At 52.2% G+C, this 121,584-nt stretch overlaps 3 protein-coding genes across 24 annotated transcripts; 1 reads left to right on the top strand and 2 right to left on the bottom strand.

The window, feature by feature from the left end:
* Positions 1 to 4,626: 4,626 nt before the first annotated feature.
* KANK2 (KN motif and ankyrin repeat domains 2) lies at positions 4,627 to 32,777 on the bottom strand. 7 transcript variants are annotated; one of them, XM_038771069.1, is made up of 13 exons: positions 32,728 to 32,777; positions 27,998 to 28,164; positions 16,450 to 16,526; positions 14,543 to 16,222; positions 12,036 to 12,251; positions 11,185 to 11,287; positions 10,666 to 10,923; positions 10,346 to 10,433; positions 8,010 to 8,229; positions 7,682 to 7,824; positions 6,288 to 6,488; positions 5,986 to 6,078; positions 4,627 to 5,669 (listed from the first exon to the last, which is right to left on the bottom strand). In XM_038771069.1, exons 3-13 carry the CDS (start codon positions 16,484 to 16,486, stop codon positions 5,613 to 5,615), a joined length of 3,096 nt encoding a protein of 1,031 aa, XP_038626997.1. In that variant the 5' UTR covers positions 16,487 to 16,526; positions 27,998 to 28,164; positions 32,728 to 32,777; the 3' UTR covers positions 4,627 to 5,612. The 7 variants fall into 7 exon arrangements, with proteins under 7 accessions (XP_038626997.1, XP_038626998.1, XP_038626996.1 ...); XM_038771070.1 differs by lacking the exon at positions 32,728 to 32,777 and adding an exon at positions 32,310 to 32,365 and having other exon boundaries at positions 16,450 to 16,582; XM_038771068.1 differs by lacking the exon at positions 32,728 to 32,777 and adding an exon at positions 32,310 to 32,365.
* Positions 32,778 to 34,652: 1,875 nt separating this feature from the next.
* DOCK6 (dedicator of cytokinesis 6) lies at positions 34,653 to 116,332 on the bottom strand. Of its 16 annotated transcripts, none has more exons than XM_038771311.1 (50): positions 116,209 to 116,332; positions 93,368 to 93,458; positions 86,241 to 86,416; positions 86,088 to 86,156; positions 84,353 to 84,482; positions 83,577 to 83,789; positions 82,785 to 82,870; positions 82,318 to 82,384; positions 81,972 to 82,121; positions 81,191 to 81,271; positions 79,626 to 79,782; positions 79,358 to 79,482; positions 78,118 to 78,211; positions 77,549 to 77,711; positions 71,193 to 71,310; positions 69,421 to 69,491; positions 68,907 to 69,045; positions 68,600 to 68,701; positions 67,515 to 67,601; positions 65,601 to 65,832; positions 63,924 to 64,088; positions 63,197 to 63,372; positions 61,670 to 61,774; positions 60,332 to 60,421; positions 58,835 to 58,930; positions 58,231 to 58,371; positions 57,774 to 57,887; positions 56,104 to 56,274; positions 55,582 to 55,721; positions 54,503 to 54,672; positions 54,152 to 54,306; positions 53,634 to 53,819; positions 53,395 to 53,521; positions 53,148 to 53,232; positions 52,436 to 52,532; positions 51,950 to 52,084; positions 51,432 to 51,584; positions 50,720 to 50,878; positions 50,492 to 50,592; positions 50,193 to 50,385; positions 49,602 to 49,745; positions 49,256 to 49,387; positions 48,855 to 48,869; positions 41,088 to 41,213; positions 38,842 to 38,931; positions 38,092 to 38,370; positions 36,482 to 36,625; positions 36,157 to 36,263; positions 35,305 to 35,472; positions 34,653 to 35,053 (listed from the first exon to the last, which is right to left on the bottom strand). In XM_038771311.1, exons 1-50 carry the CDS (start codon positions 116,259 to 116,261, stop codon positions 35,011 to 35,013), a joined length of 6,411 nt encoding a protein of 2,136 aa, XP_038627239.1. In that variant the 5' UTR covers positions 116,262 to 116,332; the 3' UTR covers positions 34,653 to 35,010. The 16 variants fall into 16 exon arrangements, with proteins under 16 accessions (XP_038627239.1, XP_038627244.1, XP_038627240.1 ...); XM_038771316.1 differs by having other exon boundaries at positions 38,134 to 38,370; XM_038771312.1 differs by having other exon boundaries at positions 53,634 to 53,816.
* On the top strand, positions 73,088 to 77,162 carry LOC119949503 (angiopoietin-like protein 8). The gene is made up of 4 exons (XM_038771329.1): positions 73,088 to 73,458; positions 73,977 to 74,138; positions 74,509 to 74,618; positions 76,478 to 77,162. The coding sequence occupies exons 1-4, from the start codon at positions 73,159 to 73,161 to the stop codon at positions 76,503 to 76,505; spliced, it is 600 nt and encodes a 199-aa protein (XP_038627257.1). The 5' UTR covers positions 73,088 to 73,158; the 3' UTR covers positions 76,506 to 77,162.
* Positions 116,333 to 121,584: the final 5,252 nt, after the last annotated feature.

The following is a 121,584-nucleotide window of genomic DNA, read 5'->3' as shown; positions in this document are numbered from 1 at the left end:
TCAATAAATACGATTGATCTTTTAGACTGTGAGCCCACTGTTGGGTAGGGACTGTCTCTATATGTTGCCGACTTGTACTTCCCAAGCGCTTAGTACAGTGCTCTGCACACAGTAAGCGCTCAATAAATACGATTGATGATGATGATGTCTTCATTCAATTCATTCATTCAATTCATTCATTCATTCAATCGTATTTATTGAGCGCTTGCTGTGCAGAGCACTGTACTGAGCGCTTGGGAATCAATCAATCAATCAGTCGTATTTATTGAGCACTTACTGTGTGCAGAGCACTGTACTAAGCGCTTGGGAAGTACAAATTGGCAACGTATAGAGACAGTCCCTACCCAACAGTGAGTTCACAGTCTAAAACAGTAGGTTCACAGCCTTATGTGAGGGTATAGGGGGAGGAACTTGGGAAGTACAAGTCGGCAACGTATAGAGACCCAACAGCGGGCTCACAGTCTAGAAGGGGGAGACAGACAACAAAACATTTAGGCTGGTGTCAAAATTGTCAGAACAAATAGAATTATAGCTATAAGCACATCATTAACAAAATAAATACAATAGGAAATATGTGCAAGTAAAATAAATAGAGTAATAAAGCTGTACAAATCGGATTTATTGAGTGCTTACTGTAGTAAGCGCTTGGGACTTTTAGACTGTGAGCCCACTGTTGGGTAGGGACTGTCTCTGTATGTTGCCGACTTGTACTTCCCAAGCGCTTAGTACAGTGCTCTGCACACAGTAAGCGCTCAATAAATACGATTGATTGATTGATTGGGAAGTACAAGTCGGCAACATATAGAGACGGTCCCTACCCAACAACCGGCTCACAGTCTCGAAGGGGGAGACAGACAACAAAACATTTAGACAGGTGTCAACATTGTCAGAACAAATAGAATTATAGCTATAAGCACATCATTAACAAAATAAATACAATAGGAAATATGCGCAAGTAAAATAAATAGAGTAATAAAGCTGTACAAATCGGATTTATTGAGTGCTTACTGTGTGCGGAGCACTGTACTGAGCGCTTAGACTTCCTTCCTTTCGGTTTACTCATTTTACCGACTAGGAAACCTGGGTTTGGCAGACAGCTAAGTTTTCGGAGTCGGTGGAGAGCTCACTGGGCCTAGGTCATATTAGGTGCGGGGGAGCTTACGAAGGAAAGATAAATCAATGGTATTTACTGAACGCTTACTATGGGCAGAGCACCGTACTAGATGTTTGGGAGAGTTTGCTAAAACAGAATTAGCAGAGAAGTTCCATGACCACAATGAGTTTACAATCTAGAGGGGCTTACAATCTAGAGGGTATTTGTTGAACACTTTGTGTAGAGCACTGTAGTAGGCGATTGGGAGAGTGCCCGGCTCTGCCACTTGTCTGCTGTGTGACCCTGAGCAAGTCACCTCACTTGTCAGCTACTTCATCTGTAAAATGGTCTGTAAAATGGGGACCATGAGCCCCATATGGGACAGGGACTGTGTCCAACTTGATTAGCTTGTATCTACCCCAGCTCTTAGACGGGTGCCTGGTACATAGGCACTTAAATGCCATTACAAAAAGCACATAAGTGCTTAACAAATACCATTACAAAAAAACAACAATAACAAATAGAGTTGGTAGAAATGTTCCCTGCCCACAGCGAGCTTTCAGTCTAGAAGATGAGTTTATGGTTCTTGGAATTTAATGCTTAATTTTTTCAGAATCCAAATGCCTTACAGTAAGCATATAAGTCCCGGTTCATCTATAGAAGTTACTCATTCCCACACACTCGCATAAGCTATTGAAAATCAAGAAATGGACACTAGTTAGTGGGGCTGGTGGGGTCGTGGCCTGCAAGAATGCCTGGGGTTTCTAGGTGAACAAGCCCATGAATGTATTACTCTCCAAGTTTATCTAGCTCCTTTCCTCCAAATTTCAGGTAAGTCATGACGGATAGTGTACTTCTTACAAATTGCCAGCAAGTAAGAGGTGGATACCAGATAATCAGGTCAAGCACAGTCTCTGTTCCACATGGAACTTACAGTCCAAGTTATGCGGGAGAACGGGTACCTGATCCCCTTTTTACAGATGAGGAAATTTAGGCACAGACAAGTTAAGTGATCCCTCCAAGGTCACAGAGCAGACAAGTGGATTAGAATCCAGATTCTTTGACTGGATTCTAGGGAAGTGAAGTGACTTACCCAAGGTCACACAGCAGATAAATGGCAGAGCCAGGAATAGAACCCATGACCTTCTGACTCCCAAGCCCTTGCTGTATCCACTATGCCATGTTGCTTCTCACTGGGAAATGACTGGGGAACCCTCTAAATGGATCAGAACTTGCATCTGGACCTAGGATCTGGGCCTATGACGTAGACCCTCACCCATATGTACCTGACCAACCCAAGCCTGATGAAGATCTCAAAATAAGTGCCCATACCTGGATTGATACCAGCCTAAACTTTACTTTCTTACTCACTCCTTGCTCTCAGACTTCCCTTCCTAAATCGAAGTACCCTGCTTCATGGGATGCCTCAGCAGCAGGCCAGGAAACAGAAGCAACTATGGAGGCCCGGGAGTTTCAGGAGGCTGATAGTCTCTCCCTTCACCCTCTCAGCTAAAAGCCGAAGAAATCTGAAACAAGAGCATCATAGCAGTCATTTGTCCAGACACAAGATCTGCCCAGGCTGAGGTCTATTTTTTTGTTGTTGTTTTTATGAGCCTGGAGGTCCAGAATCCAGGCTTGTATTACTCCTTGGTTGGGGAGAACATCAGCTGTGAAGGTCATTATTATTTAACATTTGATCCTGTGCAGCAGGGCAAGAGAGGATTTATCAGTTGTCCTCAAAGCCAGATCTGATTGTGTCTAGTAACAAGGAATTTGGAAAGAAGTGGGGGCAGGAACTGAAAATATTGAAAATCTACAATAGGACTGAAGCTTGGAGTTCTGCAGGATAAGAATGTGGGGGTGGCACAGCAATTTCTGACAATCTCAAAACACTTCCCATCTAACCAGTTTCTCTCAATTAGTCTTGGGCAGGGAGGTTTCACTGCAGTACAAGATTACACCACCATTTAACATACAAAAGAAGACCCAGAAGCTCTGTCATTTTAGATAGCTTTATTAATTCAGGGGTTTTTTTTTAGATTATAAAATGGATACTTCATTTAAATGTAATACTGTTAGGGAAATATCACTGTATGAGAAAGTGAGAATAAAACTCGCAAATATAACTGAGTGCAGGAACAAAACAAAAACTGAAAATACTTAGCACACCATTCCAACCCAGTTGCATAAGACTGTATAAATGTACAAATATGGATAAATAAGCACATTGTGAGGCCGTAACCCACTGCAAAGCAATTGGCTGCTGCCTCAAGGGGCTTAAAAGACACACAGACACAAACACACTCTCACTCGTACCACTTCTCAAGCGGATCCTGGATTCCTTTGCATTCACCAGACATCAAAAAAAGAACAAGAGCAGTGAGCCAGAATCAGCTTTTGTCTTTTTTTAAAAAATGTAATTTTAAAACAAAATCCCTTTTGGCTTTCTTAGCATCTTATACTAGGCAGAGAAAAATTTGTGCTAAGATATTGTCTGGAATGGGCAACTTTTAAATCAAAATCCCAGGTTAAATTAAGCGGAGACACCAACAGTCCTGGGAGAGCTACCAGCCTTTTTGGATACCTTATTTACTTCACTCAGTTTTGTTTTTTTTCTAATGCACCTTTCTCCTGCTGAGGTTTGTGCCCTAGAGTTCCCATTGTGTAGCAAAATTGCAGTACATGTCACAAGTTTTAGAACAAATCCTTCCTGATCTCTTCAGTGACATTCCCATGATCTTAGTTGTATACTGTTTAACACAAGGAACATTCATAGGTGATAAATGCATTTTTAATAGCTCAAGTTGCTTTGTAGAACAGTCCATGGTTCAGGGCACAGGACAGATAGTAAATATCTCCCTCCAGGAAGCCTCCCCTGACTGTATATCTCCTCCAGAAAGCCTTCCCTGATTAACCTCTCATTTCTCCACCCTACTCTCCCTCCCTTCTGTTTCACCAATACACTTGCATCCATACCCCCCCTAAGCACTTTGATACTCACCCCACCCCCACAGCACTTATGTCCATATCCTTATACTCTGCTGCTTCCCATATCTGAAATGTATTTTAATGTCTGTCTCCCCCCTGTAGACTGCAAGCTCCTTGAGGGTAGGGATCACATTTGCCGGCTCTATTGGACTCTCCCAAGCACTTAGTACAGTGCTCAGCACAAAGTACATGCTTAATAAATACTACTGATTGATTAGTAAATCAAACTGCATCTCTTTTCCTAACCCCTGAATCCAACAGTCTTAAATGTTTCATGGAAGATGTCGTCAGGATCGTCACTAGTGAATATTTGCTGAGTACCCACAGGGAGCACTGTAAGGCACGGGGGTAGGCTTTTTTTTATGGTATTTGTTATGCGCTTACTATGTGCCAGGCACTGTACTAAGTGCTGGAGTAGATACAAGCTAATTAAGTCCACGAGGGACTCACAGTCTTAATCTCCATTTTACAGATAAGGGAACTGAGGCACAGAGAAGTGAAGTGACTTGCCCAAGGTCACACAGCAGACAAGTGGCGGAGCCAGGATTAGAACCCGGGTCCTTCTAACTCCCAGGCCTGTGCACTGTCCACTAGGCCTTGCTGCTTCTCTGATTTATTTCTCTGTTTGCCACTGCCCTGTTGCTGCTGTCTGCACTGCTCTCAGTTGCTTACGAGATCCTGGATGCGATAGGGACGGAGACAAGAAGCAATGGTGGGGGGAGGGAAAAATTAAAAAAAAAAAAATCAGATTGAGTTTTATACCAATCTTCGACTGCTGCTGCCTCTTGTCCATAAAAAGACACGGCTATAAAAATAATTCCACAAAAATGTGTCTCTGAAGAGTGACCGTATAATACTGTACATGCCACAGGTGGGCAGGGGTAGTGCCTGCGGTGCTAGAGAGGCTCATTCAAAACTATACATGTCCTCACAAAATAGAATGGCTGCTTAATCGTTAATATAAAATTCAGGCTATTTTTGAATTCAAATGACTCTTAGTGCTTACGTAAATCTCTCTTACCCTTTACAAATGCTTCATTGTCAGCTTATTCTCCTTGATTATGCTTCCCTCATTGCTTCCCGCATGCTCAAAGCTCTGCGTGCCATCTTAAGGCACTAAGAGTTCCATGAGGCAGGAGAAGAGCCCAGCTTCAGTCTACAGGCGTTGCTGAAAGCAGGAGGGTCACAGCTCAAATGCTAAGAGACAGACATCCTTTTGTCCCTCAGAGCCTGGACAACTTTCCAAGAATTCATTTTTTCTTTTTGCACTTGGTCCTTACTGAGGGTGTCACAGAGGAGCAAGAGCACAAAGGATGGGGGTGGGGTGGGGGAAATGTGCTCAATTCAATTGGTGTGTTTGCTCACTCCTCTCTGTAAGGATAGATGAGTGCCCTCACGCAGTTTCCCTCCTCTTTCTTTCCTCCTCTCTGATAGAATCGGCACTCAAGAGGCTCCCATGCAGCTGTAGGGACGATGTCACCCGCTTCATGCCAGGAGGAGGTGGAGGAAACACTCGCTGTTCACGGTGCTTCTACTGAGGGTCAGTGGAAGAAGTTGTACCCTCAGGTTTCGCCGGCTTTGGGGCACCCTGGTATAAGAAACAAGTTCTTTGAGTGGGGAGGGTCTTTTCCCCCCGCTCGTTTCATCAGAAATCTTTGGGCTAAACAGAGGGGTATCGGAGAAAGCGGAGGGGGAGGGGTCAGCCAAGAGGAGGGACAATCATGCCACTGGCTTGCACGGTCAGTTAATCAATCAGATTTATTGAGCACTTACTGTGTGCAGAGCACTGTATTAAGCTCTTGGGAGAGTTCATTCAATAGTAAACAGACACACTCCCTGCCCACAACAAGCTTACAATCTAGAGGATAGTCCACAGTCTTACACAGCCAACAGACAGGGCTTACCGAGGACTTGGCAAAATTCATGTGGGCATAGAGCATCACCGCAATGTCATTCTGTCCAGCTTCCAGGGCAATGGATAGGGCTGAACTTCCATCCTACAAAGCAAAGCAACTGGTTGGAGAAGTAGGGAAACGCTTGTCAGCCGGGGCTGGCAGGGCTGGGGAACCTCAGGCCAGACAGTTCAGCAGCACTGATTTCTTAGCCCGGTCCAACTCTTTTTGCCAACCCATCCATCTTCTTGCCACTCCTAGGTCTTGAGGCTCGCCCCCATCCCACCCCCACCACTACCATTACCCCAACTCACATGGTCAGTGAGCGTGACGTCACAGTTGGGTACGGCCAGGAGCAAGCGGATGATCTCCACGTGGCCGTGCTCACAAGCACACATCAGTGCTGTGGACCCATCGTCATCCTGCAGGTTGACGTCGGCGGCACAATCCAGCAGAGCCTTGACCATGTCAATTCGGCCGTGGCTGACTGCTAGCATCAGTGCTGTCTGCCCTGCCTGCAGGAGGACAAGGAGGATGAAAGAGGGGTGAGTGGTTTGGGGCAGTATCACGGCACGGGTACTCTGGCAGGTGGAGAGGCTAGGGTTAAGAGCGCTGGACAGACGAAAGAGTAAGCCAGTGTTGTGTACACATCACGTATGCACTGGATTAGCCAGGTGCTTCTCACCAAGAGTGGGAGATTAGCATCATAGCGGCCCTGCCCTCCATCAATCCATCAATTGTTCAGAACATGTCACCCCCCTCCTCCAAAACCTGCAGTGTTTGCCTATCCACCTCCGTATCCAACAGAAACTCCTCACCATTGGCTTTAAAGCTCTCCATCACCTTGGCCCCTCCTACCTCACCTCGCTTCTCTCCTTCTACAACTCAGCCCCTCCTTCTACAACTCAGCCCGCACACTTCACTCCTCTCACCTGTCTCGCCACTGACTCCTGGCCTACGTCCTGCCTCTGGCCTGGAACGCCCTCCCTCCTTAAATCTGACAAATAATTACTCTCCCTCCACTTCAAAGCCTTATTGAAGGAACATCTATCTCCTCCCAGAGGCCTTCCCAGTTTCCCTCAACTCCCACTCCCTTCTGCATTGCTCTGACTTGCTCCCTTTGCTCTCCACCCCCAATCCCCGCTAGCTCCACAGCACTTATGTATATGTCTAATTTTATTTATTTGTATTGATGTCAGCTCGTTGTGGGCAGGGGATGGCACTGTTTACTGTTATATTGTACTTTCCCAAGCGCTTAGTACAGTGCTCTGCACACACTCAATGCTTAATAAATATGACTGAATGAATGAATGAATGGTATGTATTGAGTTCTCCTTGTTTGCAGAACACTGTACTAAGTGCTTGGGAGAGGACAAATCAGGGTTGCTAGACAGGTTCCCTGCCCACCCTGAGTTCTCGACCCCATCTCTAGCCACAGCACAACTCATTCATTCATTCAATCAATCGTATTTATTGAGTGCTCACTGTGTACTCTCCCTTGGGAGAGTACAGTAACAATAAAGAGACACATTCCCTGCCCACAACGAGCTTAAAGTCTGGAGAAGACAACAATGGTCTTGGTGAACTTACTGTTCCCTATCTGTCATGCTGGTTTGGGGTTGATTGGTAGGCGCTTGCTAGTTGATCCAGTGACTACCACTACTATTCCCCATCCTTCCCACAAACTCCGGTGGCACATCCCACGCACCTGGCTGGCTTTGGAGTTGACGTTGCCGAGCTTTAGCAGCTGCATGATGGTGTCCATGTCCCCTTCAGCCCGGAAAGCAGCCAGAGCTGTAAGCATGATGGCCGTGTATCCGGCTTTGTTCTGCTTGTCCACGTTGCAGAGCCCTGGGCAGCAGAAGAGCAGGGGATTTTGCAGATATACTCAACCCATGTGCCCCCCAGGCTTGCTTTCCCTAGAAGGGAGGGCAGGGAGGGGCGAGTGTCAGCGGCAACACCGAGTCTGCACTCATTTCCACAGGTCCCTTCGCAAGAGGACCGCACCTCCTTTTCCGACGGGTCTGGAGCCTTACCGGTATCCAGGAGCTGTCTGACCACAGGGAAATTGGAATGGGAGACTGTATAGTGCAGAGCTGTGTTGCCATTGCTGTCTGCCATGTTGACGATGAACTGGAGCAGCTGCGGTGACATGGCCCGGAAAGTGACCATGTGTCGGCGGACCACCTCCGGGTGGGCGTCCTTGTGGCACGAGAGCCGCAGCCACTCCTGGAGCACCGTGGTGTAGGCTGCTTTCTGTGGGGCAGGGGTGAGGAGAGAAAGGAGATGAGCTGTGGGGTGGGAGGAACAGAAGTGGCATGGCCTAGTGGAAGGAGCATGAGCCTGAGGGTCAGTGAACCTGGGTTCTAATCCCAGCTCCACCACTTGTCTGCTGTGTGACCTTGGGCGAGTCATTTTACTTCTCTAGGTCTCAGTTACCTCATCTGTGAAATGGGGATTAAGAATGGGAATTAAGTGGGGCAGGGACTGTGTCCAACGTAATTCTATCCTGGTGCCTGGCACATAATAAGCGCTTAATACTATTAAAATAATAATAATCATTATTATGGTGGTACTTAGGTGCTTACTATGTACCAAGCACTGTTCTAAGCACTGGGATAGATACAAATTCATCAGGTTGGACACAATCCCTGTCCCACATGGGGCTCACACTTTTATCCCCATTTTACAGACGAGGTAACAGGCACAGAGAAGTAAAGTGACTTGCCCTTGGTCACACAGCAGACAGACATGGGGCGGGGCCCAGATTAGAATCCAGGTTCTTCTGAGAGAGAGAGAGAGAGAGAGAGAGAGAGAGAGAGAGAGAGAGAGAGAGAGAGAGAGAGAAGCAGGTGGCATTTCCCATCGGCTCCTTTTCAAATTCCATTTTTTAAAGATGGTTTCATCAACTGTTACCCAGTTTCTGGTCATCTCAGGTTGATCAACTCAATTGCCTGCCTCACAACCTCTTCCCCTCTACCTTTGACATGCTCTGTCTCCAACAGGTAGTACTTGATTCTAAGGGAACTAGCTATGATCTGGATGCGGGGGGATAGGGGGACAGGAGAGGGCTAAGAAAGGCACTTCAGCCAAGGGTTCGGGAATACCCAGACACCTCTGGTCAACAGGAAAAGGGCTCATAATAACATAATAATAATAACTGTGGTATTTGTTACGTGCTTGCTATGTGCTATGCACTGGGGTAGATACAAGGTAATCATGTTGGACAGTCCCCATCCCATTTACAGATGAGAAAACTGAAGCCCAGAGAAGTTAAGTGACTTGCCTGAGGTCACGCAGCAGTCAAGTGGTAGAGTCAGGATTAGAACCCAGGTCCTCTGGACTCCCAGACTCATGTTTTTTCCACTAGGCCACACTGTTTCTCAAGCAGACAAGCAAAGGGAGGGGGTATTTGGGGAATGCAAGTCAAGATAAGCAGCAAAGGAGTGGAGACAACACTGGGGGCTCATGGGGTGGTGGGGAGGCATAAGCGTCAGGCAAGGGGAAGCAAATTAATAGGGTTGAGGCCCAGAAACCAGGAAATCTGTAGAAAGAGTCAATAGAAGAGGTTTCAAAGGATGTTGAGGCCTTCAGGAGGTGGGGGGTCAGAAGGCAGTTAGTGATTCAAGGGTCTTGGGGAACTGTCAGTTAAGGAACTGCAGGTCGGTGGGATAAAAGGACAGTAGAAGGGGGAGTGTGAGAATCTTTCAGGGACCTGGGGAGCCATCAGAGAGGTGTACAGGGGCTGAGAAGCAGCTTGGCCTAGTGGAAAGAGGCCCAGGCCCAAGTCTGACGACCTGGGTTCTAATCCCAGCTCCACCGCTTTCCTGCTGGGTGACCTTGTATAAATCACTTAAATTCTTTGTGTGCCCTATGTGGGACATGGACTGAATCCAACTCCCCATCATTCAGCACAGTGCTTGGCTTATATTAAGCATATGCCGCAATTACGTTGGGGGTTAGGGAGACAGTACTCAGGGGGAGAGATAATTACAAAGGGGGGAATTGGTAGAAGTATCCCATGATTGCAGGAGGGCAGGATTGGGCAGCAGGCTGAGGGTGAGTAAAGAGGGTGATACAGAGGGAGGAGTGGTAGGAGATGGGATGAGGTCTCAACTCCAGCTTTGCAGCAACTAAATGGCAATTGTTTTGAGCCTCTAAGGGAGTTTAGGCTTGGTGAAGGTGTAGTGCCTCAGTAAACCCAGGGGCAGGCTCTGAAAAAACTCTCTTCCCCAAGGAGCTGGGGTGGATGAGAGGACAGGATAATGCACCCACACATAACGCACCGATAAACTCTAGCCTGTAGATGATTTTCAATGTTATTTATGTGTACACCTCTGGGGCTACTGGGCCCCATCGGGTGTCTTCATACCATCTCTTTGTCTGTCAGGGTGCCTGGACTCTCCAGGGATTTCTGCAGGGACAAGCAGGCGGATATCAGGTCTGTGCTGAGTTCCAATCTGCCAGGAGGGACAGGAGAGGAGAGAAAAAGAGAATCAGAGACAAGACACCAACTGAGAGCTAGATAAAACAGAAGGCAGAGATTCAAGTCACGGCTTAGGGACTGGAGACAGCCTGGGACTAGCCCATTCTGATCCGAACGGTTCCTACAGCCACCCAGTCAGGCGTGTCTCATCCTGTGATGCCCTCGCCGGGAATTTGTGGTCCCCCCAACCCCCTCACAAGAGTTACCGGATCTCATCTTGTTCCTTCCTACTGGGGACCGCTTCTGCTGCTGCTGCAGTTGCTACTGCGGTTGCCGCTGGCCTCTCCTTCGCTGAGCTGCTGAATCCCTTGCCAGGCCCAGCTCCTGCCCCCAGGTGTTTCTGCCGGGCCCCTTCCGGGATCGCAGGAAGCCCTTCGCTGGCCTCGTGGTATTCGCTCTCAGTGCTCTCATTGTCCGAGAAGTTCTCAGCTGTGCTGGAGTCCTCCGAGGACGTGGACTCATATCTGCAGGGGAAGGAGGTGGATACTGGGACTGCTGCCTGCAGAGTCTCGTGGGTTCTGGGGCCCAAATCTTTGACAATTCTTCTTGCAATGGGGATGGATTCTGGTGGATCAGGCTGTTCCTCACTGAAAAGGCCCTCCCTAAGAAGCAGGCTGGGAAACTGAGGGGGGCCGGAAACAAATGGGCAAGGGGGCTCGGGGAGAGGCGGTCCACCTTGACCAGCTGCCCTGGCTACCTGCTACTACCGAGCAGGTTCCTCTTACCCGCCATTGACTCCTACAAACTGGAGGCTTTTCTTGTTGGACAGAGGGTCTGTGCTGTCATCTTTTCTCTTCATGATGGACTTTATCCCAGCTGGCAATGAGGCTAGGAGGCAGAAAAAGGGACCACAGACAAGACTACCACCAGGGGCAAGACTAACCCCTGCACCTGGAGCAAGTTCCATCAACCAAGGTAAGCCCCCTGCCTCTGGAAATGCGTCCTTGGCTCTGCACCTGCATTCCTCTCTGGGCCTCCTTTCGAAAGCACTGAGAAGCAGGGCTCATGGGCGGGGGGCGGAGGGGTCCTGCTCTAGGTTTGCTCCCTCACCCTGCCCTGGTTCCACCGCTGGCCACCACCCTTACACTGTACTTAAACTAGGGCCAGCCTCTGAGGACTGCAAAAAATCCTCCAGAGCAGCCTATAACATAAGCCCAAGCCCGGGGCCTAAAATGCATTTAATATGCTCTGCCCTTCCTTGCTCAACACTTTGTGTTGGGTTGCATCGGGGACTTACGAGTGAACTCCAAGTGCATTTGGCCCCAGGCAAACTCCAAAGTCTCCTGATCTGGAGAGCCATGAGAGGAAGTGAGGAAAACCAAGAGCTGGATCAGTCAGTCGGTTTGGGTAGGACTGGGGTACGTTTTTGAGGCTTAGATGTTTTGAGCCTCCCTGCGAAGGCCGTAATGGCCCATAGGAGCCTCCTTCCCAAGTCACAGGTAGAACTGTTACCTCCTTTACCACTTTCCCAAGTGGAAAGCTGAATTTAGGATTTTGGCCCAGGCGGGCTCTGGGTTGTGATTAAACCATCGCCTTTCCTAACTCCCTGTCTCCCTTCTCTCTCCTGTTTCCTTACCTGGGTCTTCAGCATCTTCTTCTTTTTCTTCACCGAGCCCTGCTGTCCTGCTCTGCTCTCCTGAAGTGATGTCACTTTTGGCTGCGGGGACTGGACCCCCAGCTTGCTGAACAGACCCTTCCCCAGTGGGTGCTTGAATGGTGCTGGGAGGGGCTGACACTGGCCCCAGAGGGCCCTCTGAAGGCCTCTGAAGGCTCCTGGGGAGACCTGAAGATGCTCCGAGTCAGAGAGAGAGGGTGGATGTTAAATGCTGTCCTGGCCTTAGAGAGCAGTGGGTGGCAGCGGAAGCACAGCTGTGGTTTGGGCAGGCCTGTGGCACTGCCTTGGGCATCAAAGGATTTCCCATGACTTTTTTGGGAGGCTGAAGAATCAGTCCTAGTCCCAATCCCTGGAGCCCGGTCAGCCTCTAGAAGCTCAGGCTCCTCCATCATCCCAGAGAAGGGAGAGGGGATCCCCCTCTCCTGCCTATCCAGGGCTCTGGTTGGGGTCAGTAGGGAGGGATAGCCTCTGCATGGCATTGCATCAGTCTAGCCCCCAGGGTAGTCTGCTTTCATTTTGTTTTTTAAATGATATTTGTTAAGCATTTATCATGTGCTGGGCACTGTACGACATTTGCTGGGACTGCACATCTTGTGAGGAAGGGACTCTTCTTCCTATTCAGATGGTTCCTCAGCCGCCCCAACCCCTCTTCCTCCTAGTCCTTCCAGAATGCTGCCCCTGACCCTCTCCCTTCCTCCGGAAATCTGCGGGACAATTTTCAGGTCCCTCTCTTTTGAAAGCATTCTGAATCCTGCTTCAAGGCAGAACTAGGGAGAATGTGTTTTTGAGAAAGATGTCCCACTAGTCACGTTTTGCTTAGGGGAGAAGAGAGAGGAGATGAGGGTGGAGCACTGCCGCCCGAGAGATCTAGGAGGGACTTCAGTACTGACTCAGGGGGCATCCTGACCCCAGCCAGGCAAGACGAAAAGGCTCTTTTCCTCCTTCGGCTCACAGTGCAAAAAGCCTTCTCCAGCATCAGCAGGGGTCCCAGCTCACACCCTCCGATCCTCTTACGGACTCTGCTCTCAGCTCTCTCTGTCTCCCTTTCTCTTCCACATTCAGAATGTGGAAAACGGAGAGGCCCTGAGTGGGGCTTGGAAACACTAGAAGAGGAAATCGGGAATCATAACTCAAAGGATGAAAGGGTTGGAAAGCTAGGACCTATGAAGAGAGGCTATTAAAGAAGTTGGGATTACTCAGGGTAAGGAACAGGCATTTGTGACTGACTCAGACCCTAGGAAGGGCCATTACCAGCTGTTCTCCATCATCGCCAAGGACAAAACCAAAGGAAATGGGCTGAAATTTGTAGCAGGAGGGATTAAGTTCAGATAAAGAAAGAACTTGTTCCCAACGGCAAGGGGTGGGGGGGGATTGTTAAACCACGGAAGACGTCCCTGCTCCTCCCTAGCCCACCAACAGTCCTGCGAGAGATGGGGAAAGGATGATATGCCCTCCAGAGAGCCCTTCCACCACGCAGATTCGGTGATTCTGAGTCCCTTCTTTCCTCTCCTGCCGAGCCATGTCGTCTCTTGCTTGCAGAGCTGAATAAACTCACCGTGCGGTGATCCCACCCTCAGCCTGCTGACCCCCACGAGTAGGGTACTGAAAAACCTACTGGGAGTTGGGATTAAAGTTCAGGTAGAGCCTTTAGCTTGGAGGTCCTGGAGGGGCACTCCCAGCCCCGGTGGTCAATAAGAGTTCAGCCCAGCAGGGCAACGTAATCCGAGATGCCATCCGGTTCGGTCTGGCGGCTTTATTTGGGGTGGACACAGAATACAGATGTCCTGCTGTGCTAAAAACCTTCCAGGAAAAATATTTTTGAATGGGGAGAGGGGTGGGGATAAGGGGGAAGGCTGGGGGAAAGATACACATCCCTCCTCTCTGAGAAGGAAGATATACAAACACAGCTGTGGCCTCTTCTTGGTCCAAAACTGCCTTCCGGTGGGGCCTGGTGAAACCTGAGTCACTTCACATTTCGGCCCATAATTCGAAATCTCTCCTCCCCGCCCCCCTGCTGCACCCCCACACCCTCCCCGCACCCTCCCCCGCCGCAGGGTCTGTTCGCTCACCCTGATCGCCTTCCAATGCCGGCTCGGGGCCCTGGACGGGAGCAGAAGCCAATCCGCAGCCCTCCCGAGAGCTGCTCCTGAGGCTCGGGGCCTCACCCTCGGCTGGCCGCCCCGAGAGGCCGGAAGCAGGCTGCAGCCCCTCGGACCCCCATAAAGCTCCGCCCTTTGGGGCGTTCGTCCTGCCACCCAGCACTCCAGGTCAGGGGAGGCTGTGAAGCTAGCCCCCCAGGCCCATCCAGGGTGATGGGCAATTTGACAGCGAACGATCAACATGCATCTATGTGTCAGACGTACCACCCGGACAGTGGCGTTTTAGAGGCCGCAGTTCAGGCCCAGCTTTGTGCTAGATCCTGCAGCCCGGAGACCCCCTCCCGTCTCCCATCCCTCCGCAGGGCTCACCTGCCACCCCATTGCAGTCCAATCCTGGGGTGGCGAGTGGGGGGTCCTCATCCCGGTAGGGCTCGGCAGTGATGCTGATCTTCTTCACAGCATGGAAGGTGCTGGGGAGGGGGCTGTTGGGGATGGGAAAGGTGGTCTCTATCACCTCATTGGTCCGGTAAGTGGGGGCAGAGGGCGGTGCTTCCAAGGCCGGGCTGCCACCGCCAGAGTTCTGGACGGGCAGGGAGCTGCCGTCTCCTTCAGGTCCCCGGGCTGTCAGTGCCTTGAGACCGCTGCCATAGGGCTCCAGGCTCTGAGCCCGCTGGGGCTGGCGAGCCACCCCAGTAGTCGTGCTGGCTGCGATTTCCAACTCCCGTGGCACTTGGATCACCTTGACCGTGTCCACCTTGATGGGCCCTTCTGGGGGCTGCCAGCCCCCGCCCACCGGCTGCTCTGGCGAATAGCCCCGGGCCTCCCGTGGGTCGCAAGGGTGGTGCTGGCCGGAGGCCGCTGCAGGGAGCCCGGGGGTCTCCTGGCTGCCGCCTCCTCCTGCCAGATTGTCCGGCCACTGGCCCGGGGGTGCTGGGGCCCTGTCGGCCGGGCCCGGGGCCTGCCCGCCGAGCTGCATCTGGGCCACCCTCAGCTCCTGAAGGGCCTTCTTCAGCTGTGTCTCCAAGGTAGCGATCTTAGCCGTCAGAGCTCCCTGGTCTTCGGCCGGGCAGGGCCCTCCCAGATCCTGCTCCCGCACCCATGTGGCCACATTCTTCAGGGTGGGCCCTGGGCGGCCACCGCCGCCCTCCTCCGGCCCCACACCCACTGCCCGGGTCTCTCTTTTCTTCCCCATGTCTGCCTGTCCCGATGGGAGGGGCTCTGGGCCAGCGGGGACACACTCTTCGGGCAGGTCGAGGAAAAGCTCCCCGCGACCCCAGCCTCGGCCTCCGCCGCTTCCCCCGGCATGCCCCAAGAACTTCTGACTTTTGAGCTGGACGCTGAGCTGGCGCTTCTCCTCCTGCAGCACCGAGATCTTGACCTGCAGCACTGGGATGAGCTTCACCTGCTCCTCCAGCTGCCGCAGCTTCTGCAAAGCCCCGGCCATCTGCTCCCGCACGTGCTGCAGGTGGCCCGGGGTGGGGGACACGGGCGTGGAAAGCCCCGAGCTCAGCGGGGTGTAGGGCGTGCCATTATGGGACTGCAGGCGTCCCAGTGGGGGCGGAGGCAGCCCAGCCCCCACCAGGGAGCTGGTGGAGCCCGAGACACTGGGGGTCAGACTGCCCAGGCCCGCCGCTCGTGGCTGGCTCCCCTCCCCGGAGTCCGCCTGGTCCTCCAGCTTTTTGCGGGCATCTAGCAGAGTCCTCTCCACGCGGGGGTTGAAGCCGGCCCGGGTCTCCAGAGCTCCATACTGCGGGTAGAAGCCCCGGCCACAGTAGGAGTAGGCAGAGTGGCGGCTGTCAATGCTGGCGTTGGAACAGAGGGACTCTGTGGAGGTCCACCAGGAGCCTGTGTACCCGGCCCCCCGGGGCAGGGAGCCCAGGCGCGGCCGCCGGTGTACGGCTACCCGTTTGATGGTATGACCTTTCTCGATGTCGTCCACATACTTGAGGAAGTCCAGGTCCAGCCGATAGCCGTAGGGCGTCTCCACCGAGTAGGGTGGCTCTGGATCCTTCCCCCGGAAAGCTGTGGGGGTTGTGGTGCTGGGCTTCCCTGGAGTGAAACAAGATATGGGCATGTGGGCTATGGGGGTTGCAGGAGACTAGTCACCCATCCCACATTTAGTTCTTCTCCCATGCAGCCTTGTGACCCTCCCCCTGCATCTCACTCTGCCATACCCCAAGGTCCCCTCCCCGCCCCCCCATCATTCCCCTACCCCAGAACCAGTGCAATTTCCTTAGCAAAACAGGGCTACCTCTCCCCATCCCGGCATCCCTTACCTGGAAAACCAGAGTCCATGTGCAGAACCTGTGCCATCTTTACTCCTCCTCTCTCGCCTTCTGCGTCTCCTCTATTCCTGGTGGGAGAAAAGGAGGAGGCTCTTCAGACACCCCTCAACACTGGCCCTGGGACCTGAAGAGGGAACAGGCAGGTGGGGACACCACCCAGCTCCTGTGATGGATTCATTCATTCATTCATTCAATCGTATTTATTGAGCGCTTACTGTGTGCTCAATAAACACACTAAGTACTAAGCACTTGGGAAGTACAAGTCAGCAACATATAGAAACGGCCCCTATCCAACAACGGGCTCACAGTCTAGAAGGGGAAGACAGACAACAAAACATGTAGACGGGTGTCAAAATCATCAGAACAAATAGAATTATAGCTATATGCACATCATTAACAAAATAAATAGAACAGTAAATATTTACAAGTAAAACAGAGTAATAAATCTGTACAAATATATACAAGTGCTGTGGGGAGGGGAAGGAGGTAGGGCGGGGGTGGGGGGTATGGATCTAGGTTAACAACCCCTGTGGGAAGTTACAGCCAAGGGAACTGGCAGCAAATGTCCAAGAGCTTCGGGTCGTGGGGTTGGGGGGTGGGGGTGAGGAGGAGAGGAAGGTCACTCCTTCATTTCCTTGGTACCTCATTCTCGCCTGTCCCGCCATCGACCCCCGGCCCACGTCATCCCCCGGGCCTGGAATGCCCTCCCTCTGCCCATCCGCCAAGCTAGCTCTCTTCCTCCCTTCAAGGCCCTACTGAGAGCTCACCTCCTCCAGGAGGCCTTCCCAGACTGAGCCCCTTCCTTCCTCTCCCCCTTGTCCCCCTCTCCATCCCCCATCTCACCTCCTTCCCTTCGCCACAGCACCTGTATATATGTTTGTACATATTTATTACTCTATTTAACCTGTACATATCTATTCTATTTATTTTATTGTATGTTTGGTTTTGTTCTCTGTCTCCCCTTTTAGACTGTGAGCCCACTGTTGGGTAGGGATTGTCTCTATATGTTGCCAACTTGTACTTGCCAGGCGCTTAGTACAGTGCTCTGCACACAGTAAGCGCTCAATAAATACGATTGATTGATTGCAGAGGGGCAGGCTGATCAGCTGCTGTGGAAGCTCCCGACGCCCCCAGGAAAGCTAAGTTTTTAATCCCAAACTCTCAGGTACTATGGCACCAAGACTCACACCTTGGGCAAATTGGGGACTAATTCGCAACGATGGAAAACAGAGGGACAAGGGCATCACTAAATAACTTCAAAAATGCCCTTTCTCCGTCGAACACAAATGCCTTCAACTCCCTGTCATTACGTTTCCCATAGTCCAGGGGGAAACTGCCAGGGGTATCGGACTCCCTCGGGCAGCTCTCCTTGTGACCAGCAGGGGGCGCCAGCACTGCATTAGGCGCCATATCCAGCCGGGCTCATTCCAACCCAGCCCTGCAGACAAGGCCAAGCAGCTGCACCCCACCCACAACCAGGCCCTACACAGATTAACTCAGGGGTGCCAGGGAAGATGGAGTGAACCCTCCTACCCTGTCCGGGAGGGGTTTGCGGGAGCTGGGTCGAAAGGGTGGAGGAGGGTGGTTTCAGGATAGCAACTGTCTTCATGGCCAGTTCCCAGGGAGGAGAGGCACGGGCGAGGCTCCCTGTGAGGTAACCGGCTAGACTGTGGGCAGATCTGATATGTGTGTGTTTGCACAGAGACACACACACAGACTCTGGCTCATGGAAATATGGGAAGGGGGTTCCCTCTTAGGTGCTTTCCCCCCCGAGGAGGGTGCAGGATAATCCCACCCAAACAAAACCCCCCAAATTTTATAGCCTTCCATCCTCCTCCCCCAGCCTGCAAATGCACAACTGTCCTTCTTGGATTGGGTTCAGAGTCTTCTTGGCTTGGACAACCCTCCATGGACACATTCCAGCTGTTCCCACAGCCCTCCACCTCCACCCTGGCTTTCTGCTGGTTCGGCTTCCTCTCCATCTCTTCTTATGCTTTCCTCACTCCAAGTGTGAGAATCTTTGTAGCTCCCAGATTTGGGAACAACCTCTTCCTGCCTCTGTCTCCACTTAAAGGGCAGGCAGTGGAAAATGTCCCTGTGGGACCCAGGAATTCTTACTCTGTGCCCCAATCCGCCCACCCACTTGCTATTGCATCTCTCTTCCGCACCCCCCCACCCCCCTTTCCCGGCCTTCTGGAGACTGATCCTGCTGAAAGGAAGGGTGGGATGCTGTCTGATCTGGGGCATTTCCTGAACAGCTAAAAAGAACTTAGTCTGGACTCTCCCTACCCTGGGGAGGTCCCAGGAACTGGGCTGGAGGCAGAGGGAGCAACCGTTCCCCCTCCCCTCCCCAAGGTTTGGCTCCTCCAAACTTAACCTCTCTGACCTCTATGTCTGTGTGACTTTCTCCAACACCCCAGGCAAGGGGATTGAGGGTGGCCAACAGGGGTGACATAGCATAGAGCCTGAGGAGGTGGGAAGCTGGGAATCAGAGTAACTCGGGGAAGCAGGAGAGGGTGGTTGCCCCTCCAAAGTTCCAGCCCCCAAAACACACCTGGGTGTGAGGGTGAGATGAGACCGAGACAAAGAAGCAGAAAGAGACAATACGAGAAACAATAGAGATACAGTGACTTAAAACTGAGACTCAGAAAAAGATACCAAGGCCACAAGGAGAAAGTCAGACAGGAGGAGACAGAAAATGAGGGAATTGGAAGGAGAAAGAGGGAGAGGGAGAGCATGGCCCAGGCCCTTTCCCCTATATGGAAACAATTTTCTCTAAAAATAAACAGTTTCACTGCTGCTGCTACATGAGAACTTCCTGCTGTGGATAGAAAAAAATCTTGGCTCCTTTTAAGACACACCCACCCCTGGGGGTAGAGCCTGAGCAAGGGCTGTGGTTCCAGTGGAGGAAAGAAAGAAAACCCAACCCCCTTTCCAATCTCCCTTGCCTAGCTTGGGGCAGGGAGTGGCCACTGTGAAGAAGAAAAGCAAGGGGAAGAGAGAAGGTTCTTTGGAAAAGGCCAAAATCAGCATCCTGCCTGTGTTGGCCAGACATGTGAGGGTTGCGGGGGCCGGGGAGGGGGGGACTGAGCGGCTGGGGACAGTAGGGGGTGGTTCCTCCCATTCAATTGTGACCTTGAAGCAGTGACCTCCTATCCTTGGCTTCTTGGTTAAGTGCCAGCAAGCCCCGGGTCGGGAGAGAGCCCCAGAGAGGCAAATTCCTCTGGCAAGCTCTGGCTCAATTAGAAGCCTCTCTCGGCCTGCGCTCATCAGCAGCCCCTCTTCCATTCCTTTTTGGGGCCTACATATCCTTGACTCATGCCAAAGACGAAAACCCCACAGGAGCAATTCATCAATCAGTGGTATTTATTGAGTGCTTACTGTGTGCAAAGCACAAGAAGAAGCATTCCTTGGGCCCCTGTTTCAGGGGCAGAGAAGGGAAGATGAGATTCTGTCCTTCTGTCTCCCCCGCCCTCGACTGCCTGTGGATACCGGACAGCGACTTTGCAGTCCCTCCCAGAGGGTCTCAGGAGAGCCCGAGGCCCCACTCCTCTTAAGGGACCCTCTGCTCAGGGGTCCCTTCTAACAAATCGGTCGATTGACGGTATCTACTGAGCGCTTAATGTAAGCACAGTCCTGTACTAAGCTCTTGGGAAAGTACAATATAACAGGGTTAGGAGACATGATCCCTGCCCTCAAGGAGCTGACAGACTACAGGGGGAGACTGACATTAAAATAAACTGAGGGGAAATGGCAGAGTGGACATAAGGGCCGTGGGGCTGAGGGCAGGGTGGAAGGGAAAATAGGGGCAATGAGGGCTTAGTCGGGAAGAACTTCTTGGAGATGTGATTGTAGTAAGGCTTTGAAGGTGAGAAGAGTGATGGTCTGTCAGATATGAAGAGGGAGGGAGTTCCAGGCCCAAGGGAGGACGAGGGTAAAGGGTCGGTGGAGGGATAGATGAGACTGAGGTACAATGAATAAGTTGGCGTTAGTGGAGCAAAGTGTGCAGGCTTGGTTAAAGGAGATGGACACGGTGAGGTAGGGTTTTCTGTTTGATGCGGAGGTGGATGGGCAACCACTGGAGGTTCTTGAGGAGTTGGGGGGAGGTGGACTGAATGACTTTTTAGAAAAATGATCTGGGCAGCAGAGTGTAGTATGGACTGGAGTGGGGAGAGGCAGGAGGCAGGGAGGTCACCTTTTTCTTCTCAGTCACTTGGGGAGGTCATCCTCTCTCATGGTTGCAACTACCACTTCTGTGCAGATGACTCCTAAAACTTCTCTGATTCTCATCTGTAAAATGGAAATGAAATACCTGTTCTCCCTCCTACTTAGACTGTGAGCCCCACGTGGGACAGGAGCTGAGTCTGACCTGCTTATCTTGTCACTACCCCAACACTTAATACAGTGTTTGGCGCATACTAAGTGCTTAACAAATACCATCCTGCCTCTGCCACTTGTCTGCTGTGTGACCTTGGACAAGTCACTTAGCTTCTCTGTGCCTCAGTTACCTCATCTGTAACATGGGGATTAAGACTGTGAGCCCCATGTGGGACAAACTGATTACCTTGTATCTACCCCAGTGCTTAGAACAGTGCTTGGCACAAAGTAAGCGCTTAACAAATACCATTATTATTATTATTAGTCCCGACCTCTCTCCTGTTCTGCAATTTCACATCTCCTGCTACCCCCAGTACATCTCGACATGGATGTCCCACCAGCCCCTCAAACTCAAACTGTCCCAAACTTATGACATCCTCATCCTCATCTTCTCTCCCAAATCCTCTCCTCCACCTAACTTTCCCATTACAGTTGACACCACCACCATCGTCTCTGTCTCTCAAGCCCATAACCTTGGCATCCCTGACTCCTCTCTCACTTTTCCCCCTATATTCAGTCTGTCACCAAATCCTGTCGATTTTTCCTCCACAACATTTCCAGGATCCGCTCCAACCTCTCCAATCAAATAGCCAGCACCTGGTCCACAGATATAGTATTGGTCATATCATGGGCCTGACAACTGCATTAGCTTCCATGCTGATCTCCCTGGTCCTCTCCAATCAATCAGTCAATCCTATTTATTGAATGCTTACTGTGTCCAGAGCACTATACTAAGCAATTGGGAGAATACAATATAACAGACACTTTCCCTGCCCACAATGAGCTTTCAGTCTAGAGGGGGAAACAGACATTAATATAAATAATTACAGATATGTACCTAAGTGCTGTGAGACTGAGGTGTGTGTGGGGTAAATAAAGGGAGCAAATTGGGGTGCTGCAGAAGGGAGTGGGAGAAGAAGGAATGAGGGCTTAGTCAGGGAAGGCCTCTTGGAGGAGATGTGCCTTCGATAAGCCTTTGAAGGGCGGGGCAGGGAGTAATTGTCGGATTTGAGAAGGGAGGGTGTTCCAGGCCTGAGGCAGGACATGGGTGAGAGGTCGGTGGTGAGATAGATGAGATCACAGCACAGTGAGTAGGTTGGTGTTAGAGGAGCTAAGTTATAGGAGCTGGGCAGTGAGTTGAGGTAAGAGGGAGCAAGGTCCATACTCCAGTCCATATTTCACTTTTTTTCTCCTCAAACTTCATTCTGCACATGTCTTCTCAAGCCTCAAAAACCTCTAATGGCTACCCATTCCTCTTGCATCAAGAAAAAACTCCCAACCAATGGCTTTAAGGCACCCAATCAGCATTCTCCCCCCTACTTATCTACTCTTTTCCCACTACACCCCAGCTTGCCCTTTTTGTTCCTTCCTCTCAAGCCAACCTCATTCTCTCCCATCACTGACCTCTTGCCCACCCCCTCCTGCTTCACAGCCTACAGACCATTAATCTCTCCATCTTCAAGAATCCTTCTGAAATCACACCCCCTCCAGGCCTTACCCAATTAATCTTTCATCTCCCGTCTTTATGTCCCTCAACTGACACTTCAGCCCTCCCATACCACCTAAGCACTTAAGTTACCACAACCCCAAAATGCTTATATACATAATATATACTCTAGTACTTCCTCCTGTCAGTAATTTAATTTAATGTCTGTCTCCCTCATTAGACTACAGCAGGGACTATGTGTACTAATCCTAGTGAATCTCCCTGCACGCAGCAGGCGCTCAATAAATACCACTGATTGATTGACTCTGGAGAGCTCCCACCACATGACACAGTGGGGGGAAAGGGTCCAGTTGGCCAGGATGCCGGTAGTTTGGCCACATGACCGGCCCTGTCCTCCCCGCCCACTGCTCTCCAAAGACCTGCTTACTGGGAGGGGAGGGCTTAAGTCATTCAGTCTCTCCCTTTGCCCCGCCCCCACCCCCAAGTCAGGACTGCATCTCCCCGTGCCCAGGAAAACCCAGCTCTTTTCTATTCTGAAGGAGCCTTGTCTTCTCACCCCTTCCTTCCTCTCCCCCTCGTCCCCCTCTCCATCCCCCCCATCTTACCTCTTTCTCTTCCCCACAGCACCTGTATATATGTATATATGTTTGTACATATTTGTACATACAAACCAATATGTTTGTACATATTTATTACTCTATTTATTTATTCAAGCTTGTGTCTCCACCACCTGCCGGTCCGAGTAGTAATAGTAGCTAGCTTTCTTCCTCCCTTCAAGGCCCTACTGAGCGCTCACCTCCTCCAGGAGGCCTTCCCAGACTGAGCCCCTTCCTTCCTCTCCCCCTCGTCCCCCTCTCCATCCCCCCCATCTTACCTCCTTCTCTTCCCCACAGCACCTGTATATATGTATATATGTTTGTACAGATTTATTACTCTATTTATTTATTTTATTTGTACAAATCTATTCTATTTATTTTATTTTGTTAGTATGTTTGGTTTTGTTCTCTGTCTCCCCCTTTTAGACTGTGAGCCCACTGTTGGGTAGGGACTGTCTCTATATGTTGCCAACTTGGACTTCCCAAGCGCTTAGTACAGTGCTCTGCACACAGTAAGCGCTCAATAAATACGATCGATTGATTGATTGATTCAGATAACGGTGTCTCATCTGATGATCTTGTTTCGACCGCACCACTTAGCGCAGAGAAGCAGCATGGGGTAGTGGAGTGAGCATGGGTCTGGGAGTCAGAAAGTCATGGGTTCTAATCCCAGCTCTGCCACTTGTCCGCTGTGTGACCTTGGGCAAGTCACTTCACTTCTCTGTACCTCAGTTACCTCATCTGTAAAATGGGGATTGAGACTGTGAGCCCCACATGGGACAAGGACGGTGTCCAACCCAATTTTCTTGTATCCACCTTAGTGCTTAGTGCTTTTAGACTGTGAGCCCACTGCTGGGTAGGGACTGTCTCTATATGTTGCCAACTTGTACTTCCCAAGCGCTTAGTACAGTGCTCTGCACACAGTAAGCGCTCAATAAATACGATTGATTGATTGATTGATTCAGATAACGGTGTCTCATCTGATGATCTTGTTTCGACCGCACAGTTAGCGCAGAGAAGCAGCATGGGGTAGTGGAGTGAGCATGGGTCTGGGAGTCAGAAAGTCATGGGTTCTAATCCCAGCTCTGCCACTTGTCCGCTGTGTGACCTTGGGCAAGTCACTTCACTTCTCTGTACCTCAGTTACCTCATCTGTAAAATGGGGATTGAGACTGTGAGCCCCACATGGGACAAGGACGGTGTCCAACCCAATTTTCTTGTATCCACCTTAGTGCTTGGTGCTTTTAGACTGTGAGCCCACTGTTGGGTAGGGACTGTCTCTATATGTTGCCAACTTGTACTTCCCAAGCGCTTAGTACAGTGCTCTGCACACAGTAAGCGCTCTTCTCGGAGCCTCAGTCCCCTCATCTGTAAAATGGGGATTAAGACTGTGAGCCCCACGTGGGACAACCTGATCACCTTGTATCCCCCCACCCAGCGCTTAGAACAGTGCTTTGCACATAGTAAGCGCTTAACAAATGCCATAAAAAATAAATAAATACGATTGATTGATTGCTTAGTACAGTGCCTGGCATATATTAGGTGCTTAACAAATACCACAATTATTATTATTACATAGTAAGCACTTACTATCTCATGCAATTCATTCTGGAAGTCCTTTCTCATATTTAACCTAAATCCTTCTGGCTGCAGTTTCAGCCTGCTTCCTCTTGCACTGTCAGCAGAGGAAATGCTTACTATCCTCTATCTGGCCATCCTGGATCTCAGGTCCCTCACTCCCCAGGATCCAGTTCCTGTCACTTAGGGAGTGGGAGAGCTGCTCACCATCTTTTTCTCTTCCTCCTGCTGACCCTGGCCCACCCAGTGCAGCACAGAGAACACAACGCCCTCCAGTTATCACCTCATCTCCCTCCCATTCCTGTCCAAACTCCTTGAACCGAGCTGTTGCCTCCACTTCCTCTCCTCCAATTCCCTTCTCAACCCTCCACAATCTGGCTTCCGCCCCCTCCACTCCACTGAAACTGCCCTCTCCAAAGTCACCAATGACCTCCTCCTTGACAAATCTAATGGATTCTACTGCATCCTATTCATCCTTGACCTCTCGGCTGCCTCTGACATTGCGGACCACCCCCTTCTAAAAACACTGTCTAACCTTGGTTTGCCCGACACTGTCCTCTCCTGCTTCTTTTATCTCTTTGGCTGCTCCTTCTCAGTCTTTCACCAGCTCCTCCTCTGCCTCCCACCCCCTAACTGTGGGGGTCCCTCAAGGCTCAGTTCTAGGTCTCCTTCTATTCTCCATCTACACCCACTCCTCTGGGGAGTTCATCACTATTATCATAGTTACAATAATAATGGTATTTGTTAAGTGCTACTAAATGCCAAGCACCGTACTAAGTGCTGGGGTTGATACAATAAAAGGAGATGGGACATATTCCCTGTCCCATAATCTAAGGGGGAGAGAGAATGGGCATTTACTCCCCATTTTACAGATATTTAATTTCCATTTTACAGATAGGGAAACTGAGGTCCCACAGCAGGCAAGTGGAGGAGCTAGGATTAGGACCCAAGTCCTGTGACACCCAGGCCTGTGTTCTTTCCACTAGCAGCTCTTTCCGCTACTTTTCCCGCCACGTCAATCCCCATCTCTGTGCGGATGACTCCTAAATCTACACCACCAGCCCTGATCTCTCCTCTGCAGTCTTCATTTCCTCCTGTCTCTAGGACATCTCCCCATGGATATCCTGCTGACACCTCAAGATCAACATGTCCAAAACTGATCAAACCCTCCCAAACTTTCTCCTTTCCCTAACTTTTCCATCACTGTCAACAACACCACCATCCTCCCTGTCTCACAAACATGCAATCCTTGATTCATCTCTTTCAACCCCCACATTCAGGCAGTCACCAAATCCCTTCAGCTCTATATTCACATCACCTTCAGAATCCACCCCTTCCTTTCCAGCCAAACTGCCACTATGCTTGTTCAAGCACTTGTCATATCCTGTCTCGATTACTGCATCAGCCTCTTCAGTGATCTCCTTGCCTCCAGCCTCTCCCCTCTCCAGTTCACACTTGCTGTCTGGATCATTCTTCTAAAATACCATTCTATGCCTCTCTCCCCACTCTTCAAAAACTTCTAATGATTGTCCCGACCTCGCCACATCAAGCAGAAACTCCTGACCATCAGCTCTGAGGCTCTCAATCAGCTCTTTCCCCCTACCCGTCCTCGCTCCTCTCTAGAGCCCAGCCCACACACTTCACCCCTCCAAAGCCAACCTACTCACTGTGCCTCGCTCTCATGTTTCTCGTCACTGACCCCTTGTTTACACCCTCCCCCCTGCCTGGAATTCCCTCCCCCTTTATATCTGACAGACCGACACTCTCCCCACCTTCAAAGCCATATAAAAATCAAATCTCCTCCAGGAGGCCTTCCCTGACTAATCTCTCATCACTCCAGTCAATCAATCAGTGGCATTTATTGAGCACTCACTGTGTGCAGAGCACTGTACCTTAGTACAGTGGTAGACTTGGGAGAGTTGGTAGACACATTCCCTGCCCACAAGAAGCCTACAGTCCACAAGGGGAGGCAGACATTAAAGTGGATTAGGGATAAGGGAAATAACGGAGTATACGGCTATGTACACAAGTGCTGTGGGGCTGGAGTGAATACTAAAGTGCTTAAGGGGCACATATCCTGCAACACCTATGTACCAGAGTCCTCACCCACTAAGCATTTAGCGTGACTTAGTGGAAAGAGCACGGGCTTGGAAGTCACAGGTCACGGGTTCTAATCCCGGCTCTGCCACTTGTCAGCTGTGTGACTTTGGGCAAGTAACTTCACTTCTCTATGCTTCAGTTATCTCATCTGTAAAATGGGGATTAGGACTGTGAGCCTCACATGGGACAACCTGATAATCTTGTATCTACCTGAGCGCTTAGAACAGTGCTTGGCACATAGTAAGCGCTTAACAAATACCATCATTATTATTATTATTATTACCCCATCCCCTCTCCTCCAGGCCACTTATGTACTTATCTTTACACTACATGTAATTTATCTTTACACTCTGTTGCTTCCCCCTAGTTGTAACTCATTTTAGATTCTGTCGCCCCTGCTAGACTGTGAGCTTCTTGAGGGCAGGGATCATGTCTACTAACACTATCACACTCTCCTAAATGTTTACTGCCGTGCTCTGCCCAGAGTAAGTGCTCAAAAAAAATTTATGGTATGTGTTAAGCATTTACTATGTGCCAGGAACTGTATTAAGTGCTGGGGTAGATACAATATAATCAATCGTATTTATTGAGCGCTTACTGTGTGCACAGCACTGTACTAAGTGCTTGGGAAGTACAAGCTGGCAACATATAGAGACAGTCCCTACCCAACAGTGGGCTCACAGTCTAGAAGGGGGAGACAGAGAACAAAACCAAACATAGTAACAAAATAAAATAAATAGAATAGATAGGTACAAGTAAAATAGAGTAATAAATATGTACAAATATATATACACATATATACAGGTGCTGTGGGGAAGGGAAGGAGGTAAGATGCAAGGGATGGAGAGGGGGACGAGGGGGAGAGGAAGGAAGGGGCTCAGTCTGGGAAGGCCTCCTGGAGGAGATGAGCTCTCAGTAGAGCCTTGAAGGGAGGAAGAGAGCTAGCTTGGCGGATGGGCAGAGGGAGGGCATTCCAGGCCCGGGGGAGGACGTGGGCCAGGGGTCGATGTCGGGACAGGAAGGCTGAGGTGCGAATGAGGTCGAATGAGTAGGTGCAAATGAGGTCGTTAATGTAACTTGGTGATAGCAAGGGCCTTTTTCCCGGGGTGCGGGGTGGGGGGGAGTCAGTCAGGACCGGACTGGGAAGGGGGGTTGGGGGGCACTATAAGGAAGGTCGCTTAAGTGGGTGGGGGTGGAAGCAGGGGGTGTCTTGGACACAGTCCATGTCCACATGGGGCTCACAGTCTAAATCCCCCTTTTATAGATGAGGTAACTGAGGCCCAGAGAAGTGAAGTAACCTGCCCAGGGTGACAAAACAGACAAGCAGCAGAGCTGGGATTAGAAACCAGGTTCTCTGATTCTCAAGCTCATGCTCTTTGCACTAGGCCATGCTGCTTCCCACAACTGATTGACTGATTGGTTAAAATGAACTCTGCCCTTACCAGAGATAGATGAAACTCTCCCCAGCTCATCTGTGACTGACTGGGAGTTGAGAGAATGTTCCTCTTCGTCCTCTGTCTTCTTCAGTCCTCTGCCCCAACCCTTTCCCTCTCTCTATCTCTCCACTTGAGCACTTTGCCAAACACTTGATCCTGATCCCTCTGGGAGCCTGGAGAGGGAGGAGAGAGGGGGTTAGAGCTTTTGGTTGTATTCCTTTCTTTTCATGGTTTTTTCCCCAGGGCTAAATGGAAGGAGCCTGGAGCACCCTTCACTGGTTCTTTCCCACCCACCACAAATCCCACAGCCCTAGGTCACAGAGGAAACCCCTGCTATTCTTCCTGCCCCTTCCCACCCCACAGCCCAACCAGTCCTCCACTTCCTATGAGCAGTAGATGCAGGGAGCTCGCCATGGAGGACAAGGAGGGGGACAGCGATGGGGAGATGGAGAAGTCTGAGCCTAAGCAGGAGCAGAGCCCCCTGACCACTTCCCCAGCTGGGGGGACATCTGAGGGGATGGGTGAGAAGGGTGGAGTGGGGCTTAGGTGCTCTGCAGAATCTGGCTTCTCTTCTTTCAAGCGGTATGGACCGAGCTTGTGTCGCCCCCACCCTTCCCCCACTTTGCAGGACTCTGAGTGAGGTCTTCTCCAAACCAGGAAATAGCTATGTGTTCTGCCTCCTCCCTCAGGCCACCCAGGAATAAGGGAGAGATGGGGCCAGAGTCAGAGTCTCTCCTGCCCTAGAAATTTCTCCAGACAGATGAGCGCCCCATTATCTGCTTTGATGGGTCAGAGAGGGAGGAGAATCTGCTTTCTGAGGCTCCATCTCAGTCCAGCTCTGCTCCCTGTGGGGGAAGGGGGTTGCCTCCTCATTTCACAGTTGAGAAAATGAAGGTCCAGGGAGGCACCGGACCTCGCCTTGAGAAACACAGCAAAGCAGGGAAAGTGCCAGGAATGAGACTTGAGGAATCTGAAATCTCTCTGAGCACCTCTCCTGCTGACCCCTCTTTCCAGAGCCTCCTACCCCCAGAATCTCCCCTCTCCCTGTGACTGATGACTCAGAGGGGCCTAGCTGTGCAGCCGGAACAGAAACCAGAAACCAGATGTGGGAGGGGTAAGGGGGTCGGGGGAGGAATCCCCCAGGGCTGAGCTGGCAGAGAGCCTGTTCTCTCCCCTCAAGCTTGGGGAGCTGGAGGGAGTGGAGGGTGGAAAGTTCAGGGCTGGAGGGAGGGGTGGTGAGTGAGATTCTAGGACTGGAGATGGGGCGGGGGCGGGGGGGGGCGGGTAAAGGCTGGTGGGAGGAGGGGGAGAGGTGGGCAGGGCCCAGGGCTCGGGCAGCCTGGACTCAGCTCCTTTCTGCTGCCTCCTGCTCTAAGGCTGCAGTTTCTTTTCCCATCCTGTGCAGCAGAGAAGAAATAGATGGGGAACAAAGCAGAACCAGTGCCCAGGGAACTGAGTGGGGTCCGGACGCAGGGTGCAACACTTTGGAAGCCCTGGGGACTTGCTCCCCCAGAATCAAAGGCTGAGATACAGAGAGTCAAGAGAAAAGAGAAATAAACAGAGCACAACTGGGGAGAAGGGCAGGGAGAGGGGAGGGGAAGTGACTGAGAGGAAATCTCCAGTCGACTTTAGTCTGAAAGTGTTGATTGTCCACCCCTGCCAGCTCTGAGGCCCTCACAATGAGGGCATTCAGCCCCTGCAAACCCAATGCCCAGCCCAAGGTAGGGCATCTTCCCCCACCCCAGGGACAGATTGAGCCCTAATAATTATAATAATTATGGTATTTGTTAAGCGCTATGTGCCAAGGCACTGTACTAAGCGCTGGGGTGGATACAACACGATTATTTTGGGTGCGGTCCCCATCCCACATGGGGCTCACAGTCTCATCCCAATTTTACAGATGAGGTAACTGAGGCACAGATAAGTGAAGTGACTTGCCCAGGGTCACACAGCAGACAAGTGGCAGAGCCGAGTTTAGAACCCATGACCTTCTGATTCCCAGGCCTGTGCTCTCTCCACTACACCATGCTGCTGAGCACCCTGAATCGCTCCTCCTGAGTCAGCATGGGGCTAGGTGGGGTGGGAAAAGATGCTGCGGTGACACAAGGTTCCAGTTGGGCTAGAGAAATGAAAAAGCCTCCTCTAATTAGCCCTCCCTGTCCTCGCCCCCGGGCCCACAGAGCAAGGGATAGGTGGGAAAGGAGTTGGGAGAGGTATCTGGCCAGAGCCCAGAATCAGGGGGAAGGGAGGGCCAGACACTTACTTGCTCCATGACCCCCGGGGAACTAGGTGACCTTGGAGGCTGCAATGCAGTCTGGCCACTGGCTCAGGAGACAGAGATTCAAAGCCACCCCCTTCCCAGACTCAGTATTTAATCTGCTGTTGATCAGTTTCTCTCCCTCTATCTCCTCCCACCCCAGCTCACCCTCTCATCCCCAGCTCTTCTGTCCCAGAAGTACAGGCCTCCACGTTCTGGAAAGTGAGCCACAAAATGGGGAGGCAGTGTCTGGAACCCCCTTGCCCCAAGGGGCTCAGTCTAAATCCCACTTCTTCTGGGCTTGGCCTGTCCTATCCTGAGTGTCTGTGTGACTCTCTCCCTCCATGTCACGATGATGGCGACAGTAATAATAATGAAATAAGCACTTATTATGTGCCAAGCACTGGAGTGGGCAGTAGTATCAGTATGTACTGAATGCCCGCTTTGTGCGGTGCACATTGGACACAGTCCCTGTCCCACATGGGGCTCGAAAAGAGGGAGAACAGGCATTTAATCCCCATTTTATAGATGAGGAAATGTGAGACTTGGAGCAGTTAAAAATTTTTCCAATGTTACAGCTAGCAAATAGCAGAGCCAGGACTAGAACCCAGATCTCCTGATTCCCAGTCCCATGCTCTTTATTATTAATAATAATAATTTTGGTATTTAAGTGCCTACTATGTGCCAGGCAAATCGGGTGGACACGTGGGGCTCATAGTCTCAATCCCCATTTTACAGATGAGGGAACTGAAGCACAGAGAAGTGAAGTGACTTGTCCAAGGTCACACCACCACACCAGGCTGGCTAGGGCAATGCCAGAATACTCAGAGAAACCCTGTCACTCTTCCTAAACTGGTCGCTCACCCCACCCGGTCTCTGGGACTAGACTGCACTCAGGCCATTCCAGATAGATGGGGGGGGAAGGAGAAAAACTTCAGGAAAGGAGACAACAGCATCTCTTGTGAATTCCTCCAGCTGAGCAGGGGAGGTTGGGGGTGGAGAGCAGAACGAGTTCGGTACTCAGTTTCCCTGGGCGCGCCCGTACCCCTCATCATCAATCGTATTTATTGAGCGCTTACTGTGTGCAGAGCACTGTACTAAGCGCTTGGGAAGTACAAATTGGCAACATATACAGTCCCTACCCAACAGTCGTTCTCAATAGGTTTTCTCCGCTGGGGAAATTACACTTGGGATGGCGGGAAGATGGGGCAGGAGGACCGTGCCTAAAAAGGTCTGGTCCCCCGAGTACCAGAAGGCCCCCCACCTTGGGACTGTCTCTCCTTGGGGAAAGCGGGGAGTTCCCCGGTTGAAGGGAGGGGCTCAATGGGTGAAGGCTTTCCCCAACCCCGACTGGGAGGGGAACTCATATTTGAGCGTTTCCCTGGGCCTGGGACTAGTCAGGCCACAGTGACCTCAGCCCCGAAGCCTGGCCGCGAGAAACGGGCGGGAAGGCGCCGGAGGCTGCAAAGCAGCGGGACCAAACTAATGACAAACATCTGCAAGCCTCGCCCCGCCCCGCCCCCTCCGCCCGGCGCCCCCGTTGGCGGCCCCAGCCGCTCTCCGGCCTCAGTTTCCAACTTGCCTCCGGCCAGGGGCCAAAGGATCGCTCGAGTGGGCTGGATGCAGGGTTCCAGGCCCCTCCATCATCATCAATCGTATTTATTAAGCGCCTACTGGGTGCAGAGCACTGTACTAAGCGCTTGGGAAGTCCAAATTGGCAACATATAGAGACAGCCCCTACCCAACAGTGGGCTCACAGTCGAAAAGGGGGAGACAGGGAACAAAACCAAACATACTAACAAAATCAAATAAACAGAATAGACAGCCAGAGAGGATCCTTTTGCCCCCCGTCCAAGCCCGGGGCCACGTTCGCAGGGCAGAACCGCCCGACCCAGTGACAGGCAAAGACACCCACGCACACCTCTCTCTTTCTCTCTCTCTCTCCCTCTCTCTCCCTCCCAGGCGTTCAGAGGGAAACAGGGAAAGAGCGGACAAAACGGGAAAACGGGGGGAGACGGCCAGACACGGCTCCGCTCGCTCCCCCCGGGTCCCCCCGGGTACCTGACTCGGGCTCCCGCTCCAGCTCTCCGTCTCTCCGACCCCCGTCCCCGCCCCGGCAGCTCCGCTCCCGCAGAGCCCCTCAGTTGCGTGCGGTGCTCGCCGTGGCCACCTCGCCCCCGTCCCCGGGCCCCTCCCCTAGCCGCTCCGAGGGGCGGTGCGACAGCCGGCCGGCCCCTCCCCGGCCGGTCTCTCCCCCAGCCTCAGTTTCTCGCTCGCTCCAGTTTGGCGATCCCACTGTTGGGGAGGGACTGGCTCTCTATGTTGCCAACTTGGACTTCCCAAGCGCTTAGTCCAGTGCTCTGCACCCAGGAAGCGCTCACTAAATACGATTGATGATGATGATGATGGGGCTGGGGGTCAGCACCCTCCCGCTGGGCCCGCCCGGGCTCCTCTGCCAGCGGAGCAGGTGCGCGCTCACCTCCCGAACAGGTGCCGCTGGGCGGAGCCGGGGGAACCACGGCGGACTCCAGCCTGGGAGCCAGCGGCCGGTGGAAATTGAGGGGAAAGAAGCGGAAAAAGCAGGAGTTTCCGAAGCCACGGCCAGCAATCCCTCCACGCACCCCGCCCCAGGGCCAGGACGACTGCTTTACTCGATACACACACCCCTCGCCCCAGGAAAGCACACCACTTATGTACCTATCCGTAATTTATCCATATTAATGGCCGTCTCCCCCGCGGACTGTGAAGTCATCATCATCACCATATTGAGCGCTTACTATGTGCAGAGCACTGGACTAAGCGCTTGGGAAGTCCAAATTGGCAACATATAGAGACAGTCCCTACCCAACAGTGGGCTCACAGTCTAAAAGGGGGAGACAGAGAACGAAACCAAACATACTAACAAAATCAAATAAATAGGATAGATATGTACAAGTAAAATAGAGTAATAAATATGTACAAACATATATACAGGTGCTGTGGGGAAGGGAAGGAGGTAAGATGGGGGACATTCCCTGTCCTTGTGGGCAGGGAATGTGTCTGTTATAGCGTACTCTCCCGAGCGCTTAGTAGAGTGCTCTGCACACGGTAGGCGCTCAATATATACGATTAATTGATTGATTGAAAGAGGAGGGCGGGGCGAAAGTCAGGGCTGGTGGTGGTTGTTCAGATAGATGCTAACGGCGGGAGGGACGCAGGAGCCCCAGCCCCCCAAGGCTCGGCCCTTACGTTGTCTCTCAATCTCGGCTTCTGCCGGGCCCCTTGCCCCGAGGCCAGATTTCCAGAGACAAAGAGGACACCCGAGGCTGTCATCGGACTCCTCCAGCTATCAGTCATTGGCTCCGATTCTCCCTTTCCTGCGGTCGTGAATTCTTGGTTCTGGGTGTCTCGGGTGGGTGGGACAGTCGGGGAGGGTTGGACATTGGGCTCTTCACCCTCGGGCTAGATTTCTGTCAAGGTTCTTCCCCTCTTCCTCATAAACCCTTGAAGTTCTTTCTGGGTCAGACATCTCCCTTTGGCTTCAACTCACCTGGGGTGGGGCCCTTCACTGCTTTTTATCACCCACCCGCCAGCTGTGGCCCCAGGGGAGAGGGCGGTCACCAGGAACTAAATGTCATGAATCAACGAAAACATTCACATACACAGCATAACAGGGGGTGGGGGGGGTGGGGGGAGTGCAGGCCCTCACTGGGGGTGTGGGGGCACGGGACGGGGAGAGGGTCAAAACAGAGGGGAGAGAGGGGTAGGGCAGCTCACATGATTCAGACTTTCCAGGCCACATCCTAAATTCCCTGAGCTAGGCCCATCTTCCCCCTTTCCCAAGCACCACAGCTTTTGACTCAAGCCTCAACCCTAAAATCTATAGAGCTGTCAGAGGGGCGTCAATCGAATGTAGTTCTGGTCTGAGTCCATTCATCTTCTGACCCCTCGAAGTGGTAAAGAAGAGCCCCCTTGGGCAGGCAGCCAGGGAGACACTCCCAACTTCTTAGTCACCCCATGCTCCTGCAGCAGCTGACTTCTCCCCCCACCCCACCCCCCTGGCCAGCTTTCCCCACCAGGCGGAAGGGAACAGCTAGTTTCGAGAGAAAAATTGCTGTGCCCACACTTCTAGCTCCACAGAGGGCAGGATACCAAGCAGCTGCCCTGCTGTCCATTACACATAGGTCCGACAAAGGAGAACAAACTGTTCTCCATCTCCCAGGCTCTCAGACCCCAATTCCTTCTCTATCCTACCTTGAGCTGGTACCCAAACAAAGCCCCCGTTCGATGCAACTCGGGAGCTGGGGTGGGCAGTGAAGGGCAGGGGTGAGGCCCCCACAGGTGTACATGATACCAAATGGCTCCTTCCCTGCTCCGGACCACTTGCCCTTTTGGCCCCTCAGAGACAACAATAACCACATGGTGGTCACTTAAAAAGAAACTTTTTTTATTTAAATAAAAAAGCAAAAATGAAAACTGATACAGTCAGCGGCTAGGACAGATGTGCACATATAGCTGCTCACACCAGAAGGCTTCCCTTGGCCCTTGCCCCCCCGCCACATTTCCTGAGGCTCAGATTCCTGCCACTGGGGCTGGAACGGTCCTTGCCCAGTCCAGTGCTCCCAACAGACCAGAAGGCACCGAAGGAATTGGGCAACAGAATCCTTCCCTGGCCAGGGATGGGGGTGGGGGGGGTGGAATGTTTCAGCCCCATCCCAAGTCCGGTTCCCCCACACAAAGGCTGCTTTGGTTCAGCATTTAGAAGTTCCTGCTTCCTTCCCCGTTAGGCATCAACTTTGCGAAGACTCGATCTGTTCAGGGAGTTCCTGGTATGGAAGGAGATGGGTGGGGAAGGGAGGAAGTTGGGAGAACAAACAAAAAGACATCAATACTGAAGTGATTCTTCGGGAATTGTCATTCTCCTGCCCCCTCCCCAGCCATTCTCCTCAGAAAACTGTCACCCACTTTGCCTGGGAGACTAGAGCCCTAGAAGCCTAAGGACAGGAAATGCTCTCCCCCTTGGCCTAATTTCCAGGGTTCTGTCCGGAAGCAGTGGTGTCTTCAGACCTGCCATTACCTGTGGCTGGTGTGGGGAATGAGCGGGGCATAGAGCTGGGGGATTCTCTGGTTGAGGAGGGGGTGCAGTGCTTCCTTCAGCCGGCTGTAGTTGCGTTCCAGCTCCCTCTGGTACTCCTTCTGATCCGGCCCAATGAGGGCCTTGTTCTTCCGCAGGGCATCTTCACACCTGAGGGTGAAGGATGGAGAGGGGCCGAGAGGAAATGGGGTGGGGGTGGGGGGGGCGTAGGGGAGGTGGAGGAAGCATGGTGGGAAAAAAAAGAGGGTAAAGAAGGCCTAATAGGGCTGAGGAGTTACCATTGGGGGCTGAAGAAAGTGAAGAAAGGGCTGAGACTACCAGAGAAGGGAGCTGGGTTTTAAAGGGGCAGAAGGGTAAGTGGGGCAGTAAGAGGAAAATCTGAGGCCAGAAAGAAAGATCCAGCATGGCCTTGTGGAAAGAGAACGGTTCTGGGAGTCAGAGGACCTGAGTTCTAATCCCAGCTCTGTCAATTGCTTTAACCCTGGGCAAGTCTCTCAATTTCTCTGTGCCTCAGTTCCCTCAACTGTAAAATGGGGATTAAACCTGTTCTCCCTTCTATTAGACTGTAAGCCCCAAGTGGGACAAGGACTTTGTCCAACCTGATTGACCTGTAGCTAGAACAGTGCCTGACACATAGTAAGTGCTTAATACAATAATAATAATATAACCGGGTTCCCAGGATGTCCCCTCTGATACCAAAAGAGGTGACCGGGATAAGGGACGAGGCAGGACAGGCAAGCGGTTATGCTTATCTGTGGCTTAGGGTGGGAGAGAAAAGAAGAGAAAGGGGAAGGTGGGTCAGGAACAGAGGGTTGTCTACCCTATGGCTGCTACCTCTTTGTGAAGTCCTTGAAGCACAGACGCAGCTTGTTGTGGTGCCGGAAGAACTTGGGGTCATCGGGGATCTCAGCTAGGAACACCTGAGCCACCTCCAGGGGACCCTGTGGGGACAGCGCTGGACACTGAGGGCGAGGCAAGTGTCAATAGCTGGGGAGGATCAGACGGGTGGACAGCAGCCACACGCGCAGGATGAGCAGAGGAGGGGAAGGAGGAGGGACAACTGGGCACAATCCAGGAGCCACGGGCTGGGTGGGCCCACCTCTGCTGACCTGGTCCCTCAGCCCTCGCTCCTCCCTTGGCAATCCTTAAAAACCCTGACCTGGTTGACCGTGGTGCCCACAGAACCCTGCAGCACCATCTGCAGCATCTTGGCATCGGGCGGGTCCTGGTGAGTGGCGAACGCCAGCTCCCGCGTCTTCTTCTGCATGTCCTCAATGGCCACCTCAATGGGGATCAAGATGATCTGTCCAGAAACAGGGGGTTGAGAGGCCGAGTTCTGGAGCCTCCCCTCACCCCCACTTTCACGGTCCCATCTCCTCTTGAAGCAGAGACCCTTAGGGGAAAATATAATAACTGTGGTATTTATTAAGTGCTTACTATATGCCAGGCACTGTACTAAGCGCTGGGGTGGACACAAGTAAATCGGGTAGGACACAGTCCCTGTCCCGCATGGGGCTCACAGTCTCAATCCCCGTTTTACAGACGAAGTAACTGAGGCCCAGAGAAGTGAAGTGACTTGCCCAAGGTCACACAGCAGACAAGTGGCAGAGCCGGGATTAGAACCCGTGGCCTTCTGACTCCCAAGCCCATACTCTATCCACTACGCCTTGCTGCTAAAAAGGTGCAGTCTCCTGGGTTTGGGGGCCCAGGCACCCCAGTTACTACAGACAGACGTGTCCAATAATAATAATAATAATAATAATAATGGTATTTGTTAAGCGCTTACTATGTGCAAAGCACTCTTCTAAGCGCTGGGGAGGTTACAAGGTGATGAGGTTGTCCCACGGGGGGGCTCACAGTCTTAATCCCCATTTCACAGATGAGGTAACTGAGGCCCAGTGAAGTGACTTGCCCAAAGTCACACAGCTGACAGTTGGCGGAGCCGGGATTTGAACCCATGACCTCTGACTCCAAAGCCCGGGCTCCTTCCACTGAGCCACGTTGCTTCTCAGAGGTTGCAAGGCTTGGGGAAACCAACCCAACTGGGGAGGAACCCTGTTGCTCTGGGAGAGGTGTTTTCAAACGGAAGTTTGAATCCATCAGTGCTATTTATTGAGTGCTTACTGTGTGCAGAGCGCTGTGCTAAGCACTAGGGGAAGTCCAATACAATAGAGTTGGTAGACACGGTCTACGCACCAGCCCCAGACCAACATCTCTCTGCCGCCTCCGGGCAGGCCTCCAGACAACCCCGAGCCCCAGCCCCACCACCTGGGGGGTGGGGGGGTTGGCTGAGGTGTCCGTGACCGGGCTCGGTCTGTCCGAATGTTGCTGCTCTCTTCCCGCCACCCTGCGGAACAACGTCCCTACCCTAGGGACGAGTTCGCCAGTGAGGCCTACTTTGGCGACAAAGCCCAGTCAGAATTTCTTCTAGGGTGGACCAGGTCAACCTGACCCAGTAAGAGCTGGGAACACTGCAGGGAAAGGAACAAAGGGAAATTCCATGCATCCGGTGCAAATAGTAAACACTTTCATATCCATTGCCTCGAGTCCAGAGCAGAAGTATGCACTTTGGGAACCACATGTGAACCTATAGATTCTATTATTTTAAGTATGTCCCTCTCCCCCTCTAGACCATAAGCTCGTTGTGGGCAGGGAACGGGTCTATCAACTCTTGTATTGTCCTCTCCCAAGCACTCAGTACAGTGCTCTGCACACAGTAAACTCTCAGTAAATGCCACTGATTGATTGAACCCCACCAATCACACTAACCTGGCCCCTAGGCCTGTGCCCACCACTCTGTCCCTTCCAAACCTCTTCCTTGTGGCTGACATTGATGCGTGTCTTGATGTAGGGGAAGGCATGGGAGGTGGTGAGGATGGTCTTGCGCTTGTACTGCTCGTGCAGGTCTCCGTGGGCACGGCCGTCCAGCGTGAAGGGCGTGCAGAATAGGAAAGTACGCAGGTTGTAGTTCTTGTCGAAGTACGTCACACGGTCCTTGAGTTCATAGGTGTCAAAGTACGGCTCCACATAGGTGATCTGGATGTAGGCCTGGAGGTAGAGGTAGAAGTGAGTGGGGTAGGGAGAACCAGCTCCAGGCTGAAGTGGGGGTCGCAGCCCCCACCCCTGACTCAGGTCATCCTAGTACATTCCTTCCCTCACCCCATTAAAGGCTGGACTGGACACAGGGGTGTCGACACGCATGTGTAGTCTATTTGCATGTGTGTGGTGGTTGCCGAGGGCTCTTGGTGGTCTCTGTGGGACTATGGAATGACAAATGTACTACACATGTGCGGCAGTGCCCTCTGGAACTGCAGCTCAGACCTCCTTTCTGGCCCAGCTGGATCCAGGCCAGACTCAAATGCCGGGGCTCCAGGATTCAATTTGAGAAAATCCAGCCCGGGCAGGGCTCGGACACAGGACAGCAGCAGGGACTTTGCTTGGCCACAGCCTCTGGGGAGGGCTGGGTAGGAAGCATGGCGGTGGAGAGCAGAGGGTACCCTCCTCGGGGTGCCCCTTTACCTTGTGAGGCTCCAGCTTGGCCTTGTCCACCGGGTTCGAGTCCTTGATGATCTCCACCAGCTCATCCCCAAAGCGCTCAGCGTAAAACTCCTGCGGCATTTAGGGGGAGAGTGAGGGGGACAGGTAGAAGTCAGCAGTAGGGTGAACCAAGGGGCCCACTCCTGGAGAAAAGGGGAGGCCCTCATATGGGGCAAGACACTGTGCCTACAGGACTTGGGGAAGAGGCAGAGTGGGTAGAGGCAGCAGAGTGGCCTTGTGGTACAGGCTGCACTTAAGAAGATGGATACAAGCAATCTGCCACAAGTTAGACCCTGTGGGCAGGGAACATATCTACCAACTCTGTTATACTGTACTCCCCCAAGTGCTTAGTACAGGGCTCTGCTCACAGTAGGTGCTCAATAAATACCACCCACAAGGTCTGTTCAGCAGGCCTTGAACAGACTTCTACATTGCAGAAGGCCCCTCTCTCATTGGGAAGGTTTGTTATGGGTCAGCTCTTCGGTAGGAGGTAACCAGAAGGAACCCTGGTCTTGGAATTGGGGGTGAGGCAGACTGTGACAAAGCCTTCTTGGCCTCCATTCCCCTGACAAATGGTCTGCTTGTTTGCATTATTAGACTCACACCATAATCCACGTCAACAGGATTGATCGTTACTGGGCAAGCTAGGGTAGGCTCCGGGGCTTGGCTAGTTGGCGATACCAACCTAAGGGCAGCTCTCTTCTCCCCTCCCCCACCAACTGCACTGCAGTTCAAGTCCCTTCCCTCACCCTGCCGAGGGTTGCGCGGGGGGTGGCACAAGCCTGAGGCAGGGATTTGGGGAGGGGGATCTCTGGTTCTGGTTCAGTTCCGGCCCTGCTCACCACCCCTCCCTGTCCCAAATCCTGGGTCAGGCTGGTTAAGGAGCCTGGCTCCGGCCAGCCCGGCCGCAGCCCACAAACCCCCTTCCCTCCCCCGCTCCCGCCGGCCCCTCTGAGTCACTGCGGTTCTCAGCTCTGGACTCTGCGATGCTGCCATGTGCAGAGCAGCCTGGAATCCACCACTAAATTGAGAGCAAATGTCCCGGGCTTCATTCCCGCCCACCCTTTCCCACCCCCCTCCACCCCCCATGAGCTGGCAAGGGGAGGTGCTGCCTGCCCCCTTCCCCCGACCCCATCGGCCTCGTGCCCAATGCGTTCCAGGGCGCCAGCAAATGCCAGGGCCCTGACCCCACCCAGCCGACACGAGGGCCGGCCTGCTATCCTCTGGGCGGAGGGGGGGAAATGGAGGGGAAAGGCAGTCACAGAGAGGGTGGAGCTCTGAAGAGACAAGAATCCAAGAGCCGGGGCAGTCTGGGAGCTGAGTGAGGATTGCTGAGTTGAGGGGGCGGGAGCTACTCTGACGCTTTTGCCATCTGGCCAGTGGCTTGGACTTCCCAGTCACAGGGCACCTCTGGATTCTGTCCCCATCACTTTATTAAGCAGGTGGCAGAGCTAATGAGACTGGGCCTGTGGGTTGGAGGAAGAAGGAGGGGAGGAAAAGGAAGGGGAGGGGGGACGGTCGGCAAATTTGATCGCATTTATTGAGCCCTTACTGTGTGCAGAGCACTGTACTAAGCACTTGGTAGAGTACAACAATAAACAGACACAGTCCCTGCCCATTTAAAGCTGCCAGGAAACCATGCAGGCTGTGGGCCTGAGGCCCAGCGCTGAGGGAGAAGGGCAACAGGGAGGAGGGAGGAGATAATAATAATAATAGCAGTATTTGTTAAGCATTTACTATGTGCCAGGCACTGTACTAAGTGCTGAAGTGGATACAAGCAAATCTGGTTGGACACAGTCCCTGTCCCACATGGGGCTCGCAGTCTTAATTTCCATTTCACAGATGAGGTGACTGAAGCACAGAGAAGTAAAGTGACTTGACCAAGGTCACCCAGCAGACAAGTGACAGAGCCAGGATTACAACCCATTAATGTCTGTCTCCCCACCTCTAGAGAGCAGGTAATGTCTGTTTATTGTTGCACTGTACTCTCCCAAGCACTTAGTTCTGTGCTCAGTAAACAGTAAATGCTCAACAAATACGACTGAATGAATGAACCCAGGTTCTTCTATCTCCCAGACCCGTGCTCTATCCACTTGGCCACGCTGATGATCTGTGCTGATCCCATCCACTCTCCTGATGCCAGGCAGATAGAGGCGGGGAGGCCTTAACTCTCTAAGTTGCCCTCCCGCCCCCATCTCCTGCCCCGTGCCCCTCCAGCCCCTCCTCACCTCTAAACGGTGGGAAATCTCTGCCAGCTTGGTGATTGACGGTTCCTTGTAAACGAACTCCTGTTCATCCAGATCCCCAAACTTACAACCGTAGAATCCCACACGGAAGTACGTCCCAAACATCCGCTGAGCACCTAGGGACGGCCAGGGGCAGAGGGTGAGAAGGTGAGGTGTGTAAGGGGTGGGGTGGGGTGTGTGTGTGTGTGTGGGTGTGGGTGTGGGTGTGTGTGTGTCAGAGTGGGGAGGGAGGGTGCTGCAGGGCCCTTTGGGGCAGGCAGGGGTCAGGAAGCAAAAGCCTGTCTTGGGTTCCCTTTATTCACCCCCCCATCCCAGCCCCAAAAGCCCCCTCCTTCCTCTCCCCCTCCTCCCCCTCTCCATCCCCCCCACCTTACCTCCTTCCCTTCCCCACAGCACCTGTATATATGTTTGTACATATTTATTACTCTATTTATTTATTCATTTTACTTGTACATATCTATTCATTTTATTTTGTTAATATGTTTTGTTTTGTTCTCTGTCTCCCCCTTCTAGACTGTGAGCCCACTGTTGGGTAGGGACCGTCTCTATACGTTGCCATCTTGTACTTCCCAAGCGCTTAGTACAGTGCTCTGCACACAGTAAGCGCTCAATAAATACGATTGATTGATTCATTGATATCTAATTGATTTATATTAATATCTGTCGCCCCCTCTAGACTGTAAGATCATTGTGTGCAGGGAATGTGTCTGCTTATTGTTGTACTGTACTTTCCCCAGCACTTACTACAGTGCTCTGCACACAGTACAAGCTCAAGAAATACGATTGATTCTAAACAACTGCCTGCTCCCTGCTTTCCAAGTTTCCTTCCCAACACCAGATGCTGAGAATAGGGAGTGGAGATAATAATAATAATAGCATCTATTAAGCACTTACTATGTGCAAAGCACTGTTCTAAGTGCTGGGGAGGTTACAAGGTGATTAGGTTGTCCCATAGGGGGCTCACAGTCTTAATCCCCATTTTCCAGATGAGGGAACTGAGGCACAGAGAAGTTAAGTGACTTGCCCAAAGTCACACAGCTGACAAGTGGCAGAGCTGGGATTTGAACCCATGACCTCTGACTCCAAAGCCCGTGCTCTGCTCTTTCCACTGAGCCACGATGCCCTCCAGATCCAATGGGAAGGAGTGGACTGAATGATCCTGGACCTGACTTAGTAAATGTTGTCACCTGACACGGCCCCTCCCCAAACCTGAGAGCTAGCTGTAAAAATGTAAAGAAACTATTTGCATTTCAAGGACCTAAGATGCAATGCCTAACTACTTCTTAGATGGTTGCTTTTAGGGGGATTTGCTCCTAATGCTTGTCATAGTAATAACAACTGTGGTCTTTGGTAAGTGCTTAATAGGTGGCAAAACCCACTGAGCACTGGGGCAGCTAAGCAGACTGGACAGTTTCTACTCCACCAATCAATTGTAATAATAATAATGGCATTTATTAAGCGCTTACTATGTGCAAAGCACTGTTCTAAGCGCTGGGGAGGTTACAAGGTGATAAGGTTGTAACTCGGGGGGCTCACAGTTTTAATCCCCATTTTACAGATGAGGTAACTGAGGCACAGAGAAGTTAAGTGACTTGCCCAAAGTCACATAGCTGACAGTTGGTGAAGCCGGGGTTTGAACCCATGACCTCTGACTCCAAAGCCCATGCTCTTTCCACTGAGCCACGCTGCTTCTCTTGTACTTGTTGAGCACTTACTGTATGCAAAGCACTTTACTAAGCGCTTGGGAGAGTGCAATATAACAGACACATTCCCTATCCATAATGATCTTACAGTGTACAGGGGAAGACAGCCATTAATATAAATAAATTACAGATGTGTACCTAAGTGCCCTGGGGCTGGGAGGGGGGATGACAGTCTAAGGCAGTGGTTGAGCAGGAATTTCCTCCCCACTTTACAGGTCAGGAAACAGAGGCAAAGAGGAGTGAAGTTTCTTGCCCAAGGTCACACAGAAGGCAAGTAGCAGAGCCAGGATTAGAACCCAGGTCTTCTGAGTCCCAGGCCCATGGTAGTTCGACTAGGCCATGCTGCTCCCTCACTTTAGTCTTCAAGATTAATGCTTTTTTTAGGTTGAGGTGGGGCATTTGGTATTTTTCCTTGGGGTGGCTCCTGAGAGGTCTGTAAACCCACCAAGGGTGCTAGTGACTCCCTCCCCATTCGGCCAGCCAGCCTGGCCCTCTGATGGCCATCCTGAGACCACCTTTAGGGTGAGTGTGGAGAGGCAGAATGGGGGTGGGGTAGAAAAGCTATCAATCAGGTAGATATGCAGGGCTCTGCTGTCATCAGGATTCTGTCTGCATTCCCCACTAAAGTGAGCTTGGCACCCACTACTAGGATTGCTCCAGGCAGATGTGGCCCACAAATGGAACTTTCCCCAGGAAAATTCTCTTCAAAAAACAAGCCTGTCCCAAGCAGATGTGGCTACTGGATCTGGGAAACACACACACACACACACACACACACACACACACACACACACACGTGTGCGCACTCAGAATTCCAACTTCCGGGTTGGGATTACAATCCATTAGGATTTATTAGTTGGCACAATTAAGAGCCTCTCAATCTTCCTCCCCTGACCTTACATGGAGGGGCAGGTTAAAGCATCCCTCCCCCTACCCTCACCCCATCTTCTCCTCTCCCAGATGCTGCTCCTGCCTAGTCCCCCTCCCCACATTGCTCTACACACACACACACACACACACACACACACACACACACACACACACACACACACATTATCTCTCTCCATTTGCTAAACACACTGAGTTTTTAATCTGGCCTTTTCAGTTCACGTGCAGCTGCTAAATATATCTGGTGCCCAGGCAGTCCCCTGCTCTCCACCCCACCCCCCCAACTTCCCCTCCTCTCTCCCGCTCCATTGAATTCCCATTCCTAGCCTCCAGGAACTGGGGGGAGGGTGTGTATGTGCCTCTCTCTCTCTCTCTCTTTTTCCATAAACACATTCCAGGGTGGAGGGAGTGGGGCCGCTCAGATCCAGGGAACACCACTCCCTCCCCATTCTCCACCAGAATTGATCAGATACTGAGGGATGTCCTCTGTCTTCTCCACCCTGGGGTCTCGGAGGATCGCCACCTTGATCCACTCGACCCGTTGGGTCTGAACTGCCCAACCCAACCCTAACCTGACTCCAACGCACTACTTAATCTCTCCCACCCATGGAGAGATCTGGCTACTTACCAGAGGGTCAAGGTCACATGGGAAAGATGATGTTTCCGAGCCGGCCGGACAGGAAGGAGACAGACAGGAGAGAAAACACAGGTGTCAGCACAGGAGGGGTGTGCCTAGGTGGAGGAGAACATGGGGGCAGCTAGCGGCCTAACGTTGGGGGCGGGGATGCACCCGGAGCTGATACTGACCAATGGGGAGGAAGCAGGCATCCCCTGGGGTGTTGGCATATACTGCTGGCCGTTGGGATTTTGCTCATTTTACTCATTCTCAGCCTTAGAAAAGCTGTTTTGATCAGGGGTTGCCGGGCAGGGCCCTGAAGGGGTAGTACGAACGGTCTGGACACCCCACCACACACACACCAGACAGCCAAAGGTCCCAGGAAACAGGAGGTGAGCTTAGAAGGGCCCAAAGGAGAGCCACCCTCTAGAATTGGGACCACTTTCTCCCTTCCCAACTCTGATACTTGGCACTTTTCCAGCAGCTCTATTCCAGGGATGCTGATGATGGACGCTCCCCAAATTCCAGGGACCCCAGTGATGATGGTGATGATAATGATGCTATTTGGTGTTCAACTCTCCCTCAACACAGTCCCAGGTGGAAAGACTGACTCATAATGAGTAAATGGGGGGCGGAGGGGGCTTCTGAGCCCCACCTCCTAGTCGAGCCCTAGGCTTTCTCCCCTCCCTGACACACTCTAGCTCATGCCCGTCTTTGGCCTTAAGCTTCCCTCAGCTCCAAGTCACCTAAAAATAGCCCCATCCTAGGCCTGCCTGTGAGGAGGGGAGATCCAGCAAGAGGGAAAAGGGCTGGGAGACTCGATTTCATTTGCCAGAGGCAGAGAAAAAGAAAAAGAAACCCAGAGAATGACTGGGGAGAAGCAACAGAGTACGAGAAGAGCAATGGTATTTCAAGGAAATACTCAAGCTGGGAGGGGAGTAGGGGGCAAAGGTGGAAGGTGCCCTTTAGAATGGAGGACATGGGTGTGGTGAAGCCTTGCTCTCCATTTGTGAATTTTGAGACTGAACCTCTCTTTTCAGCTCCTAGCAGGGTTGAGGACTGGGCGGGGAGCACTGTGGGTGGTGAAGGGAGGCTGTCCAGGCTGAGGCAGGCCAAACGGCCTGAGGGCCTGCAAGATAGCAAGAGGAAATATCTGAGCACTTTGAGTTAAACCACATGCAATGGAGGACTTTTGAGTCAATGGCTCCAGGGCCAAGTTTAGCTGGGGGAAGGAGGTGAGATATCACAAGAGCTCTAACCTCTTCATCTCCCTGCTCCCTCTCCATGCCCCTCCGCCCACTGTGTAGCAGCCTCCCTCAATCTGATGTCCTGAGGGCTGGAGCCTGCAGTGGCTGGTGGACATTTGCTTGGATTACCCGGCCTTTAACTGGATTTTTAATGGGATCAAGGTGGGCTTTGTTAGGATTGCTCAGCTAATGGACCCAGCACTGTTTTCCAGGCTGTTATCAGTAAGGCAGAATGAGACCAGCCAGGTTCCTGACCCAGCCGGGGGAGGCTGGAAAGCAGGGGGAGGCTGGAAAGCAGGGAATCCACGGCAGGGTTTGGGAAGTGTTTCCCGGCAAAGCCTTCTGGGGGTGTTCCTGAGGTTAGGGACTGCAGAGGGGAAGGCGCATTGTCTTCCCCCTTCTCTCCTCCTTCCCTTCCCCTTTCCAAGAAAAGGGGAGTCTGCTCTCCATCAATCAATGGTATTTATTGAATGTTTACTGTGTGCAGAGCACTCTAAGTGCTTGGGAGAGTATCATACATTAAAACATGGACACTTGATATTCATCCCACCCTCAACCCCACAACACTTAGGTGCAGATCTTTAAATGATATATTATTTTAATATTTTAAATTATTAAAATAATAAATTATTTTATAATAATGTCTGTCTCCCTCTCTAGACCGTAAGGTCATTATGGGCAGGGAACTAATTCTGTTGCACTGTACTCTCCCAAGCGCTTAGTATAGTGCTCTGCATACAGTAAGCACTCAATACCACTGATTGATTAGAGAGGTAGACCCAGTCCTTGCCCTCATGGAGTTTACAGTCTAGAGAGTCCAAAGGCTTTCCCAGCCACCCCCAATGATTTGATTCCATTTCAGCCCACACCTCCTTTGGGTTGAGAGTTGGGGTAGAAATCGGGCCATGGAGTGGGGTACAACAGCTGCCCCTGACACCTGCCCTGCACTCTTTCAACTGCCCCAGAGCACCATACGCTGGGTCCAGTGTGGTCTCCCCAACTTGACCAGTGGTTTCGGTGGGGTCGCTGACCCTGAATCTGCCCCAAACCTCCCCTAAACCAACAGATATTCTGTAAAGTCCTACTTCCCTTGCCCCAAGGGGTGGGAGGAGCCACTTCCCACTCCCAGAAATTTTCCCAAGGTGGGGTGGGGAAGGGTGGGGGGAGCCTGGGCAGTGATCAAGGTCTCAGCCAAGGTCAAGGGTCTTGGTCCTTAAGAGTGAGCTAGGCTGAGGGACAGACATGGGATGTGTGATACCTGCCAGATTATGGGCAGAATCCTTTGGGAAGGGAGAGGAAGAGGGGAGGAGATCTGGCAACAGAGGGCTCAGGTTGAGGGCCCTCTGCAAAGAAAGGAGACAAAAGGGATGGATGAAATGAGGGAAAATTCACCCTCGATTTAATGAGGGAAATGGGGGTCAAGGGAGGGAGGAGAAAGGAGTGCAAAGGGCTAGGGTCCTCTTGTGGAGATTTTTGCCTTGGGGAAGGGAAATGGGGCTGCACCACACTGGCAGAACCAGGGCATCACCTACCCAGCACTTGTGCCAGCCCCCGAGTCACTTCCTGATGGAGACCTGAAGGGGAGGGCTAAATGGGAAGAAGGTGAAGAAGAAAGAAGACAAGCGAGTCTGGAGGAGGAGATGGAAATGAAGGGAGCACGTGGTGGGGGAAGGGTTAACTGCTGCAGCCTAGGCAGCAGCTGGCTTGGGGCCCCAAGGGAACCTGCTGCCAGGATGAGGGGGGACCCTCCTCCCCACCACTGCCAGGTCTGTGCTCCTCGGGCTCCCCCGGCTGATGCCTGAACGCTATGGCATTCTCTAACGAAGGATGGCAGAGCGGAGAGGTCTGTGCCATCTCCAGGGCCGTGACCCAGCTCTAGTAGGTGTCAAGAAAATCACTTCCGGTCTCCATTCCTTTCTGTTTTACCTCAGGAAAGTGGAAGCAGGGGCAGGAGTTTGGTGGGTGGGGAGCTCCTTTCAGATCTGTTGAGGACAGGGAGGGGAACTTGCCCTGAAAGCCGTGGGCTCTAGGTACTTGCTCAACAGCTAAAGAAGTCCTGCTTAAGTCCCTGCAGGAGGGTGGGGATTGCTAAGATCCTCAAATCTGCCATCATGTTGGCTAGGGCTGGGGAGGCCCCAAATGGGTAAGATGAGGCCCACCCCACCTCAAACCAAGCCTGGCCTCTTTCTCCCCAGGCTATGCCGAGGCCTACTACATAAGTGCCAAGTCGATGCCAAGACTTATCCAAGGCCTGGGCCCGAAAAGGCTCAAGAAGTCACCCAGGGCTTCCCTAGCAGCAGAAGACTCCTGGTTCCAGTGGGAACCAGGGAGTGCAGACTCTCCACCCACCCTGGCATGCCCTGTCCCCAGTCCCTCCCCACAAGATGGGGAGCTCAAGTTTCTGACCCGGGTGCTCTAAGCCCATGTCCCTGGCCCCCTGCACCAATCCCGTCAGAAAAGGAATTTTACTTATTCATATTAATATCTGTCTCCCCCCAAGACTGTAAGCTTATTATGGACAGGGAACAAGTCTGCTAATTCTGTTGTTCTCTCTCAAATGCTTAGAACAGTGCTTTGCACATAGTAAGCACTCAATAAATACCACTGATGAGGATGAAAGAAGGACCAGGGGACCCCGAACCCCAGCCAGAGGCTACCCCTCAGAAAGCAGGGTCTGATCCCAGGGAGAGGGTGACAAGCTGGGTCGCACACAGTAAGAGAGGTGCCACAAAGAAGAATCGTGTTCCCACAACACGGACTATGTGTTAGCTGGACAGACTCCCACAGCAAGAGCAACCCAAGGAAGCGGCCTTTCCTAAACCTTGGAGTTCCCACCTCTTCCATCTTCTAGTATTCACAGCTTCTTCCCCATCCCCTTTAAATGGTTCCGGGGCTCCCTCCTACCCCATTAGCCCATAAAGCAGCAACCCTCACCCCAGGGGCCATAATGACTAAAAACTGCACAAAGTGTACTCCCAGTGGGTCCCCCGGTCCTCTAAAGTGACCCGAGTGGCATCCACCACCTCCCTTCTCCAGGGACCCACCCCACATCACCCAGTAGCCCCTAATTACCCCCACGGGGAGGGGGCTGCTGGAGGAGGCGAGGGTTAAGGTTCAAAGCCACTGGGAGTTACACGGCGGGGGGGGGGTAGAAAGGATAGCTGGTTTTTGGGCGCAGGACACGCACGAGGGAGGGGAACCACATCCAGCACAGATATCACAAAGCCCTGCAGGGCCAGGGGAGCGGACATGCCCACAGACGGCCAGAACCACGGAGGAACGCTGAGGTGCCTACCTCCCAGCCAGAGCTCTGATTGAGAGATGGAGACAGGGAGGGAGAGCGGGAGCGGGGAGGGGAGGAGAGAGAGGAGAACGGGAGGAGAGAGGAAGGGGAGAGAACGTTAGTAGATTGGGCACCCAGCCCAGCCATTCCCAGAACCTCCAAAGAGGGCAAAGTCCAATACCCTAATAGACCAATGGGTCTCAATCCGATGGCTTTGCCCCTGGACCCACCCCCACAACCCAATAACTCCCTCCCCATCCACCCCATCCCAAACCTCCCCTTGGGCTTCATGAGGGAGAGCTGAGGTGGGAAGGGGAAGGAAGGGGATGAGAGGAGACTGAATCTTGAGCCCCACCACCTCCCTACCCCCCAACCCTTCCCTATGTCCCCATTCTCTTCCCCGACACCCTTACCTGGTTGGTGATCTTGCTGAAGGCATCCTGCAGCTTCCCGTGCACCGTGGCCAGTTTCTTGAAGTCCCGGTTGGCCTCATGGATCGGGATGAGGATCTTGTAGACTTCATTCACAGCTTCATACAGGCCGCCCTGGGTTGTGGGCGTAGGGTGGAAGGAGACCCCTAAGAGCACAGCCCTGCCCCTACCCCCAGCCTGGCAACCGAGGAAAACTAAGGTACAAACTAGTTCTGGCCCAGGAGGTGACCCCCGCCGTCCAAGGCCCCAGGGGTAAAATGAGGTAAAGCAACCACCTGCCGGGACGGGGGGAGATCGAGATGGCATGATCTCGGTCCTTGCGGCTCACCATAGTGAAGGAGGTCGCTGCCTGCTCCAGGAGCCCCACCAACCCCAGCTCTGTGAAGTATTTTCCCGAGCAAATGCCCTCCTCGTCTGGGGACAGGATATCGTCTGAGATGGCTGACTCCTCCAGGACGTTGGATGAGATGTTCTGAGATGGGGGCGGGGGGAAAGGAAGGCGCAGAACGCAGTGACCACGATGCTGCACCCAAACACCCACTGCCCTCGAGGTCTGTACAAATCCAGGGCCCAACTCACGCCACCGTCCCTCGCCTCGGGGAGCTCACTGACCAAAGCAGCATTCCCCATCCACCATACAATACTGTACCCTCTGCCAGGAAACCTTTCAGTTTTGTTTTATTTGAAGCTTTTTGTTTTCCTGATGTGGCTGCCGACAAGTGCCTAGTATGGTGCACCTCCCCAAGAGGGTGCTCAGCAAATGCCGCAACAACTACTACTACTACTCCTAAGTGCTCCCCACCTCCCTTCACCTTGTCTAGGAAAGGGCTAAGTGGGAAGGGAAGAGCCAAGCCCAATTTGGCACCGTCCCTGCTCACCCCAGGCAACCCCGGTCCGAGCCCCAAGCGCTGAAGCTCACCTGGAAGGTCACGCAGCCAACGGGCAGGTAGCGGCAGTCCTCCAGCATGGTCAGATATTCCGCTACAAGGGCTGCTGAGTGGACCAGGCACTGGGCGGCCTCCGCGTGGTTGCCCCGTTCCGAGTGCTTGCCCGCCATGTTCTGCAGCCACGTCAGCCGCAGGTCTGGAGAACTCTGGTAGCCACGGGCAATCCTAGCCAGGGACATGTGGTGTGCGCATGGGGGGAAGCTCGGCAGGACGCTGAGCCTCCTCCGACATTCTGCTCCCTTCTAGCTGCCCCACTTCCACCAGGCTTCACCTGTACATGAGGTCGATAAGCATTTCTGGGTCCTCCTGATGTTCCTTCATCTTCACCGTGTCCGTCAGAATCATGTGCAGGTTGAACATGAGGTCCTGAACCTGTCGTGGGGTGGGAAGGGGAAGGCCAGGGGTGAGATCTAGGGGTGTGGGTGGGGGCGGAGGGAGAGGCTGGGAAGAGGAGAGAACAGCAGGGTCAGGGAAGAGTGGGCAAGGGGAGGGCCAGCACCTGCTCCGCGAAGGTGCTGTCCCGCAGCTCCAGATCCTCCTCAGCGTAGGTCAGGATGGTCTTGAGTGAGCGGCGCAAGTGCTCCTCGTTGAAGTTCTGGGTTGTCCCCACCAGTGATGACAGCGACATGGTCACCTGCATCTTCACCCGGGCAAAGTTCTGGGGGACAGAAGGCAGCGGGAGGTGAGGGAAGCCCGGCAAGCTGGGGCTGGGGGCCGGAGAAGGCTGTGGACTCTTCCCACCCACCAATCAATAAATAATAATAATAATAACGGTACTTGTTAAGTGCTTACTATTCTAAGCGCTGGGGTAGATACAAGTTAATCAGGTTAGACAGAGTCCCTGTCCCCCATGGGGCTCACACTCTTAATCTCCATTTTACAGATGAGGTAACTGAGGCTCAGAGAAGTGAAGTGACTTCACACGGCAGACATGTGGTGGTGTGAGGATTAGAACCCAGGTCCTGACTCCCGGGCCCGTTTTCTATCCAATATGCCATACTGCTTCTTTACTGAGGCCTTACTGTGTATACGGCACTGTCCTAATGCTCGGGAGAGGACAGTCTAACAGAGTTGGTAGGCACATTCCCTGCCCACAACGAGCATACAGTCTAGAGGGGGCCACTGACTCGGGGGGCTGGCATCTCCCCCTACCCCTGCTCCTCCCACCTCCCCTGGCTCTGCCAACCCCGGCTACCCAACCCCCAACTCACGTTCCCGATCTCGAAGTTCTGCCGCATAAGAAGGTAGAGTGAGGCGCTGGCGTGGGTGCGGATGGTCCCTACGCAGCTGCTGCAGTGGCGGAGCAGGCGCAGGCACAGGTCAGCACACAACTCGGTGTCCTCCTCAAACAGCAGCTCAGGGAACTGCCAGGGGAAGCGGCGGAAGGAGGGTCCCTGGGTCAGATTCCCCCCTGGCACCCTGGAAGCCATTTCCGTTTCCTCTAAATCCCCCCTCGCTCAGTTCCCTTTGGCTTCCAGATCTGGCCCCTGGAGAGGGACCGGGCTCGACCCCTGAGCCTGGGGTCCATATCTTCGATGGCCTGAATTAACCCAGGTTGTGGAGAGGAGGGAGAAGGGAAGCCAGTCTGACGGCTGCCCCAAAGGTTTTCTCTTCTGGTTGGGAGCCAAGGGCAGGCACTGGCCCAAATGGCAGAAGCATGGGCACCCCTGATGCGTACCCCTTAAGGATGGAGGCTGAGTGCCTGCGGTGTACACGCTGTGGCCCTTACCTTGCACACCAGAGCCCGCTGGGTGGCAAAGCAGTGCTGTAGGAAGAGAGCACTCTGCGTGCAGCCCAAGCTGTGCAGCAGCACCTTCAGGACCCCACTCAGTACGCTCTCTTTGGCTTCTGTCAGGATCACCGTCTGCAGGGGAGCCAGCCAAAGTGGGGAGAGAAGAGGACATGGAAAAGGAGAGGTGGATGCAGGGGTGAGAGGGAGGCAGATCTGGGGAGATGGGGGACGGTGGGAAGGAGAGGTAATTCTGGGCTGAACCAACACCTGGGAGGAAGCGGGGTATGGGAGAACCCCAGTCCTGCCAGCTCTGGGGGTTGGGGGTGCCTAGGAGCCTGGAGGTCCACAGGAAGGAAGTGGATCTCTGCTGAAGAGTTGAGGGGGGAGGAGGGAGGGAAGGTGAGGCAGGGCAAGGCAATCTGGAGTAAGGGTCAGGAGTTGCTTATGTTGGACAGACCTCGGGGAAGCTCCCACCGAACCCACCTGCACGATGACCTCAAGGGTGTCTAGCACCACCAGGTTGGCCTCAGTTGCCAGGTTCCCATCCACCAGCGCCTCGTGTTCCATCTCATCCTTGGACCTGTGCATGGAGGCCAGGAGAAGCCCGTGAAGGGAGAGAGGCACAGGTCCTGCTTCCTACCAGCTGCTAGGCTGGGCCCCCATCACTACCTCCCTGCTGTGGTCAGCAGGGAGTTGGACGGGAAAGGGGAGGCCAGGCTGGGGGGTGGTTGCGGGGAGAGGGAGGAAAGGAGAGTTGAGCTGAGCCTGGGACCCAAACAGTAGGGTCCGCAGCTTTGGACATCAGCAATGTGTGAGCAGGGGGCAGGGTGGGGAGTGGGGTGAGGACGGTAGATTAACTGAGCATCCAGGCATGTCAGAGTAAGGTCTCTAGGCGGGAAGGTGAAAGGTGTGTGGGGAGTGTTTGGGGAGGATGGAATGAGTGATTATGTGGAGCAGGAAGTCAAGGGCAGGGCTGTTGTACTATTCTGTCCCAAGCTCTTAATACAGTGCTCTGCAATCAACTGTATTTATTAAGCACTTACTGTGTGCAGTGCACTGTTCTACTGCACACAGCAAGCACTCAGTAAATACCACTGATTGAGGAAGTTTGTGGGGGGAGGTAAAGTGTCTGAAGCTTGGCCCAGTTTCCATTTCCTCCTTTGCCCTCTCCCCTCCCTCCCAGGCCCCAACCCACTTGTCCACTTTATCAGAGTTCTGCCGCCAATGGGTGATGTTCTTTCTCCAGCGCACATTCTCCTGGTTTCCGTAGGGGCTCCTCTCTGGAACGGATAGACGGTCAGGCCCGCACACATACACATCTCAGTCTCTGTTGTATCTCCTCCCTCCCCAACCCAAGGGAGACAATGAAATGGCGCAAGCGTGGGCAAGAATAATCCCGCTCCGCTGAGCACTGCCCCCACCCCAACCCCCCGCCACCTTACCCCTGCTGCGCCGCACCATCTCCTGCCGGGCCCCGATGGTACCCAGGATGGCCTCCTCCAGCCGTGCCTTCATGTCCAGAGACTTCTTGAAGGTCAGACTGTTGATGCGCTCAAATGTCTTCTTGCCCTGGGGAAAGGGACAAGCACTTGGGACCCTGCACCCCCACCCCCCACCGTTGTTCCTGCTTGCCCCTGCCCCTCCCCAAGCTCCCGCCCCTTCGGGCCCCGCAGCCCCTCACCTTATACTCAAAGCAGGAGACGCAGAGGTAGAGCAGGTCGAGAAGGCGGCTAAGCTGCAGCGTGGACAGGTCCGCGCACCAACGCTGCAGGACGTTCAGGTCCATGTTCTTCAGCACCCACAGCACACACACCAGCAGGTTCTTACTTGCCTCAGCCGACAGCGGACTGCCCTGGCGGACCGGCTGCTGGCAGGAGACCCAGGCTGGGCTCAGAGTAGGGGCAGACAGGGACCCCCTGACAGCTTCCTCCTCCGGACCTCGCTCCGACCCCCATCCTAGGCCTCCCCTGGACTCTGAAGTCCATAATGAAACCTGCCGCCGTGCACGGTTATGGAGCTTAAGGGTGGGTTCTTCACTTCACATTCCACAACCCCTGCTCCCCTCACTCCTCGTACTGGACCCAGCTCCGGCTGCCTCAAGTCGGGACGGTCCAGACTGGAAAAACTCCAGGCTGGGCTTGGGGTAGAAAGCTGCCTGGGTGAAGCCCACCTGAGAGCGGGTAGCAGGGGGATACTCACTGCTGCAGGCATCTGGAAGGTGCTAGGGCGGTGCCCGTGGGACAGGGGTGAGCCTGCGATAGCCATGGCCACCGACTGGCTGATGGTGCTGCTACCATCCACGTCCCCGTCCTCGCTTAGCACCGACACCAGCCGGCCCCGCTGACTGGGATTCTCTGAGGGGGGGGGGGCGAGAGGGGAAAAGAGTCAGTGCTCCACAAAGGGAGGGGACTGGCTCTCCCACACCCCACCAACTTCCTGATCCCCAAAGTCCCCTCTGGCCCCAAACTTTTCCCTGCTCCAGCCTCACCTAGCAGGAGCTGTGTCAGGAATTCTTCTGCTCCCTCACCCCCATACACACCCCCTGCTGACCTGTGAAGTCATATAGCTGGGGCAGGGTGTCCATGACAATGCCGATGAGTGGCAGGTACAACTGGGCTACATGTGCTTTCACCACGGGCTCCAGGTAGCGGGCATCAGCATCATGACTGCACAGCAGGTTATGCACGGCACTGATGGCCTTTTTGTGCAGGAAAAACACTCTGCGGGGAGAAGGAAGGAAAGGGGTGAAGGGGCTCCCCAGCCCTCTTATCCCCACTGCCTTTTCCTACCAGGGATGCAGTCCTAATTCACAAGACTCTAAATTAATTCTTATTCATTTGTAATTTGTAAAGAAGCAGCATATCCTAGTGGAAACAGCAGCAGCAGAACAAGAAGAACAGAGAAGCAGCATGGCTCAGTGGAAAAGAGCACAGGCTTTGGAGCCAGAGGTCATGGGTTCAAATCCCGGCTCCGCCAACTGTCAGCTGTGTGACTCTGGGCAAGTCACTTAACTTCTCTGTGCCTCAATTACCACATCTGTAAAATGGGGATTAAGACTGTGAGCCCTGTGGGACAACCTGATCACCTTGTAACCTCCCCAGCACTTAGAACAGTGCCTTGCACATAGTAAGTGCTTAATAAATGCCATCATTATTAGTGGAAAAAACCAGAGACCTAGGAGTCAGAGGACCTGGGTTCTAATCCCAGTTCTGTCACTTGCCTGCTGGGTGACCTTGGGAGAGTCATTTCACTTTCTCTGGGCCTCAGTTTCCTCATCTGTAAAATGGGGATTCAATACCTGTTCTCCCTCTTCCTCAGACTGTGAACCCCATGACCATTCTGCTCATCGTACATCTACCTCAGCACTTAGTAAAATGCGGAGCACTCAGGAAGCACTTAAATATATTATTATTCTAATAATCATTTAGCACTAACCATTTACTGTTAAATGCCAGAGAAATAGTTGACACCCTCTGTGTCTGCCTCCCTAGTGACCCCAGCCCTTGCTTGTCACTCATTCCCAGTCCCTGCTCCTTCTTCCCTGGTGCTGGGTGGCCCAGTTCAGAAAAAAACAGTCCTAGAGTGGCCTCCAAAAACACGCCTGTCCTTGTCCCCAGCCCAGGACTCACCCTTCTGCCTCAGGCTCCAGAATGAGAGCCAGCTCCATCAGCAGCAGCCCAGCCAGGAAGTGCTGCTGGCGGAAGGGTACGGACAACTCAAACATGTTGGCAATCTTCTGGTCTTGCACGTGGCTGGAGAAAGCCGAGCTCTGCAGAGGTGAGAGGGGGAAGAAGGGGGCTTAAGAGAATTCCCAGTTATCCCTGCCTGGCCTCCATCAGAAAGAGTGCTCAAAGCCACCCAGGGGTCTCTGGGGTGGCCCACTGCATCAGACGGTTCGCCTGCCCCCCAGAAAGGCCACCTCTAGTGCCGGGCAGGTTCCACTCTGACCCCGGGGGTGTGGGTCCAAATCTAAGATGAGCCCTGGGGCTCCAGACCAGGTTCCCTCTCTACTAGAGTGCTCAGAGACTCATCCAAGATGCCAGTCACAACTGGAAGCAGACAGTTCCTACTGCTGGGGCTGGCTGGTCTCTGGTCTCCATTTGGAGAGGAGAGGGTGTGGCGATGAGCTGGGGGAAGCGATAGCCACTTACCTGGGAGGTGGCAGAGGAGACTGAGGGCGAGGGGGAGGCAGGTGGGGACAGGGGGCTGCAGGGCAGGTTCAGGGTGACATAGTGTTCATGGCTGCAGATGATGCGGATGAAGTCCATGCGGAGAGCCACTAGGCTGTTGGGGTTCTGGGATGACTGGAGTCGATTGTTCACCTGTCAGAGATGGTGTCGAGCAGAGGTGGGGGCAGGGGGTAGGGTCTGGAGCCTCCCCCGGGGCCTCACCCCTGAGGTGGGTGGACCCCCAGACCTCTCACATCACTCTTCTAACACCAACCTATTCACTAGACCTCAATTTCAACTATCTCACTGCCGACCCCTGCCCACATCCTGCCTCTGCCCTGGAACGCTGTCCCCATTTATACCTGACAATTACTCTCCCCACCTTCAAAGCCTTATTGAAGACACATCTCCTCCAAGAGGCCTTCCCCAACTAAGCCCTCATTCCCTCCATCCCCTCTCTCTTCTGTGTCACCCTTGCACTTAGATGTGTACCCTATATTCACCCATCAACCCCACAGCACTTATGTACATATCCATAATTTATTTTAATGTCTGTCTTCCCCTCTAGACGGTAAGCCCCTTGTGGGCAGGGAACCTATCTACCAAGTCTATTATAGTGTACAAGGGCTTAGTATAGTGCTCTGCGTGCAATAAGTGCTGGTTTTCTTTCTTTTTTAATGGCACTTGTTGACCGCTTACTATGTGTTCTTACTTACTGTTCTTAGCGCTGGGGTAGATACAAGATGATCACAGTGGCCTCAGTCCCTGTCCCACATGGGGGTTACAGACTAAGTGAGAGAGAGGAGGATTTAAGCTCGTTGTGGGCAGGAAATGTTTCTGTTTATTGTGTATTGTACTCTAACCAAGCGCTTAGTACAATGCTCTGCACACAGTCAGTGCTCAATAAATACGATTGAATGAATGCATGAATTTAATCCCCCTTTTACAGATGAGGTAACTGAAGCACAGAGAAGTTAAGTGCCTTGCCCAAGGTCACATAGCAAACAAGTGGCAGAGGTGGGGGTAGAACTCGGGTCCTCTGACTAAGCCACACTACTTCTCTAAGTGCTCGATAAATACGATTGGATGACCAGTCTTCTCATCCGGCCTGAAGTTATCAGGCCCTGGCAGGAGCCAGTCCCACTCCTCTAAGGAATCTCTGGCCCCGGAGCAGCCGCTTGGGCAGAGCTCTGTCCTGTTACAACACTCATTCTATAGCATTCTGGTTTTAAGACGGCCCCAGGCACCAACTGGCCTTCTTTCAGTGGGGGAGAGGAGAAGGGAAAAGGGGAGACACAGTTTGTGTGAGCCCTGGCTCCTCTCCATTCCAACCTGAGCACGGAAGGAGACCAATGTATGCAGACACCCCTTTCGCTCCCCTACTGCCCTCTGGATTATGTGGAGACTACGCCTGGACTGCTGGGATTTCTCACCTTGCTGAAAGTGAGAGGTGGACTGAGAGGTGATCAGTCAATCAATGGTGTTTACTGAGCACTTTATGTGGACAGAGCACTGTACAAGCACTTGGGAGAGGACAACAGAGTTGGGAGACACGATCCATGCCCTCAAGGAACTTACGGTCCCAGAGAAGCTCCCAGGCATGAAGAGCCCAGTACTGCACACCCCAGTTTGCCCCCCTCCTCTTCCCTTACCTGCTTGTAGTAGGCCCGGATGAGGTTGAAGACGAATCCACGGTCCACCAGGGAGAGCAGGTCATTGAGGAAGAAGGCCAGGCTGGTGTTGAGTCGTTCTGCCAGCTCGGCATCCTAACAGAAACCAGCAGCTCATCAAGGTCCATCACTGAGGAGTGGAGGTTGGGGGTGGGAGGAGCAGGTGGGTTCTACCCTTCCCGAGAGTTGATGTGACCAGCCCTGACAAGAGGACGGGCCGGCCTACTGCTACCCAGATTCAGGGGGTTCCCAGTTGCGGCCACACCCAGCCCCTCTCAGAGAGGTAGCCGAGACGGCACGAGGGCCAGGGTTAGAGCCAGAGTGAACGAGTAGCCGCTAGATGAAGCCAGCCCCAAGGCAGAGAAGATGGACCGGGGGAGGGTGGGGGTGGGAGAGCAATAAGAAGAGGTCCTTCCCCGCAGTAGCCTAGGGTCCTGACCTTCTGGTAGCGGCTGGTGACCTCCAGACCGATGTTGCTGACCAGAGAGGCGATGTCATCCATGAAACGGCCAGGAAACCGTAGCTTGCGGGGGGTGTCCAGGCGCTCACATAAGTGCAGGTGATGTGCCATGCTCTTCACCTGACCAGGTAGAAGCCCTGGCCTCAGTTACCCCAGTAGCAGGGAGCAGCTGCGGCTGGGGGTGGAGGAAGTGGCCCAGCAGCGTGGGGTAAGGGTGGGGAGGAAGCATCTGAGAGGCTGGGCTCTGACTGTGGGGAGAGCCGGGTCCGTACCGAGAGGCAGGGTAAGGTGGGCGGCTCTGGATATGCAGAGGTTGCCCTGGCCGGGAGAGGAGGGCCTTGGGCTCCTCCAAGCCCTGTGAGGTGGAACCGTTCCAACCAACCATTCATTAGGGAGCAAGGGAGAGAAGGGCACCTCACGTCGTGGTGATGGGCATCACTGGGCATCCCCCGAAGCGGTGTCCTCCCTCCCCACCGCCACCCTGACTTTGGGGGTGGGGGTGGAGGAAGTGGCCCTGCAACTCAGAGCCAGAGAAGATGGGCGAAGACTGGGCCACCCTTGGCAGCGAGAAAGCACAACTCACCATGAGCTGGAAGAAGAACCAGGCCTGGTGCAGTGTGGCCTCACGGACGTTGCTGCTACTCACCACCCACTGCAAGGCCAACTCCTCATGCAGCAGCTGCAGTCCATAGAGAGGTGCCAGTGTTACCGAGGGCAGGGGGACTCCTTCCCTCCTCCCCCCTCCCACCCCACTGAAGCGGCCAGAGGGAAACACAAGAGAGAAATAGCAAACAGCAGCTCAAGCTCAGAGCACCAGATTCTGTCCCCACTGCACTGGCCCTCAGGGGCTCTTCTTTCTCCCAGGGGGCGGAACGACAGGCCAGACATTGGGGACCTCAGGACAACAACAACGTCCACCGTCTCACTCCGGATTCCTCCACTTTCCAATCCCGAACCCCGCTGTCAATGCTCCGCCCATCAGAACCGTTCAGCTCCCCTAATTCCTCCTGCCTTAGAGCAAGTTCGGAGGCACTGGGGAAGCTGTTGTAACCCATCCGTGTGACTGGCCATGGTGGCCTCCGGAGCCAGGAGGAGCAACATCTATGGCTTCCCCAAGAGGTAAGGGAGGGAAAGTGGCACGGTGTGATCAGTATTAGTGTAGAGGAGGGGACACATGGGTGGTAGGGAGCAGATGAATGAGTCACAGGTGCATGTGTGCGTACATGCACGCACACACACGCACATACACAGAAACACTTCTTACAGGAGAAGTAGGGAGAAATGCTAGTTGAAATCTGAGGCAGGAGAACCTCTCTCCACTCTGGTTTTAGTACTTGTCCCCCTTCCAGGGCTGGGGAGATTTCCTGATTGGCAGTGGGAGGGAAGGGTCCCCCTCTTACATTTTAAAGGATCTGGTGAGGTCCAGGTTTTTTTATGGTATTTGTTAAGCACCAGGTATTTTTTTTATGGTATTTGTTATACAGTGCCAGGCACTGTATTAAGCATGGTGGTGGATATAAGATTATCATATTGGACACAGTCCATGTCCCCTATGGGGCTCACAGTCTTAATCCCTATTTTACATATGAGGTAAAACTGAGGCCCAGAAAACTGAAGCGACTTGCCCAAGGTCACACTGCAAACAAGTGGTGGAGCCGGAATTAGAACCCAGGTCCTTCTGATTCCCAGACTCATGCTCCATCTACTGGCTTGGAAGCAGCTCATCCACCTACACCAGGACTTGGAAAGCTAAGCTAAAGCAAACTCCCGAGCTGTTAGGAGGGCCTAACAGCTGAATCCCACCTTTGACATCTACGCCCAGATGAGGGCAAAGGCAGCTCCAGGCCATCCCATCTCCCAACCCTCACCCTAGGGCAGCAAGTAAGACTTTTTCTGAACCCCCAGGGTCCCTGGGCTCCAGAATGCTCTCCTCTCCACTGCGCTGTTGGGACCAGGTGCAGGGGTGGGGGAATCAGGTTCTTTCGCAGGCCCCGCCAGAGGGGTCTGGGAAAGACCATCCGAGCCCCGTCCACTCAGCTGCTGGCCTTTCCCTACCCGGAACCCATCGCTGCCCCGCTACCTTTTTAGCTGTAGGTCTCAGCTGGCCAGACGGCATGAAAGAGGAGCCCTCGAGATAGGAAGAGATGCGGTTAGGACCTCGCTCGGTGGCCTGTGAAATGAGGGATGGGACAGGGAAGAGAGAGGAGAGGAGAAGATGGCAGAGAGAGGCATTAATGTGGATGGGCCAAGTGAGGAGAAGCAATGGGATGGTCCAGAGGGAGGGAAATGGAACAGCTCCAGAGAAGATGTCTTACCTCTGGCTCTGGGGGCTTCCCCCCCCACGGCTTCCTCTACCCACCTGCCTGGATCCAGGGGGAGAGGTGGTCGAGTTGGGCCCTCTGCCCTCCTGAGGACCAGTTTGGGGGAGCCCTGGGCACACCAACCTCCCAGCTTCACAGGAAGTGCCGTGATCACGGGGAGCCAAAGAGAGGGCGTGCAGTTCATGCTGGGTTCCCGTTCACATCGCCCATTTCCCACATGCAACCAAGCAAGCAAGCTGCCAGCTGCCCCAGCTCTTGTGGCCCTGCTGGCTGGGAGGAAAAAGCCAAATGGGATTCGCTTCTCTTTGGAGAACAGTGTCCTACAGCATCTTGTCTCCTGCACCAGCTGAGGGGTGCCCCGGTATCATCCTGGATTCAAAACGCAGCACTGTTGAACCATCACTACTACTACCAGAGTGTCGCGCTGCCCTCAGTGAGCAGCCCAGAGCCTGGGTCAGTTTGGGGAGATGAGGTCGCCATGCTAGGGATCACTACATGCCAGAATGGAAGTTTCCAACTCTCCTGGGTACAAGGACGTTGCCCAGTAGGACCAAGAATTGCCACTAAGGAGCACTGTTTCTCCTGTTTGAGGCCCTGGCCGAGGGGAACTCCATTCTAGCATGGGGACACCTAAAAGTGCAAAATACTCTAGGCTGAAGACAACGGCAGCTGCCCTCCCTAACCTATCCCTTTGAGCTGCCAGACCAGACTTTAGGTGAGTTGCCAGGAACCTGGAGAGGCAGACCCTTGAATGCCGGGCCCAACCAAGACCCGAAAAAGAGCCACTCATTCCTGCGAATGAGTCAGCGAGGCCCAGTCCCCTCTGATTCTGTACTTGGGCTTCTGTTTGCTTTAGGCCGGGTAGTTTGGGGAGGTATCCCGGCTCCCCCGTGATGGAAGCCGCACGGTTAAACAGCGGCTGCTCGCTTCCTTAGGGGATGACCTTGAGCAGGGCCACGTTCACACTGGAGCGGGGGTGGACACATGCACAGGAGTCTCAGAGCAGAAAGATCGAGCTTGTGATTTAGGGAAAGCTGCAGCCGTTATCCAGTGACCCTAGAGGGACCCAGGTGTAGGGGAAATGGCAGGGGTGGCACCTGTTTGAGATCAGCGCTGGAGTTAGGGTGATTCCGCCTCAGGACGGCCTTGGTGCCACCCGGAGCATAAGCAGAGTTCACCCAGGAATGCGAGCGATCGATCCCCTGCAGCAGCGAGCACATCCAGGAGGGGACGTTGGGGTAGGGGGAGAGGAGAGGAGAGGGGAGGGCACCCCGGTACCCGGGAAGGGAGAAAAGAGGGAAAGGGGAAGGGATTGGGGGACATAAACCACAAGAGAAAATAAAAATCAAAATGAAAAAAACTATAGATTTTCCTGACCCTTCAGAAGCCCGAGTCGAGCACTGGTTGTTAATATACATGTGCGCCTACACACACGCCCGCCTGGGCACATGCAAACGTACACCACTGTCTTTGGGTGGCTCAAAGGCAGCAAGGAACATCAGAGCTTCCCCAGCCAGAAGGTTCTGAATCGGCAAGAATGGCTAGAGGACCAGGCTGCTGCCAATGTGCTCTGAGGCGGGTGGCTTAGACCGCAGCTCCATCCTGCCCATCTGGCAGCCCAGCCCAGATGCCAGGGGCACCAGCTCTCTCCTCCTTAGGAGATGGGGAACCCCACCGAGCGCAGAGGTAGTGTGTTTGTCGATTCAGGGCCATCCTGCAGTGAGGACATGGTCTGAGGGCCCTCCTGGACCAACTTCCCAGGAATCTTCTGCCCACAGCCGAGATCCTGTCGGAGCTGAAGAAATCCACTCTGTGGGGAGCGAGCAACCACTGAAAGTGGATCAGGAGAGAAAAAAGCTCGGATCCTGCCTGGGACCAGCGCTCTTCGGGAACGAGAGGCCTATCCATCCCGAGGAAGAAGAACGAGGCTTTTAAAGAAGAGTTTCCAAAAAGGGCTCTTTGCCCAGAAGACCCACAGTCGCGGCTCGGGGGGAACCGACCTGAGCCGAGGGTGGTTGGGGGAAGGAAATGGCAGGATTTTGTCCACTTGGCCAGGGCACCTGGGGGAGTGGACTCTATTCCACACAGTACTGTGGGGCCCCAGCTTCCATTTCAGCAGATCTAAGATTCAGCCTAGAAAGACTTGAAAGGAGCCCACCTTCCCCCAGCCTGCAGGCCTCAACACCTAGCCATGGTGCCCTCCTGGATCTGGAAAAAAGTCAGCAGCTACAGGGTAGGATTTAAGTGTCTGTTACTCTTAATAATAACACTAATAGCAATGATGATAATAATGGTGATAATAATCACTGTACTAAGCACTGAGGTAGAGACCAGATAATCAGGTCAGACACAAGGGGCTCACAGTCTAAGTATAGGAGGGTGAATAGATATTGTACCCTCATTTTACAGCTGAAGAAACTGAGGCTCAGAGAAGTGAAGTGATTCGTCTGAGGTGGCAAGTGGGAGGGCTGGGATGAGAACCCAAGTCCTCTGGCTCTCGGGCCTGTGCTCTTGCCACCAGACCATGTTGTTTCTTAGATTGGTGCATTGGGATGGCTGCTCCCTGGGGCTCAGGCTGCTGCCCCATATCTTTGAGTCTGCCCCCGACTAACTCCGCCTCTCACCTTACTGCCCAGGATCTTCTGCACTTCCTCATCAGGGGAGGCAGGCGTGGTGGCCAGGTCCGGGTTGCTGTTGCTAATACTCTTGGAGCGGGACAGGTTGAGGCTGGTGGGCCGCCCGGTGGCCCGAGACAGTGTGGCATATTGGATCAGGCCCCCCTGGGGCGATGGGTCATCTGCTGGGTGGGGGGCAAGGCACAGGAGGGAAGCCGGGAGGGAAAGAGGAGTGAGAAATGGGGAAGGGGAGACCACTTAGTCTGGTTGGTGCCGACACCAGGATCGGCCGGACGTTCGCAGACCTTGGCCTTCACCCACCTCTAGCCCGACAGTCAGTGACCCAGTGGTCCCTGTCTCCCAATAGGATCTATGAGGAACCCGGGGGGTGGGGGTGCGGCACACGATGAAGGGCCATCAGGCCTTAAGCTTTGGTGGGGCAGGGAGGAGATCCCAGCCAGAGAAAAACAGACTTCCTAACCTCCAGCCAGGGTGGAGCCAGGCATCCAAGACACTGGGGTGGGGTGCCTGGGGAGGGTGAGAGAGCTAGGCCAGCCATGGGAAGCCCATGAGGAAACCCCCAATCTTCTCTCAGAGCTGTCTGGACAGAACCCTCCCAGCCGCCCCAACAATCCCCTACCTTCCCAGTGCGCTTAGTACAGTGCTCTGCACACAGTAAGCGCTCAATAAATATGATTGAATGAATGAATGAGAAGAAAGAGGCGGGGAGACTCACCACTCCCCAGGGGGCCCGGCTCAATGCTAGGCAGGTGGAAGGCATAGTGGATGTAGGAGGCCAGCAGGTGGTTGCGGCCCTGAGGGTCTTGGCTCCCTTCCAGGCTCTTGTGGATGTGACTGACCATCAGGGCGATAGCTTCAAAGGCACCACGACCCAAGTTCACTGGAGGAGGGGAGAGAACATCACTGCGGTGCCCTCTGCCCTTTGCCCTCCCCTCCCCCCGCCGCTGAAATTAGACTGGCTTCAGTCCCCGCTATCCAGGAACCTCAGCAACTCTCAGGTCTGACCTGGGTTTAACCCCAACCTGGCTCTCTCCCAGGACTCCTTTTTGGGTGGAACCCGGAAGGAGGGAGACCCACTTCCTGCCTTGGGGTCCTACACTCTCTCCCCCTAGACTTCACTCACTTGTAGTCAACCCTCCCCCTTCATATCTGGAATGGTCCTCCATAGTCCCTCATTGGTCTTTTCAACAGTTCCGGGAGAACCCAAGGCCATAAATAAAATGAATGTGGTATTTGATAAGCGCTTACTAGGTGTCAGTCACTGTACTAAGCACTGGGGTAGATACAAGTTAATTGGGTTGGATGCAGTCTCTGTCCCCAGTGGGACTCACAGTCTTAATCACCATTTTCCAGATGAGGTAACTGAGGCCCAGAGAAGTGAAGTGCCTGGCCCAAGGTGACACAGCAGACAAGTGGTGGAGCCAGGATTAGAACCCAGATTATTCTGACTCCCAGGCTTGGGCTCTTTCCACTAGGCCACACTGCTTCTCAAATAAGCAGTGCCGTTACTGGGTCAGACCCTTGGATCATCCAGCCCGGAACTTTGTCTCCTACATTAGCTCCCAAAACACTTCATGATTAGGGAATGAACCACCTAACACTTTTAACTTTCCCTCCAGTCCCCACTCCCCTAACACTAATGGACCACTCTATGGATCGAGCATGTTAAGATTTTTTCAGTGTCTCATTTTCCTGTGGGAACAAATTCCAGATGCTAACTCTCCCCTCCTCCCTACACTGGGTGAAGCAGTATTTCCCTTTGTTTAACTCGAATTTTCAGGGGGGTGTCCCACTCCTGGGGTGGTGGGATTCGACAAGTGATTCTGTGCCCGTCTGGTCCACACCTTTAATGGTTGTATAGTTTTGATCCTGTCTGTGTTCTCACTCCACCTGTATCATTCCAGACTGAGTAGTCCCAACCCCTCTCCTCCTCCCTTTGTGAATAATAATAAAAATAATAATAGCATTTGTTAAGCACTTACTATGTGCCAGGCAGTTTTCTAAGTGCCGGGGTAGATACAAGATAATCGGGTTGGAGATGGTCTCTGTCCCACATAGGGCTCACAGTCTTAATCCCCATTTTACAGATGAGGGAACAGAGGCCCAGAGAAGTTAAGTGTCTTGCCCAAGGGCACGCAGCAGACAAGAGGCAAAGCCTGGATTAGAACCCAGGTCTTTCAGACTCCCAGGCCTGTGCTGTATCCATTAGACCAGGCTGTTTCTCTGCAATTGGGGATACTGAGGCCCAAAGAGGGAAAGTGACCCGCCCAAGATCTCACAGCAAGCCAGAGCAGAAGTCGGCCTAGGACCCCAGCTCAACTGGCCTCCAGGGTGGGGAGCTTCCCAGCCCAGAATAACCCTCGACCAACCCGGCTCACCTATCTGGACTCACCTATCTGGCCGCCAATGACGGGTGGGTGGACGATGAGCAGGATGAGCTTGTTGAGCACGTGATGGGAGAAGGCCACCAGCGGCTCTGTGCTGGCCAAGCGCAGGCTCCCAATGCTCGACTTGAGCTCCGTCTCCACATTGTTCTCAGTCAGGATCACGTCCTTCAGCCGGAAGGGGAAGGTCGAGTCGTCCAGCACGTGCACCAGGGTGAAGAATTTATCCAGGTGGGGGTCCTGGTGGGAGGGGAGGCCCAGATTCCGCTCAGCCTGTGGACCCCAGAACCTCCCCAGCCCTATGTGTCAAGGTTCCTCCCTGCAGGGCCCCCTCACACACCAGATCCTTTGTTAATAATGATGGCATTTGTTAAGCGCTTACTATGTGCCAAGCACTGTTCTAAGTGCTGGGGAGGATACAAAGTGATCAGATTGTCCCACGTGGGGCTCACAGTCTTAATCCCCATTTTCCAGATGAGGTAACTGAGGCACAGAGAGGTTAAGTGACTTGCCCAAAGTCGCACAGCTGACAATTGGCAGAGCTGGGATTTGAACCCATGACCTCTGACTCCCAAGCCCGGGCTCCTTCCATTGAGCCATGCTGCTTTGTTCTCAAGGTTCCCCAGAGAGAGGAAGAAAGGGGAGGGAACCTCCCTACCCTCATGGGAAAACTGAGGCACAGAGAGAGGAAAAGCTGGCGGTTGTGTTAATGCCCACAGCGAAGGAGGTGTTGGGTTGGAGATAGGAACTCGGGCATCTCCACTAGTCTCCTCCTTCCCCCACCACACGGTGCACTCCCCCACCCTATCCTTGTTGGAAATGCCGCATAATCTCCATGCCGGGTGCTTTTCCAGGTGGTTCCCAGGTAACCTGAGTCAAGAATAGCACCAAGGGTAACTGACCCCATGGTCCACCCACCCAGCCCTCTCTTCATCCCACCCGCCCACAGATCCAGATCTCGGGAGCTCAGCCAAGCCGATAGGAGGCCTGTTGCTCAACAGTGGAGGCAGAGAAGCCTCCAGCTGCCCTGGCAGAAGGCTGGGGAGGTGGGGAAAGCTAAGGGGGAGGGTTTGGCAATGCAGGCAGGCACAGGGTCCTGAGAACCACGTGAGAGGGAGATGCCTGGGCCCAGACACCACTGGCTAAGGCCTGGCCTCCTGGAGAGTTCTGACTTGGGGAAGGGGAAGTAGAAAAGGGGTCCTGGATGGAAGGGAACTATATTAATATTATTGTAGTTACGATAATATTTGTTAAGCCCTTACTATGTATCAAGCACTGGGCTAGATACAAGTTAACCAGGTTGGACACAGTCCCCGTCTCACAGAGAGCTCATAGTCTAGGTAGGAGGGAGAACAGGCATTGAATCCCCATTTTACAGGAGGAGCAGCATGACGTGGTGGATACAGCAATGGGCCTGGGAGTTGGGAGGTCATGAGTTCTAATCCCAGCTCTGCCACTTGTCTGCTGTGTGGCCTTGGGCAAGTCATTTAACTTCTCTGTGCCTCAGTTACCTCACCTGTAAAATAGAGATTAAGACTGGGGGTCCCAAGTGGACAGGGACTGTGTCCAATTTGATTTGTTGTATCCATCTCAGCACTTAGCACAGTGCTTGGCACATAGAACACACTTAAATATCACAATTGTTATTTTACAGATGAGGAAACTGAGGCAGAGAGAAGTGAAGTGACTTGCCCAAGGTCACACAGTAGACAAGTGGCAGAGCCAGGATGAGAAGCCAGGTCCTCTGACTCCCCGGGCCCTGTTCTTTCCACTTGGCCATGCTCTACTCTCCAGGATCCTCATCTGCTCTGGGGAGATGGTCCAAGATGCTTGGAACCCCTCCCAGCAGGGTCCCCCTCGGCCCCACACCCCTCTTCGCCAGTGAGAAAAGTGTCGATGCCTCCCTTCGTCCGCCCCAGTACCTGTGGGTGCACCGAGGAAGCCGCCAGCACCTCCACGTTGAAGACGCCCTTGTGGTTGTCCACCCACTTCATTCCTGGAAGCTGAACCTGTCAGGGGTAAACCCCCGAAGATGGCATGACTGAGACCCAGATGGAGTCACTCTGTATGTGGAGGAGACCCTCCCTCTCTGTTCCCCGAATCTCTCGCAGGCACAGTGGGCCCAGAGTGCTCCTTGCTCAGAGCAGGGGTGTGGTCCTAACCTCTCCCCTTTTTCAGAGTTCAGTGCCCTGGGGTCGCTAACCAGCCCACTTCTCGGAACCTTCTGCACAATGCCAACTTGTCCACTGCGGGGGCCCGACACCCCACCTCTTAACTTTGGCCTGGGTCCAGAGCTTTTGTAGTGGTCTCCCCTTGGGCTGCTGAAGCCACGAGAGCCTAACCTCCGGCCACACAAAGAAGGACCTTAGTTGTCATGCTATGGCTCCTTGTTGACCCGAACCCAGTTGTAGATGCCAGGGGAGGATTGGGAGTGAAAGGTAGGGGGGTGGAGGGAGAGAGGCGGGTGTGTGAGTACATGCGCGGGCAACTGAGCCCGGCCAAATGAAGGCCTGGCCCAACCCAGCGCATGGGCCTATCACGCTGTGTAGGTTCAGGCTGGGCTCATTCCTGACAGAGCTGGGCTAATAACTGTGGGATCACTGGCTCAGGTCTAGCAAGTAATTCTGCCTGTTCACCCCAGAACCACTCTCTTGCTGCCACTGATCACGCCATGGCCACCCCTAGGGTTGCAAAACATGCTGGCTCAGGCCTCTCCCGTCTAGGAGCTGGAGAGCAGCCACCACTGGGGAGAGCCTTGGCCTCTACCTCCACCCTCCCTCCTCCCCAACTGCCACCTCAGCCCTTACCTCCCCACCACACGGCAATACAGGTTAAAAGGCCCTAGAGCCCAGGCAGGGGTAAGAGAGGGAAGGTTATTATCGTTTCCTCTTCTTGAGTCCCCATCCTGTTGGAATCTGGGGCTCAGGACACCAAGCCTGAAGGCAGAAAAATCCAGGGTCATGATGCAAAGGGGCACTATGGGGGTTCAGTGGCCCCAGGGACTTACATCTGGAGTGAGAACTGAGTAGCTGGGTGGTGGTTTGTCCACAGACACGGGCAGGCAGAAGGGGCCAGTCCTCAGGCGGCCGTGTTGCATCAGGGGAACCCACTGGGAGGAGGAGAGAGAAAGAGAGAGAAAGAAAACAGTCAGGCCAGCTGGGTGAGGCCTTGGGCCAGTCCTTGCTGCCAGGGATGTATCTAGGGCCTCCACCACGATGGGCTGTTTCCAACCAGGGCACCCTGATCGAGAACAGGCCAAGGGCAGGAGGCCAGGAAGGATGAAGAAGGAAAGGGAGAGCAAGGCAAGGCCGCACCGTGTAGCCAATGGGAGTCTCCAGTGGCGTGTTCTGCTTCTGCTGGCAGCTGACATGGTAGAAGGTGAAGAGCAGATGGTGGTTGTCAGTCAGGTTGGCTGGGATCTTCATCTTGAATTCCTCATAAAACTCTGGAGACCTGTGGGGATAGAAGGGCAGCAGGTAGTGGGGAGAAACGAGGAACGAATCTCAGTTAGGCAGGTCCCCAAACTGGATCAGTGTGGCCCTGTGCCCCATAGGGGCAATCCCAGGGGATGAACTCTTTCCAGCAGTGGCTCAAGCTCCTCTCTCCCACAGCAGCCCCCGTTTCCCACCGCCCCTGCCACTGCTCCTCATAAGGAGGTCCCTTGCCAGCAGTTACAACTAGGCCAGGAGTCATGCTGTTGGCTCCACACCTACTGCACTGCTGTGAGGGGCTGGTACAGGCGAGCCAGGAAGCTACTCCCTCCCCTCTCCTCCCCACCCTGCCCCCTGCCCTTTCCTCCCCATTCTGTCCCTTCACCAGACTGCATACTTGTTGTGATAGACCACAGATGTGTAGGCCTCTTTAGTGAACTCGCTGCAGCTCGACTTGCCAAATATAACCTGCCAGGGAAAAAGCAGGCACAGGGTTCATAGCAGATACAGGCGTTCCCTCAGCCCTCTAGGGGATAAAGCCAAAAGGGAGGCTAGGGAGCCCCTTCCTCTGGAGAGCTTTAAGAAATAGCGAGACAGTGACATTCATTCATTCATTCATTCAATCAATCGTATTTAGTGATATCTTTCTGGGATGTTGAAGCCCTGCCTGGAGGCAGGCAGAGGGAAGGACTAAGTGACCTTTCAAATTCCCTTCCAGCCAGAAGACTTGATGATCACCTCTGCTAACCCATAGCACAGGGCTGTGGGGAGAAGAGGTAGAGCCAATGCTTTGAGAAGGTTCCTGGCCCAGGGCATTCGGGGAAAGGCCTTCCCTTTCCCCTGTGTAGCCCAGGACAATCATGTGGGAAACACATGCCCTCTCACTTTTCCTCCTCTTCTTGCAGGCACGTTGCAGGGCCCATTTGATCTTAGGAGACAAGGACCCCTGCCAGAACACTGCTTCTAAATGGCAAAGGGGCTGAGGCCAAGCTCTACCTCTCCCTAGGGCACTTCCACCTCCACCCCACGGTCTGGGTGGGAGAGTAGAATCTAAGCTTAGAGGCTCCAACTAGGAACCTGAAGGACACTGTTCTCATCATCAAGAGCCCTCATTGAGGGTAAGCCCCATGTACTAGGGGTGTACTGTTACAAGCTTAAGGCCCAAGGGCACCAACCACACAAGCAGACCTCCCTATCCCAACTACAGGGACCGGTCAAGCTTCCAAATCCTGAACAGCCTTGGCTTCTCTTTTGATTTTAAACCTCAGCTTTGGAACAGAAGATTAAGGGACTCAGCCAGCCTAGAGGCCAAGGTAGAAGGGGAAGGAGGAGACAGAGCCTGGTGACTGGCTTGTTGTAGGTAGGGAATGTGACTGTTCGTTGTTGTATTAAACTCTTTCAAGCACTTAGTACAGTGCTCTGCATACAGTAAGCGCTCAATAAATACAAATGGATGAATAAACTGGCATTTCCCTGCTTTTAGCTCCGGTGAGAAAACATGGAGGTGTCTGCCCCCACACCCAAGGAATCTGCCCTCTGGAACTGGGCTCTCTGCCTAGGTACTACTGTAGCTTTCCATTCTTGCACCAGGCTGGCTGGGGGCAATTATTCCATTGTTGGGGGGGGGGGGGGGGGAGGGCAGGGGGGTGGTTTGGGTTGTTGGGGTGTGTGTGTTTGAATGGTTTTTTTTGTTAAGGGCTTACTATGTGCCAGGCACTGTATTAAATCCTGGGGTACAGACAAGATAATCAGGTTGGACACCGCCTGTCTCCCTTGGGACGTAATCTTAATCCCCATTTTGCAGATGAGGTACCTGAGGCGTGCACAAGGTCACTCAGCAGGCAAGTGGCAGAGGTATGATTAGAACCCAGGTCTTCTGACTCCCATGTCTGTGCTCTTTCCACTAGGTCATGTTGCTTTTCCTCCACTAGTTCCTCTGCTCTGCAGATCACTATGCCTAGGTGCTACTGTAGCCTTTCATTCTTGCACTGAGAAGGCTGGTTGGGGGTAATTGCTCCATTGATAAGGGGTGTGTGTGTGTATGTGTGTGTGTGGCTTTTTTTTGGGGGGGGGGGGGGGTCCTTCACTCTGCAGATCACCACACCCCAGGCTGGAGGGAACCCCCTAGCAGGAGGAGAGGGGAGGAGAGAGAGAAGAGGTAACACTCACAGGCATGGCCTGGCTGGCGTCCTCCCCAGCCATAAACTGCACTTTGACAGTGATGTTTCTCACGGATCCCTGGCGGCTATTGAAGTTCAGACTATGAGGGTAAACGTAGAGTAGATTTCTGCAGGACAATGGGAGAAAGGGAAAGCAGTACTGAGTCGGGGGACTACTCCTCCCTCTCCCCCACCATTCCAACTTCGGGATTCCCCAGGAGATGGAGGGCAGGGCAAACAGAGCCTGAGAGAATGGAAGGACCTCCTTGAGGACATACATGAGTTTAGAGGTGAAGGGAGAGCTCAGGAATCGTGACTGTCAGCCCCTCAGTCTCCCCACTGTTCACCTCTAATGAACCTGCTTCTCTGTGCCTCACCCTGACATGTTTGCTTTCTATCTAGACACTGCTCCAACTTTCCATTCCTGCAGCTGGGGGAGAGGTGATGGGGCGGGAAGCCAAGAGGTAAAAGAGGGGAAGATTCAGCTGGGGTCAGGGGTGGGAGGCAGGAGGTGGGCATCGAGAGGAGGAAGTCTTCTTTTCCAGACCCACCCAGGATAAGTCCAGAATCGGCATTGGCTAAGCTGAGGAGTGGAGGCTGGGAATAGAGGAAGAGACCACCATCCTGGTCCCACTGGCTAATAATAACTGCTTACTCTGTTCCAGGCACTGTACTAAGCACTGGGGTGGATACAAGCAAATCATGTTGGACACAGTCCCTGTCCCACGTGAGGCTCATAGTCTTGATCCCCATTTTACAGATGAGGTAACAGGCACAGAGAAGTAAAGTGACTCACGAAGTAGCAGGGGATGAACGTTTGGAAACAGGAATGGAGAGGAGGGGAGGTTGGGAGGAGTGGGGAAGGAGGGAGGGAGGGAGATGGCCTCAGTCTTCTAGGCACCTCAAGGGCCAAGTTTCGAACCAAATGGATCCTGTGGCAGCCACCACAGGGAGGGGAGGAATAAAGACGGAGGGAAGAAAGGCCGAAAGAAAGGTGGGAGCGGCCAAAAGAGGTAGAAGGGGAAGAGGGAGAAGTAAAAGAGGTACAGAGAGAGAGACGTCAAACAGTAACAACTTGGCCCTTCACCGAATTTCCTGGACAACTTGTGGCGACATTCTGTTCTTTTTGCAGCTGCCTTGGAGGCTATCAGACGGCGGTGGGCGGGTTGGGGACTCACACTGCCATGTTAAAGGTGACGTTCCACACTGTCTCCCTCATAGGGCAGAATCAGGGGATCGTCCCTGGGAGCCCTGGGCTCTCAGAGCTCTTGCTCGTCACTCCAGCTCAGCCCAGGGCACGACAGGAGTCGGGAGAGGCCCAAGAATCGAAAGAGCAAGATGAGGGCTGGGGAGGTGTGGGGGAAAGGGAGTTCGGCTCCAGGCTACGTGCCTCTGGGTGGTGTGCCTCTAGCCTGCCTCGAGTGTCGGCAGCGCCAGCACGATGACCGCAGTACGGCATACGTGAAGCCAGCTGCCTGCAAGAGGCCGCGCGCCTGCCACCCACTGGCTCTTGGGGAGCCCTGCCTCCTTCCCTCCCAGAGGAGAGAGGGGCACAAAGTCCCTTGCCCGGGAGCAGCCCCCTTGCCAGCTTTCTGTTGCAATTCCCCTCACCCCACGTCTGGCTTGCACAATGCAAGGTTGCGGAGAGGTGCAGGGACAAGGTCGGCAATACCCAATCCAGGGTTAGCCAGCTGCTCTCCTTTTTTGGATGCCTGGGTTAAAGATTGACCTGGGGTGGGGGGGTGGGCCAGGAGGCTGGAACTGAGTCCAGCAGGCAAGAAGAAAGAGAAAGGGCAAGAAACAGCTGTGTGATGAGGGTGGGGCCATGCCCCTAGAGACATAAAAGGCCAGAGCTCTTGCCGGTGCTCCCCCAAGCCCAGTGCTCTCCTCCCCACTGCCCGAGCCAGCCCAGCTGCCCTTTATAATAAGCCAGCTCGATCGCATTGGGCCTCCTTTCCCTCCTGCCCACTGGACAGATGCTGTCGCTCCTTCTCTGCCTCCTGGTGGCACCTGGCTTGGCCCTGCCCTTGCCCCCCTGGAAGCCAGGTCAGGAGCCCCGGGAGCTGGCTTTGCAGGATGAGGTTAGCATCCTGCTCCACGGGGTCCTGCAGTTTAGCCAGGCGCTCAGCAGCATCTACAAGAACACGGACATGCAGATGGAGGAAGTGGGCCGGAGCCTGAGCCTCTACCAGCAGACCCTGGCTCTCCTGGAGCAGGACACCCAGCAGGTCAAGGAGCAGAAGCAGAGGCTACAGCAAACCCTGGAAGGGATCCAGGTAGGGGACAGTCTCTCAGAGACTTAGGGGGGAGGGCAAGTGGCATGGGAAGGGTGGGGCTCTGCCCTTTCTCCTTCCCTCTTATTCGTGGTGCCTTCGAGAATGGCATCTGGAAAATGCAGCACGCGGGGGTCAAGGATGGGCACCCCACCCCCAGGCTCCATGCTGCCCTTCTCATCCCGCCCCAGTCCTCTCAGATTCCAGAAATTTACTTTCCGCCTCTGTCGGCAGCAGGGAGGAATCGAGCGGGCCCCACCCCAGCAACCCAGCTGCTGCTCAAAGTTGCCACATCCTTGCTAGGGAGAAAGAGTCTGCAGAGGGGGAGGACCAGGGGTTTCCTCTCCCTAAGGTCATTCCAAAGTCACTATTGACCAGTTCCCAAGCAGTCCACCAGGTCCCCCAACTCCAACTCTCCATCAGCATTTAGCAGCAGCAGAGATTCGAAGAGCTGGCAGCGGGTGTGGGCTACCTCTTGGCCTTCCCATCCTCTCAACCCCACTTTGCTTCCACCTTGCCAGGAAGACGAGGAGGAGCTGCAGCTACAGTCTGTTGGGATCGTGGCCTCCATCCGAGAGATGCTTGAGGGGCAGCAGGCCTTGCAAAGTCGAGTGAAGCAGCTAGAAGAGGCCCTGGGCAGACCTGGGACGGGGAGACCCAGAGAGGACCTGGAAGCTCTGAAGGTAAATGGCCCCGAAACTCTTCAGGGGGTGGATGGAGTTGGTGCGGTAGAGAGAAGCAGTGAGGACTTCAGCACATAGATCTCCCTCCATTCAGCCCTCACTGGTCCTCCCCTGGATGATGCTGGCCACCAGTGGGGCTCAGGCAGCTGTCTCCCCTTCCCAAGAGCTGCCAAACTTCTAAAAAGTAGGGGGGCGGGAAACAATCTCTCAGCCACTATGAAGAGTACAAAGGAGCCCAAATCGGTTCTGAGCAGAGTGCCCCATGAGACAGAGTCCACAGATTCAGAGAGAGGGACAGAGATGGGTGACTCAGGCAAAGGGGATGGGTTGGGGAATAGAGATGAGACCCATTCCCCCTGCTCCCCTGCAGGAACGTGCCGATGAGCAAAGCCGAATTGTCTGGTCTCTGATGGGTGTGGTCCAACTGCAACAGCAACAAATGGCTCAGCAGAGGCAGCGACTGTCCCGGATCCATGGCAGGCAAGTGATGAGGCTGACGGGGGGGCAGGTGGGAAAGACCAAGCCTCAGGGTTCTGGGGGCCTGAGGTCTGAGCCTTGATGAGGATCGGAGCAGATACCTGGTCACTCAAAGGGGCGGTGATGTGGAGGTGGGGGGGAAGGTGTCTAAGAGTAAAATTCAGGGTCCCATCGTTCTGCAAAGGCCTCAGGCTTTTCTCCTCTGGCTTTCCTAGTCCCCTCTGTGGAAAGAAGGGCAGGAACTAGGATGAAAGTTAGGGGCAGCACTTCACACAGATCTTACTCTGCTCGCTGAGTCCAAGCTTTTTAGGGTTTTGTTTATGGTACTTGCTAAGCGCTTACCCTGCGCAAAGCACTGTACTAAGTGCCGGGACAGAAACAAGGTGATCAAGTTGGACACAGTCCCTGTCCCACATGGGACTTACAGTCTAAACAGGAGGGAATTGGATTGAATCCCCATTTTACAGATGAGATAACAGACACAGAGAAGTTAAGAAGCAGTGCGGCTTAGTGGAAAGAGCATGGGCTTGGGAGCCAGAGGTTGTGGGTTCTAATCCTGGCTATGCCACTTGTCAGCTGTGTGACTTTGGGCAAGTCACTTCACTTCTCTGTGCTTCAGTTACCTCATCTGTAAAATGGGGACTAAGACTGTGAGCCCCATGTGGGACAACCTGATAACCTTGTATCTACCCCAGGACTTAGAAAAGTGCTTGGCACAGAGTAAGCGCTTAACAAATACCATCATTATTATCATTATGAAGTGACAAAGTCACACAACAGACAAGTTGCAGAGCTAGGATTAGAACCCAGGTCTTCTGACTCCCAATACCATGCTCTTTCTACTAGACCATGTTTCTTCTCACCCCTTTCCATACTTGAGAAACCCGGATCAAAATGCATTTCCAAAAATCAGGCTCTGGACTAAAAGGGCAGATCAGCATGGCCCAGTGGAAAGAGCCCGGGCCTGGGAGTCAGAGGAACTGGGTTCGAATCCCAGCTCTGCCACTTGTCTGTGGTGTGACCTAGGACGAGTCATTTAACTTCCCGGTGCCTCAGTTCCTTCAAAATGGAGATTCAATACCTGTTCTCCCACCTACTTAAACTCTGAGCCCCATGTGTGACCTGATAATCATGTATCTACCCCAGCACTTAGTAGAGTGCTTGGCACATAGTAAGTGCTTAAATACAATTATTATTATTATTATTAGCAGCTGCACAGACTCCTGTCTGGAGCTTCAGCTCCTGTCCAGTGCAAAGTCTGGCTTTGCCCAACCCAAGGAGACACCCTCTCAGTGTCCACCTGCCCAGCTCGGGCATCTTGGTAGGCTGGCATATCTGCTGCCTGGAAACACATGCTACTCACCTGAGATTAATAATAATGGTGGTATTTGTTAAGTGTTTACTATGTGCAAAGCACTGTTCTAAGCACTGGGGGGGATACAAGGTGATCAGGTTGTTCCAGTTGGGGCTCACAGTCTTCATCCCCATTTTACAGATAAGGTAAATGAGGCACAGAGAAGTGGATTGCCCAAGGTCACACAGCTGACAAGTGGTGGAGCCGGGACTCAAACTCATGACCTCTGACTCCCAAGCCCGCGCTCTTTCCACTGAGCCACGCTGCTTCCCCATAGATATGTAGTACACTAGGTCATGATCTTGGGCCCTACCTCCCTTTGGAAAAATGCAGACCGGGCCTCAGCAATCACAGGTCCCTGGGGGTCGGGAGTACACCAGATCTGGTTCTCTGGCTCACACTGTATGATCTGGTACGCTCCTCAGCCTTGGAGAAAACCCTGGCTTCTTGAACTTCTGGGTTTGTCTGTGGCTTTTCCTAACCCCTCTCTAATCCCTTTCATTTGCAGGCTACAAACCTCGGGACTCCCATCCTGAGATCACAGAGTTGAGGCCCCCGAGGCCTGCGATCCCTGACAAGAGCTGAGAGACGGAACAGGGCGGCACCAGCCGAGAGCAAGCGTAATCTTGACGGAAGCCTAGCCACCATGTGGCAGTTCACTGGGGCTCCCAGAGACCAGAATTCAACCGAGGCGGCGGCTGCCTCCAACTTCCTCCCACTTTGGCTGCCCTCCTGCCCTCTAGGCAAAGATGGTGGGGCGGGTGCCAGCTCCTCGACTGTTAGGGCAAGGAGGGCTTGTGCCTGGGGTAGGGATGTTCTCTGGTAGCAGGAGACCGTGGCCCAGCTCCCATCCTCTCTCTCCCCGGCGGGGACCAAAGCATCCGAGTGGAACAGCGAGATGATGACGGCAGATGAAGCGTGGGCATAAGGGAGCCCTCAGCATTAACAAGGAGCTGGGACCCCTTCAAGCCCCTGCATGAGACAGCCCCTGGAGCAGTCCCGGCCTTGATAAGAGGTTGTCCCAGAAAGCCTGTCGCCACAAACAGCTTCTGGGGCAAGTAATAGCAGGCTTTCCCCACACATTCCTAGGACACAGTCCTAGGGCTCCTTGTTGGAACAGCTGGGATGGCAGGGCAAGGGGCTGGTCAGATTCCCGGTTTGATCTACCCTTGCCAGGACACTGTTGCTGTCATTTTCACGGGTTCTGCCATTAAATGATTTTATATCACTTTGTCACCTGTGGGTTTTTGTTTTGAATCCCGTGGCCGGGGGTTTCTAACCGCCTGCAGTGACTAACTGACCCATCAATCAATCAATCAGGGAGGTGGTCAATACCCCTGCCACTTCTCAGAGCAGGATTCGACTGTCTGCTCACAAGTTCCCAGCCCGAGATCCAGAGCCTCAGGGACAGGAGCCCAGAGACCTTGGTGAGGAAGGCCCAGTTCTGGATTCAGGCCTGGGGACCCTGCTTTCATGACTGATTTGAGGGTGACGGGGACCAATACAGCCTAGATCTAAGGGGGCCACTGGGACCTGCTCCAGCCTCCCGCTGGGAATTGGGCTGGTATTAGATGCCTACCGGTAGGTGGTGTGAGGGACGTAGACCTCTCTGGCAGGGAACTCCAGGATTTCCTTTGTGGGACGGACCCGAGGGTCAGGATAGGGCTTCACATGGTGGAGCTCGGGGGAGAGGCAGAAGTGGGGGCTCTCTGGGGCTGGCGAGATGTCAATCTTCAGCTGGGCTGGAAAGAGAACACACTATGAGTAGAGACTCTCACACAGAGGGCCTACTGGAGGGGCCCAGAGTGGACCCTCCTGAACTCCATGGCCCGGAGCTCTCAACAGCTCCCAGTCCTAGCTCTGGGTCCTCTGGGGTTGGACAAGAGCCCCAGTCTAATCACTCGATGGTATTTGAGAACTTACCATGTGCAGAGCACTGTACTAAGCACTTGAAAAAAGGTCGGTAGACACATTCCCTGTCTTTCATTCATTCAATCATATTTATTGAGCGCTTACTGTGTGCAGAGCACTGTACTAAGCGCTTGGGAAGGACAAGTTGGCAACAAGGAGCTTAGGGTCCACCAGCCACTGGGAAGCTGCCCCTTCCTGAGGATGCCCGAGGAGGCAGGGATGAGTAGTTGGAGTTACCTGTGACAGGCCTCAGCCTCCGGAGAACTGAGGATGGCCTCCGCATGTCCACCAGGAACTTGTACAGGTCTTCATCACTCAGTCGATCCCCTTCCTGCAATTAGGATCCCAACGCATAAAAGCATGAGACTCTCTCTGCCCAGCACCAGGCAGGGAGCCAAGAGGACTGACGGAACTGGGGGCCAGGGAACGGATGAGAGGCTCTGAGGTGGCACCCTTGAATTGGGCTCCATCTCCTCCCTAACTGATGCCAAACCAGTCTCTTCACTCCTCAGGGATGGGGTACCTCTTCTGAAATGCGGGCAGCAATCTGCCCTGTGCTAAAAGGAGGGAGAGGTGGGGGGGAGGGGGAGAGGGAGAGGGAGAGAGAGAGAGAGAGAGAGAGAGAGAGAGAGAGAGAGAGAGAGAGAGAGAGAGAGAGAGAGAGAGAGAGAGAGGAAAACAAAGCCACCTGCAGCTTCTCAGACTCCCTCCTTTTTTATAAATGGTATTTGTTAGGCACTTACTATGTGCCAGGCACCATACTAAGTGCTGGATACAAGATAATCAGGTAGGGCACAGCCCCTGTCAATCAATTAATGGTATTTATTGAGCACTTACTATGTGCAGAGCACTGTTTTAAGCATAGGGGAGAATACAACGGAATTAGAGAAGCAGCGTGGCTTAGTGGCAAGAGCATAAACTCGGGAGTCAGAGGTTGTGGGTTCTAATCCCAGCTCTGCCACTTATCAGCTGTGTGACTTTAGGCAAGTCACAACTTCTCTGTGCCTCAGTTATCTCATCTGTAAAATGGGGAGACTGTGAGCCCCACACGGGACAACCTCATTACCTTCTATCTACCCCAGCACTGAGAACAGTGCTTGGCACATAGTAAGCGCTTAACAAATACCATCATTATTATTATTATTACTATTATTATAATTAGCAGACATGTTCCCTGCCCATGCAGTCTGGAGCGGGAAACGGACATTAAAAAATAAATCCTCAGCTGGGCTCACAGTCATAATCCCAATTTTACACGAGATAACTGAGGCACAGAAAAGCGAGTGACTTGTCATAGGTCACACAGCAGACAAGTAGCAGCTCTGGGATTAGAACCCAGGTCCTCTAAGTCCCAGGCCTTTGTTCTTTCCACTAGGTCACACTGCTTCTCCTAGAAGTGGTTTTATTCCCCTCCCGCCCCTACACGTCAGGGAAGGGATTTCAGTCCTGGACCTGGCTGCCTGGTCACGGCCGATACCTGCTTGAAGAAATTGGTGACAGTCAGAGTGGCCGGGCGGAAGCTGGAGAAGCTGCACGAGTCCTCCCCGACGCTCACCCGGTCAAATGTCTTCCTTTTCCGCTCGTTCCAGGTACCCTTGCGCTCTGGACCAGGGAGAGGAGGAGACAAGCTGACTGGGAGGAACGCCAGCCAACCGATGGGCTGCTTGGGGCTGTCTCAGTTCCCCCACCTCCTCAGGATGCCTGCCTGGCGGCCCTCCCCTCCCCCCGTGCCGAGGGGCACGCACCGCTCTCTGAGTCAGAGGAGTCCCTCTCTAGGGAGCTGGCACTGCTGACGATGTTCACCAGGTGGATGGCCGTCCAGGCAAAAGGCATTCGGTACCGACCCAGCCGGCTACAAAACTGCTCCGCGGTGTTCCGCAGCTTCTCCAACTTCTCCTTGTTCTGCCCCCAAAACCCCCAAATCCACTTGTAAGGGAGCGCTCCACCCACCTCTGAATTCAGCCAATCGCAGGAAGATTTAATAACCTCACACAAATACGCACGTTTCCACCCAGCCTCCTCCACCTCCATGATTCCCTCGAGGGCAGGGCCAGCGTCCGGATTTTGGCTGCCCGAAGCATGGGGTGCTCATTCGCTGCTCCCCATGTTCTGCGTGACCCCATTACATTGCATCACCCGTGCACGAAATGCCCCATTCTGTGGAAAAGCGCCGCTTCTAGTCGGATCCTGAGCTGACAGAGGCCACCCCTGCCCAGAATTGGCCCAGAAGAGTACCAAACGGGGCCAGGGCGAGTGGGGTTTCTTTTACTCCCATTTCACGTGGGGCTGATTCAGCCCTGAATCAGAGGGAGGCAGTAGAAGCTCAGAGCGTCCGTCCCCTCTGTCAGGACAGGACTGTGGGGACTTGGCTTCTGCACAGATTATTTCCGCAAGCCCAGACAGCTCCGGGGCAGAAAACCAGGACCATCTGGCCTTGAATCAGCAGGAGGGAGAAGGAGCTAGAGTGCCACCCGCCAGGGGCCTGTCCCTTTCCCCACTCCCAATCTTGGCCCATGCTAGAAACCAACCCAGGCCTCCTGGGAGCCCCTGCATGGAAGCGGTGGCATCACCTGGGAGACCGTGGTATCACTAGGGTGGGAATGGGATAGAGTATCCCTAATCTCCTGTCCAGGAGCTGGGGGCCTGGGAGGCCACTATCCTCTCCAGAAATGGAGCCTGGGGCCACAGTCCAGGGACTGCCCTCTCTGCCAGGCTGGTAGATCCCTCTGGACCTGGCTAGGGCAAATGGGGAAGCATTCTCTCTGTCTTTATCCCCATGACAGCAGGCTGTGCTGCTGCTGCCCCTGCCCTTCAGACACCTTGCCATCCCCCCCACCCCTGCCCCCTCCAGTGCCACACCCACACTGCTCCCATTCTCCCCTCTGGCATTGAACCTGAGTAGCATTTCTCAATTTGGGACTGAGAAATCTCCCCAAGATGGCGGTCAAGAAGGTGCAATGCCAGAGGGGCCAGGCACTCTGTGACTGTGCCCCCGCCCTCTCTGACATTGCTCCCGAGAGGCTGCTATCTTCAAGTCAAACGGCCCCTTATCGGGCTTACCAACTAAAGCCAGCCCGATTCATGAGGAACTTCTGTCAAAATTAGTTTTCAGCTTTCTGCTGAAGGACCCCCCCACCCCAAACAGTAGGTCCTCTCTGAAGAGCAGCCGCGGGTCTGTGGGTGCCCTGGGCTTCCCCGGGCTGTGGCTGGACTCAGAGTAGCGACAGCATACACAGGACCCAGCTCTTGGGCAGACTGAAACAGTGTGAGAACTAGGATACGGTTCTCTCTGCCCCAGCCTGGCACCTACCTTGGCGGCATCCGTCTCCTTCATGACCATATAGGGTTCACAGCACTCCCCAATGTCGCCCTGCTGCAGGACCTTTTCAAGCTGAGAGGAGAGAGGGAAAAGGGATGACTTCCCCAGGTTTCTTTCTGGGTTAGCTCTCCACCCCGAAACCCAAGGGGAGGGCTGGAAGGGACCTCAGGAGGTCAGTGACTCCACTCCTCTGAGCCTCAGCGTGGCCTTCACCGAAGTAATTTCAGCCAGATGGAGATTTAGAGAAGCTCACTGGGCTTCTGTCCCGGCACCTGAGGCTTTTCAAACCAGGACTAATTTCCTCCCGTCTTTCGGCTCCAGGTTAAGACTCCACAAAAGGTGAACCCCCTGCCCGGCCCTATGTTTCTGACAATTGGAATCTTCCTTGTGGCCCAGCAGAGTTCTTCTGGAATCATATGACCAGGTACTCTGGCCCCAGCCCAGTAAGGGCTGGTGGAAAATTGATGACCTGGTCCATCTGGCCTCGCACCAGCTCTAGCCCAAACCAGAAGGGCGGGCTGGGTGGGTGCCATGCTTTCCTGGAGCTTGCCCACTTGGGCAGGTCATTCCAGCTGCCCCATGAAACAACTGTACATGTACAGCTCTCTGGCCAGCAAAGGCAGGTGCAGGCCAAACACTGCTCAAAACTTGGGCTTTGGCCCAGCATGATCTAGAACGCAGAGGGCCTGGCAGGCTGCCCCGCTGCTGGGGCCAGGCTCCACTCTACCCGCTGTCAGCCCTGGGGGTGCAGGGGGCCAGATGCCTGGCTCACCTTGATGACCAAGAAGATGTCCGGGGAGGGATAAGTGATGGAGAAGATGGCGGAGCGGGCCAACGTGGAGATGGCAGGGTGAGCATTATGGGTCCGGAGCAGCCCCTTCATGCAGTCTGAGTTCAGGTCAAAGTAGAAATTCTCTGAGATCTACGGGGCAGGAGGAATCATGCGAGGGGCTAGAGTCGCCTCGAGGCCATCCCAGATCCATGGCCCCAGATCCCCGGAGCGGGGACAGTGGCAGGGTTGATAATGCCCACTGCCCAGTGGGGCATTCCTCAGGCAGCGTTTATAGCCTCTTGGGCACCAGATCCTCCTGCCCCAGCCTGCCAAGAGGGGCACCCACCTTCTTCTTCTCTTTGATGTCGTACAGGGCGAGGATCCCGAAGACGGGCTCAATTTCAATCTCAAATCTGGGCAAGGGGCAGATGGAAAAACCAGTGGGTCCCTCAACTCTTCCCTTTGCTTGGCTTCCCCTCTTACTGCCCCTCCCACTCCCAGCCGGATTTGGAGGTGCCCGGCTCCCTGAGACTGGTCTTCCTGCTTCCTTCACTGGGGAGAAGCCAAGAGAAACCGGCCCAGTAGCAGGAATCAGAGCCTGAGGAAGAGGGCCGGGGGAAGTTGTAGGACCTAGGTCCCTGGTGGGTGGAAAGCCAGGGTCAGTGGGGGACAAACCGACCAAAGGACTGGTCAAGCTCTGGCTCACATTGGTTTCGATCCCTGGCTGGCCCAAGCATCCTGGAATTTCTGCCCTCAAAGGCAAAGGCTGCCAGGAAGGGGAATGTGGGTGTGGAGAGAGAATGTCACACTTACTTGAGGGACAGACACTTGACCAGGATCCTCTGCCCAAAATGCTCCTTGGGAAGATCAGGTATGCTGCAGCGCTCCACAGCCTCATCCTGCCAATGGCCCAGAAAGGTGGCACTCAAACCACGGAGCCTAGCGATCCGGACCCTTGCGCCCCAAGTCAGTAGAGCTGAGCAGGGCCATTGGGTTAAAGGTATGGCTTTTCCCCTCAAGACACAGAGGAGAGGGGCTTGGTTTGGGGGAACTTGTCCTGGCTCAGGAGAGGGATGAACCTGGCAATCTGGGGCACCTGAGCACGGCCCAACCTCTGGGCTACTGGAGCACTTAGGCGGTCTGTCCCCTGAACCCATACCCAACTGTGCCCAATGATTCCCCCACCCTCAACCCTCTCTTTTCTGCTTCTCTTCCACTCCCCACCCTCCCTGCAACTCGCCTCAAGCAGGGTGGCCCAGTGGAAAGAGTACAGGCCAGGGAGTTCAAGGGTCTGGGTTCTAATCCTGGCTCTGCCACTTGCCTGCTGCGTGACCTAGAGCCAGTCACTTCACTTCTTTGGGCCTCCTCCGTTTCCATCACTGTAAAATGGGAATTCATATCTGTCCTCCCTCCTACTTAGGCGGTGTGCCCCATGTGGGACGGGGACTGTGTCCGAGCTACCGATCTCGCCGAGCTGACCCCAGTGCTTAATCCCATGCTTGGCACATTGTCAGCACATCCCAAATAGCCCATTACTATAACTATGTCATTATTACGACTATTATGAGGATGACGACAACAACGAACTGCCCAAACTTGGCTCACATCGTCAGGAGCAGGATAAAGGGCCAGAAGGTCCCGGTGCCGGTTCTGTTTGCGCAGCTCCTCGTTGCGCCGGTCAATCTCCTCCACTGCCGTGCGCTCCAGCAGGGAGGGCAGCAGGGAGTCGGCGGCCGAGTTCTTCAGGTCGAAGATGTTGGAGGCCCAACTACCCCGGGGGGTGTCATCCAGGGAAGCTGAGCAGCGTTTCAGATCATCCTGGAGGGAGACCAAGGGATGGAGGTGACCCTGGGGCTTGTGGGGAGGTTGTGGGGTGGCGGGGGGAATGGCAAAAATCCCCCACCCTAATTGGAAAATCTGAAAGGAGAGAGCAAAGGGACAGCGTGTCCACCCTGCAAAGGGAATAGCCAGGAGCTCCTTGTGGGGGAGGGACTGAGTCTGACCTGATTGTCTTTTTTTTTTTTTTATTAATGGTATTTGTTAAGTTTTTACTATGTATCAGGCACTGTACTAAGCACTGGGGTAGATACAAGATAATTGGGTTGGACGTAGTCTCTGTCTCTCACAGGGCTCACAGCCTTAATCCCCATTTTACAGATGGGGTAAAACAGGTACAGAGAAGTGACTTGCCCAAGGTCACACAGCAGGCATGTGACGGAGCCAGGATTAGAACCCGGGCCCCCGACCCCCAGACCCAGGCTTTTACCACTAGGCCATGCTGCTTCTCTATCTACCCCAGCTCTCAAAACAGTGCCTGACACAAAGTAAGGGTTTAACAAATACCCTAACTAAATAAACGAATCAATAATCCCGGGCCTCACCAAGTCCTCCTGGCTGCTCCGGTCATCCCCGGCCTCATCCAGCTCGAAGACCTGCCGAACCAGCCCCTTCTGCCGCTCCCTCTGCTTCTCAGCAGTGCTGGGGTTATATGCCGTGCTCAGATGCTGATACCTGTGCAAAGAAAATGCTAAGGGGGCTGTGCACAACTGGCAGTGTGAGAAGCACAGTGTGAGAAGCAGTGAGTCCTAGTGGAAAGAGCATGGGCCTAAGAGCCAGAGGACCTGGGTTCTAATCCTGGGCTCCGACGTGCCTGCTGTGTGACCTCGGGCAAGTCACTTCACTTCTCTGTGCCTCAGTTCCCTCGTCTGCAAAATGGGGATTCAATACCTGCTCTCCCTCCTACTTCGAGCCCCATGAGGGATGTGATCATCTTGTATCTACCCCAGTGCTTGGTAAAGGGCTTGGCACATAGTAAGCGCTTAACAAATATCACAATTATTATTAGTAGTAGCATAAGAACTCACCCCACTGCATCCCAAAAGCCACCAGCCCAACCCACTCGTGCCAGGAGAGCCCAATCCGAGAGCATCTCAGGAACTAGGCAGGCAGAACTGGCATTTTAGCATCACCGTCCTGCTCGGCCCTAAAGCAGGACCCGGCTTTCTGAGTCTGGCAGCCAATATCAACTGCCAATAAAAATGATCACAATACATCCTCGACACCTCACTTTCTTCCACCTCTCCCATTCAGTCCCCAACCAGTAAAGGCTCTAGGCTATTAAGCCATCTCCTCACCCGTCTTCAACCTACACTATTTGTGGCTGCACAGATCACCTCCCTGAAGCACCGCTTGGCCCGTATTTCTCTCCACCTCAAAATCCTCCACTGGCTTCCTGTGCCCCTCCACATTACACAGAAACTCCTTGCTATCGGCTTCAAATCTTTCCACCAACATGCCCAACATTACCCTTCTGCTTTCTCATCCCACTATCGCCCAGCCCATTCTCTTTGCTTCTTCTCAGACAACCTTCTAACCGTGTGAATTGGTGGAAAAAGCATGAGCCTGAGAGGCAGGAGACCTGGGTTCTAATCCTAGCTCTGCCACTTGCTTGCCATGTGACCTTGAGCAGGTCACTTCACATCTCCAGGCCTCAGTTTCCTCATCTGTAGAATGGGGATGACGTTCCTGATCCCCTCTGAGCCCTGTGCGGGACAGAGACTGTGACCCACCTGATTATCTTGTATCTTCCCCAGCCCTTACAGTCCTTGGCAAATAGTAAGCACTTCATGAATACCACAATAATTACTATTACATCACTCTCAGCTTTCCTGCTTCTTTCCCCTCACTCGGACTGTTCCCCAGCTTGGAATTCCCTCCTTCCCCATATCCACCTGATCACAGCTCTCCCCACATTCAAAATCCTCCTAAAATCTCACCTCCTCCTCCTCCTGCAACAAGCCTCCCCTGATTAATTCCCAGCACCCTAAATCGTATAAAGCCCACCTCTAGCATCCACCTCTAGCACGTATGAATGCAGTATTTTATTTATACATTTATTTGATTGTACTTCTGATTATCTCGACGATTCAATTAATGCGTGCTTTGACGTCTCTCTCCCCCATTGGAGCATAAGCAGGGAACAAGTCACTTCTTTGCTTTGTGCTTCCCAAGCATTTAGTAAAGTGCATTGCACCAAGGGGGTGCCTAATAAATGCTACCGTTACTACTACTGCCCTTCAGCCTGTCCCCACCCCAGATGTCTTCTAGCAATCCTACTTTCTCTGCACGATGACCCAGTCTTCCGTGTAAATCTGCACCGCGTCGCCCGCTCGGGCATCCAGCTTCCTGTGGAGAAACAGATGGATGGAGAGAGTCAGCCGTGGGACAGGGGCGAACACCGGGCCACGTGGGCACCGAGGGCACACTCACCCTCCCTCGGGGACTCGGGGCTCCGTCGTGCGGCACTCCCGCGGTTCCAGGACCAGCTCTATATCATCGGCCGGAAACTCCACGAGCTCCCGGAACGAGTCGGACTCAGAGTCGGGGAGGTGGGTCAGCAGGAAGTCCTCAAAGTCCACAGGCTCCACCACCTCTGTCAGGGGGACCTGCGGGAAGAGGGGAAGGCCGAAAGGCTGAGCTCTCACGAGTTCTGGGGGTGCTCCCGGCCACACTGTAATGTCCACCCAGGGGGAGCGTGGGATAGGTCCAAGTGAAAACGGTGCCAGAGAGAGCTAACACAAAGGGACAGCCTAGGGGTGCCTCCACAGTGTGGCTGGGAATGTGGCTCCTGCATCCTTTTCTGCCACACACACACCCTCTAGGAAAATCTCGAGATGCGACGCCGGTACAGTATGTAATCTCAGCTCTAAACAGCAGAGGGCGGCGTTGGCTCCTGGGAAGGAAGTTTGGAATCAATCGGTGCGCTGCTGGGGTGCTAGGAAAGCTTGTTCCTGAGTTTATGCCTCAAATAAGTTCCCCAAACTCCTCCTGTTTTCCCCCCTCATCTTCCGTCCATCCTCAGAGGGAGGGTGGCCAGACCCTGGCATCATCAATGGCATTTACTGAGCACTTACTGCGTGCAGAGCACTGTACTAAGCGCTAGGGAGAGGACACTACAATAAGATGATGGCACTTTTTGTTAAGCGCTTACTGTGTGCAAAGCACTGTTCTGAGTGCTGGGGTGGATACAAGGTCATCAGGTTGGCCCATGTGGGGCTAACAGTCTTAATCCCCATTTACAGATGAGGGAACTGAGGCACAGAGAATCAATCAATCGTATTTATTGAGCGCTTACTGTGTGCAGAGCACTGTACTAAGCGCTTGGGAAATACAAGTTGGCAACATATAGAGACAGTCCCTACCCAACAGTGGGCTCACAGACTAAAAGGGGGAAAAGAGAAGTTAAATGACTTGCCCAAAGTCACACAGCTGACAAGTGGCAGAGCTGGGATTAGAACCAATGACCTCTGACTCCCAAGCCCGGGCTCTTGCCACTGGGCCACGCTGCAGTGGGTTGACACCATCCCCGACCACAAGGAGCTTACAGTCTGAACTCTGCATACTTTGACAGGGCGAGATCAAACACTGTGGATGGATGCTGGTGTGAGGGAAATGTCAACAGGGTGGGTACTTAAGAGGTGATGGGGAGGGCCATTACACTGAGGGGACCCTCCTCTGTCTCTCCGCATGCTTCAGTAGCCCAGCCACCAAAGTGGGGCAGACTGGCAATTCAGCTACCCTCCCGAGGTCTCCCCTGCTCAGGGAGAGAGGCAGAAGGACTACTTGGGAGAGGATAAACTAATTCATTCGTAGCAGACTTCAGAACTGAAGGGCGAAGGGAGATACAGGAGCTTGTGTCACGGAGTAACAGAGGGGCCGTGGGAGGAGAAAAGGAGTGGACTGAGAAATCACTCTGCTCACCTTACAGCAAGACAGAGATGGGAAGCAGCATGACCTAGTGGAAAGAGCACGGATCTGGGTTTCTAATACCAGTTCTGCCACTTGCCTGCTGTTACCTTGGGCAGGTCACAATTTCTTTGGACCTTTGTTTCCTTAGCTGCAAAAAGGGGATTCGGTACCTGTTCTCCCTCCTACTTAGACTGGAAGACCGGAACTGTGTTCCACCTGATTTACTTGCATCTACCCCATTGCTTAGAGGGATGCTTGAAACCTATAGTAAGTGCTTAACAAATACCAAAATCATCATGGGGAAATAGGAGGTGATTGAAGGAATAGCAAAGGACACTCTTCCCATTTCTCCTACTCTGGCCAAGGGCTCAGATCTCAGGCCCGTCCTTGAAAGGAAAGCCACAGACATGTGAAAACAACAACAAAAAGGTTACGACGTGATTTTAGCCCTGGTTGTGAACCATTCTACAGAGGAGCAACCAACAGGAAGTGTGGGGTAGACACCCAAAACCACTCAGAGGAAGTGGGAGAAACCACACTGCCAGTGGGACAAGCTGCTGCCACTCTCTCACTCATTCACTCAATCTTTTCCTCCCTCCCTCCTCCACTGATGCCTGAGAATTTTCCCTCCCTGGGCTCCATGTGGAGAGTTTGGGGAGCTGTTGGTGTGGGTGCTGTCCCAGGGCTGGCGGGGGGGGAAACCCATCTCTCCTCATGCCCCAGCAGCTTGTCCAGGGCCTGCCTCCCACACTCCTCCCGATTCTCTGGTTTGATGACATTTAAAGACTTCCCGTCCCACTGGGTTTTCAGGATTCATTGACTTTTTTTCTGTTGGGCTTCATGCTGATGAAAAAATCCCTCATTTTAGAAAAAGCCACAGCTGATGGTTTCTCCCACCCCCCTCACTCCTACCTAACTTGAAGAGTGTGTCACAGATCCAGCCAAAGGAGAAGAGCAGCTGCAAAGCCACATACACTCATTACAGTGTTAGAGAACCACTTGTGTAATGAAGCAAGGAGGAGGGGGAAGGAAAGGGGAGGGGAGAGAAGGGGGCAGGAAGGGAGAGGAGGCAGGAGGGAAGGGAAAGGACAGGGATGAGGAGGGCTGAGAAAGAAGGGGAGATGAAGAAGGGAGGGTAAGAGAAGGAGGGGCAAGAGAGAGATGAGGGGGCAAGGAGGGGTGAGGAAGAGAAAGAGGGGAAAAATCAATCATATTTATTGAGGGCTCACTGCATGCAGAGCATTGTACTAAGTGCTTGGGAGAGTATAATATATCAGTCACATTCCCTGCCCACAACGAGCTTACAGTCTAGACGGAGAGACAGACATTAATAGGAATAAATTACGAATATATACGTAACTGTTGCAGAATTGAGGGAGGGGTGAATAAAGGGTGCAAATACAGGTGCAAGGGAGAAGCAGAATGGAGTGGAAGAAAAGGAAATGCAGGTTTAGTCAGGGAAGTCCTCTTGGATGAGGAGGTGTGCCTTCAATAAGACTCTGAAGAGGGAGAGAGAAATTGTCTGTCAGACATGAAGACGGAGGACATTCCAGGCCAGAGGCAGGATGTGGGCGAGAGGTTGGCAAGATAGACGAGACTGAGGTAGAGTGAGTAGGTTGGCTTTAGAGGAACAAAGTGTGAGGGCTAGGTTGTAGTTGGAAAGCAGCAAGGTGACTGAGTGCTTTAAAGCCAATGGTAAGGAGTTTCTACTTGATGTGGAGGTGGATGGGAAACCACTGGAGGTTCTTGAGGAGTGGGGAAATCGTCTGAACATTTTTGAAAGAAAATGATCCTGGCAGCAGAGTGAAGTATGGATTGGAAAGGGGAGAGACAGGAGGCAGGGAGGTCAGCAAGGAGGCTGATAGAGTAATCAAGGCAGGATAGGATAGTGCTTGGGTTAACATGGTAAGCAGTTTGAGTGGAGAAGAAAGGGGAGATTCTAGCGATGTTATGAAGGTTGAACTGAAAGGATTTACTGAAAGATTGAATCTGTGGGTTGAATGAGAGAGAGGAGTCAAGGATAATGCCAAGGTTACGGGCTTTTGAGACAGGAAGGATGGTGGTGCCGTCGGGGAGACGGGGTTTGGGTGGAAAGATAAGGAATTTTGTTCAGACATGTTAAGTTTGAGGTGATGGTGGGACATCAAAGTAGAGTTGTCTTGAAGGCAGGTGGAAATGTGAAATTGCAGAGAGGGAGAGAGATCAGGGCTGGAGATGTAGATTTGGGAATCATCTGCATAGAGGTGGTAGTTGAAACCATAGGAGTGAATGAGTTCTCCAAGGGAGTGGGTGTAGATGGAGAATAGAAGGGGACCCTGAACTGAACCTTGAGGGACCCCCACAGTTAGGGGGTGGGAGGCAGAGGAGCCCGCGAAAGAGACTTAGAATGAGAGGCCAGAGAGATAGGAGGAGAACCAGGAGAGGACAGTTGCCAGTGAAGCCGAGGTTGGATAATGTTTCCAGGCGAAGGGGGTGCTCGAGAGTGTCAGAGGCAGCTGAGAGGTTGAGAAGGATTAGGATGGAATAGTGGCCGTTGGATTTGGCAAGAAGGAGATCATTTATGACCCCTGAAAGGGCAGTTTCTGTGGAGTGAAGGGGATGAGAGGGTCAAGGAGAAAACTGGAGGAGGGGAACTTGAGACAGTGGGTGTAGAAAACTCACTCAAGGAGTTTGGAAAGGAATAGCAGGAGGGAGGTGGGGCGATAACTGGAAGGAACTGTGGGGTCAGGGGAGGTTTTTTTAGGATAGGATAGGGGAGATCTGAGTATGTTTGAAAGCAGTGGGGAAGAAGTCACTGGAGGGCAAACAGTTGAAGATGGTGGTCAGGGAGGGAAGAAGAGAGGGGGCAAGTCCTTTGATATAGTGTGAAGGGATGGGGTCGGATGCGAAGGTGGAGAGGGTGGATTTTGAGAGAAGGCAGGAGATCTACTCGAGATACTGCTGGGAAAGATGGAAGAGTTGAAGGAGGGGCAGGAGGAGGGAGGGACTGGAGAGGAGCAGGGGAGATTTTAGGGAGATGATGCCTGGAAGTTTCAATTTTCTCAATAAAGTAGGTAACCAGGTCATTAGGGGCAAGAGATGGGGGAGGTGGGGGTGCAGGGGGGTTTGAGGAGGGAGTTAAACAACTGGAACAACTGGCGAGGGCGATGGGCATGGGTGTCAGTGAGGATGGAGAAATAAAATTGCCGGGCAGAGAAGAGGGCAGAGTTAAAGCACCCAAGGATGAACTTGAGGTAGGCGAGGTCGGCCTGATATCTAGATTTCTGCCAGCAGCGCTCTGCGGCTCATGCACAGGAGTGGAAGAAGCGGTCTGTGCTGGTGATCCAGGGCTGTGGGTTACTGGTGCGAGATCGACAAAGGGATAGGGGAGCAAGAGAGTTGAGTTCAGTGTAGAGGGTGGCGTTGAGGGCATCAATTTGGTCATCAGGGGAAAGTAGTTTGGGTATGAAGGCTAAATGGGGCGTGATGACTTGAGAAAATTGGATAGGGTCAAAAGATTAGAGGCCTCAATGGGGGAACAGGACAGATTTGCAGGGAGGAGGTGTGCGGGACAGAAGGTGAAGAGGCTGTGGTTAGAGTTGGAAGAGACTGTGTAGTGACTGGAGATGATGAGATCAAGTGTATGTCCAAGTTGGTGAGTGTGTGAGCTGGGGTGGAGCAAGAGGTCAGTGGAGTTGAGGAGTGATAGAAAGCGGGCAGCGGAAGGGTCATCAGGAAGATCTATATGGATATTGAAGTTCCCAGGGATTTATGCCGGCACGGAGAATGTGAGAAAGGGATCAAAATGGTTCAAAAAGTTGGAAGGTGAGGTCGGTGGGGGTGGTAGATGACTGTGCCTAGTATCTGGAGTGGGTGGTAGAAGTGGATATGGGTTTCAAAGGAAGGAAAGAGAGGGATGCTGGAGGTGGGATGGTGCAAAAGCGGCACTGGGGAATGAGAAGAAAGCCCACTCCTCCCCCTTTCCCAGTGAATCTGGGGGAGTGGGAGAAAACGAAGCCCCCTCTAGAGAGGGCAGCAGGGTAGACCGTGTCAGCTGAAGATAGCCAGATTTCAGTGATGTTGAGGAGGAGCAGTGACTAGTCAGGAACAGGTCAAGGACAAAGAAAAGCTTTCCCTAATGGAGCGGGGGTTCCACAGGCTGCACTTGGCTGAGGCTGTTGGGGAGGTGCTGGGGGAGGGGTTGGATGGAGGGGGAGGAGGAGGGTGCTGGGAAGGGAGGACAGGGATGGGCTGATTGGAGGGCGGTGATTGAGGGGTCATGGTGAGGTCAAGGAAGTTTAAAGGTTGTAGGTGAGGTTATTCAAAGGAGAAAAGGAGGGGAGAAGAAGGGAGAGAAGGAAGTAGTCATCTCAGCCTGGGAAAAGGACTTGGGCAAACTAAACAAAAAAAATAGTAAAAATGTGCAGCTTCTGAAGCAACTACTAGCAAATATGTCAAAAATGCAGTCCCCTCTCCCTGCCAACTCTTGGCCCTGCCCCTGTCTCCGCAACATAGAGGAGAATAAACACAATCTTCCCTTCCTGTAAGCAAGAAACAGCAGGAGACAAGTCTCTTCCATTCCTTCAAAGTGTAGGTCCCCTTACTGTTTGTCAAGCACAGTGTACTGCCACCCAGTTTCCTCAGACAGTTGACACTGACACAACTGGGGAAGGTGGGGAGAGCCTCCAAGCCACCCCCAAACTTCTGACAGGTTTCAGTTTCCAGCTTGATTTTCGAAACTCATCCTAACTAAAAGACATCCAGTACTTCAGGCCTCTCTTCCCCCTAAACTAGCCGAAGCACGTAGTTCAGTAGCACTGTTTAGCTGGGGAAGAGAGTCCTGGGTTGCAGGTTAAGACTCCTGGATTTAAGTCCTGTCTCAGCTCCTGCCTGAGTGGGTGAAAAGGACACTTCTCATGTCTTGCTGCCTCAGTGTCTCATTGTAAAGTGGGAAGAGTACTCCCCAGATGCAAGAATGAAGGAGATAATGTATGGAAAGTACTTTGAACCTCCTCAAAGAAATGCAATGAACTGTGGTTAATGAAAATAATGGCCACCCTATTCATTATATCATTAGTTCATAATAACTGTGGTTGCTATAAACTTTGCATGGGTGTCCCCACCTACACACCCATCTCTACCACTACAGTGAAACACTAACAAGGGAGGAAATAAAACAGTGAGACAGCTGGAGCCCAAAGGGCGTAACAACAGGGAGAGGGGCAGTATGAGGAGGGAGAAAGTCGGAGAGGGAGAGAGAGAAAGAGAGAGAAAAAGACAGAGACAGAAACACAGAGCGACAGATAGACACAGAGAGAAACTCAGACACAGTAAGCTCATTGTGAGCAGGGAACATGCCTACCAGCTCTGTTTAATTTTTCTCTCCCAAGCACTTAGTGCAGTGCTCTGCACACAAAAAGTGCTCAAAAAATACCACTGATTGACAGACACAGAGAAAGAGGGGGAGACAGAGACATAAAGAGATGGAGAGATAGACACAGAGACACATCCTGCAGCCACTTTAGTGTAAGCGGAACTGCCTCTAACGAAGCATCTGGATGTGGAGGCTCCTCCTGTTTCTGGGCCCCCCTGGGAGAAATCAGGGCAATGCTCCCACACAGCCCACACTAGCCTACTCTCTTGACCACCCAACTGCCCGGGATACTGACCGACTGCTGGGAACCACTGCGCTTCTTGGAGAGCTGTGGGGAGCCGCCATACTCCCGGGACACCTGCTTCCTCACTTCAGCTGCCACTGTCCTGGAAAGGAGAGAAACAAAGAAAGCTGGATCGGAAAATTGCCCCTCTCCACCCCCTCCCCCGCGCTCTTAGGGGTCGATTCCCTCACAACTTCCCAGCACCCAAAATTCCATTCAGCACTGGGAGAGTGGGACTACCAGGAGCTGATCCCATGACTCGCATGCAGTTCCCATGCTTCTTCGGGGCCCTGGACTCTCGTGGGCCAAGGAGGCCTGAGGGGCGAGGCAAAGAGGGTCACGGACCACCGGCCCCAGACTGTGCCCATTCTAGGCTCTAGGACAGGAAGCTAGGTGGAGAGTCAGGGGCATCCCTGACTGCCCGTATTTGAATCAGGGAAGTTGCTGCAGAACATGCTGGCATTCACTGAATGGGGGGTAGGGTAGAGGGAGGGAAGGGGGCAATGAGGAGGGGAGGAGGAGAGAAAAAAGGGGGGCTCAGTCTGGGAAGGCCTCCTGGAGGAGGTGAGCTCTCAGTAGGGAGCTCAAGGAAGGAAGGAAGAGAGTTAGTTTGGTGGATGTGTGGAGGGAGGGCATTCCAGGCCAGAGGTAGGATGTGGGCCAGGGGTTGATGGCGGGACAGGCGAGAATGAGGCATGGTGAGGAGGTTAGTGGCAGAGAAGCAGAGTGTGCAGGCTGGGCTGGAGAAGGAGAGAAAGGAGGTGAGGTAGGAAGGGGAGAGGTGATGGAGAGCTTTGAAGCCGAGAGTGAGGAGTTTTTGCTTGATTCGAAGGTTGATATGCAACCATTGGAGATTTTTGAGGAGGGGAGTGAGATGCCCTGAGTGTTTCTGTACAAAGATAATCCAGGCAGCAGAGTGAAGTATAGACTGAAGCGGGGAGAGACAGGAGGATGGGAGATCAGAAAAGAGGCTGATGCAGTAATCCAGTCAGGATAAGACAAGAGACTGAACCAGCAAGGCAGAGGTTTGGATGGAGAGGAAAAGGCGGATCTCGGCGATGGTGTGGAGGTGAGACCGGCAGGTTTTGGTGACGGATTGGATGTGTAGGGTGAATGAGAGAGCGGAGTCAAGGATGACACCAAGGTTGCGGGCTTGTGAGACGGGAAGGATGATAGTGCCATCCATCTACAGTGACGGGAAAGTCAGGGAGAGGACAGGGTTTGGGAGGGAAGACAAGGAGCTCAGTCTTGGACATGTTGAGTTTTAGATGGTGGGCAGACATCCAGATGGAGATGTCCTGAAGGCAGAAGGAGTTAAGAGCCTGGAGGGAGGGAGAGAGAACAGGGGTGGAGATGTAGATTTGGGTGTCATCAGCGTAGAGATGATAGTTGAAGCCATGTGAGCAAATGAGGCCCGTGATCTATCCAATAGGCCATGCTCTTTCTCCAGGATAGGGAAAATAGGGATGAGGGGCAGGTGGGGGAGACCCATGCCAATTTTACAGTCCGGTGGTCCCCACCTGTCTGCCGGGCTGGCCAGACCCCCCTGGTGCAAAGACCAAAAGAGATTCGGGTTTCAGGTCTCGGAGAAAAGTCTCCAGCCCTGAGCACTGCCTGCCCTTACACTAGTCCCTCCCCTCTCTGGGCCTCAGTTTCCCCACAGAGAGGGTAATCCCTGCCCCCTCATTGGGCTGTGGTGAGAAGGATGAATGAGATCATGTCTGCAAAACCCCAGGAGCTGTGGGCGCCGGACCAGACAGTGGGGAAGTCTTCTATAACATCCCACACGACGCTCAGGCAAATGCAGTTTACTTAAAATGAGGGGAAAGCCTTCTCCCGCCACGCTTCTGCTTCCTCATGAAAGGGGCCTCAGCTCTGCCTGTCTCCCTCCACCAAGGAGCTATGGGGCTCTCCTTCTCTGGCAGAGGAAAAGGAGAGGCTGAAAACATTCTAAATCCAAACAGGGGGTGGTGAAATTAAAAAGTCGGCCGGGAATCAACAACAGCAGGATCCAGGCCTGTCCTGTCCTCCACCCCTTCACCCCAGTTCAGGCCGCCTCCTTCCTGTCTCGCTCCTGGCTTTGTTCAATTCAGGCCACAGGCAGGCCTCAGCAGTGCCTTGAATCTGAGCACGATCCAGGACAAGGTGGATGGAGAGGGGAAAGGGGACTGACTGAGCCTTTGGGGCTGGTTGTGGAGCCTGGCAGGTGCCGGGTGGGGAGCATCTGATGCTCAAACCTTTGTCAGGGTTGTCCGCCATGCGTCACCCCGGTGCCTGCAGCTTCTGAGAGAGGTCACAGTGGGCAGGGGCCAGCCAGTTGGGCTACCTTCTACCCTCCCACCCCAGGGCAGCAGGCCTTGCAATATCAATTGGCAGAGATGGGATGCTGCAATAGAGGCCGGGGCATTCAACCCCAAAGGGAAAAGCTCAGGCAGCAGAGGATTAGCTTTGGATCATGCTTCAGGGTTGTCACAGGCACAGCACTGACACTGCCAGAGGTCTCAGCTCGCCCCCGCCACCCTGAGTAAGGTGTTTTGGGGTTGGGGGCAATGGTTGTCATTCAAATCCCCAGCCTGATGGGGCTTTGGGAAGGGAGAGAGAGAGGTTTCTCACTCCTCCTTACCCCTGGAAGTGAGACTCAATTCTTCTCATCCAAAATTCAGGGCCTCATTTCCCAGAAACTAGTGCGCGGGTGGGCATATGTATAAACACACACACACACACACACACACACACACACACACACACCGCCCCCCCCCACCCCCCCTTTCAGAAAGCACATGATGTCAGCCCTGGATTCCATTCCCTCCACCCCCTCCCCCCAACCTCATTCCCCTTATGGCTCTCCCTCCCCCAAGGAAATAGACCCCATACCAGCTGCAGAGCATCACAGTCTCCAGCTCACAGCAAATGAAAGGAGAAAGGAAAACAAGGGAGAAGTTCTTGTTCTTATCTGGCCCCCTAGCACAGCCAGGCGACACAAATCCCAGGAGTTTCTTGGCAGAATCAGCTGTTTCAGCTGCTCAAAGCAAGCTGGAAGCACAGAGGCCACTGGAGCCACAACTCTTGCTCCTATCTCTCGAGAGCACTGTGCTAGGCACTGCAAGTTCCCAAATCCCAAGGAGGATCTGCCACAACAGGAAGACGGGGCTGGACAACGGCAGGCTGGTCCCTTTTTGTCAGAGAAGGGGAAACTGTAGGCCTGAAAGGAAACCTGTCACGCGGAAAGGAAATTCTCTCCTTTTTGGTCTGGTCGCATGTTGTGAGATTGCTAGAAATCTGCAGACCATCTCAGCAGAGAAGTTTCCCAAAGCCCATGGGGAAATCTGGGACCAGTTGATGCTGTTCACCCTGCATCCAAGTCCCTCCCTGTCCACCCCACAGTGCCTACGGCATAGGAGGGGGCTCCCTAGGGACAGAGCTCAGCGCCCCAAATACAATGCAGAGTTGGAAACGTCATTTCTCATAGGAGGGGCCAAACCTCTGGAGCTGCTCTGCCATTTCCCCCAGCAGAGGGTAAGGGTATGGATGTCCAACAGCCAGAATCACACTTCCCTTTGGAGTTTCTTGTTCTATTATAATCCAGGGGTAAGTTAGGTTTATATCCCAGGGATCCCTTGGTGGAAACCCCCCAAAAGGACTGTTTACTTCCTGACATAAGCCAGGACGCTCCTCCAAGCTGGAGTTTATTGTAATCTTGAGGTCCCCTGCCTTCCACATTCTTGAGGGAGTATTTTCCACTACAGCACTCTGAGATAACGTAGGTAAATCGCCACTCCCGTCCTGTAATTTTATATTATGGTTCCTCAAAGGCAAATAGGAATCAGCTGGGGTTCTACTATCTGGCCCTTGCTCTATGCTGGGAAGTAGTAATAGTCTTTTCTTAGCACCCACTGGGTGCAGTGCATTGTACTAAGTGCTTAGAAGAGCACAACATAATTCACTCAATTGGCTCTCCCCCTCCTATCTCACTGATTTTTAATAGTATTTGTTCAGTGCTCACTGTGTGCCAGGCACTGTTCTAAGTGCTGGAGTAGATACAAGCTAATCAGGGTGGACACAATCCATGTCCCACGTGGCGTTCACAGTCTTAATTCCCATTTTACAGATGAGGTAACTGGCACAGAAAAGTGAAGTGACTTGCCCAAGGTCACAGCAGACAAGTGGTGGTGCCAGAATTAGAACCCAGGCCCTATGACTCCCAGGCCTGGGCTCTTTCCACTAGGCCATGCTGTTTCTCCTACAACCCAGCCTGTTCACTTTGCCAACCAACTCTCTGCACTTCCATCTCATCTGTCTCACTGTTGACCCCTCAGCTTCATTCTCCCTGGGCCTGGTGCTTCACTCCCCTTTATATCTGATAAGACTGCCACTCTCTCCATCTTCAAAGTCCTCCTAAAATCCTTTCTCCTCCAGAAAGCCTTCCCTGACTAAGCTCTCATCTCCTCAACTTTTGCTTCCTCCCTTCTGCGTTGCCTGTGAACTTGGGTCCGTAACCCCAGAGCACTTTGATACTCACCCCACCCCCATAGCACTTATTTCCATTTCTTTATACTTTGCTGCTTCCCCTATTTGTAATCGATTTTAACGCCTGTCTCCCCGTGTAGTCCGTAAGCTCCTTGTGGACAAGGACCATGTCTACCAACTCTGTTGTACTGCATTCTCTCAAGTGCTCTGCACACAGTAAGCAGTCAATAAATGCCATTTGTTGACTGAATGGTGGATAGGGGTTCTAAAATGCTCCCAACGAGAGTCTCTGGCTCTTCTCAGACTCTTTCAGAATTCTCTCTTCCCTGCCTCAAAGGGGCACCCGTGAATGAAGGGGCACTCATGAATGAGCCCATATGAGCCAGAGGAAAGGAACCTTCAGAAGACCGATCACAAGCAGGGGCTGAGGGGAAAAGCCACCGCCAAACCTCCAAACAAGCTGAGAAGCATTCCAGCATCCCTCCACACCACCCACATTTCCATCAGCTGAATCACACTGCGCTTGGACAATAATCATGATGGCTGCTCCCCTCACTCTGCCTCTTGGTGACACAGATGTTATTCCAGAAGGATTCTTGCACAGAATCTCACGCTTTGCAGAGGCTCCCAAAGCAGCAAAAGCAGCCTGAATCTTGGCCAGGGGCCTTAGCAAGGGAGAAATGGAAAGGGGGCAGATTACATTTCCGACAGACCACCGCTTTCCCCATAAATAAAATAAATGTTTTATTTATATTGATGTCTGTTTATTTATATTGATGTCAGTCTCCCCCCCAGACTGTGGGCTCATTGTGGGCAGGATATTGTCACTTTATTGCTGTACTGTACTTTCCCAAGCACTTAGTACAGTGCTCTGCATATAGTAAGCACTTAATAAAATATGACTGAATAAATCTTCAAAGCCCTATTAAAATCATATCTCTTCCATCTCTTTAGTCATCTTCAGTCATCTTTAGTCTTTAGTCATCTCTTCCCTGACTAACCTCTTCTCCACACCATATTCCGTCAATTGTCAGCTGTGTGACTTTGGGGAAGTCACTTAACTTCTCTGTGCCTCAATTACCTCATCTGTAAAAGGGGGATTAAGACTGTGAGCCCCCCGTGGGACAACCTGATCACCTTGTAACCTCCCCAGCACTTAGAACAGTGCTTTGCAAACAGTAAGCGCTTAATAAATGCCATCAATTTATTGTGAGTTGTGAGTTGTCTATGCACCTGAGTCTGTACCCCCTAAGCATCTTGATACCCCCTGCACAGATGTCCACATTTTTGAACACTGCCACTTCCCCATTGTAATTTAACGCCTTTCTCCCCCACTAAACTGCAAGCTCCTTGAGGGCGGGGATCATGTCTACCAACTCTATTGCATTGTTCTTTTCCAAGTGCTTACTGCAGTGCTCTGCACACAGTAAGCACTCAATAAATCCCATTGACTGATTGACTAGGGAAAGAGCAAAAGGGGAGAGGCTTTGCAGACTCCTTTCTGACTTCTCTAAAATCCTACCTCCTCCAGAAAGCCCTCCCTGACTAAGCTCTCATCTCCTCACCCTTAACTTCAACCTGACCAGAAACCAGACTTTGGGCTGTTTCATGGCCTGGCAGGCTGACTTTCAATTTCTTCTCTCTGCCCTGCCCCCAGAGCTGAGGGAAGCAGCATGGACTAGTGGAAATAATAATAATGATAATAATAATAATAATAATGGCATTTGTTAAGCGCTTACTATGTGCAAAGCACGAGCCGAGCCTGGGAGTCCAACTCCGCCACTTATCTGCTGTGTAATTTGGGCAAGGCACTTCACACTTCACAGCCCCACAGCACTTATGTACATACCCATAATTTATTTATGTTAACTTCTGTCTCCCCCTCTAGACCGTTAGCTCATTGTGGGCAGGGAAAGTATCTACCAACTTCTGTCATATTGTACACTCCCAAGCGCTTAGAACAGGGTTCTGCACACAGTACGTGCTCAATAAATACCACTGCTTGAATGATTCTCTGTGTCAGTTTCTTTATCTGGAAGAAGCAGCGTGGCCTACCTACCAACTTCTGTCATATTGTACACTCTCAAGCGCTTAGAACAGGGTTCTGCACACAGTACGTGCTCAATAAATACCACTGCTTGAATGATTCTCTGTGTCCGTTTCTTTATCTGGAAGAAGAAGCGTGGCCTAGTGGATAGAGCACAGGCCTGGGAGTCAGAAGGTTCTGGGTTCTAATTCTGACTCTGCCTCTTGTCTGCTGGGTGACCTGGGGCAAATCAAGGTATTGGTATTTCTTAAGTGCTTACTACATGCCACTCATTCAATCGTATTTATTGAGCGCTTACTGTGTGCAGAGCACTGTACTAAGTGCTTGGGACAGGTACAAGCAAACTGGGTCCCACATGGGGCTCTCAGTCTCAATCCCCAGTTTCCAGATGAGGTAACTGAGGCACAGAGAAGTGACTTGCCCAAGGTCACACAGCAGAAAAGTGGCGGAGACAGGATTAGAACCCATGATGTTCTGACTCCCAGACCCATGCTCTATCCACTATGCCACCCTGCTTCACTTCTCTGTGGCTCAGTTACCTCATCTGTAAAATGGGTATTAAGACTATGAGCCCCATGCAGGACAGGTACTGTGTCCAACCCAATTTCCTGGTATTCACCCCAGTGCTTAGAACAATGCCTTGAATGTAGTAAGCACTTAAATACCATAATAATAATAATAAAATGCAGATTCAGTACCTGTTCTCCCTCCCACTTCAACTGTGAACCCCAAGTGGGACAGGGACTATGTCCAACCTGATTATCTTTTAATCTGGCTGGTGTCGGGGAGGGAGTTTGGCCCGGCTCATCGGAGTCTTTGAGGACCCAGCAGCTTTCGGCCCAGCTAGCCCAGCTAGCCATCTCTGCTCAGGAGAGAGCCTGGAGCTGAAAGAGCTTTAGAATCCCAACTGAATAGAGGGGGGGAAAAAAAGCAGAAATTTCATTAGCACCTTCCCAGTTCACATATTCATTCATTCATTCAATCGCATTTATTGAGCGCTTACTGTGTGCAGAGCACTGTACTAAGCACGTGGGAAGTACAAGTTGGCAACATACAGAGATGGTACCTACCCAACAATGGGTTCACAATCTAGAAGGGACATATGAATGATTCAGCTGGACATGGACTACATCCGGAAGGATGTTTTGGAAAGCAACTAAGAATAAAGGAAGAAAACTCTCCAGAGCGCCCACTGATGTTCTGCCAGGCGCAATTGGGTTCTTGCTAATGTGTGCCCAAAAAACCCACCCTTTTCACCCTTCTTCCCAAGACCACTTAGCTCATTGACTCTCCCACTTGAAACATCTAGAGTTGGGCTATCTCTGTATAGGGACCTTTGGGAACTGCCCCATAGTTCCCACCGAGACAGGTCCAAGCTTCGATCTCTCCTCACCTGTTTCTAGGCAACTGTGGTTGGAGCCCAAGTTTGGCCCCGAACTGTTCCATATCCATCTGCTCCCTAAGACTCCCTATAGGGCTGAGCAGGAATCCTTCTGTATCTAGGGCTTAGTACAGTGCCCTGCACACAGTAAGTGCTCAATAAATACCATTGACTGATTAGCAAGAAGCTCTTTGAAACGGTACTGCTGCCCCAGAGCTGGGATTCAGCCCAGTTTCCTGACACCCACTCCTCTTCCACTCACGATTTTCATTTTTGAAAGGGGAGCCCCACGGTCTGAACCAAATGCAGCTTCCAAAGTGTTAGCTTACCAATAAACTTGAACAGGACAGCCAAGTCTCATGGCAGGCAGGACTGAGATCATGTCTACCAAGTCAACTGTACTCTACCATGCTCTGCTCCAGCAAGTGCTCAACAAATACCACTGATTGACTGCTCCCAGCTACCAAACTTGAGTTCAAATCTAGACCCACACTGGGATAGGCTCAGATATCTGCATGCTGCTTCCTGTGACCTAACCCCTTCATCACCTCGGTAGATTCTGAAATGAATGGGGCGAGAACTTGATTTTCTTCTGCCCTTCCAATCTCACCCTCCCTCCTGGTGGCAACTTCCTCAGCCCCATGGGAGAGCAGGGAGGAGAAAAGCAAAAGAGAACATATGGCTGAGAGCCAATGTGCCAAAGTGAGCGAAGGAGGCAGATCCCCAAATTATAAACCCAAGGATGAGATCTTTTTTTTGAATGGCACTTGTTAAGCGCTTACTATGTGCCAGGCACTGTACTAAGTGCTTAGTACCGTGCTCAAGCGCTTAGTACAGTGCTCTGCACACAGTAAGCACTCAATAAATATGATTGAATGAATGAATGCAAGATAATCAGGTTTGACACAGTTCATGTCCCACCTGGGGCTCACAGCCTTAATCCCCATTTTACAGATGAGGGAACTAAGGCACAGAAAAGTCAAGTGATTTGTTCAAGGTCACACAGCAGATGAGTAGTGGAGCCGGGATTAGAACCCAAGTCCTGCTGACTCTAGGCCCATGCTCTATCCATTAGGCCACCCTGCTTCTCTTGCCCTTCTTGCCAGATTTCTAGAACAAAGTCTGCAATTGTGCAGTGACAAGTTTGGGGTGAAAAAGGAAACACTCAAAATAAAACCCAATGCCTTTGTACTTCACATCTGCCCAAATGCCTTCACTGACTCTGTTGCTTCCTCCTACCTGAAATTTATTTGAGTGTCTGTCTCCCTGGAGAGAATGATGGCAGGGCTCAGGTCTACCAACTCGGTGGTATTATACTCTCCCAAGTGCTCAATGCAGTGCTCTGCACATAGTAAGCACTCAATAAACACCACTGATGGATTGATGGGATCTTACCTTCATCCTGGATCCCCCAAGCACTTCCAACTTCACTGATGCTATAGAATAATCTAAGGAAACAGGCCCCAGAGAGGGCAGGAGATTAGCCTAGGGCCACACAGCATTCATTGCTGGACCCTTGGTTTTGGCTGCCAGGCCACTGGTTGGCCAGATAGAAAACACTCCACCCAAGCCAGTTTTTTAATTCATTCTCCAGCACTGAAGTGGTTCCAAGTCTCCCCCAGTGCCTCCTCATCCTGAGCCATAAAGCCCCACAAAGCCAGACTCGCTGCTAATAAGACATAACAGCCACTTCTAAGATGGCAGCCACCAATCACTTAGCTGGGAATCGCAGCCGTCCCAGGAGAGGCAGTCCACCATCTGGATCCCAGCAGCAGGGCTGAGGAAGGACCGGAGGAAATCTGACAGAGGAACATGCTTCCCGTACCCCTTGGAGCCAAGAAAGGTCACCCGAAATCGCCAACTCAGAGCTGGAGGGAGAGTGGCGTTCGAGGTCCAGCCTATTTCCCCTAATGACTTCGCCTGCCCCACTGAGATCAAAAGGGGTCACAGGCATATAGAATCCCATCTGCCTGGGCCCCACCAGCCAATTCCAGAACACTAAGGGCAAGGAAGAGGGAGAGAAAATCTTTTAAGAGCCTGAAATGGAGACTCTGTCAAAAGGCATTAGCAGCAAAATGATGGGCTTTAATCACCAAGCTCCTGCTGATGGGGGCCTCCCGGACTAATGGAAGGAAAGAGGAAAGATCAAAGAAGCTGTTTAGTGCAACACCTGTGCCCTCCCTCCATACCGTACCTGTCCGCACCCTATGCTCCTACAGGGCACTATTGGAAAATGGAGTCGGGGAACCAGGGGAGTTGGGGAACCAGGGGAGGTGGGGTGGGGGGAGCTAACATCCTGAGGATTGCTATCTGGGATGGCCAGGGCCCAAGGGGGGCTCCATCCTGCACAGCTTCTTTTGAGTGTTTCTCTGATCTTCGGGCCTTTGGGGAGCTTTGCAGGCAACAGCTGTGTGGCCCGGGGAGACAGATCTGCCTTTGGTATTTGCCACCCGCCTTCCAGATCCCCTGCCTTGGAGTATCAGACCGGAGCTAATGGCTGGATCTCGCATGTTCCAACCCTGGGGTCTCAATCCTCGAGGCGGTGGGAGTGGGGGGGGTGAGGGGGGGATCGAGGATCTTTGAGGAGGGAAAGGAGGTGAGGAGGGGGTGGGGGAGTGGAAGGGGTGAACAAGAACATAAGTAAACACTGGTGGAACCGGCACTTCCTAAGACAACCAAATCCTGTCTGATAGGAAACACAGGAACCAGCTGCCTGATTTACGGTTGTCCTGGGCCAGCTGGATTTTCTCCAGGAAAGCTCCTCTGAGCCTCCACCCATTCATTTCCTTTTAGTTCAGAAAGATATTTTATCAGATCATCTATGCAACCACACTAAACCTAAACCATTATTATCCAATCTATGCCAGAGAATGGGGCCAGCAGGAGGGAGAGGAAAAAGAGGGAAGACAGGGCAAGATGTTTCAGTTTTACCCAGATACCTCACCCTTACCATTCATTCAATTGTATTTATTGAGCGCTTATTGTGTGCAGAGCACTGTACTAAGCGTTTGGGAAGTACAAATCAGCTACCCAATGCCTCACCCATACCAGATACCATACCAAGTTTTCTTCCCTCTTCCCACCCCTCTCCACTAGAAAGACAGATCCATAGAGACAAAGAGACAGACAGAGACACATCCTGCAGCCAATTTAAGATTGATCTTTCACCTTGGAGGAGACAGCCACCAAGTGAACAGGGAGAAACCAAGCCTCCAGAATCATTAATAGCCTGAGATCTGGAAGGGATCAAACCACATCAAGGGGGGTGAGCTAAATGAGCTTATAGGTCTCCCCCCAAGGCCCCACCCCCTTTAGGTTCAGTAGTAGTAGCAGTATTTATTAAGCATCTACTGGTTACAGTGCACTGTACTAAGTGTTTGGGAAAGTGTGAACACAAATGTTCAAGTAGTTCAATAAGCCCACTCACTCATCACAGCCCTGGAGCTCAGGACAAGCTACAAAAGAGCCAAACTGCCTTCCCCCCCACCCCCACCTTGTAAGTGGGAAATCACAGGGTCTGTCTCTTCACCCCTGAAAGGTCTTTGCCTTTAGAGTTCAGCACTCAGCTAGATGAGGTCAAAGCCCAGCCACCAGCAGGCTTTTAGGTTGGTGAATTCGGTTCATAAAGCGATTTCTCTTCACTTCTGCAAGAAGAGATTCGTATAGGCAATCACTGCTCTTCTGTGTTTGTTTGAAATTAGGTTAATTGCCCCTTGGGTCCTTTGTGTACCGCAGTCAGAGCCAACCCACCAGTACAAAAAAATGGAGAGCTCTCTAACAACTCTCCCCACAAAGGGATGAGTAATCAAATTAACTCAGTCTCCTTCAGGCCTGTAGTTCAGCACAGTCACTTCATACTCCCAAACTCTCACCTCCTAAACCAATCAATCAATAGTATTTATTGAGCAGCCCCTGTGTGCAGGGCACTGTGCTAAGGCCTTGGGAGAGACCAAAAGATTTTGTACACATGATTCCTGCTCTCCAGGACTGACATTTTAGAGGGGGAGGCAGACACTAAAATAAATTACAGGTAGGAGGAAGCAAAAGAGTATATGTAGAGATGCACGTAAGTGCTCCGGGGTTCCAGTTAACTTAAGTGCTTAGGTGGCAGTGAAGGGCAATCAAGGGGATATAAGATGGGGAGATTGGACATCAATCAGGGAAGGCTTCCTGGAGGAGATGTGGCTTCAGAAGTGCTTTGAAGATGGGGAGAGAAGTGGCCTGTTGGTTGTGAAGCGGAAGAGAGTTCCAGGCAGAACTTGAGAGTGTGAGCAAGAAGCTGATTGAAGGAGAGCCATGAACAAGCTGAGGTTTGGAAGGAGAAGAGAGTGAATAAATACGAGGGAGAGAGCTGATTGAGTGCCTCAAAGCCAATGATCAGGCTTTTCTGCTTGATGCAGAGAGGAATGGGGAAATCTATGGAGGTTTTTGAGAAATGGGCATCTGTGCACAGAATGGCACTTTAGAAAAGTGATCCAGCAGCAGAGAGAGACTTAAGGCAGGGAGATCAGCAAAAGGAGGCTGATGCCAGGATATGACAATCTAATCTGGACCAATGTTGTGGCTATTTGGATGGAGAAGAAGGGGGCAGATTCTGGAAACGTGACTGAGTTAAAAGAGAAGGTGGGGATCAAGAATAATGCCGTTTAACTGCAGGCTTACAAGGCAAAGGGGTGATGGTCGTGCTGCCAATGTGATGGGAATATTGGGTGGAAGACGGGATTTGGGAGGGAAGATGAGGAGTTCAGCTTCATCAATCCCTTTTTGCCCTGTGTGTGAATAACTGCTGCCCTCAAACGCCACCCTGACCCTAGCTGGCAATCTCTATGCAGTCTAATAATAATAATGGCATTTATTAAGCGCTTACTATGTGCAAAGCACTGTTCTAAGTGCTGAGGAGGTTACAAGGTGATCAGGTTGTCCCGCATGGGGCTCACAGTCTTCATCCCCATTTTACAGATGAGGTAACAGGCACAGAGAAGTTAAGTGACTTGCCCAAAGTCATGCAGCTGACAAGTGGCAGAGCCGGGATTTGAAGCCATGACCTCTGACTCCAAAGCCCGGTCTCTTTCCACTGAGCCACGCTGCTTCTCTATGAGGCAGTCTGTGTGACTGCCTCATAAAAGTCAAAAATGACAACTTGAATTCTGATTCTTTTTTCTCTTTAACATAAGGGGGTGGAACGGGGTGAGGGGGCAATGAAGAGATGATGTGAAAGTGGGGAGTCAGCAGCACCTCACAGCTTCTTAAGATTCTCAAAGGGCAAATTCATCCACTGTCCTAGAACTAAGACATTCCTAGCAGAGCTGCCCAATCACCCCACTTAGCTGATCCTTGCTCAATCGGATTTATTAAGTGCTTACTATGTGCAGAGCTCTGTATTAAGTGCTTGGGAGAGTACAATATAATCAATCAATCAATCGTATTTGAGCGCTTACTGTGTGCAGAGCACTGTACTAAGCGCTTGGGAAGTACAAGCTGGCAACATATAGAGACAGTCCCTACCCAACAGTGGGCTCACAGTCTAGAAGGGGGAGACAGAGAACCAAACCAAACATACTAACAAAATAAAATAAATAGAATAGATATGTACAAGTAAAATAGAGTAGTAAATATGTACAAACATATACATATATACAGGTGCTGTGGGGAAGGGAAGGAGGTAAGATGCGGGTGATGGAGAGGGGGGCGAGGGGGAGAGGAAGGAAGGGGCTCAGTGTGGGAAGGCCTCCTGGAGGAGATGAGCTCTCAGTAGGGCCTTGAAGGGAGGAAGAGAGCTAGCTTGGCGGATGGGCAGAGGGAGGGCATTCCAGGCCCGGGGGAGGACGTGGGCCGGGGGTCGATGGCGGGACAGGAAGGCTGAGTAGAGTTGGTAGACAAATTCCCTGGCCACAACGAGCTTACGGTGTAGAGGACTGTAGGGTAGTTAAAACATGTGAATGCCAGTTTTGCAGTTAACAACATCCTACATTACAATTCTCCACCTTCCCACTGGAAGGGCAGAGAGTAGTGGGGAAGGGCGGGGGTATGTGTTGGGGAGGAGTGGGATGGGGGAGGGTATGCCCTCCCTGAAGCAGTCTCCAAGAATCCTAGGTAGCCAGATTGTCTTTTCTCCCACAGCAAACTCCCACGGCAACATACTTGGTTGTCCCGAGACAAGGCAGGGAGGGTTTTATGTTTTATAATGCATTTTTAAAAATGATTATTATTATAGTACTGATTAAGCACTATGTGTCAAGTACCGTTCTAAGCGCTGGGGAGATACAAGTTAATCAAGTTGGACACAGTCCCTGTCCCAAATGGGGCTCACAGTCTAAGTAGGAGGGAGAAAAGGTATTTATTTAATCCCCAGTTTACAATTGAGGAAGTTGAGGCTCAGAGAAGCTAAGTGACTTGCCGAAGGTCACACAGCAGACAATTGGCAGAACGGACATTCGAACCCAGGTCCTCTGGTTCTCAGGCCCATGCTCTTTCCACTAGGCCATGCTGCTTCTCACTCACCTCTTATGTGTTTACCATGGCCTACGCACTAGAGTCAATGCAAGATCATCAGACAGAGCTTCCTCTTCTCCAGCTCGCCTCACTTCACCTGCTACTCCTCTGCTTGCCCTCTTCATAGGCTTAGGGAGGGAGAGCAGGTATCTTCTCCCCCTTCTAGACTGTGAGCCCACTGTTGGGTAGGGACTGTCTCTATATGTTGCCAACTTGTACTTCCCAAGCGCTTAGTACAGTGCTCTGCACACAGTAAGTGCTCAATAAATACGATTGATTGATTGATTTTTCTTTGCTGATGAGGTAACTGAGGCACCAAGAGGTGAAGCAGGCCCGGCAGAGCTGGGACTAGTGTCCTGACTTCCAGATTCATGCTCTCTGTAAAGAACAGCTGGTATTTCTCAGTGGGCAATGGAGAGAAGGGATTGGAATCCAAACGTTTGTGCTGTGTAGTTAGTCTTGCTTTGCACTAAGATGAGTGTATCAAGACTTCAAACTGTTGAAATACAGTCCCAAAACCACAGTTTGTTAATTCTATTCAATGTGAGGGCTACCTCAGGCATCTAATACCCAGGACCATGCAAATTATCCGCCCATCTCCCAACTGATCTGAACAGAGAGGCCTCTTCGGTTTTGGGGAACTCCTGCATGCAACACAAGCACCCCAGGAGCAGGGAGGGAGGCTTAAATCCTAGCTCTGGGCCACTCAGGGCTTCAATTCCCCCTCTGGAAAACAGGGAAGTGTCTGATCCAGGCACATGAAAAGAGGGAAGGGAAGGATTAACTTGAACGTACTTCAGCGCTTAGTACATAGTAAGCGTTTAACAAATGCCATTGGGGGAAAAAAAAAGATGCTATGTAAAATGCTACAACAAAAAGACAAAAAACCTCAGCTAACAGATTCATGCCCTAGACCAGGCTGTCTGATCTTCATCAATTTCTCCCAGGGCTTCCAACTGGGAATGGGACTTATTTTTTTTCCAATTGACTCCAGTCCCAAAACAGGTTTTGGAGTGCTGCCTGCAGCTGTTCAACAGCTGAGCCTTGGGGGCAGGGGAGTGGCAATGGGCTGGTGGAAAGATCCCCAAGTTGGAGGGGGCTGTAGCGTTTCAGACTTGAAAGGGAACAGGAGAGGGGAGATTTGAATGTGTCGATGACTGTTAATATCCCATTACTGCATAATGGCTGAAAATGGCAGCCATCTTATCTTGGGTGGTGGCCACTGTAGGTTAGGACACGCAGGAGAGAGAGGAGCACTTAAAAGCAATGGGGTTAGAAAGACCAATTCTAGGGCAAATTCCTCATCTCTCTTTTTTAATGGTCCCTGTTAAGTGCTTACTATGTGGTTCTAGACTGTAAGCTCATCTCTAGACTAAACTCGTTGTGGGCAGGGAATGTGTCTGTTTATTGTTATACTGTACTCTCCCAAGCACTTAGGACAGTGCTCTGCACACAGTAAGTGCTCAATAAATATGATTGGATGAATGAATGTCAAGCACTGTTCCAGATACACATTTATCACATTGGACACAGTTCCTGTTCCACATGGGACTCCCAGTCTAAACTGGAGGGAGGAGGATTTAATCTTCATTTTACAGATGAGGAAACCGAGGTAGTGAGAAGTGAAATGCCTTGCCCAAGGTCATACAGCAAGCAATTGGCGGAATCGGGATTAGAACCAAGTACTTCTAACTCTCAGGCCTTGGCACTTTCCATTACGCCACACTGCTTCAATGCTCTGTTCTATCCCCTGGCCTGCTTACACATTAAGAGCTTACTATGTACAAGACACCAAATTCAGCCCTGGGAAAACTGACATGGACATTGATTCAACCAGGTCCCCAGCCCAAAGTCTGCTCACAATATATAGTGGAGGAACAGACAAACACACAAGATGAGTAAGAATGACAGAGTAAATTTAATATAAACAGGAGACAGAGAGGGAGCAAATCTGTTAGGAGGGAATGGACCTCAAGTTCCTCATCGCTCCAGGCAGGACCATCCTCAGTCTAAACAGTCACAACCATTTTCCAAATGTAGGGAAAAATCAGCTTCCACCCTTCACCTGCCTCCTCTCCAGCTGGGAACAGGGCTCCAAAACAGAATGGCAGGCATGATGATGTTTCTTCTCCACCTGCTCCTCTGACGGCACTAAGTCCCTAAATGTTCAACAGAAAGGCCCCACAGAATACATTTATGGAAGTCGTCGTGGGTCAACTCCCTCACAGAGCTTTCGTTACAACAGCTGCTTTTACTGAGCCATAATCCTATCCTCCCTCCCCCACCCACCCGAGTCAGTTTGAAATTACTGGAACTCTACCTTACCTTTGATAGCATCCGAAGAGATGAACTTTAAACTTCCCCCACCCCTCAGTACTATCGGCACAAAAGGTAACTAGCAAGTTCCTCTGCCCTTGCCTGCAGGAGAGGCTTACAGCCCCAAAACCCGACCATTTGGTTAAGTGCTCCCTCCCAGATGGGCCTCTTACCCAGGCTGTGGAATCTAACTGGAAACAACTGAGCGCAGTCATATGAGAGAGTTTGCTGAACCTTCAAGTTGGGACAGTTCCTACCCTCTGTTCACTCCAACTTGGGCTTCGAGTCCTTGGCTCTCCCGCATCTCCAAAGCCTGGTCTCTTTCCACTGAGCCACGCTGCTTCTCTATGAGGCAGTCTGTGTGACTGCCTCATAAAAGTCAAAAATGACAACTTGAATTCTGATTCTTTTCTCTCTAACATAAGGGGGTGGAACAGGGTGAGGGGGCATCCTCCCGGATGTGAGGACAGGAAGCGGCATGGCCTAGTGGATAAAGCCCGTGCCCGGGAGTCAAAAGGACCTGGGTTTTAATCTCAGCTCCGTCAACTTGTCTGCTGCGTGACCTTAGGCAAGTCGCTTCACTTCTCTGGGCCTCAGTTCCCTCATCTGTAAAATAGGGATTAAGATTGTGAGCCCCATGTGGAACAGGGACTGTGTCCAGTCCAATTATCTTCTATCTACCCCAGCGCTTAGTATGATGCCTGGCACATAGTATTTGAGCGCTTACTGTATGCAGAGCACTGTACTATGCATTTATTCATTCATTCATTCGTATTTATTGAGCGCTGTGTGCAGAGCACTGCACTAAACAACAGGCTCACAGTCTAGAAGCATTTAGGAGAGTACAATATGATAAGAGTTGGTAAACATGTTCCCTGCCCCCAACGAGCTTACGGTCTAGAGGGGTTTTTCAGGAACAGCAGGTTGGCCTAGTGGAAAGATCAAAAGCCTGGGAGTCAGAGGACCTGGGTTCTAATTCCTGCTTTACCATTGTGTCACTTGAGGCACGTCGCTTAACTTCTCTGTACTTCAGTTTCCTCAACTGCAAAATGGGGATTCAATCCCTGTTCTCCCTTCCACTTATACTATGAACCCCATGTGGGACCTGAATATCTTGTACCTACCCCAAAGCTTAGTACAGTACTTGACACATAGTAAGTGCTTAACAGATACCGCAATTATTAATTATTATTATGGAACACAGATTTAACATGCCAGTGTAGGGGGAAAGGCAAGGGAGACTAGTGGTACAGTCAATTGATAGCATTTATTGAACACTTACTGTGTGCAGAGCATAGTATATGGACTTGAAAGAGTACAATAGAGTTAGTTGACCATTCCTTACAATCTATCAAGGGAGACAGGTTCAGGTAGGGGGAAACAACAGAGTTTAAAGATGTGTAGAGGATGGAGGGGTACCTAAGTGCTTAGGGGATGACTCAAATGCACAGGTGCTAAGGAAGTGTTGAAGAGGCAGTAGGAGGCAGAAATAGGGTGGGGAGATAGATTAATCAGGGAGGGTCTCTTGGAGGAGATGTGATTTGTCTACTGTGTGACCTTGGGCAAGTCACTTGACTTCTTTGGGTCTCAGTTACCTCACCTGTAAAATGGGGGCTAAGACTGTGAGCCCCACTTGGGACATGGTCTGCGTCCAACACAATTAACCTGTACTTACCCCAGTGCTTAGTAATGTGACTGGCACATAGTAAGCGCTAAACGAAAACCATTTTTTTATATAAAAAAGAAGGGCTTTAAAGATGGGGAGAGCAGTGGGCTGCACAGAGAGGGAGTCCAGGCAGGAGGGAGGGTGTGATGAGAATGAGGCACAGTGAGTAGGCTTTCTCATAATGCTGGGAAACAGGTTCTTAGTGATGATGCTTTATATTTCTCTTAAGAAAAGCCGGGACATTACTATTTAAAGTACAGTAGTTTGAACATTATTGTTTAATGCTCTTGCTTTAAAGTGCAGTGTTTTTTTGTGGTATGGTGCTGAAGATTACCTGTGAGTCACTGATATAGAGATGACCTTCTCAGCACAGCTGGGAGTTTGAGAGACGTAACTGCTTTGAAAAACCAGATGTCTGGGCTCAAAAAACCCACTGTGCAAAATATGACAAGTAGTATTCATAGGATAGAAGTAACTATATATGTGTTTGATCTTCATAGAGAGATAGTAATGGTTTTTATTGAGCGCTCACTGGATGCAATGCTAAGTATTTGGGACTTGCAAAACCAAGTGACATAGTCCCTGCCCACAAGAAGTTTACACTGCAATGGGGGAGACAGACATAAAACTATTTACAATTAAAGTAAACAAAATAAATGAATGCACAAATAGACATAAGGGTTGAGGATGGGAGCAAATAAGTACAAAAGGGCTAGAAATGGCTGTTGGCTATGTACAACAGAGAAGGGGATTCACTGATAAGGTGGGAATATGGGGGAGGGTTGGGTTCTGTTGGAATTTGGGGAGGGTGGATTTCAAGCTAGGGAAACAACATGAGCAAGGGGATGAAGGTGGGAGAGTCAAGAGTGAGTTAGAAAGTGAGTCTGAGAAGAACCAAGAGAGCATAGCGGGGTGGGTAAGGTGAGGTGAGTTGGTGAAGATTCTTGACACTGGTTGTGAGGAGCCAGGAGGGTTTTGAGGACTGACGAGATGCGAGTCAAGTAATGCTTCAAGATGATCCATCAACAATTTATGTGCTTACTGTGGTGTGCGGTTGCGGGGTCAGGGGTGTATAGGGAGTGCCTTGAGGCAGGGACATGAGCAAGAAGGCTGCTATAATAATCTAGCCATGATGTAACCAGAGCTTGTAATCAATGATATTTACTGATCGCTTACTATGTGCAGAGCACTGTACTAAGCACTTGGGAGAGTACAATTCAACAGAATTTGCACATACGTTCCCTGCCCACAACAAGCTTACAGTCTAGAGGGGAAGACAGACATCAATATGAGTAAATTATAATATTTAATTTACAGATACGTACATAAGTGCTGTGGGGTTGGGGAGAATATCAAGTGTCCAAAGGTCACAGAATCAAGTGCATATGACATAGAAGGGAGAGCGAGCCAGGGAAAAGTGGGCATAAACAGGCCTCTCAGAGGAGATGTGACCTTAATAATGCTTTGAAGGTGGAGAGAGTAGTGTTCGGTCTATGTGGAGGGGGAGGGAGATCCAGGCCAGGGGGAGGATGTGGGAAAAGGGTTGGCGGTGAGATAGAAGAGATCGGGGTCCAGTGAGTACGCTGGCGCTAGAGGAGCGGATTGTGGGGGCCGGGTTGTAGTAGATCAGTGAAGGGAGGTAGGATGGGGCAAGCTGAGTGCTTTAAGGCCAACGGTAAGGAGTTTCTGTTTGATGCAGAGGTGGATGGGGAGCCATTGGAGGTTGTTGAGGAGGTAGATATTTGGGTAGAGAGAATGGGGCAGATCCAGGAGATGCCGTGAAGGAAGAACTGGCACGATTCGGCATTAGACAATGTGAGAATTGAAGAACACTGAGGAGTCGAGGATGACTCCGAGGTTCATGTTTGAAGATCGATCAATTAATGGTAGTTATTGAGCACCTACTGTACTACTGTACTGTACTACTACTGAGCACCCACTGTACTAAGCACTTGGAAGAGTACCACACAGCTGGCGAGTTTACAATCTAACAGGGCAGTAATTGATGGCCAGGTGTATGAGTGAGGTTGAAAAAACCCAATGGGCACCCAACAGAACCTTCCACAGAGTGCACACAAAGAACATCTTTCATTGATGCATTTGCTATTTGAGATGGCGGGCCCCATCACGCCTCAGTCTAGGGTGGGAAAAGAGCCATGCTTTTCCCCACTGGCACAGGCCAGTCATCGGGATAAGAGCATCCTAAAACCGAAAGGCTACCACAGGGATTCCCACCTGGTCTTCTTCTTCCAAGCTGGTATTTTTCCTTGTCAGGTGCAGGGGAAAAGGACCCTGGACTGAATGGACAGCAGGAAAACTCAGTCCCTTCCTTCCTCCTCAGTCTCCAACCACTGGATTTCCATTCACACTACTGTTTAAATAACTGGAGCAGACTACCCCATTCACAGTCCCAGAACCTTGAAAGATCAGCGAACCCATTCCCCCTGCCCCCCATCTTTCGGCAGGACACTTATCTCATCCCATACAGATAGGAATACCATTTTTATGGACCTAGAAGAGGAGGTTTCATTATGTGCCTCAGTAAGCCACTCCTGAGTTTAACAACAGTCATGGTGAGGAAATTCTTCCCATAATCAAAATCCCCTTTCACTGCAATTACATCCCAGTTCCTTCTCTGATCCTGCCCTTGGTGGAGATTGAGTTGGTCATCATTCCAACTGGAAGGATCTTTCATAGCATTTTATGGCTATTATTAACATGCCCTTCAGCTTTCTCTTTTTCAAATGGAATAATCCCAGTTCCTTAAGCTTTTCCTCTTAGATCTCTTTTGCAACCCTTTAATCATGTCTGTGACTCTCTGAACTTCCTCCAAGTTTCCCATATTTCTCTTTAATTATGGACACAGTTCACTGGACTCAGTACTCTAGAAGGGCTGACTTAAAGGTTGACTTCAGGCTCATGGCCAGCCTGCTGCCCACTAGGACCACCAGATATTTTTCTGCCTAAAGAACCCAAAGTTTAATTAATAATGGCATTTATTAAGTGCTTACTATGTGCAAAGCACTGTTCTAAGTGCTGGGCACTGTTCTAAGTGCAAAGTTCTGACAGCCAAAGGACATTTTAGAATGATGTACCTTCCAGGGTACTGTTTGATGAACAAAAAGACTGCCTGAAGGCAGGAGGCCAACCAGATAATCGGAAGGTCCCCTCTCTGGTTCTAGGATTCCAGGACCTCACTGAAACCCCAGCAGGAGCCAAGTGGAAGGGTCGGAACTCAGAGCCAAAACTGATCCCACTTTGTTCTCTTAATTGGAAGTTTTCTCTTGGGTCTAGTGACTGAGACAGATCGAGGAATCTGACCATACAGACTACAATACAGGCAAAGGGAAGAGACCATTGCAGAGAGGGAGCCCAGGGTCACCGCCAAATTATTCACTTACACCTGCTCGCCCCACTTTCTACCATTTCTGATATCACAGGGCTGCTTTGACATGTGGGAAGCATCTCTCTCTCCCTCCCCAACCTTCTCACCACTTTGTGTGCAGGAATCGGAGCAGCTTTTTCACCAAGGTGGACAACGACAACAACAACAAGGTATTAATCTTCCAAAATCCCAACGTCCCCCAGGTACAGTCTAAACAGCCACGGCGAGGGTGGGGAGGTCAATGAAAAGCGGCGGCTCCAATCAGTTTATGGCCTGGCCCCATATTCTAAAACATGAATCTGGCCTTCTCATTCTCCAGGGCGTTCAAAGGGAAACAAAAAGCAGGAAATGCTAAAAGGAAAGGACAATGCCAAAGAGCTCCCGTTCCCGCAGGAACAGCACAAGTCCACAATTTCCTTCTGTTCCTATTAAACAATCCAACCTCAGGGGAACTGCCGAGAGAGGGGGGGTGGGGGAGGGTGCCTTGCTTTCCTGGAGCTAGTATGTTTGGTTTTGTCTCCCCCTTTTAGACTGTGAGCCCACTGTTGGGTAGGGACTGTCTCTATATGTTGCCAATTTGTACTTCCCCAGCGCTTAGTCCAGTGCTCTGCACACAGTAAGCGCTCAATAAATACGACTGATGATGATGATGGAGCTCGAAACGAACCAAGTGGAGGGGGAAGGAAAAGGGGGGAGGGAGGGTGATTGGGCTTTTTAGCCCACGCTGCAGAAGCTGCGAATCCTCTCTAGTTGCAGCTGGCCGTTTCGAAAAGCTTTTCAGCGCCCGCCCCGAAAGGGTGACTGTGTTGGGGTGGGGGGAGGTTAGGGAGAAGGGGAAGATGGGTGTGTTTGGGGGGGGTGGGGGGAAGAATCACAATAGGCACCCCCCACCCTCCCCAAAGCGAGGGGGATGCAACAAAAGGTAGGGTGGAGGAGGGAGCAGGCATCATCTTTTAGACTGTGAGCCCACTGTTGGGTAGGGACTGTCTCTATATGTCGCCAACTTGGACTTCCCAAGCGCTTAGTTCAGTGCTCTGCACACAGTAAGCGCTCAATAAATACGACTGATTGATCATCCCCGTCGGGAGAAGCTTTTTACCTGTTGATCTTGTGGGCGAAGGCCCGGCGCTCAGAGGCCGAAGAAGCAGCCATGGGGGTTCAAGAAGGGAGGGAGGAATTGGAGGGAGGGGGGCCAGTCCTGTCCCGTCCCGTCCCGACCCGCCAGCAGCTCGGCGCTGTGTGGCCCCCTCGACGGCAAACGGCTCGCCCCGGCCCCGCCGCCCGAGGGGGCGGGGCCCTTCCGGGTTCCACTCGCTCGCTCTCTACCGCCACCTGCTGAGCGGAGGAGCACCTGCAGCTGTGCCGGGACGGGCCCATCGTGGGGCGGCGAGGGGGCACCTCCCGTCCCCCAGTCGTCGCGGCCCGAGCCATTTAAGGATCCGCCCAATGAAACCTGCCTTCATAAGAGCAGGGAGAAAAGGAGCTGGGACACATGGGGGTGACTAGGACGAGGCCAGGGGGAATCGGGAGGGTTTCTCCCTCTGCCCACCCGCCAAGCTAGCTCTCTTCCTCCCTTCAAGGCCCTACTGAGAGCTCACCTCCTCCAGGAGGCCTTCCCAGACTGAGCCCCTTCCTTCCTCTCCCCCTCGTCCCCCTCTCTATCCCCCCATCTTACCTCCTTCCCTTCCCCACAGCACCTGTATAAATGTATATATGTTTGTACATATTTGTCTCCCCCTTTTAGACTGTGAGCCCACTGTTGGGTAGGGACTGTCTCTATATGTTGCCAACTTGTACTTCCCAAGCGCTTAAGTACAGTGCTCTGCACACAGTAAGCGCTCAATAAATACGATTGATTGATTGATTACTCTATTTATTTTACCTGTACATATCTATTCTATTTATTTTATTTTGTTAGTGTGTTTGGTTTTGTTCTCTGTCTCCCCCTTATAGACTGTGAGCCCACTGTTGGGTAGGCACTGTCTCTATATGTTGCCAACTTGTACTTCCCAAGCACTTAGTACAGTGCTGTGCACACAGTAAGCGCTCAATAAATATGATTGATTGATTGATTGATTTATTACTCTATTTTACCTGTACATATCTATTCTATTTATTTTATTTTGTTAGTGTGTTTGGTTTTGTTCTCTGTCTCCCCCTTTTAGACTGTGAGCCCACTGTTGGGTAGGGGCTGTATCTATATGTTGCCAACTTGGACTTCCCAAGCACTTACTACAGTGCTGTGCACACAGTAAGCGCTCAATAAATACGATTGATTGATTGATTGATTGATTTCTCCTTTTTACCGTCTCCAGCCGGACAGCCCTGCTGCGGCTTGGTGCCTACCCTCTCGTATGGTATTAGTTGTAAGCGCTTAACAAATACCATTATTATTATATGCGACAGGCGCTGTAATAATAATAATAATAACGATGGCATTTATTAAGCGCTTACTATGTGCAAAGCACTGTTCTAAGCGCTGGAGAGGTTACAAGGTGATCAGGTTGTCCCTCGGGGGGCTCACAGTCTTAATCCCCATTTTCCAGATGAGGGAACTGAGGCCCAGAGAAGTGAAGTGACTCGCCCAAAGTCACACAGCCGACAAGTGGCGGAGCCGGGATTTGATCCCATGAACTCTGACTCCAAAGCCCGGGCTCTTTCCACTGAGCCACGATGCTTCTCTAAGCACTGTACTAAGCACTAGGGTTGCTACAAGATAATCAGGTTGGACACAATCCCTTGTCCCACGTAATAACAATAATGATGGTACTTGTTAAGCACTTACCATGCGCCAGGCATTGTACTAAGCGCTGGGTGGATACAAGCCGATCGGGTTGGACAAATAATAATGATAGCATTTATTAACCGCTTACTATGTGCAAGGCACTGCTCTAAGTGCTAGGGAGGTTACAAGGTGATCAGGTTGTCCCACGGGGGGCTCACAGTCTTCATCCCCATTTTACAGATGAAGTAACTGAAGCCCAGAGAAGTGAAGTGACTTGCCCAAAGTCACACAGCTGACAAGTGGTGGAGCCGGGATTTGAACCCAAGACCTCTGACTCCAAAGTCCCTTGTCCCACGTGGGACTCACGATCTTAATCCTCATTTTACAGATGAGGGAACTGAGGCACAGAGAAGTGACGTGCCTTGCCCAAGGTCGCACAGCAGACGAGCCGCAGAACTGAAATTAGAACCCAGGTCCCCTGACTCCCAAACCCATGCTCGTTCCGTCAGCCCATGCTTGTGTGAAATGGGGGCAAACATTTTCGGGTTTTGTAGATAGAAATCGAAACGAGAGGTTCGATTTGTGAGGGCCGGAGTGCTGAGGTGGTGCAAGAGTGCTAGGAGAAGAAAACTGGATTAAGGAAGGCCTCTTAGAGGAAATGGGATTGTAGAAGGACTCTGGAGGTGGGAAAAGCTGTGGTCTGGCAGTTTTGAAGGGGGAGGAGGTTCCAGACAGGAAGAAGGGTGTGGGCCACGGTTTGGAGTCGGAAGAGTCGAAAAGGAAGCACAGTGAGACAGTAAACTTGGGAGTAATGAAGACTGCCAGGTGGGCTGTTCTAGGTGAAGAGAGTTGATAAGTAAGAGGGAGAGAGCTGATGGCGTGTCTCATGCCCGAATGTGAGGGTAGAAATAGTGGGAGAGATCAGGGAATATAAACAGTGGTATATACAGATAGCTCCTTGCAGGCTGGGGCCAGATGACACAGGAAATCGGGGCTCTGGCCCACGTAATTGCTTTCATGCTCCACTTGGCAAGGCAACCTGGACTACGTGGCAACGTGAAGCAGCGTGGCTCAATGGAAAGAGCCTGGGCTTTGGAGTCAGAGGGCATGGGTTCAAATCTCAGCTCCGCCAGTTGCCAACTGTGTGACTTTGGGCAAGTCACTTAACTTCTCTGGGCCTCAGTTACTTCATCTGTAAAATGGGGATTAAGACTGTGAGCCCCCCTTGGGACAACCTGATCACCTTGTAACCTCCCCAGCGCTTAGAACAGTGATTTGCACATAGTAAGCACTTAATAAATGCCATTATTATTATTACGTTTCAATGTGTGGATAGTTATGAGAGGCACCATGCTCCCCTTGAGCTGCCACACCTCAGTCTCACACCACCCCAACGTCCCATTAGGATGAGTCAGTCGGCTATGCACCTGGATGCATCTTTCAAAAGCCAGTCAGAGGAGTCGTGCTCCATTCCTGCCCCACCGGTAGATTAACTCTGATTGCAGCCCTACTAGTATGGCACCCGAGAGCCATTCTAGCAACTCCAAGTGAAATATTAAACCTGACAGATGCTGTCAAACACGTTTACCTCAACAATAAAACCTTGAGAGTCTGAATATCTGGTTGTCTTCCTGCTCTCAGGTCTCGATTGGCTATTTCAGTTGCCAATCTGATTGCATGTCATAGCATTTCTCTCTCACCACACAAACAAATGGTTTGATGGGTCTGTTTGAGGCTTACCCTGATTGGATTATTTGAGATCCAGGTGATAGCATCCTTCTGTGTTGTTCGCCCATAACCTCTGTTTACCATTCCTCCTCACCTCTGCTTTCCACTCTAATCATAACCCCTTGAATTTATAAAGCTTTTTACTTTTCCAAAGCCCTTTCATCATCATCATCGATGGTATTTATTGAGCAGCTACTGTGTGCAGAACACTCGGGAGAGTACAACGTGTTCCCTTTCACATCAATTAATTCAATTTATCCACAAATCCCCTGTAAAGGAGAGGCAGATACTATTTTTCCCACTTTACAGATGAGGAAACTGAAGTCCAAGAAGCTAATGGCAAAGGTGGGATTTAAGACCCCAGATCTCCTGATGCCTAGATCCGTGCTCTTTCCAAGAGCCCACACTCTCTCCCTCAACAATAATCAATCAATCAATCAATCAATCAAGTGCTTTGACTTTCTTGGAGAAAAGCCCTATCAGTTTAAACTGTGATCAAAGAGAGTTCAAAATGACAAAAGATTTCAAAATGCTAAATTAACAGAATTAATTGCAGCACGGCCTAGAGAATAAAGCACCGGCCTGGAAGTCAGAAGGACCTAGGTTCTAACCCCGGCTCTGCCACTTGTCTGCTGTGTGACCTTGAGCAAGTCACTTAATTTCTCTGGGCCTCAGTTTCCTCATCAGGAAAATGGGGATTAAAGAGCCGTTCTCCCTCCCGCAGACTATGAGCCCCATATGGGTCAGGGACTTTGTCCAATCTGGTGATTTCATACCCAAGTGCTCAGTATAGGGCTTGGCTCATATTAAGCACATTATTATTTTTGGTGAGGATATCATTTGCCAGGAGAATTGGCTAACTGTTACCAAAAGTACAGTTACCAAGCCCTCTGGCATTAGATTTTCAATGAGGCTGCTGAGGTCTGCACCTCTAAAAATGAAGTGGTATCTTTATTATTACTGTTATTAATATTAATAATATTACCATTAATGGTAATAATAAAATGATTGTGGCATTTAAGTGCTTACTATGTGCCAAACACTGAACTAAGCTCTATGGTAGATACAAAATAATCAAGTCCCACCTGGGGCTCACATTCTAAGTAGGAGGGAGCATAGGTATTGAATCTTCATTTTGTGGATGAGGGAATGGAGGCACAGAGAAGTGAATGAATGAATGAATGAAGTGACTTGCCCAAGGTCACCCAGCAGGTAAGTGGAAGAACTGGAAATAGAACCCAGGTACCCTGACTCCCAAGCCTGTGCTCATTCCTAGGCCACGCTGCTTCTCTCAGTTTTATATTTCTTTCAAATTGCTGAGCAGATCTTGATGTGTAGACACACCCAGTGAGTCTTGCATAAAGGGGAATGCTCTCCTTTGGGAACCTTGCTCAGGAACAGTGCGGCACATCGTAGGAATGAAAGAAGGTCAGGTAGCTAGTGGGGAAACAGCCAACAAGCGTCCTGTAACAGGAAATAGGGGTGAGAGTGAAGGTTTACAGGGAGAAACAAGGTGAGGCCTGTTCTTTCCACCTTTGAGTCGTGTCCTGATCTCAGTCAGTTGTGGTTTAGGGCCTCTTAACAGGGAAGATCACGGGAATTACTGGTAAGATGAATGGTTGGTTTGCCTCTTTGAATCTCACAATCCAGGAGATTGAACACTGGGAAATCACGTGTGTGTGTGTGTGTGTGTGTGTGTGTGTGTGTGTACTTTATAGTTATTTTAATGGTATTTGTTAAGTGCTTACTATGTATGTGCCAGGCACTGTACTAATTGCTGGTATAGATACAAGCTAACTAGGTTGGACACAGTCCCTGTTGATGTGGGACTCATAGTCTTAATTCCCATTTTACAAGTGAAGGAACTGAAGCATGGAGAAGTAAAGTGACTTGCCCAAGATCACATAACAGACAAGTGGCAGAGTCAGCATTAGAACCCAGATCCTTCTGATTCCCAGGTCCTTGCTCTATCCACTAGGTCACGCTGCTCCTCCGAGGTATAATAGAGTGTTGTTTCCTACA

Source organism: Tachyglossus aculeatus, chromosome X2 (genome assembly GCF_015852505.1).
Source record: "Tachyglossus aculeatus isolate mTacAcu1 chromosome X2, mTacAcu1.pri, whole genome shotgun sequence".
In the NCBI taxonomy this organism is placed as follows: domain Eukaryota; kingdom Metazoa; phylum Chordata; class Mammalia; order Monotremata; family Tachyglossidae; genus Tachyglossus; species Tachyglossus aculeatus.
This window is presented reverse-complemented; position numbering and strand designations above follow the sequence as displayed.

Bases quoted from the DNA above. Each gene is read 5' to 3' on its own strand.
- DOCK6 (XM_038771311.1), bottom strand. From the start codon at position 116,261: ATGGCTGCTTCTTCGGCCTCTGAGCGCCGGGCCTTCGCCCACAAGATC. The intron at 86,417-93,367 runs GTCAGTATCCCG...CTCTTCCCGCAG, and splicing joins GCAGTGGTTCCCAGCAGTCG to GTCCCCCTGACAGAGGTGGT. The intron at 79,783-81,190 runs GTAGGTGCCAGG...TTTTGGGGGCAG, and splicing joins AGGAGACGGATGCCGCCAAG to AACAAGGAGAAGTTGGAGAA.
- KANK2 (XM_038771069.1), bottom strand. From the start codon at position 16,486: ATGGCACAGGTTCTGCACATGGACTCTGGTTTTCCAG. The intron at 16,223-16,449 runs GTAAGGGATGCC...GTTTCACTCCAG, and splicing joins CATGGACTCTGGTTTTCCAG to GGAAGCCCAGCACCACAACC. The intron at 10,924-11,184 runs GTAAGAGGAACC...CTTCCCCTGCAG, and splicing joins TTTGTAGGAGTCAATGGCGG to ATATGAGTCCACGTCCTCGG.
- LOC119949503 (XM_038771329.1), top strand. From the start codon at position 73,159: ATGCTGTCGCTCCTTCTCTGCCTCCTGGTGGCACCTGGCTTGGCCCTG. The intron at 73,459-73,976 runs GTAGGGGACAGT...CCACCTTGCCAG, and splicing joins AAACCCTGGAAGGGATCCAG to GAAGACGAGGAGGAGCTGCA. The intron at 74,139-74,508 runs GTAAATGGCCCC...GCTCCCCTGCAG, and splicing joins AGGACCTGGAAGCTCTGAAG to GAACGTGCCGATGAGCAAAG.